Source organism: Carcharhinus amblyrhynchos, chromosome 3, assembly GCF_965287045.1.
Source record: "Carcharhinus amblyrhynchos chromosome 3, sCarAmb.v2.hapA, whole genome shotgun sequence".
Lineage (NCBI taxonomy): Eukaryota > Metazoa > Chordata > Chondrichthyes > Carcharhiniformes > Carcharhinidae > Carcharhinus > Carcharhinus amblyrhynchos.
This window is the reverse complement of record NC_137326.1, coordinates 30,953,097-31,068,450: the sequence shown is the minus strand read 5'-3', so window position 1 is coordinate 31,068,450 and position 115,354 is coordinate 30,953,097. Positions and strand designations below refer to the sequence as shown.

The following is a 115,354-nucleotide window of genomic DNA, read 5'->3' as shown; positions in this document are numbered from 1 at the left end:
TGTACTGTGAGTGGTGGGGAGAGTGTGTATTGTGAGTGGTGGGGAGAGTGTGTATTGTGAATGGTGGGAGAGTGTGTATTGTGAGTGGTGGGGAGAGTGTGTATTGTGAATGGTGGGAGAGTGTGTATTGTGAATGGTGGGAGAGTGTGTATTGAGTGGTGGGGAGAGTGTGTATTGTGAGTGGTGGGGAGAGTGTGTATTGTGAGTGGTGGGGAGAGTGTGTATTGAGTGGTGGGGAGAGTGTGTATTGTGAGTGGTGGGGAGAGTGTGTATTGTGAGTGGTGGGGAGAGTGTGTATTGTGAGTGGTGGGGAGAGTGTGTATTGTGAGTGGTGGGGAGAGTGTGTATTGTGAGTGGTGGGGAGAGTGTGTATTGAGTGGTGGGGAGAGTGTGTATTGTGAGTGGTGGGGAGAGTGTGTATTGTGAGTGGTGGGGAGAGTGTGTATTGTGAGTGGTGGGGAGAGTGTGTATTGTGAGTGGTGGGGAGAGTGTGTATTGTGAGTGGTGGGGAGAGTGTGTATTGTGAGTGGTGGGGAGAGTGTGTATTGTGAGTGGTGGGAGAGTGTGTATTGTGAGTGGTGGGGAGAGTGTGTATTGTGAGTGGTGGGGAGAGTGTGTATTGAGTGGTGGGGAGAGTGTGTATTGTGAGTGGTGGGGGAAGAGTGTTACTATGAGGAGTGGGGGAGTATATGTTCTTTGAGGGGTGGGAGGAGAGCGTGTGTTGTGAGGAATGGAGGGAGGAGCGGGGTGAGCTTCGGCCTTTAGATCCCTGGTGGTGAACGAAAACTAACACTATAAATTAGTGCAGAGAGGATTCCCGATTCTCTACACTGGTAGAGAATCCCACCCTTCCACCTCCTCTAACCTAATTATAAGTGTGAGGGAAGTTTTTTTTTTATATTTTTACTTTTCTGCTGGTAATTGATTCAGGGATGGCAGTTCAGGCTGTAAGCTGCATCTCCTGTGGGATGTATGTAGTGAGGGACTCCCACAGTGTTTCAGGTGATTTTACTTGTGGGAAGTGTGTTAGATTGCAGTTTCTGGAGGAGCATGTAAAGGAGCTGGAAGGGGAATTAGAGGAGCTCCGTATAATTCGGGAAGTGGAGCAGGACATAGAAAGGAGTTATAAGGAGATAGTCACTCCTAGGAATAAGTCTTGGGTCACTGCCAGGAAGAGGGGCAAAAAGCAGTTGGGGGGACAATCCCCTGGGGCTGTTCTCCTCCAAAATAGGTTTTCAGTCCTGGAGGCTACAGTTGAGGAGAAATCAACTGGGGATAGCCAAAGGGAGCAGGTCTCTGGGGGTGAGCCTATTGGCAAGTCTCAGGTGGTTAGGGGTAAGAGATTGGGCCTCGTGATTGGGGACTCCACAGTTATGGGGACGGATAGGAGAGTTGGAGGTAAGGGTAGGGACTCTGGGCTGGTGTGTTGCCTACCAGGGGCTGGGGTCCAGGATGTATCGGACAGAGTATTCAGGACTCTTAGGGGAGAGGGAGATCAACCCCAAGTTATAGTTCATGTGGGGACACATGACATAGGGAGATTAAGGGAAGGGGATATTAAGCAAAGATTTATGGAGTTGGGGTGGAAACTAAAGGCGAAGTCAGAAAGAGTAGTTATATCTGGACTCTTGCCTGTGCCACGGGATAGTTTAGAGAGGAATAGGGAGAGGGAAAGTTTGAACTCGTGGCTGAGGGGATGGTGCAGGAGGGAGGGGTTCAGGTACTTGAGCAATTGGGGCTCATTCTGGGGAAGGTGGGACCTCTATAAGAGGGATGGTCTACACCTGAACCAGAGGGGAATCAATATCCTGGGGGGTAAATTTGCAAAAGCGATGCAGGAAGGTTTAAACTGATTCGGAGGGGGGGAGGGATAGTGAGGAAAGGGGGTGAAAGTGAGGGGGGCATAGTTGGGGAATGCAAGGCACGGCATAGTGAGGGTGGGGCGGAGCAGGGTTTGAAATGCGTGTACTTTAATGCGAGGAGTATTCGCAATAACGTGGATGAACTTGCAGCGTGGATCAGTACCTGGGACTTTGATGTTGTGGCCATTTCTGAGACATGGATAGAGCAGGGTCAGGAATGGATGTTGCAGGTTCCGGGGTACAAATGCTTTAGTCGGAGTAGAGAAGAAGGTAGAAGGGGGGGTGGGGTAGCATTGCTAGTCAAGGACTGTATCACAGTGTCGGAGAGAAAGTTTGATGAGGACTTGTCAGTTGAGGTAGTATGGGCGGAGATTAGAAATAGGAGAGGAGAGGTCACCCTGTTGGGAGTCTTTTATAGACCTCCTAAAAGTTCTAGAGAGGTTGAGGAAAGGATTGCGGAGACAATCCTGGTTAGGAGTGAAAGTAATAGGGTAATTGTTATGGGGGACTTTAACTTTACGAATATTGATTGGAGTTGCTATAGTTCTAGCTCGCTAGAGGGGTCAGTGTTTGTACAAAGCGTGCAGGAAGGTTTTTTGTCTCAGTATGTAGACAGGCCAACTAGAGGTGAGGCTATATTGGATTTGGTGCTGGGAAATGAGCCAGACCAGGTGCTAGACTTGGAAGTTGGTGTGCATTTTGGTGATAGTGACCACAATTCGGTTACGTTCACCTTAGTGATGGGAAGGGATAGGCATGAACCTCGGGTCAGCAATTTTAGCTGGGGTAAGGGCAATTATGAGGCTATCAGGAGTGAATTAGGAAGCATGGATTGGATTAGGGGATTACAGGGACTGGGAACGTCTGAAATGTGGAGTTTTTTCAAGGAGCAGCTACTGCGAGTCCTTGATAGGTATGTCCCTGTCAGGCATGGTGGATTTGGTGGATCTAGGGAACCGTGGTGCACTAAAAGAGTTGAGTCGATGGTTAAAAAGAAAAAGGAGGCTTATGTTCGGATGAGATTGGAGGGCTCAGATAGTGCACTAGAAAGCTTTAGATTGGCTAGGAGGGAGTTGAAGAGTGAGTTGAGAAGGGCTAAAAGAGGACATGAGAAGACTTTGGCTGATAGGATTAAGGAGAATCCTAAGGCGTTCTATAGGTATGTCAAGAACAGAAGGTTGGTCAGGGCAAGATTAGGGCCAGTTACAGACAGCAGGGGGAAGTTGTGTGTGGAACCGGAGGAGATTGGAGAAGTATTGAACCAATATTTCTCTTCGGTGTTCACGCAGGGGGACATGAATATAGCTGAGGAGGACATTGGGTTGCAGGGGTGTAAAATAGACAGTATTACGGTTGATAAAGGGGATGTGCTGGAAATTCTTGAGGGGCTGAAAATAGATAAGTCCCCTGGTCCGGATGGGATCTACCCTAGGATTCTCTGGGAGGCTAGAGAGGTGATTGCAGAGCCTCTGGCTCAGATCTTCAGGTCGTCATTGGTCTCTGGTGTAGTCCCGGAGGATTGGAGGACAGCGAATGTTGTCCCATTGTTTAAGAAGGGGAACAGAGACTTTGCCGGGAATTATAGACCGGTGAGTCTTACTTCTGTTGTGGGCAAGGTTTTAGAAAAAATTATTAGGGATAGGATTTATAGTTATTTGGAGTGTAATGAATTGATTAGAAATAGTCAGCATGGTTTTGTAGCGGGTAGGTCGTGCCTTACTAACCTTATTGAGTTTTTTGAGAAGGTGACCAAAGAGGTGGATGGGGGCAAGGCAGTTGACGTGGTATACATGGATTTTAGTAAGGCGTTCGATAAGGTTCACCATGGTAGGCTTCTGCAGAAAATGCAGATGTATGGGATTGTGGGTAATCTAGGAAGTTGGATCAGGAATTGGCTATCAGATAGGAGACAGAGGGTGGTGGTGGATGGTAAATATTCATCATGGAGTACAGTTACGAGTGGTGTGCCTCAGGGATCTGTTTTGGGGCCACTGTTGTTTGTAATTTTTATTAATGATCTGGATGAGGGTATAGTTGGGTGGATTAGTAAATTTGCTGATGACACCAAAATTGGAGGTGTGGTAGATTGTGAGGAAGGGTGTCATAGTCTGCAGGGAGACTTAGATAGGTTGCAGAGCTGGGCCGAGAGGTGGCGGATGGAATTTAATGCGGAGAAGTGTGAGGTAATTCACTTTGGTAGGAGCAACAGATGTGTCGAGTATAGGGCTAACGGGAGGACTTTGAATAGTGTGGATGAACAGAGGGATCTAGGTGTGTGTGTACATAGATCCCTGAAAGTTGGGAATCAAGTAGATAAGGTAGTTAAGAAGGCGTACGGTGTCTTGGCGTTTATTGGTAGGGGGATTGAATTTAGGAGTCGCAGTGTAATGTTGCAACTGTACACTACTCTAGTGCGGCCGCACTTGGAGTACTGTGTGCAGTTCTGGTCCCCGCATTACAAGAAGGATGTGGAGGTGTTGGAGAGGGTGCAGAGGAGGTTTACTAGGATGTTGCCTGGTATGGTGGGGAGGTCCTATGAGGAGAGACTGAGGGATTTAGGGTTGTTTTCGTTGGAAAGAAGGCGGCTAAGAGGGGATCTTATTGAAACATATAAGATGATTAGAGGTTTAGATAGGGTGGATAGTGATAGCCTTTTTCCTCGGATGGAGAAAGCTAGCACGAGGGGGCATGGCTTTAAATTAAGGGGGGGTAGCTACAGGACGGATGTCAGGGGTAGGTTCTTTACCCAGCGGGTGGTGAGGGATTGGAATGCCCTGCCTGCTGCAGTTGTAAATGCGCCTAGTTTGGGGGCGTTTAAGAGATCCGTGGATAGGTTTATGGACGAAAAGGGATTGGTATAGGCTAGTGGGTCATTGTTTTTGTAACTGGTCGGCGCAACATCGTGGGCCGAAGGGCCTGTTCTGCGCTGTAATGTTCTATGTTCTATGTTCTATGAAAATGAAATCAGCTCAGGCCCCATTAAGCGTAAATCCGCCTGTGGTCTGAATATGGATTTAAATTCCTCACGAAGGGGGCGGAGCCTACAGCAGGGGGTGTGGCCTGGAGCAGAGGGTGGAGGGGGCAGGGAAAGGGGCGAGGCTTGGGTCATGGGCGGGGCTCTGGGTTAGGAGGCGGGGCCTGGCTGGGTCGCGGGCGTGGTTCCGCAATGATCCCGCCCACTCCAATGATGGCAGGCACCAGCTCTATAAGGCGCGCCTCTATTGGATAGAAATGGAGGCGGACAGAGCACCGTTAGTGCCACAGCCGCTGATTGGGTAAGAACAGCAATAAGCGGCTCTCCTTGAAGGCTACCGAGAAAATGGCGGCGCTGAGGAATCTGCTTCGCGGCGAGAAGGTGGGAGGACAATCTCCGTATCTGAGGGGGGGACACAGTGTTGCTGCAGGACGGTGCGGGCTGGCAGTTTGTCCGTGCAGTAACTCCGAGTTGTTTTTGTTCCTACAGATTGTCTTTGGCCTGTTGTCACGAAGACAGTTCCATGGATCAGCTCCTGCTGCTGCCCAGGTAAAACAGGGTCACCTTCGCTCATTGTAGTCCCGGGGACAGTGATCTCCGCTGCTCATCCAGCTCCTGATCAGAGAACTTTATTCACAAGTTCACAGACACTGCCGTCACTCTCTGAACTCTTGCCCGGTAAATTGGAATTGAAAACAGTGTGTTGTAGTTCTGTGGCTGCTCTTTTCCTCTGTGCACCCCAGTTCTGTTCTGATGGAAAAGTGGTATCATGTAATTGGAACGAGAACTCTCAGGGTTTTGTTACTCTTTAGTTTTATTAATTATAATCTAGGCCTCTATAAAAGCGACGACTGAAATGACATCAGCGGAAATCTGCAAACATTGCCCAAGGACATCCTTTTGACAAGGAATCCGAAAGCGTTTGTCCTTTGTAGGACTCCGTGTGGATAAGCTTACCTGATTTCCATTTGAGGGCAACTTAAATATCTCCCCACCTAAAGTAACCTTGTGGTGAATGTGGGGCTAGTCCATGTTAAAAACTGTTAGTTGTTATGAAGCAGAGATTGATTCTATCTGAGAGCTAACATCTATCCGCACAGAGTGCCATACCTCACCGGTTAAGTGTGTGAACTGCTCTTCACCAACTTTGTGGTTAAATCAAAATAACTACCAGAGACTTTGTGTAAATTCAAAAAGTAACAATTTATTTATTTAACAGTGAACAGGTTAACTAAATTATTAACAAACCAAATAAAACAGTATTCTAATGAAATACTGTTTGGATAAATACAATTCCCACTTAACAAAAAAAAAACAATTTTTAGTCACTCTAAATTATAACCAGTTTGTAATCTTTCAGAATTTTCTTTGTTCTGTCTTTAGCTATCTTCACTATTGAAGCTTTCTTTTAAGACATAAATGCAGCTATGATGGTCTCTCTCTGAGAGCTGAACTAAACTGTCATGTGACAGGTGCTTTCCCATTTGTCTCGCTGCCCCATCTCTTTTACCCCTGATGACATCTCAATATTTCCTGCATTAGAATTGGTTCTCAGGTTACCAAAACATCAATTTCAAATCTGATAGGTTGTTGGTATCTAAGTGCCTAATTTTAAACTGGCGAAAATTCAAAACAGCCTGTTGTCTTGGCAACATGACTGTTTAGCTTTTGATACAATGTTTCACTTTGGGCTCTGTTAGAAAAAAACCCCACCTTGTTAACAGACAATTTTGTGACAACTATTACAATAATTTTTTTAGGGAAGTTTGTGGGCTGGAGTTCAGAAATGCAAAGGTTAATGGCAGTATCTAGAAATGTGAATCTTTCTGTGCTATTTCTAGCCTGGTGAGATGGCCTGTTTAGAACATAGAACATAACAGCGCAGAACAGGCCCTTCGGCCCACGATGTTGCGCCGACCAGTTTAAAAAAAAACAATGACCCACTAATCTAAACCAATTCCTTTTCGTCCATAAACCTATCCACGGATCTCTTAAACGCCCCCAAACTAGGCGCATTTACAACCGCAGCAGGCAGGGCATTCCAATCCCTCACCACCCTCTGGGTAAAGAACCTACCCCTGACGTCCGTCCTATAACTACCCCCCCCTTAATTTAAAGCCATGCCCCCTCGTGCTAGCTTTCTCCATCCGAGGAAAAAGGCTATCACTATCCACCTTATCTAAACCTCTAATCATCTTATATGTTTCAATAAGATCCCCTCTTAGCTGCCTTCTTTCTAGCGAAAACAACCCCAAATCCCTCAGTCTCTCCTCATAGGACCTCCCCTCCATACCAGGCAACATCCTGGTAAACCTCCTCTGCACCCTCTCCAAAGCCTCCACATGCTCCCTGTAATGTGGGGACCAGAACTGCACACTACTCCAAGTGTGGCCGCACCAGAGTTGTGTACAGTTGCAACATGACGCTGCGACTCCTAAATTCAATCCCCCTACCAATAAACGCCAAGACACCGTATGCCTTCTTAACAACCTTATCTACTTGATTCCCAACTTTCAGGAATCTATGTACACATACACCTAGATCCCTCTGTTCATCCACACTATTCAAAGTCCTCCCATTAGCCCTATACTCAACACATCTGTTATTCCTACCAAAGTGAATCACCTCACACTTCTCCGCATTAAACTCCATCCGCCACCTCTCGGCCCAGCTCTGCAACCTGTCTAAGTCTCCCTGCAAACTATGACACCCTTCCTCACAATCTACCACACCTCCGACTTTGGTGTCATCAGCAAATTTACTAATCCACCCAGCTATACCCTCATCCAGATCATTAATAAAAATTACAAACAGCAGTGGCCCCAAAACAGATCCCTGAGGCACACAGCGTTTATCCAACGCTGCTGAACTGTATTTCAGTCTGCAAAGTTTCACAAAACTGTTGTACTCCTTTTGAGAGAGGCTGACTTTCTATGTACTGTCCATAAAACACATGATAACATTGGGAAATGGGTAGAAGATATTTAAAATGAACATGGAAGCTAGCTGAAAAGCATAATTATTCATTTTGAGTATTTGATGCAAAATTTGAACAAATGAGATGTATGAAGGAATGTATTTCCTAATCACTGACATAGGGCAGATAAACAGCAGCTCTCTGTTCCAATTTTGTGTTACTACATTTTTTAGACTAGGTGCTCCAACCATTGGTAAACAGGTTCAAAGCCTCTATAGCCAGAAAGAATAATTTATTTCATGTGTTCTAGCTAACCTATCGAGATGCTCTGACCCAGGCTATGGATGAGGAGATTGAAAGAGATGAAACTGTATTTCTGCTGGGAGAAGAGGTGGCACAATATGATGGTGCATACAAGGTGAGTCACAGACCACAAGACATAAGAGCACAAGTAGGCCATTGTGTCTGCTCTGCCATTCAATTAAATCATGACTGATCTGGTATGATAATGCTCAATTCCACTCTCCCACTTTATCCCCATAACCCTTGATTCTCTGACTAAAAATCTGTCTATCTCAGCCCCCAACATACTGATTGATCCAGCCTCTACAGCCCTCTGCAATAAAGAATTTCTCAAATTCAAAGAAACTCCTCTCTTTTAATGGGTGACTCCTTAGTCTGATGTTATGGCCTCTGGTCCTTGATTCTCTCAAAGAGAATCAATCTCTCAGCATCTACCCAGTCAAACCCCTTGAGAACCCCACATATCTCTATAAGGTTATCTCTTATTCTTCTCAACTCCAAAAAGTATAGACCCAACCTACAGAAGAAGATTCCTCCATATCTGGGAGCAAGCTGGTGCGCCTTCTCTGGACTGCTTCCAATGCCAGTATATCTTAGATAAGTCCCCAAGTACTGTTCACAGTATCCCAGGTGTGGTCTAATTAGTGCCTTGTATAGTTTGAACAAGACTTCCCATTTTTATTCTCCATTATCTTTGAAATGAAGGCCTTCATAAAAACCCCCAAATTTCTCTGTGCTGCAGCCTTTTGCAATCTTTCTTCATTTAAATAAAAATCAGCTCCTTTATTCTTCCTATCAGACAGGTTAAGTGAGTGTTTTTTGTCCACTCACTTAACCTGTCTGACCCTTTCTGTAGATTCTTTGTCATCCTCGTCATTTACCATAGCTGATGATTTATAACTCTTCAAAGTTTTAGCATTGAAATTAGTTGTATATATTCATAGGTGAGCCGTGGATTGTGGAAGAAATGGGGAGACAAGAGAATCATAGACACGCCAATTTCAGAGGTATGTTTCATTAAGAAACTTTTGCATGTCTAATTACTGTTTAATAACTTAAAATATTAAAATCTTTTCACGTTATTTTTCAGATGGGATTTGCAGGAATTGCAGTTGGTGCTGCCATGGTATGTACCTTGGATTATTTTGCATAACTTGCTGTGCCAAGTGCATGGAATTAATACATGAAACATTGAATATTCTTCTGAAGCGGACTTGTTTGTTTAACATTAAAATTGTCACACACGCATTCATTCTCATAGCAGGAAAGCTTATAAAGCTTCATTGTTACAAAAAATATTAATTACTCATCAATGAAATAGTTCTGTAGACTAAGTATAGAAACGTTTCCAAGCGTGTTGGAGTATAAGAATAGAAATGCAAAATATTGCATGCTGTATAGTTGCCAAAACTAGTGCATGTAAACATGTCCTGTTGCAATATGTCTTTGGGGAAAATAAGGTCAGATTCTTACTAACTTTTCAGGCTGGCTTGAGGCCCATCTGTGAATTTATGACCTTCAATTTCTCACTGCAAGCCATTGATCAAGTTATAAATTCTGCTGCCAAGACGTTCTACATGTCGGCAGGTGCAGTTTCTGTTCCTGTTGTTTTCAGAGGTCCAAATGGTTGTTCAGCTGGAGTGGCAGCTCAGCATTCCCAGTGCTTTGCAGCATGGTATAGCCACTGTCCTGGGCTAAAAGTAATTAGTCCTTGGAGTGCTGAAGATGCTAAAGGGTTGCTGAAATCTGCCATCCGAGATGATAACCCTGGTAAGTTTTTTATTTTAAAATGGATAACATTTAAAATACTGTAATTTCAAGAAGAAATTTGATGTAGAGCTCTTGGGGCTAAAGGGATCAAGGAATATGGGAGGAATGCAGCATCAGGATATTGAATTTGATGATCAGAATGAATGACAGAGCAAGCTTGAAGGGCTGAATAGCCTGCTCCTGCATTTGTTTCTATATTTCAGATATATATTGTTGACATGGATCAAAATACCTGCAATTGCCATTCAGTTGATTGATAAATGCTTCTAATGAGGCACTATTTAACTGATTTTTTTTTTTTATTTCGTTTTTATTAATGGAAATATAAGAACATAAGAAGTAGGAGCAGGAGTAGGCCATCTAGCCCCTCGAGCCTGCCCTGCCATTCAATAAGATCATGGCTGATCTGTCGTGGCTCAGTTCCACTTTCCCGCCCTCTCCCCATAACCCTTAATCCCCTCGCTTATCAAAAACCCATCAACCCGCGTCTTAAAAATATTTAGCGAGGCAGCCTCCACCACCTCAACGGGCAGAGAATTCCAGAGATTCACCACCCTTTGAAGAAGTTCCTCCTCAACTCTGTTGTAAACCGCTCTCCCCTTTATCTTGAGGCTGTGCCCCCTAGTCCTACTGTCCTTTCTGAGCGGGAAGAGTCTCTCCACCTCTATCCTATTCATCATCTTGTATGTTTCAGTGAGATCTCCCCTTATTCTTCTAAACTCTAACGAGTACAAGCCTAGTTTATTCAGCCTCTCCTCATAGCTCAAGCCCCTCAACTCCGGTATCAGCCTAGTAAACCTCCTCTGCACTCCCTCCAAGGCCAAAATATCCTTGCATAAGTGCGGCGACCAAAACTGCACACAGTACTCCAGCTGCAGCCTCACCAATGCCCTATACAGCCGCAGCAAGACCTCCCTACTTTTATATTCAATCCCCCTCGCTATGAAGGCCAGCATCCCATTAGATGTAAATACTTTGAATGTTAAAAGGGAAATTAAAAACAGGGGTAGAAACTTTTAGCTAACCACCTCCACTAACTGATCTGTCAGATAAGCCGCTGCAGATTTGTTACACTCAGAATGTTGATTTTAGTCCAAGGCTGCACAGTTTCAGATCAATACTGACTTAGTTCCCCAGTGACCACTGTTGTGTATTAATTCATTCTTTTACTCCATGGAAGCCTGCAAGTAGCTAATGGATATGTTTCATTTTCTTTTTAGCCAAGAGCTTTAATTTGATTTCTCAACACCACCACCACCCACTCACTCCTCTGCCCACCACCACCTCCCCCACCCCTGCCGTCGCCACACACACACACACACCTTCTCCCCCCCCCCCCCCCCCCCCCCCCCACCCCCTCTTGGAATTTGATTGAAAAATGGTTTTTAACCTGTAAACATACTGCAAGTCAGTTTAAGGCGCACCTTTTGTTTGAATGTTTGTTTAAATAAACTCTATACTCACAACATCCATTACTCCTGCAGTTGTTTTTTTGGAAAATGAACTGATGTATGGTGTGCCTTTTGAAGTCTCTGAGGATGTCCAGTCAAAGGACTTTATTATCCCAATAGGAAAAGCCAAAGTAGAAAAAGAAGGTAAGAAATTACAAAAAGCTGCAGTTTGAATGTTAAAATAAATATAAACTCATTTTTGGGGGTGGTTTTCCCAAAAGTGCTGAATTGTTGGGAAAACTTGACTAGATCACGACTTTTTTTTAGTGCAGCCCCAGACCTGAAGCTCCCCACCCTGTGCAATACAAAGGTCACAATCGTGAACCTCATTTAAAAACCTGGAGGGGGGGTGGGATGTGATGGGGCCTATTCGTGCCGGAGTCTGATAGCTCCGGAACTCTGCGCATGCACAGTGGTCCCAATCTGTCAGTCTCCCCATTTGTTGGCCAGCTGGGTTTTTTTTCTCCCCAGAGCACGCCTGTAGACCTCTTCCTCCAGCGAGCAGGACGCACCTTCTCTACCTGGGGTTCCATCTCTGCCCATCCAAGGAATCCTGGCCAGACAACTCGTGGGAGCTGGAGGCCAAAGTCACCACCCGCCTGGCTCACCGGGCAGGACTGCTCCGAGTGCTGTCCTACAGGGCGTGAGTTCTGGTCATAAACCAGCTGGTCGCCTCCATGTTGTGGTACCGGCTGGTCCCTTTGACCCCTCCCCCTGGCTTTGTCGCCAATATCCAGAGAACCATCGTGCGTTTCTTCTGGGACAACCGACTGCACTGGGTCTCTGCCGCGGTTCTGCATCTCCCGATTGAGGAGGGCGGCCAAGGTCTGGCGTGCTTCCGCACGCAGATAGCGTCCTTCCGCCTCCAGACCCTACAGAGATACCTTTACATCGAGCCTCCTGCACTGTGGTGCGCCTGGCGATGTATTTCTTCCGCCAGTGGCACGGCCTCAATTATGATGTGCAGCTCCTGCATATTAATCTGGGGCTTACTCCGTCATTGTTGTGGGAATTGCCTGTCTTTTACCAGGACTTCCTCACCATCTGGAACGCGGTCGCCTCGCAATGCAGTTTTCCCCCGTCAGGAGCAGCAGCTCTCGTGTGAGAGCTGTTGCTCAGGAATCCGCACCTCCAGCCGTATAACTTCAGGTGGCTGACGGAGAGGGAGGCTGTGGATGCTGGGGTGACCAGGATCGGGGATGTGCTGGATGGCGGAGGAGTGGACTGGATGAACCCTCGCGTGCTGGCTGAGTGCACGGGGGTGGCCATCTGGTGCGCGGCCAAAGCCATCCAAGACCTTAGGACGGTCGTGCTCGGCCCCGAAAGTGCACGTGAGCTCGAGGCAGCTCAGGCGTGCGGTGGGATCCCGTCCAAGCATTCCCCTGTTCGGACGGAATTCCACATTGGCCCCCCCCCCCCCCCCCCCCCCCCCGGCCAGGTACCCCACAGCATGAGCCGTCTCGCAGAAATGTCCTCCGTGCCTTTCTCCAGCGCATGGAGGCATTTCCTGTACGGGCTGCTGCTGCATACCTTCCATTACTGTGTCCTCGCCCATCGCCCGGATACACCTTGGCGGGCCTTGTTGCCGCCGGGCGATGGAGGTCGCTGTATGGAGGGATCTCCCCCCAATTACGTCGGGGACCTGGGGTGGAGGCTGCCGCACAACTGTAGGATTCAATGGTTCATGAGCTTCCAAGGCTGCCCTTTCTGTGGCCTCGTGGAGTCTGTGGACCACGTCTATGTTTCATGTTATAGATTGCACACCCTTTCTGATTTTTCTCAAACACCTTTTATTGATGTTTTGTTTGCACTTCAGTCCCATGCTCCTGATCTATGGACACCTGATGCGGAGAGGGGAGGGTCGGAACGCCGATCTCCTCGTGAACCTGCTCCTGGGCCTGGCGAGACGCGCCTTCAACAGGCCCAGGTAGCGGGCGATCGGGGGGGGCCATCTGTCCCGACTGTCTGCCTCTCTACCGTGGGTACGTTCGTGGCCGGGTGTCCCTGGAGAGGGAGCACGCAGTGTCTGTGGGCACAGTTGACACCTTCTGCGCCTGCTGGGCACCGCAGGGGCTGAGGTGCGTTATAAACCCTGACAATCGCGTTTTGATTTGCCGTGTCTTAAGTTTCCTGTAGTACTTTTTTGTTTCTGTTCGGGCCGTTCCCCCTCCTTTTTGGGGAGCCGCCCCTTTTTTTTCTTTGTCCAAACGTAATTTGAGTTTGTTTACTTGGTTTGACCTGAAAGACCCCCCCCCGCCCAGAAAAGATCCCACCCCTTTGGCACTGCCCCTTGGATATGGGCAGTGCTGGAGGCACTGACTGGCACTGTCAGGATGTCCAGGTGGCACCACCTGACCTCCTGGGGTGCCCTGTTTGCACACCCCCCCCCTCCCCGCCCCCACCCCATTCCAGCAGGATCTCCCGCTAGTTCCCTGAATGTGGGGAGCTACTGTAAACCTTGCCGGAATGAAGTATAGTACTCCCTGGCAGGGTGAGAAGTGCTACTGCATATGTGAATAATCACATTTAAACTACATTTGAAATGTATTAAAAACAGATTTAAATTTGTTTTAAGCCCAGTCTCAACTGTGCCTGTTCTCCAGCTCTGGGAGACATGCGTGCATTGGGAACACGCGCACAAATCCCACAAAATGGCCGACATGTGATTCTCTTGATCTGGATCTGCCAGAAAATTTGCAGGTCGCAATGGAAGAATTGCTCCTTTCATTCTAAATCATTTCAATAACTTTGTATTTCAGCGATTGAAAGTTTTCTCTTTCTGCAAGATAGAATCCTGCTCTTTCCTTCAGCTTTTAGACTCTTGACACTCATTCAAAATGCTTTTGGCTTAATCTCTTCTCTCTCTCTCTCTCCATTTTCAAAATAATTTCCTAACCATGCTGTCAGTCATCTGTGACAAATATTTACTGCATGGATCATGTTAATGTTTAAGAGGCGATGTTTATTTCTGGGATGATTAATTTAGGATTGAGCAGAGTTGACATGGATTGATGAAAGGGAAACCTGTTGGAATTTTTTTGAGGATGTAGCTAGCAGAATTGATAAGGGAATCATTGAATATGGTATGTTTAGATTTTTTGAAAGCTTTTGGTAAGGTCCCACGTGGGTTAGTAAGTAAAATTTGCATGGATTGGGAATTGGTTAACTGACAGAAAGCAAAACAAATGAGTAGGAATAAATGAGTCACTTTCAAACTGACTGGGAGGATCCTGCATAGATCAGTGAGTGGTTGGGGATCCAGCTATACACAATCTATATCAATGATTTGGATGTAGGGGTTCAGTGCAGTTTTTCATCTTGCATTCCATCAGGAGAATCACAAGAATACTAATGTCAAGGTGAAACAACAAACTTGTACTGGTTGGCAAGTGAACTTTAGTGGAGGTGTTGCCATGGAGAAGGCACCAGTTAATGGAGACAGACATTTAACTGCCAAGCATTGTTTAAAAATTTAAACCAGGCAGCTTGACTTTGAGCAAGATGTTTCTCTGAGGAATAAACATTAAACTTTGTTTGGCTGAAACTGGTGCAATTCTGCAAAGAACAGGGCACTATTTATATATGTACTTCCAGTAGTTTCCAAAACTGGGTGCAAGTGTGGGAGAATGCAATGACGCTTGGCAAGATTTGGAGAGATGTAGTGAGTGGGCAAAAAATCTGGCAGACAGAATACAATGTGGAGAAATGTGAGGTTATCTACTTCAGTAGGAAAATCAAAGTATTTCTTAAGTCTGGAAGTTCAAAGGGACTTTGTCCTGTGTGAATCACCTAAAATCTAAAATGTGGGTACAACAAGCAATTAAGAAAGCAAATAGTCTATTGACCACTACCTCCAAGAAGATTTGCACACAGGAATAAAGATATCTTACTGCAATTTATATAGAGCCTTGATAGCACACCTGGAGTGTTGTGAGGATATTCTTTAATCTCCTTTTCTAAAGAAAGATATAAATATCAAAGAGAGAATGCAAAGAACACTCACCAAATTAATTCCTGGTTTGGAGGGATTGCCCAAGGAGGGGGGGGGAATATTAAATAGACTGGTCCTTTTATTCTCTAGATTCAAACGTTTTTAGAGGGATTGACAGGGTAGACGTAGGAAAGGTTTTATACTGGCTGTACAGCATCTATAGACTAAAATTAGGAGGAATTTCTTCGGGGGGTGAGGGTGGTGGGAGAAATATTTCGAATTCTCTACCTTAAGGGCAGTGGAGGCTCAGTCATTGAAATTGATAGATTTCTGCATATTTGAAACATTTAAGGGATATAAGAATAGTGCAAGAAAATGGCATTGCAGTAGAAGAGCAGCCATTATCTCACTAAATGGCAGAGCAGGCTTGAGGGGCTGAATGCCATGCTTCTATTTCTTAATTCACATGTTGGAATTACACTTTTGGTGCTTGGTTAAAGGATTATTTTTCATGTATGAGCCTGGCCTTTTGACTGGGGTATTATAGCTGTGAATGATCTTGTTCCTGAATCTGCACATTTTGCTTCCCAGCAATGATCACAATTAGCATTTCCCCTTGTTGAAATTTGTTATAGTGCTTTTACTGCCAGCCATACTAAATTAACTCCGCATAAACCAGAATTGTTGTATGGCATACTTATATGGGCATTTACCAAATAACCCATTTCAGAGCTGCTTTTTTGATGTCTGTAGCACAACATGACATCAGCACAGTAAGGATACAGGGAGTTTAAAGAACATGAAGTAGGATGGATTTTGGAAAGTTTGGGAGAAGAAAGTGAAGAAAGTCCAACTGATCAAAATTATAAAAGAAATGGTATTTGAGCAGGAATACACCAGATGCCTGGTAGCATTGAGCGAGTACAACAGGTGATGAGTGGAATTTTTTAGCTAGATAAACCTGTGAATAATTTCAGTAAGAGGTCTCAAGACCAGGTTAAAGTCCAACAGGTTTATTTGGTAGAAAACGCCACTCGCTTTAGGAGCAGTGCTCCTTCATCAAGTGAGTGGAGGAGTTCTGATCACAAACAGGATATAAAGGCACACAGTTTACAGAATACTCATTTAGAATGTGAGTCTTTACACCTAATCAATTCTTAAAGGTGCAGACAATGTGAGTGGAGATAGCATTAAGCATGGGTTAAAAAGTTGTGTATTGCCTACAGGTAGGACAGTAAGTGAGATGTTGCAAGCCTAGGCAAGTCATGGGGGTTACAGATAGTGTGACATGAAACCAAGATCCTGGTTGAGACTGTCTTCACGTGTGCAGAACTTGGCTATCCGTTTCTGCTCTGCGACTCTACGCTGTCATATGTCGTGAAGGCCACCTTGGAGAACGTTTACCTGAAGATCAGAGGCCAAATGCCCATGACCGCTGAAGTGTTCATCAACAGGAAGGGAACAGTCTTGCCTGGTGATTGTCGAGCGGTGTCCGTTCATCCGTTGTTGTAGCATCTGCAGCAGACACCTCCAGACACTGAAAGATACCTTCATAAGAACAGGATATAGCGCTCAACTCATTGATTAACAGTTCTAACGCACCACAGTGAAAAACCGCACCGACCTCCTCAGAAGACAAACATGGGACATGGTGGACAGAGTACCCTTTGTCGTCCAGTACTTCCCAGGAGCAGAGAAGCTATGACGAATTTTTCGGAGTCTTCAACATGTCATTGAAGACGAACATCTTGCCAAGGCCATCCCCACACCCCCACGTCTTGCCTTCAAACAACCGCACAACTTAAAACAGATCATTGTCCACAGCAAACTACCCAGCCTTCAGGAGAACAGTGACCACAACATCCCACAACCCTGCCACAGCAACCTCAACAAGAAGAGCCAGATCATCGACACGGGTGCCATCATCTCATGTGAGAACACCATCCACCAGGTACACGGCACATACTCTTGCAATTTGGCCAACGTTGTCTACCTGATCTGCTGCAGGAAAGGATGTCTTGAGGCATGGTACATTGGGGAGACCATGCAGACACTACGACACTGGATGAATGAACACTGCTCAACAATCACCAGGCAAGACTGTTCCCTTCCTATTGGCGAACACCAGCGGTCATCGGCATTTGGCCTCTGATCTTCAGGTAAACATTCTCCAAGGCGGCCTTCACGATGTATGACAGCGCAGAGTCGCAGAGCAGAAACTGACAGCCAAGTTCTGCACACATGAGGACAGCCTCAACTGGGACCTTGGGTTCATGTCACACTATCCATAATCCCCATGATTTGCCTGGGCTTGCAACATCTCACCGTCCTGTCTGGAGACGATACAGATCTCCTTTAACTTATGTTTAATGCTATCTCCACTCACATTGTCTGCAGCTTTTTGAAACTTTATTAGGTGTAAAGATTTGCATTCTGAATGAATATTCTGTAAACTGGTGTGCCTTTATATGCCCTGTTTGTGATCAGAACTCCCCACTCATCTGACAAAGGAGCAATGCTCCAAAAGCTAGTGGCATTTACTACTGAACCTGTTGGACTTCAGCCTGGTGTTGTGAGACTCCTTATTGTGTTTACCCCAGTCCAACACAGGCATCTCCACATAATAATTTCAGTGCCAGCTATTGCATTTAAAATGGGAGCTAGATCAGAATTACTTCTTGTTTTGGCACTGTTTTCAAGTGTAACGAGAAATGGGTGATAGAATGGATAATCTGAACATAATTCCCAATTAGCATTTTGGGAAAATTGGGAAATACCCCTTTTTTTCATTCTCTCGCTCCTCCTCCTCTCCCACCCTGTGCCCATGACACCACCATGTCTCCAATTGCTCTGAAGTTTTTAAAAAAAGACTACTTCCATTCTACCAGGAAGTGATGGATTCATTTGAACATGCAGAGTGACTCATGATCTCTTTCTAGAATTTTGTATGAATTCAAATAAACCAATTCGTGTGTTTAGTAATGTGCTACTAAATTTAATTGGAATACGCAAGTACGCTGGAATAAATTCGATTAAAACTCAGTAGCTTGTTTATATCATCCCTTGCTGCTCACTTATGAGACTACCTGACTACAGAATCTTTTGTAATTTTAGTTTCAAAGGTGTTAACTTGCTCTCTTATTTAGCTTGTATGCTATTTATTAAGCCTGATTTTTGAAACTAACTTCATCAGTGTTGTTTTTGTAGAATAATCATAGTTAATTTTACTTCTGTAGGAACTAATATCACTTTAGTTGCACACTCCAAAAGTGTGGGGCATTGCCTGGATGCAGCTGTTGCTCTCGCAAAGGAAGGCATTGACTGTGAGGTGGGTGATTGTGAGACAGTAAGACCAGTATAGAAAATCTGAAATGGAAGGAAGTATTTATAGCAAGTAGAAATTGTGAATGCAGATAATTAAAACATTGAGTAATCATTCAAACATGTTTTTAGTCTCTTCAGTAGTTAATATATAATTTACACCAAGACTAGTTTGTACAGTTTTTTGAAATTCCTCTGCCCAACCAATCCTTGTACTTTCCTTCAGTAACAATACTTGAGAGATTTTTGTCTCAAGTATTGGGCATTTTATTAAATGACACATCAGCCTCTAAACCTCTAGTTACAAATCTGGAAGAACAACAGTAATGAAATACCTTTCAAGGAAAGCATTTGATTTATTATTTTTCTTGTTAAACATTTGTTTCAGATAATCTAAGCTGAATACTAATTACTTTTTGTGCAGATGGATAAACTAACTTGGGAATCTTGGTGTGGCAGTGTGAAGAGCTGAGATGCGTTGTAGCTGAGACATCCAAATCAGTGCCTATGTTAATGATCAGCGCCCTCTAAGTGTTTACCTTGGTGTCACCAATAATTAAAATGTGGACTTGCAAGTATTCAGCAATTCAAAATTAGGATGATAAGGGGAAGAGATATTCTTTGGAAGATGTTTTACAAATAGTGAAGAATTTCACCAAAAGTTCTATCATTTGATTATTTAAAAAAAAATAAACCCAAGACTTTTGACTCCACGTTAACTCAACAGGATCTGGTATACTTCTAGAAATTGCAGATTAAAATTTGTTTGAAACATGTGCAGAAAACTGATTCCAGTAACAATTTGAACTTGATTACTGGTGCAGATTTATTAGTTCAGCTTCATGTCTGGCAATAGCAGTTCCACCAAACAACTGATCTAGTCTTTCAGAGAATTGAATTTTACTAAATTTTGTTTATTCCTTGAGAAGTTTACACAGCTTTATTTTAAATTGAATTGCAATAATTCAATTTTTATAGCTTTGTCTCGACCTTTCACCCAGGGATGGTAGTAAGTTGCACTTTGAATAATTTTGTTTGTTGTTTTCAGAAGGATATAATATCATTTTATAATTTCAGGTCATTAATATGCGTACCATCCGACCCCTGGATATTGAAACAATTGAAAATAGTGTGATGAAGACCAATCATCTGGTAACAGTTGAGGGCGGTTGGCCGCAGTTTGGAGTAGGTTCTGAAATCTGTGCCAGAATTATGGAAGGTAAAGCATTGGATAAGTAATAATCTGAGATATTAGTTTTCTAACTTTTGTTACTAATTTCATATGCATTAAAATTTATTTTGTAGATTTTTGAAATTGTGATGAACATTTTGTGAATTATGTAGTATTAAAATACTTGTTTGCAGTCTTGCTAAATTATTGTCTCTTTGCAGGACCTGCATTTAACTACCTGGATGCCCCTGCTGTGCGTGTCACTGGTGCTGATGTTCCTATGCCTTATGCACGGATCTTGGAAGACAACTCCACACCTCAGATTAAAGATGTAATGTTTTCAGTCAAGAAGGTGCTCAATGTGTAATTCCACTTGCTGCTGTTTTTCCCCCCCACTCGAATCTCCAACTCCTTTCACTGATGTAAGCTCAATAATAGCTGCTGCATCCTGCAGGAAGGGTGGAAAATACAAAAGATTTTGTACCATGAAAGTTGTTGGGAAATTGTGCTACAGTTGAAATAATCTCATGGGGAACCTTATTTTGTTTGGAAATTCCTCATTCCCTAGTTCGTGTATTTTTACTGCTCAACAGGAGACAGTGCTGCAAGATAATAAGAATCTCACCTTAATGCCATGTTCAAGTGTAAAACATAATTCAGATGCCAGAGATGATCCTAAAAAAATTAGATCATGCTTTCATTCAAATCCCTGTTTTCTGTTGTTCCAAATTGGCTGTGCTGTTTCCTGATGAGTAGATCTAGCTAGGAAAGCTTTCACTGACCGTCAGTAAAGCAATTGTTTGTTTCAAAAAAAAGTTTGGGAAGCTCTATTTAAATTTAAACTTGTATATTACTTGATTGACAGATCCTACTTTTTAAAATATTCAAATTTCTGTAACTGGTCACTTGGAGTTTTATGAAAATGTTGTAGCATTAATACTCAACTATTTATAAACTTACTTTGAAAACGCACACCTGGTTAGTTTACAAATAGATTAATCTCTTGCTATGTTTTTGTTCTGTATTCCAATGTCAATTACGGATATTGTAAACGTTCTTTGTGGCATTCTTCTGAAGATTATGTGGGCTGATTTTAGTTGTGTACAGCTCTAGTGAAACTAGTTAAATGGAATTAAAGTTTAAACAGACCAAGTCTACTTGGGAAAGTGACTCTTCCTCCCAAAAATCCTTTTTAATAACTCCATGTCCAAATATTACTGAACACAGTTCCTCTTGCCCAGTAAAGCAGTATGTAAAGGAAAAACAGTTTGACTTGAAACAAAGCTGGTTTAAGTTGCATAATCTTCAGTATAGGACGGCCTTTGGTTCATTTGAGTCTACACTGGCACTTTGATTCTGCCTAGTCCCACTCCCTCTGTCATAGCTCTATAACCTTGCACACTTTTCAGATAATTTTGATCAAGGGAATTGAATTGCTCTCTCCAGCACCCTCTTGGGAGATTTGGGTCAGACACCAGCCACCCTCTAGGTGAAAGTTTTTTTTCCCTTTGTATCACTTTTCCTTTATGTTAAATTCTGCTTTCTAAGGGAACTGTTTTTCACTATTTGCCCAGGCCATATCCCTCAGGATCTTGAATACTCTATCCTCTCAGGCCATCTTTTCTTCAGTCTCTCCTCATAGCTATAATTGTTTATCCCTAGAATCATTTGTGAATCTCCTCTCTACTTGCCAATGCCTTCACATCCTTCAAGCATGGTGTACAGCTGGATGCTGTACTCCAGATGAGGGCTTGCACAAGTTCAACATGATCTTATCCTTCAGTAAGTTTTATAGCCAAGTAAATGGGTTTAAACAAGATTATTTTTGTTGCCTAGTTATTGATTCAGGCACTGTTGCTAGGTTAGTGATAGATATGTTTTAAGTTGTGTGCATTTTATTTAGAGGTGGCATAAGAGCCCCAGTCACTGGGCAAAAATCAAACTGGATTTAAGTATCAGAAGTGGGTTGTAGTAGTATTGGAGTGCCTGAATAACAAGATTTAAGATACCAAGTCACATGAAGTATATTCACATTTAAAAATGTAATTGTAGCGGTTCACTGTTTAAAACTTACTTTTATAGCAACAAACTCCACAAAGCTCATGGCAAAGTTCAGTTTGTCTGACATTCCAATTTTGTCACTGAAGCGGCTTTGTAAACTTTTAAAAAGCTTTAAGTGAGAGATTGGAGAACTACTACTGAAGTTTCCCCATGCACTATACTAGTATCTGTAGTGAAACCCAGACTTATTTCTTACTCTGCATCAAGCATTGTGATATTCTAAAGAATAAAACTGAAAATTTGCTTTGAATTGGGAGGAGTAGGAACTATTAGAATCATTGAAAATTGAAATGAGCATGTGCAACAGTCAGATCTCATGCATTCACAGTAAAAATAAATATAGGCTATAGTCTAATGGGTAAGTGACACTTCTTGGGTGTTGTTCAGTATTCTTTAATGTCAGATTTTGAATGGCAAACTCCCATTTCACTAAATATTTCTGAAATAATAGATCAGTATCTTTGTCAGGAATAGTTGAAGACTTCCACACACCTGTAAACTGTTCCTTTTATCTGTTTAGAAATGTATAAAGCTGTACTTCAATTTGCATTTTCACAGCAGAGATTCCCAAAAATGGTGAACAGAACAATTATTTTAATAAAAATATTAAAACAATATCTAGTCATTGTTTACAAGAAAATTTATACAGATATTACACCATGAAATTTTTTCTGCATAGAAACAGCTGTTTCTTTTAAGGTAAAACACAATGGTATTTTTAAAGTGCACTTTCTTCAGAATTTCAAGATTATTAGGGGATTATGGTCAAACTATAGCTAGTTCGTAAGATACATTATTGCAAAACAGACATTTGCCATGTTTGCACTGCTTCAATACAAAATTATTGCAGAACATTGGCTCCACAGGTAAGTTTACAGACAAGTGCTAAATGAAAACAAATCTACTTGCGAATCAGCCATGTCCTTAAGGGGGCACAGCAGGCCCATAAGTAAATCTATACGCATGACTGCAACAGAGTGGATCTGTAAAAAGCAAATGCTTCAAAAAAGGAATGATTGTCCTGTACAAGAGCTCCACACAAAAAATAAAGTCTTGCTTCACATACACAGGTGACATACAATTTTCTTTACTCATCAGTATTTAATGTTTGGTATTCAAAACTGTCCAGTAAACATTTTCTATTATTTGATTGTAGGGGTGCTGCGGTCATTTGTAAGTGTAGGCTTCAAGTGTCCTTTTTTAAAGCTTTGAATTGAGCTGAGTAAGGCTCCTCTACCTGCCCCATTGGCAGTAGCGATGGATTCTGATGGAACATCAATCTCAGGCTTTGGAGGTGGGGGCACAGCTAGTGGAGGAACTGGTGAAACCCCTGCAAGTAAGGAAAAAAAAATTTAATGCAATGGAGAATTCTTTTTAAGCATCTATAAAGAGTTAATATGCTGGGTGTTACTCTTCAGAACTGTATGAAGTACAGCTGATTTTGTTTGCAGTATTTTTCTTTCACAAAATATTTACCCATATATTTCCAAATAATAACTTCAATTCTCATATTTTAACTAAACAACATATTCAACTGATTAGAAAGCATTTTTACATACCAACCTAACACCATTAAATGGATTACTGTCCTTCCCCCAACTCATTACATCTAATAAGTAACTATATTTCAAGGCCAAGCTTGATGGGCATTCACAATCATATTAAATCCCATACCACTCAGTGACAGAAGTTAGTGCTATTTGGTATTCTAATTTATAGTGGAGAATATGTAATTTGCTTTCTTGGCCCTTTGGCTAAGATGCAAATGAGATCAAGCCTTGGAGGAGGTGTAAAGTCTCCTCCAATCAGCTTGGATCATGTAGGTCAAGCCCAAGACAGGAGGTAAGAACCTTGTCAGCTTGGATCCAGAATGTCTCACTTGAGATTCTGAATTGGACTTGATTTGATTGAGTTGGATTTAAAAAAAAAAGTCTGGCTTGTAAACCAAATTACAAGTGGAGCTGGACAAGCATTCCAATTACATTTTTTGTCTTGGAGCACTTTAATTCATTTAAAGGCATTGCTCTTTGAACTCCTGTATGGGCCTGCAGTATAAAACCACACATATTTTTGCGCTAACTACCAATTTCATTCATAAGACGTGGATAGTGCAAGAAATGAAATAATGCAACAGGTTTTGCTTACGATAACTTGTTGGCACAGTGCAATATGGAACCTCAGAATAATATACTGGTTGCAAAAGTGGGAAAATGTTGTATTCTGTATTAGTGGCATTGAACAATAATGAAAACTCATAAAACAAAACCAGTTCTCATAGCTGCCTTTTTCAAGTGTGGTGATTATAAATTTTAATTGGTCTATGCAGAAAGCGGGTGTCAGATACAACCAGAAGCAGTCTTGAAGAAAAAGTGTAATCTTTGATTGCAAAGGCTGGATTTTATATACCAATCATGGCTATTTGTGTGTTTAACAACTATCATAGTAACCAATAAGAGAATGTTATGTTACAGCCCAAAACAGGTTAAAACATATGACTGTGTTCATTCATGCACAATTACCATACAGGAAAACAGATTGAGGGGTCACAGCCTGAACAAGGTAAATAAGAAACTCTATCCCCACATACCAGGAAAATTTTAAAGATTGGTATCAAAAGTTTATGAAGTAGCAAGAGATAACCTGATGAGAATACTTGATGCTGGTATTTTAATATCAAGTTAAAATAAAACTAGTACAAATCTGCTGTAGCAACACACCTCAAGTTTCTAAAGGGTCTTTTTTAAAATCACTGATTTTCATCTCATAGGGCATAAATTGTACATATACAGTGAAATATCTAATCTCTGCATTTAAAATAGTAATTTCAGAAAAACAGATTATCCTGATTACAGCAATAGTGCTGAGACTTTTACATCTATTTTGATAAGTAGTATTACTGTTTGTTTGCACAATGGTCAACACGAAAAACTCATACTTGCAAAGGTTAATGAAAGCAAGATGCAAACAGATCATAATTAAACATATGGGGTGGGGTTTTCCAGCCCTGCCCAGCACTAGGATCGGACCTAGGTCGTCACATCCCCCACGGCAGGTCCAGAAAATCCCAGCTATAGCTTGTAGAGACAGGTTTATCAACTCATCAGTAAGGTACAGCTGCTAATAATACAACTGTATGAAAATCTGAGTTTGTGAACAATATGAAAGAGGCATTTCAAGTGTGAACTGAATTAGAAGGCTTCAATCCGGTTCTTGCAGAATGTATCACAGAAGTCCTGATCGTGGTCAGAACAACGAGGAGAAAATCTTGGTATTTCTCCCAAAGAAATAAACATTCCAGAATTCACTCCAGTCTATTCTCATGGAAATCTTAACAACTGACAATTCTTTCAGCGATCCAGGAGCTGTGTGTTCAGGTACGAGACATGCAATTAGCAAAACGTAGATTTTCTTCAGACAATATGTGATCCATTGTGCAAACAAATGTTTGAAGTTTTCAAGGAAAAACCATTGAACAGAAACCATACAGAAAAGCAGAATGTATAATGCTCCTCAGTTGAATGCTGTGACAGTGTCTTTCTGGACGAAGTCTCCTCATCTATCTTCTAATGATGAACCAGCAAGCAAACACACTGTGTTGTAGCATTCAGCCAAATAGGCAAAATTCCCAAGTTTGAAGTAGGGTCTGTGCTGAATTAGCCATCGTAGGGTGTTGCAATGATTCTGACTAAAGCCAGAAAAAAATTGCCACCATTCAGTCAGTACTACTGGACATACCCAAGTGGATGTTCGCTGAAAATAAGATCAGGTTATGACCCAAGTTCATTCCTTTTTTTTCCACACTTTATCTTTCCTCCCTCAACTGCCACCCAAACATATTTTTCATTGTTTCTCTGTGTTCCTTCTCTGCAGCAGCTTTCCCACATTTGTATGGAGTACCCATGGTTAATTCAAGAATTCCCGTTTTGCCATTCCCCAACAAGCCAAATTGCTGCAGTGGCGATGCAGCTCTTACCACTTGGCACCTTTCTTTGAATATTCACCCTACCCCATCATGCCTTTAAAATTCTTGTTATCTATTGCACCATTCCCAAATTTATTCAAGATACTTTTCCTCTTTTCCATCAACTGCAAAAACTCATCTTTAAGGATTTTAGTCTTCAACTCAGCTCTCCAAGTCAGTGTCCTGTCCTCCCTAAAAACTCTCCTATCCATATTCACAGCTACCACCTTGAAGCTCAAAATTAGTTATGTTCTTTCAACTCCTGTGATCCCAAAGAATAATACGACCATATCAGACAACTTCCTTATATTCTTCATATCTCCCACCCGATCTCAAACCTACTTTGCATCTGCCTATTGAAAAACATTTTATTCCAATTCACTTAACCATCAACTGCTTTTGGCCTTCTATTCAATACAATTTTGGCTTTGCTTTTGGTTTTCTCAATCACTGCTGCACCTTCACCATCTAAATCCCCAGCAAAATCCTTACTTCGCATCCCAGTTGTTTCCCTGGTATGATCCTGACCCTCAGTCTAAGGCACACAATTATAGAGTTTTACAACACAGAAAGAGGCCCTTTGGCCCATCACGTCCACACCAGCCATCAAGCACCTATCTATTCTAATTCCATTTTCCAACACTTGGCATGTAGCTTTGTATGCTATGGTGTTTCAAGTGCTCATCTAAATATTTGTTTAATGTTGTGAGGGTTCCTGCCATTTCTTTCAGGCAGCAAGTTCCAGGTTCCCACCACCTTCTGGATGTAAATAACTTTCCCTCATACTCGTATAAACCTTCTGCCCCTTAACTTAAATCGATGCCCTCTGGTTATTGACCCCTCTTCTAAGGGGAAAATGTCTCTTCCTGTCCACATTATGCCTCTCAATTTAAAAACCTCAATCAGGACCCCCTCAGCCTCCTTTGATCCAAGGAAAACAACCACAAAATATCCAGTTTCTTGATAACTGAAACACTCCAACACAGGTAACCTCCACATGAATCTCCTCTGCACCTTCTCTAGTGCAATCACATCGTCCTACAGTGTGATGGCCAGAATTGTACACAGTCCTCCAGTGTGGCCTAACCAATGTTTTATACTGCTTCATCATAACCTTCCTTCTCTTTTATTAAAGAGTTATTGAAGACAAATATCCCACATGGCTTCTTAAGCATCTAATCTAACTGCCCTGCTGCCTTCAGAGATCTAGGAACATGCGCACCAAGGTCCCTCTGATCCTCTGTACTACTTAGGGTTTGACCATTCATTGTGTATTCCCTTGCCTTGTTAGCCCTCCAAACGTACATTACCTCACATTTTCAGGGTTAAATTCCATTTGCCACTGTTTTGCCCATCTAACCAACCTGTCTATATTATCCTTTATTCTAGGCTTTGCTCTTCATTATTTACCACACCACCAATTTTTGTGTCATCTGCGAACATAATTATCATACCACCTATATTCACGTCAGATTATTAATGTACACCATAAATAACACTGGACACAGGTTTCCAGTCACAAAAGCAAACTTTGACAATCACCCTCTGCCTCCTACCACCAATGATGTAGAGAATGCCAGTGTTGGACTGGGGTAAACACAGTAAGAAGTCTCACAACACCAGGTTAGAGTCCAACCAGTTTATTTGATAGTAATCTCACAAGTTTTCTGAAACGATGTTCCTTCGTCAGGTGTGTGGAAGGTTCTGATCAGAGAAGGGCATATAAAGTCACACAGTTTACAGAATACTGAAGACTTGCATTCTAATCAGCATTATGTAAACTGTATGTGACTTTATATGCCCTTCTTTGATCAGAACCTTCCACACGCCTGACGAAGAGATATTGTTTCCAAAAGCTTGTGAGATTACTATCAAATAAACTGGTTGGACTCTAACCTGGTGTTGTGAGACTTCTTACTGTGTCCTACCACCAAGCCAATTTTGCATATTGTTTGCCAAACTGCCTTGGATCCCTTGGGTTCCCATGTGGGGGCTTGTCAAAAACCTTACCGAAGTCCATGTAGGCTGCATCAACTGCACTATTGTCACCTACATACCTAGTTACCTCTTTGAAAAAAATCAAATTTGCAAGACATAATTTCCCGTTTGACAAAACCATACTGACTACCCTTGCCTCCCCAAGTGGAGATGAATTTTGTCCCTCAGAAACTTTTCCGATAGTTTCCCTAACACTAAAGTTAGACTAATTGGCGTTTGATTTCCTGGTTTTTCCCTACTTCCCTTCACGAGTAATGATACCATCCATCTTTAGATTGCTTGGACCACATCAATCTTTACCAAGCTAGATTTTTCCTGCCAAAAGATCACTCATTACTCAAAAATTATGCTGGAATGTAAAGTTAACCTTGGGTTCCACTTCTTGACTGCCAACGGCTTTTTAAAATCCAACTTCCCTGTTCCTCTGTCAACACAAGGAGCTCATAGATTTAATTGCTACCAAAACAGATCATCCATTCAGCCTTTTTCGTTAGTTTCTTCTTTCTCTTGCCAACCTGCTCCAATCCATCCAACCTAGTGCTAAAAACCATCTTTCTAGTACTCTTTGCTCATGCTTTCTTGAAGCCCGTATTGTGCATGGGACTAGCTCCTACTCCCTCAACACCGTTCCCAATAAGCTCCAGTTTCCTCCCCCACATCCTGAAAGATGTGCTGGTTAGGTGCATTGACCCGAACAGGCGTCGGACTGTGGCAACTAGGGAAATTTCACATTGGCTTCATTGCAACATTAATGTTAGCCTTACTTAGGTTTACTAAATACACCTTAAGTTTAAAATTCAAATTCTCTTCCTGACCCCATACGAGTTGTACTATTGTCAATAGTTCTTTCACATGGTCCTTCATCCTTTCAAAACTATTGTCATTGTCCATCCCCTTCAAACATAAACCCTCATCTCTCCAGCGACGTAACTAACCATTTTCAGCCTTCCTCTCTTGCTGCCATTTAGGTTGTACTCATTCCTCCCTGCAACACCCATGTGGAGACCTGCAATCAGCTTTGCATCCCTCGGCACAGCACCAAACCAGTCCTAATGAAAATCATGAGTAATACTGCTTAGTGGTCAACCTTGAACTGAGCTTCCAACCGTATTCTCTCCATCAGCAATTTATACCTCTGTAATATCACCCACTTCTGCATGCACCTCAGCCATTTCCTGCTGAAATCTTCTTGCATGTCTTTGTTATCTCAGTAATCCAATGTTCTGGTCATACTTTAGCTTCCACTCTGGAAACTTCCATCCAAAGCTCTATAGCGCACATCTTTTTCCACACAAATCTGCTCTTCTCTGTTCCTGCTGATTTACATTGACTCCTGACCCAGAAGTTTTAATCTTACGTTTAAATCTTTCATGGCTTAACTCTTTCCTATCGCTATAATTGCCCCCAGCACTACAAATCTCTCTGAATATTGAATCCTTTGAATCCTGCTTCCTATGCAGCTACCTTTCCCCCTTCACAGCACTGTGACTATGTTTCAGACACCCACACATCACATTATGGAATTCCCTCTCTATACCCCACTCATTTGTCTACATCACACACACTTCCTTTAACACCTTCCATAAACCCACCTTCAGGTCACCACTCCGATCCTTTTTAGGCAAGGCATCCATTTTTTCCTTATACATCTGAAGCACCCTGGGACATTTTCTGTTAACTCGAAACTACCATATTATTGCAAGTTGCTGTTGTTAATATTCACTGTATAAGCTCAAACAAAGAACTGCTACACAGGAAGAGCCACAGAAAGGTTATGAGACCCCTGGAACTGTGTCAGAGCACAAAATATTGCTTTCACAACAGTGGGTAAAGGCAAGAAAATCATCAGGAAAAACAGAACAGATATAAATCATCTGCTTAGAAAAGAATCACCCCCACTTCCCCAATCCCCCACTCACCCACACAACCCTTTTCCCCCAACCAAAAGTGATTGGAATTATTAAGAGCAAACTGATTCACCTTGACGACTGTGACCTCTTTCTGCAACCTTAAGTTTTAGGGTGGTTTACATTACCCCAAAGTCAGGTTCAAAATGGTGTGTGCTCTACAGCAAAGACAGCATAGAAAGAAAGAAGCAATGAGTCAATACCAAAAGGCATTTTGGACAATATACAAAATACAAATAATGACTTTCAGATAACTGATAGACACATTAAAGATAAAAGATACACACCTACTTATTACATGAAGTGTCACACAGTTCTGAGGTCTCTTCTTATCACATTTTACCATTACATTAAAAACATAAAGTGTACTGAAAGGCAGACAACACAATTTAAAACAAAAGCAGAAAACTGTGGATGCTGGAAATCTGAAATAAAAACAGAATACTGGAACCACTCAGATTGTCCAATTAAGATTTAAGGTTGATAACGTTTAGTTCTGATTAAATGCTTTTTGTTTTAAACCTGAAACATTAATTCTATTTCTTTCTCCACAAATCTATCTGACCTGCCAAATATTACCAGTATTTTCTTTTTATCCTGGCCAGTAATACCACTTTCAGGAAAGAAATGCAGAAAACCAGAAGAAAAAGGACATGCAAAATATTTTCACATACACAAACAAACAGAAGCAGTATGTTGTCAAATACAATTCCTCACAACACTACCATAATCCCAACTCCACAGCATCAAAACTAACAGCTGAGAATACACCCTCTTCCTAGTTAAACAAAATTGCTTTCCCCAGCTCCAATGGCTCCAGAATCTCTGTGCTATGATCCTTCATGTATAACTCTAGATTCACAAAAGGTGAAACTGCCAATCCCCTGCAAAAATCCACTGGATAGTAAAGAGTCACCAAGGTCTTCTGGCCATTTTAATCTCTTTACTCCCAAAAAAGTTGGCGACAATGGATACTGAAAATACTTTCCTCAAAACGCAATGGGCTTAGATATAGAACACCTTGCCCTACTCTCAACTATTCATTATGTTTGAGTTCAACAGTTACATAAAAATTGCATCAACTAGAACAGGAACCTAGGAGCAGGAGTAGGCTAGTCACGCTACTGAGCCTGCTCCACCATTCAGTATGAGTATGGCAGATTATCCACTTCAATGCTTTCTTCCCCACACTATCCACAATCTCTTTGGTCAATGGCATTTAGAAATTGGTCACTCATGACCTTAAACATACACAATGACTTGAGCTTCCACAGCCCTCTAGGTTAGACAATTCCATAGCTTCACAACTCTCCGAGTAATAAAATGTCTCCAAGGTGGTTTCCCCTTGGTTCTAGATTTTCAGTCAAGGGAAACATCTTACCTGCGACTACCCTGTCTGTCCTTTTAAGCATTTTGTGGGTTTCAGTGAGATCACCTCTTATTCTTCCAAACTCTATGGAATGCAATCCCAGTTTCCCCAATCTCTTCATAGGACAGTCCTGCCATCCCGGAAACAAGTCTGGTGAATCTTTGTTACATTCTCTCCATGACAATAATACCTTGCCTAAGATAAGAAGACCAAAGCTGCACACAGTGCTCCAGGTGCAGTCTAACGAAGCTTCTATATAACTAAAGAAACTGAAGTGGCACGGTAGTTAGGATACGATGGTTCCTGCCTCACAGCGCCAGGAACACAAGTTCAATTCCAGCCTTGGGTGACTGTCTGTGCGGAGTTGCACAATCTCTCCATGTTGTGTGGGTTTCCTCCAGGTGCTCTGATTTTCTCCCCACTCCAAAAATGTGCAATTGCCAGGTTCAATTGCCATTTAGTGTTAAAAGGGATTAGCAGGTTAAATATCCGATGTTATGATGCTGGAGACTGGGTGGCATTGTTGGTGTAGGCTCTATGGGCCAACTGGCCTCCTTCTGCACAATAGGGTTCCATGATTATTCCTGCACTCAAGTCGTCTTGTGATGAAGGCTAACATACCATTAGCCTTCCGAACAGCTTGCTACGCCTGCATGTTAACTTTCAGTGACTTATTGACAAGGACATCCAGGTCCTGGATATAAAAAGGAAGAGGCTGGCTAGGGTGAACGTTGGTCCTTTAGAGGATGAGAAAGGGGACTTAGTGGTAGGGGATGGGGATATGGCTAAGGTATTGAATAACTTTTTTGTTTCTGTCTTCACGGAGGAGGATATGAATAATTTGCCGGGTGTTAGCGATGGAAAGGTGGTAGGACTGGAGGGTCTTAATGACATTACTGTTACTAGAGAGGCGGTGCTCAACAGACTGGAGGGGCTGATTGTGGACAAGTCCCCAGGACCGGACGGAATGCATCCGAGGGTTCTGAAAGAAATGGCGGAGGTTATAGTGGATGCACTGGTGGTTATTTTCCAGACGTCGCTGGATTCCGGGGAAGTGCCGGAAGATTGGAAAACGGCTAATGTTACGCCGTTGTTTAAGAAGGGTGCCAGGCAAAAGGCAGGGAATTATAGGCCGGTTAGTTTAACGTCTGTGGTAGGTAAAATGTTAGAATCCGTCATTAAGGAGGAAATTGCGAGGCATCTTGAAGGCAATTGCTTGATAGAGCAGACGCAGCACGGTTTCATTAAAGGGAAGTCGTGTCTGACAAATTTACTGGAGTTCTATGAGGATGTGTCTAGGGCGGTCGATAGAGGAGAGCCGGTGGATGTGGTCTTTCTGGATTTTCAGAAGGCGTTTGACAAAGTACCTCATAAGAGGTTATTGCAGAAGGTCAGGGGACTTGGAGTTGGGGGTAAGGTGTTAGCGTGGATAGAGGATTGGTTGTCAAATAGGAGGCAGAGAGTGGGGGTCAACGGGTGCTATTCGGATTGGCGGATGGTGACTAGTGGAGTGCCCCAGGGGTCGGTGCTGGGGCCTCAGCTTTTTACCATTTATATAGATGATCTGGAGGAGGGAACCGAGGGTAGGGTGTCGAAATTTGCGGTTGACACCAAGATTGGGGGAACGGCAAATTGTGCGGAGGGTGTGGAGAGTCTGCAGAAGGATCTAGATAGGCTGGGCGAATGGGCCAGGAAATGGCAAATGGAATTTAATGTTGGCAAGTGTGAGGTGGTCCACTTTGGTAGGAAGAATGGTAGGAAGGACTATTACTTACGGGGCGAAAAACTGCAGCAGGCGACGGTGCAGAGGGACCTCGGGGTCCTTGTGCATGAGTCGCAAAAACCCAGCTTGCAGGTGCAGCAGGTGGTCAGGAAGGCGAATGGGATGCTGGCCTTCATAGCGAAGGGGATTGAATATAAAAGTAGGGAGGTCTTGCTGCAGCTGTATAGGGCATTGGTGAGGCCGCAGCTGGAGTACTGTGTGCAGTTTTGGGCGCCGCACCTGCGCAAACATATTTTGGCCTTGGAGGGAGTGCAGAGGAGGTTTACTAGGCTGATACCGGAGTTGAGGGGGTTGAACTATGAGGAGAGGCTGAATAAACTAGGCTTGTACTCGTTGGAGTTTAGAAGAATGAGGGGAGATCTCATTGAGACGTATAAGATGATGAATGGGGTGGATAGGATAGAGGTGGAGAGACTCTTCCCGCTCAAAAAAGACAGTAGGACTAGGGGGCACAGCCTCAAGATAAAGGGCGTTTTAGAACGGAGTTGAGGAGGAACTTCTTCACTCAAAGGGTGGTGAATCTCTGGAGTTCTCTACCCATTGAAGTGGTGGAGGCTGCCTCGCTAAATATTTTCAAGAAGCGGGTTGATGGGTTTTTGATAAGAGAGGGGATTAAGGGTTATGGGGAGAGGGCCGGAAAGTGGAACTGAGCCACGACAGATCAGCCATGATCTTATTGAATGGCGGGGCAGGCTCGAAGGGCCAGATGGCCTACTCCTGCTCCTACTTCTTATGTTCTTATGTCCTTTTATACATCTTTACTTTCTAATCTCCCTATCACTTATGAAATACTCTGCACATCTGGTCCTCCTACCAAAGTGGATAACCTCACTTTTCACATTATATTCTATCTGCCAGGTCTTGCCCATTCATCAAGTCTGTGTAATTCCTCTTGAAGTTGCTATACATCTTCCTCATAACACACAATGCCACTTAGCTTTGTGCCATCCACAAACTTGGAAAAATTACATTTAGTCCCCACATCCAAATCATTGATGTATATTAAAAGTTAGTGGTACATTATCTGTGGCCCGAGTACTGCTCCCTGTGGTACTCTATTTGTCACAGCCTGTCAATATGAGAATGACCCCCTTATGCCTATTCTGTTTTCTGCCTGTTAGCCAATTCTTAATCCATGCAAGTGTATTAACTCCTATCCCATGTGCTTTCATGTTGAAAATCCAAGTATACGCCATCCGCTGACTTCCCTTTATCAATTCTGTTAGTAACATCCTCAAAAAACCTCAACATGATTTCCCATTCATCAATCCATGTTGACTATGCCCAAAGAGATAATTATTATCCAAGTGCCCATTTATCGCATCCTTTATTTTCACTAATACTCATGTAAGGCTAACGGGTCTGTAGTTCCATGTTGTCTCCCTCCCTTCTTAAATAATGGAGTGACATTTACCAACTTCCAAACTGCGGCAACCTTTCCAGAATCTATAGAATTTTGGAAGATGATCACTGATGCATCCACTATCTCCAAATCTATCTCTTTCAAAACATTGAAATGTTGGCCATCAGGTCCGGGGGACTTAGGAGCCTTTAGTTCTGTTAATTTCTCCAGTGCAGCCTTCTCCAATATAAGTCTCCTTAATTCCTCATTCTCTATTCATATTCAATTCACACAATGCAGAACTAACTTAAAATATAATTAGATTGAAGAAACACACAGACTGGTGGAATGGAACATGACCTATTACTAAACTGTCTGATACTGAAGAAAAATAAGTTACATGGTAGTCACCTGACATTAGATTATAGAACACTTTAGTTTTCCCATTTTTTCTCATCTCCGCATGCAGGGATCCCTGTAAAGCCAAAGTGATCAAATAGCCACTAGAAAGGAAAAGCAATTAGAAGAGGGGAAAAAGGAAGCAAATGCATTGTTTAAAATTTGCTAGTCAGATTTTAGGAAGTTACATTCTTGCTGAAAGATTTGTGCCATTAGCTTTACACGAAGCCAAATCTTATCTTCCACCTTTAAGAATGAAGGACAGAAAATGCAACTATAGTAATTAGAATAACAGTGATTTCAACATGACTTTGAAAATTACCATAAATCCCCAAGGATTATATCAATGCTTTAACACTAGTATTAATGGAAGAGTGACTATTAAACTTAACTGTTTGAACACCTAAAATTCATGCCACAACATTAAAATTGGCATTGTATACCTCATACTTCGGTTTCAAGTAACCTATCAGCAATGAAAATAAATAATTGATAAATTGCGTTTTCAGTGGGGCAATGTGTGGTAGATTTGTGCTGTAACGTACTTTGTGAAATAGTGGGAATAATGCATATGTTCACACTATATTCTGCACACAACATACTCCCTAATCAAGAGACACAAGATTACACATCCTGGGCTATTCTTAACAGCTATACTCTTTATTATAGATAAACATCGCAATATGCTTCAAGAAGTGTAGTCATAAAAACGGATGGCAAACCAGAGGATTACATGAAAAAAGCTTAGTCAAAAAGGTGGATTTTAAAAACAGCGGGAGTGGAGGTATTCAAAGTCGAATAGGAGTCAAGATTGTGAAAAGCCTGGTTCAAAAGGTAGGTGGGGAGGGGGTGAAATCAGTGCCAAGTATACAGTGTCCATGGCAAGAGCTGAAGACTATGGCTTTGGTCTTCCCAATGTTTGGGAAAGTCGCAGTTCATCCAATATTGAACATTAAACAATCAATCTTACAGCGTAGAAGCACTGAAGGGGTAGAGAGAGGTGGTCGGAAGGTAACCTGACTCAGGTTTCAGATGATGTCACCAGGAGTAGCATGCCAATTGGGAAATGAGTGATTCAAGATTAACAGAAGTTTAAAAGTAAAAGACATGGAACTGAGATTCGCAGCCATTAACAGTGAAACCAAGCAAAGATGGACCAAATGAGCTGGACAGTGGAGAACAACCATTGCAGGATCATGTTTAATCATATCTTAGGTTGCAGAGGTCAAGGATAATGTACCACTGTCAGACAGCATATAATTTGTGAATTTTGATAGGACCATTTCCATGTAATAACAACAGTCAGAAACCTAATAGGAGATATTCAAACATAACGTGGGAAAAACAAACACAGACTTGGAAGGTGCCACATGTTTAAGGACTTGGAAGAAAAGGGACCTTGGAAAAACAGTTGCTGAGCTCCTTTAAAGATATTTTTATACTTAGCTTTGTCAATCCAAACAAAACAATGACAGTTAATTATCTGACTGCCACTGTAATGGAAGAAGGTTTATTATCAATTAAGCAGTTACAGTTTATCTTAAAGTTCAGAGGTCTTGATGTTGTCAAAGTTGTATTGTTTTATATTTGTATGTTGGAGAGTCTCACAAGTAGGTATGATTAGATGCAATTGTAACAAAACTGATCTCTAGTGACCACTGCAAATTCATAATGACTTAGAGAATTCGTATTAGGTTCCCAATAGGCATAGTGATTCTTTATGATAGAATTTCATAATGGTAGGGTTGAATTAGCATGGAAATATATTTTTGAAGAATATAATTTTGTCCTGAATTGATATAACTATAAAACTTTCTACAAGATGGTGTCAGAATTATATAATGAGAAAAATATTGGCTGAATAATTCAATCACCCACCCCCAAACAGTCATACCAGTGCCACGTGCTTGGAGGAGCAGCATCCCTCACATTGAGACATATAAGATGATGAATGGGATGAATAAGATAGAGGTGGAGAGACTCTTCCCGCTCAGAAAGGACAGTAGGACTAGGGGGCACAGCCTCAAGATAAAGGGGGGGCGGTTTAGAACGGAGTTGAGGAGGAACTTCTTCACTCAAAGGGTGGTGAATCTCTGGAATTCTCTGCCCGTTGAGGTGGTGGAGGCTGCCTTGCTAAATATTTTTAAGACGCGGGTTGATGGGTTTTTGATAAGCGAGGGGATTAAGGGCTATGGGGAGAGGGCGGGAATGTGGAACTGAGCCACGACAGATCAGCCATGATCTTATTGAATGGCGGGGCAGGCTCGAAGGGCTAGATGGCCTACTCCTGCTCCTATTTCTTATGTAATGCGTGTTGTAATAGCTAATTCAGTGACTAGTTAATGCTGCGTCACCTCTGTGTCTAAGGGGCTGAAGTTTAAGAGATGGAGAAGAAGTGCAAAATATTATTGTTGATCTCCCATTAGTGTTCCTGACATAAGCGTGTAGTTCTGACTCAATGGAATGAATATTGCGGTTAAGAAGCAACTATCTTGTGTAATAGTCAAATTAGTAATGTAAATTGACCATAAACTGAACTGGACCGGCCTTACAACGATTACAAAATCAATTGAGGGGCTGGGAATTCTGTGGCAAGTAAATTTTCTCTCAACTCCCCAAAGCCTGAACAGTATTTACAAAGCACAAGTCAGGAGTTAAAACTTTCAACTTTCAGGAGTGTGATGGAATGCTCTTCATTTGCCTGGATGAGTGTGGTTCCAACACACTCAAGAATCTTGACACCATCCACAATAAAACAGCCTCATCCACCACCTTAAACATTTAGTCCCTTCCCACTGATGCAAAGTGGCAGCAGTGTGTACTATCTACAAGATGCATTGCAGCAACTTGCCAAGGCCCTACAATGGCACTTTCCAAACCCACTTCTGCCATCTACATGAAGAATGGCGGCAGGCAATTGGGAATATCATCACTTGCCAGTTGCCCTGCAAATCTCACACTGTCCTGACATGAAATAATATTGCCATTTTTTCACTGTCACTGCGTCAAAACCCTGGAACACTAACAGCATTGTGGCTGTACAAACACTAAATGGATTACAGCAGTTCAAGAGGGTGGCTCATTGATAAATAGAAGCTTTTACCACAGTTTGAAAAAAGAAATCATAAGTTAATAAACATGCAATAAATTTTCAAACCTTGACATTGCCATTTTGTGTATTTATAAAATAGTTACACGAACATTTGTTTTTCCTTCAGCATTATCTTCATAATTTCTTTTACCTCATTTTTTCTAGTTTCAAACTGCTTCCACAGTCTGAACAGCTCCAATTTAGTAAAAAGCTTGTCAACAGAAAACCAATTACGTTGTTTTACTCAACTAAGTGCTGAAGAATCACACCTGCAAAGTTGGTGTGTTTGAATTTGACAGAAGTGGTGCCCTTAAAATAATTCACTCATTGGTGAACTTAGGATATATCCACTAATGAGAAAGTATTGCTGAAAGTAGGCCTTTCATAAAAAGCTGCCCTTTCCACCAAATATAGGGACAGAAGTAGGCTATTCAATTGTTATTCAATCACATCATGGCTGATTAATACTTTAACTGCATTTATCCATCTTTATCACATCTCCCTTAATATACTTAGCGGACAAAAAAAATCAATCTCAGTCCTGAAAAATTCAATTTACCGAGCCTCTACAGCCTTTTGGGGAAGGAGTTCCAGATTTTCATTCCCTTTGCATGTGAGTAAATGCTTCATGACTTCACTCCTAAATTCACTCCTTTTGTAATAGAATCCTCACCAGAATACCATTATCATTTTAAAAACTTTGATTAGATCACTCCTCAATCCTTCTAAACTAAATGCCATGCAAAGCAATTTTAAACAACCTGTTCCCATGATTTAATCCTTTAAGTCCTGGTTTCATCCTGGTGAATCTGAACTGTACCAGTTTCTATTTAATATTGAATAATCCTGAATAAAACCTTACATACACAAAAACAAGAGAGGAAGCAAAAAAAGAGCATGAATGAGCACCAGAACCAATTCCAGTGGTTCACCTTCCAATAAACACTGCTTGGTGACCAGTGGGACAATCATTGCATTATAGATTGAGCTGCAACATAAGTTCATGACTTAGAAGGGATGCATTCTATAAAGTGGTACGGTAATTTGGCAGATGCTTCCTACTCACCCCTCAAGGCAATGATGATTGAAAAACAAGTTCCTATCTTCTTTAGTAATGTCAATATTAAAACATCCGCAGAAATATTTCAGATACTATACTGATTACTCACAAATAAAGTTAAGTAACACGTTAATGTTCTAGGTGGGGAAACTCTACTCTAACTTTTATAATTACAAACACTGGAACAACAATTTAATGTTTGTTGAGCCATAATACCTTTAGTTGAACTGATGACATTGAGTTTCAATTTTGAATAAAAAAGTTTATGTATTACTAAAGATAATATGCTAACATGCAGTAACTATTTAGTACCATGGTTATACTTGTCACTTTCATGTTAAGAAACACTTTTACCTACCAGTTGATGGAGGAGTAGGTGAAGATGGTGATGTTAGAGGAGAGCTAGCACCAGAGCCTGCAGGAAAAATTAGAGTTGTATTGGGATGAATGAAACTGTTTACAGAGCACATTGATAAAATGAATATTTTGGTGCATAATAGGTTTACGATATGCTGAAGGAACTACCAAAGGGGTCAGCAATCTAGCTTTTCCTTAATTTTCAAAAACATTTCTCCCCATGCTTCACATTGTTACAAATCTGTACAATGGTTAATTCTGAGAAGAGGAACTAGTTTTCATACTGTGCCCTTTGCAGGTCGTCTGTGTCATGTTTATAGTGCGTACAGGCTGAATTCTGTACAAGTCATATAAATGAAATACATGTAAAATCCATTTGATCGGTAATGAAAAACATCTAATAAAAAGTTAAATTCATTATCAGCAATAAACAGGACAAAAACTTTATTCAATATTGTCATCAAATGACTTTCTTTGGATCAGCGTCACGCACCCTTCCTACGTAACCATGTGCTACCACATTAACCTCTGGGCAGTAATTCACAAAAATAAAGATGACCAGTAACTCTTTTTTCTTAATCTTTTCTCTGTCTTTCACAAATATATTTATAGCTTAAACCCTTGGCTTGATAAGTAAAATTATAGAATTAGAATCTGAATTTGAATTAAAACAAACTCTGAGAGGTTTACTTTTATAGTCTTCTTGCTCCCCCTTAAAATAAATCATTTTTAAAGATGTACTGAAGAAAAGAAGCATGAACAAGCCCTCAATGAATACCTTAAATGTCAATGCCTTGAGAGCCAGCTGTGAGTCCCTTGATAACACACACAAAAATAAAGGCTGTACCGAGGGAGTACTGAACTGACAGAGATGCCAAATGAGATTCTCCAGCCTCTCAGCTGCTTATTTCCTGCCAGTAGGAGGTGGTGCATTGTTTGCTAGCAGTGGGATCTCTGGTCCTGCCACAGTCAATGGGAATTCCCACTGACATCCGCCAGGCCAGCAGGAAATCTTTGGGAGGGAGTGCACTGCCGGCGGGGCCAGAGAATCTCACTGGTGTGAATGGTTGGAAAATTCCAGATTAAACATTAACATAAAATTCCTCAGAGCTATCCTGATGGGCAAAATGCATCCCCGTACCCAGGGCACTACCTATCCCTCAATCATAATCATTAACGTAAATTTATTTGCCCATAATCACATTTCTGTTCCGGGGGGGTTTGGTGTGTGTATAAATTGGCTGCTCCTACATTCACACCAGTGACTATGTGTCAAAAGTACTTCACTCACTGAAAAGCATCTGGACACTGAAGGGTCACGAAAGGCAGTATAGAAATCTAAATCCTTCTTTAAGTTAATGAAGCCTTTGAAATACTTCCTTAAATATTACTGAATTAAACCTTGGTACTATTCGCTCAAGTTGATTAATAAAGGAGTGTTAACAACTATTAGCATAAGAAATAAGGAGAGGAGTGGACCACATGGCCCATTAAGCCTGCCATTCATGGCTAATCTTGGATCTCAGCTCATTTTCCTGCGCATTCTCCAGATCCCTTAATTCTGAGACTCTAAAACTCTGTGCTTTTAACGTATTAATTGATGGAAAATCCACAACACTCTTGAGGTAGACAATTCCTTGGATTCACATCGCCTTGAGCAAAGTAATTTCTCTACATCCAATTCCTAAATGTTTGGCCACTTAAGCTGAGACAGTGCCCCTGTGTTTTAGATGTTCTAACTAATAGAAATAATCTTAGTGTCCACCTTATCAAGCCCCTTCAGGACTCTGTACGTTTCAGTGGGATTACCTCTCATTCTTCTAAACACCAGAGAAAATAAGCCCAATTCACCCAGCCTCTGATCATAGGACAATCCCTCAGGCACTAATTTAGTGAATCTTTGCTTTACAAAGTGGAACAAATTGGCTCACATCAGGTTTCACCTTTCCATTCATAAACGGCTGACAATCGGTTAGGGCTGGCACTAACAATATTTTCTCTTACCTGGGATGGGACATTGCATCATCAAAAGCCATGACAAAAATGTAAAAATCTACTCAGTCACGACAGATTAGTCCAAATCAGCAACAATGAGTGATGTGTCCACTACATTGACCTATCATTCAAATCCCTGCAACTCTATGATTCTAGTTCAGATTGATGACATGAAGACTTTCTTTAAGTTGATGCCCAAGAAAATTCTCTACTGACCTCCCTACCTCATAGAAATTAACTGAAATCATCTGAAGCTGCAATCACCCAAGTTCATCTTCACTTTGGGTTGCTTTGTGCATAACTTTATAGGATCACAGAATCCTTACAGTGCAGAAGAGACCATCCAGCCCATCAAATCTGCACTGACTCTGTCATAGAATCTTACTCAGGCCCACTCCCCCCTCCCCCACCCCAACATTTTCCATGGCTAATCCATCTAACCTACATACTAAGGTTACCTATACTGCCCACAGTACCAAAGGTGCCATCTGACAATTGCCACAATACATTCAGTGAATATACTGGTGCTTCTCAAACAAACCCCAAATACCCTGTCTACTTGGTCCATATAATTTGGCATCATACTCCTTAACTCTATTCAACAAATCCACCAGTCTGGGAAAACTTAGTTCTTCTTTTGGTACATATAATTTCACCATTCAGTAGAATTCTGACATGTTATTTCACTTCTAGATATTACACTGCACTGCCAATCTCTATCTTTTGAGAAAGGATTCTCATTTGGGTAAGTAGACAATAGGCATCGAGAATGAACTATTTCGTAAAACGTTTTTGCAGGCACGGTGGTTAGCACTGCTGCCTCACAGCACCAGAAACCCAAATCCAATTCCGGCCTCGAGTCACTGTGGAGTTTGCACGTTCTCCCCGTGTCTGTGTAGGTTTCCTCCGGGTGTTCCGGTTTCCTCCCACAGTCCAAAGATGTGCAAGTTAGGTGGATTGGGCATGCTAAATTGCCCCTTAGTGTCAGGGGGTTAGCAGGATAAATATGTGGGGTTACAGAGATAGGGCTTGGGTGGGGTTGTGGTTGGTGCAGGCTCGATGGGGCAAATGGCATCCTTCCACACTGTAGTGATTCTGATTTAATTAATGCCAAGATGGTCTGTAGCTCCATTTGAAAATTAAGAGGTTAATCAAAGAATTCTCCAGTGTTTTAACTGTTGAAAGTAACTCCTGAAGACAGATCTTCATTTACTGAACTTGAACTGAATACCAGATGTAATTTCAATTTTAAAAAATGCCTACCAGAGTTTACATTGTTTGAGTTACTGCTTTTAGCTGAGACATCCACTTCATTTTCAGTTACAGACTGTTTTGACTTCTGCTTGTGAGAAGAAGCATGTATTTAAAAAGAATGCAAAACACTTGTGTAGTACAACTATACCATACTTCATTCATGCAACCAGAGAAACAGCAAACTTCAATGTATCGTGCAATGCTCATTAAAAATGAACATGCAGTAAAGCAGATGAAAATATAAAGTACAGATAGCTGCAAATTAATTCAAAAAGCCTTTAAAGAACAAGTAAAACGATGTAACTAGACCTCTATTGAACCAATTTTTGATACCTTGGCTTGCTACAATAAAAGAACAAAAAAGTTTCATTATTTAAGAAACAAAGCCACAGCTTTATAGACTTTTAGGACTAAAATTATAAAATATTTATATCAAAATATTAAATATAACCATAACTAAACGACTTTATTGCCTTATTTATCATTCTAGTAAACAGTATAAATTCTATAATTTCTCTTTACAAGGTGTTCAGTTCAAATTATATTTTTACCAAAACACTAATTTAAAATTCTGTAACTGGGACAATAATCAAAATTTTTAAAAAATTAATTTACCTTCCGTGCTAAAATTTTCCTCCTCTTCTTCTCTTCCTCTGAGGCATGATGGGACTGTGCCCGTGCCAGCCTTTTATGCCGGTGAATCTTTTGGAATAAAGACAAATGGAAAATTTAGTTCTTGGTTGCAAATAATATGTCGATAGTGTTTCAATCATCATACCAGTGTGTCTGACCTACTGGCAGATGAAAAACTAAGGTATTAGGACTTTGAGTTTTTCTGTTATCAAGACTTCTTCTAATCAAATCAGATGGTAGGAAACATTTTAACAACTTTTGCCTGCCGTACCAGGTGGTAGCTGAAATGACATCTACATTACATACTGATGCACAGCCATACATTGGCTCTTCTGCTGGATGGTTGCATGCACATATGCTAGCAAAATTCAGCTCTCAGTATACATCAGACTCCTCAGCAAAAGTCTCGCTTGTCAGTCGGCCAACTGATAACTGACTTCTTTCCTACTGCATTTGGACAGTTTAGTTATCCCTCAATTCATGCATAGGCATTTGTAAAACCATTTACAATGCAGAAAAATGGGAATCTAGCATTTTCCTCTTCACTTTATTCTTTCCTTTACATCTCCTTTTCTGAAGACAGTGGCTCGTGCTGGTGCACGGTGCTGCGGGTGCTGACTAGCCATTCATTTTGAATGAGTTTAGATAAAGAAAGGTGGCAGGCTTTTCAATGATAATGAAGCAAGCCTAATCCTGATCACAATTTACCAACATGAACTTTCCAACAATAACATTTAGGATGAGGAGCCCTAGCTGATTGTTCCCCTTCCTGGTCCAAAGGCATAAAGGCCAGCTTTAGCACCTTTACATCTGGTTTTGCCAAGCTGGTTTATAAATATTCCCTATTTACTCAGCAATAATTACATGTACAAAAACAGACATTTAAATCAAATTAAATCAAATTAGAAATTTCCGAGTAATAGTGAGTTTCTGAGCATTGCTGCAGTATTTCTACAGGAAAATGAAGATCTGAAAGATACACTACTTATCAACAATCTTGAGTGTGGGTGCTACTGTTTCATAACGTATTAGCAAGTTTCAGAAATTTTCAAATGCTCATGCTGAAAGTAGTCTTTTATTAAATAGATTAAAACTATTAGAAACCGATCAACGTATCAACATTAAAAATTAACCCACAGAAATCCTGAATGCTGCAGCTGCAATTTACAACCAAAATCTACTTCAAAGTACCTGATATAATCAGCAATATTTTTTACTTCAATCCCACACCAGAGATGTTTGAAATAAAGGAATGCTTGTCTTGATACTTTATCACTTTAGATATGGATTGTAAAACATGAGGTTGTTATAAACAGCGTGATGCAAATATCACATTAGCTACAGTTCTGGAAAAGATAGTCTTGTAGATGTTACTCTTGGCACAGAAGCCAAATCATCCAGAAAAAAAACTTGATGTCACTTGCAGTTTAACTATGCAATAAAATTTGACCAAGTCAGATGATACTCAGGCAAAGACCAAGCACATTACCATCAACCTGATGCCCTTTAACACTAATCCCCAAAACAAAACCTGAAAACAACAAAAAAAGAGTGCAGATGCAATCAAAATTATATTTCTATATATTGGGATTAAATTTTGATAATAGGTTCCAAGGGAGATACGCACTTTAGGTTTGAAATGACATTTGCTCTTGCAATCATAGCATAATTTCTAGGCCAAATTCTCCCCAAAGAATTCTAAGCGTCAAATTCATGTGAAAACTGGAGTAATTCACGCTATATTTTTAGTGGGAGTTGAGAGGAATCTCCCACATTCTGTACACTGCAGAGGTCACTAGTGTGGATATCATTAAATTTCAGGGAACAAGGCCTATTCCTGCTGACAAGGCCAGCAACAAAGCACTAAAAAGGCCACTGCGCATGCGCTGATTTGTCAGTGCCGAAATCGGCGCATGCACAGTAGCTCTACTGCTGGCCAGGTTGACTCCTGCCCAGCCCTGCAATCCCCCCCACAGCCTGATTGCTGGCCCTCTGACCATAAGCCTCACTCCCTGCCTGATGGACAGTGTCAATGTGCCCCCTGAGCATTGGCACTTTGCTCCTTGGGCAGTGCCAGGGATCAGGCTGGCACTGCAAAGATGCCAATGCCCAGGGGCACCCGACCCTCTTGGGGGGGGGAAGGGGGCCTGATCGTTACCTGTTCACTCCAGCAGGGTCAGACCGCTTAGTTCCTCGTTAGTGGGTAGCTATTGTAATTTCTGCTGGAGTCCCAAAGATTTCAGTCCCAAGTTCACTAATCACTTTAAATTACATTAAAATGACTGTTTAAATTGTCTTTGCGCCTCCCCACCGATTTCTGGTGCAGAGCTGCTGCCAGCAGGGCACAGACGCATGTGCGAACCCCGCGAATCAGCTGACACAAGAATCTCTCTACCAGCTGCACTAAAAATTTGCGCAAAAAATTTAGCAAAGCAGGGTGGGAGAATCGCCCCACCCCCCAACATATTATTGACTTGTAACATTGTCTGTGTTACTTTCTTCAAAGTTATCATTTAACTCACAGCTTTCTGTTCTTCATTTAGCCTTTTCTCCATGCACTCTTTTGCTGTTTTTAAAGCCTCCTTCAGCTTAGTAGGCATCTGTTACAAAAAATAATATTTCATAAACTAAACACATCGTCGGTTTCCTTTTTCAGTCCTTACATATATAAATGGCATTTATTTAAACTGCTTTCCTTGGAAAGAAATACCAATTTACCTAAAAATGAAAATTAAGTTCCACTTTGTGCCATTTTTATAAATCATCAACAACTGAAACTGATTTTTTTTTGCATCCACATTTCTACTTACATTTGACTGACATGCATTTTCAAAGTTAAAAACATAGGAACAGAAATATACCATTAATTCCCATGGGCTTTAAATAAGAAATGGTTATTCTGTACTTCAACTCCTTCCAACCTTTGTTCCATATCTCCTGATACCCTCATCTTACAAAAATGTATCTGCCTTATGAAAATTTCAATTGATTCTGCATTTAAAGCCTTTTGGGACCGAGTTCCAGATTCTCACCACCACATGTAAAGTAAAAGCAGATGGAAATGAACTTTCAGTGTGTTATGTGGAGCATAGGAGGACCATCTTGGATTTGATGATGATTCATTATAATGCAAATTGAATGCTTAGTGGCAGCTTCATAAGATTTATACAGAATCCTGCGACCAACAAGAAGAATAGAACCCCCTGTGATAATTGAGATGGTGCAATGTTTAAAACAAAAGATAACTATTCGATAGGTTTTACTGCATGCAAGGAAATATTATTGGAAAAAGTAATCATTGAATACAATATACTATATGGATCATCATTCAAAAATAGTGCTTCAATTTTACTGTAAAGTATTTTTCCTCATGATTAAAGGAGATCCACTGAACATAGTTTTTGCAAAATGTGAGCAATAGCCAAGAAATTGTGTTCCTAGAATATAGTGAGGGCTCAAATTGCCTTTAAATTATTTTACTAGAATGTACCAGAAACATTAAATCTCAGTTATGTTATGGCTTTGATCCATAAGAGAATTTAAAGCAACAAATTTAACAGCACCGAAATGATTCAAACAAAACAATAGCTAACAATTATTAAAAGTAATGATGCCTGAAACTTACAGGCTCATCTTCAAGCACTTATACAGCTGACATTTGTACTTTCCACTTGGGAAATTGTTTCAGTAGTAGGTAACACCACAATAAGAGTGGCAGAGAATTCACCACACATGCATTTACCTCCTAAATAAATTGTAACCTGTCTTTATTTCTATGGAGAAAAGAAGGGAGCAAAATGGAAGAAATTAAAACAAAAATGCCAGAAATACTCAGCAGGTCAGACAGCACCTGTGGACAGAACAAGTGTTAACATTTCACCTCGAGCTAACCTTGCATTTCTATTTTTCTCCAGTTCTAATATAAGAGTTTTTAAGGCAGTGGAAGGGGAGTGAGAATGGGAAAACAAAAGAGAAAGTCTGTGATAGGCTGGAAGGCAAGAAAGATTAACAAAAGATTTCATGATAAAATAGCTAAAGAGAGTAGTAACAGATAAAGTGAAGAAACAAAGATTGTGTCCAAATGAGGCAAGAATGCTATATAACCATTGAATACAGGGGGAAGGGATAAAAGAAACAAGATAAGACCAATCCCAGCAAAACAGAGAAATAGAAACATATAAAACAAGATGGAGGCCAAGCTGTACTATCTAGGGTTGTTGAATGTATTGAGTTCAAAGGTTATTGAATGCCGAGTCAATAAAGATGGTGTTCCTCAAGCTTGTGTTGGATTCATTGGAGTACCAAAGCAGGCCACAGACAAAAAAGTCAGAGTAGAAGCTAGGTGGAGAATTAAAACTACAAGCAACGAGAGCTCAGAGTCAAGTTGCAGACTTAACGGCGATATGATGTAGTCAGATATGATTGGGTGACCGCTCTGCACTCGTTTCACTGCATTCTTTATTTCTTCATTACCACACTCTTGGCTTTTTCACCTTGAAATCTCACGTTACATCATCTCCCCTGCCCTCCATCTTATCACAGACCTTCCATTTGATTCTTCCTGCCACCTCATTCCTTCCATCTAATTAAAAATCCTTCCACCGGGTAAAAAAACCCTTACTTCTCTGTACTTCTGTTTGATGAAAGTTCATCTCAATCTAAAACATTAACTCTGTTTTTCTCCACAGATTTCCACCGACCACACCATTACATTTTTGAACTAAAATGCAAGTGTTGGGAGGCACCATTGATTTTTTAACTTCACACAGTTCACTTGTTATTTTCATAATGGCTTGGGTGTGATAAAGGAAGTGATAAAGATTTCTAATGCCTTAACACTAAATTTGTCATTGGAATTGTTGCAATTATATTAAATAAAAACATAGCTAGCATGCCTTCCCCATGTCCTAGCAGGTCATTTAAAACCTGTAAAGAACCTAGAATGTATAGAATACAGAAAGTGGAACAAACTACCACAAGGAATAGCTGAGGCAAATAGTATAGATACATTTAATGGAAAGGAGTTAAGCATGAGGGACAAGTTATGATTACAGGATTTGAAGAAGGACCAGAGAAGCCTGTGTGAAGCTTGAGAACTGGGATAGAACAGATGGGCCAAAAGGTCTATTTATGTTCTGCAGACTTAATGTAACTTGTCAAAGCTGATTAGAAAACGACCTATCATAGTTTTAAGAAGGGGCATTTAAATTTGATTCAATTCTATCTAAAAATGTTGACTCAGCAAATGCTGTCACATTATAGCATTTAACAACATTGACAAAAAAGTTTCTTCTGACCTTGTATTGATTTTTGTCCTACATTCACAAACAGACATCTCTTCAGTAAAGTGCATAATAGCCTTACCTTAAATTGGGGCTTCTCAGTATTAAGCAGCAAAACATCAACAAATAACCTAAAAGATTGGGAATAACATCAGTTATTAAACAACTAACAAATAGTAATTAGCATCATTATGAGGATTTGCATCATTTCTGCATTAAGTAACTGCTGCTATTCTTTGGCTCAAAAAACCAAACAAACCCAGTGTATGCAAGTATTTAAAGTAAAAATATTGCAATGGTTTTCTTTAAAATGTAAATGAGTAAGCATAATGTTACTTATTTCCAATTCATGTCTAACCCTAAACACCTAGTACTCCTTTATGATTTTCCTAATAGGAGGGGCAGTTACACACACTGGTTGGCTGCAGAGTTTACTGTAAACTTACAAGGCTTTGATGCTTGTGGGCACGGAGAGCATTCAATATGATGCAGCAACATTGCCAGCTGCTGTGCCTTTGCTTCAACTGTCCAAAGATTGCTGCCGTGCAGGCGATACTGATGGGGAGAGCCTTAACCATGGCAAGCACATGCATAATTTAGTTGGGAAGCATCCCTTCCAATTGCACACTGAGAAAATTAAAGTGGGCATTGATAAGTCAGGAAATCCTTGTTCAAAGCTCTCCCCAAATATGCTGAAGTTATATAAAAAGATAATTTGGAGATTGATGCTGTAACCTCCAAAGCAACAGTTTCAGCATTCATGGCAGATGCTCCCATATGTCATATGTTAGACTTCAGCCAACAATCTTTCTTCTGTGGTTTCAACAATGGCAGTAGAATCACTGGCAAAACCTTAAATTTGTAGTGTGCTTTTGCAAATAGAAATCCTCCTCAGATGGCATTTGGTATGCTATGGACAGGATAGAGGCACACAGCACTTCTGTATCTGCTCACAAACTGCATGCAGACAGACATGCAGAAGCCTGCCCACCCACCCACAGACACACTCACAAAAAGGGAGATAGAAAATAGGAAATCTTACACAACAGTAGAAAAGTCACATAAATTAATATTAATACATGTGATTTCCACAGTCCAAAAAGTCAAAGTCCAGAGAGGGTTTCCTTCATGGCTGATTTTAGTCCAGATGAGTTTCTGATTGGAGGCACCAACATGAAAATCCTTGATATGAATGCAATGCAGCACAACAGGATTTCTGTGTTTAGGCCACTTGGCAGGCGATGGTTCTGAGAAGTTTAAACAGAGGGCCCAATTTTATCATTGTGTTGCATCTGTTTTCAGGCGTGAAAACTTGGTAAAGTCTGGCGTGAGTCTGGCGCCTGCCTCCACGCTAGTTCCCCCTTCGTCAAGGCTGGAAAGTGGCCACGATCAGGACAGCGTCCAAAATGGGTGCAACAGCCATTTAAATGCATTTGCATGCATTTAAATTGACTTAATGGACTGCATGCCCAACTTGACCAGCATTTCCCCCTTTACCTCCGTGTTCACCCATACAGAATCGGCGCAAAACAGACATGCTCAATAGAAGTCTCATTCGGGCGCTCCAGTTAGTGAGGAGGTAGGTGCAAGCGTCTGATGGCTTTCCGCTTGAGATTGTTTAGGGGTGGGGGGGGAATAAGGGGCCAGCAATCAGTCTGAGTGCCAGGAGGGTAGGGGGATGAAGGGGTCAGTAACGTTGTGGGGGTGGGGCAATGTCTTTGGGTGGCTCGGGAGGGACGTGGCAGAGGAGCAGCATTTTACCTTTTTTTCTGTGCATGCACAGTTCGAGGCTCCGATCAAGGCTGCAGGATTTTGGGCACGTTAAGCCCCAACCACAAGCTTTTGCAATGCAATTTGGAATCGCTGATTTTTCTTTTTAGGCAGAGTGCGTATGGGGGTGCCTGAGAACAGGTCTAAAAATTGAATCTGAAGCACTCCCAGTTTCAAGTCTGCCAAGCACATGGAATCAAAATGGTGAAATAAGACTCGATGTCCAGTTGCTTGATTAGCTGGGAGTCCTACTAAAGGTCTGTTTGATTAGTTGTAGACACAGTAAGAAGTCTCACAACACCAAGTTAAAGTCCAACAGGTTTATTTAGTAGCAGACGCCACTAGCTTTTGAGGCTCTGCCCCTTCGTCAGGTGAGTGGGGAGTTCTGATCACAAACAGGGCATATAAAGACACACATTCAGTTTACAGAATACTGATTAGAATACGAGTCTTTACAGCTAATCAGTTCTCAAAGGTGCAAACAACGTGAGTGGAGATAGCATTAAGCATAGGTTAAAGATATGTGTATTGTCTCCAGACAGGACAGTAAGTGAGATGTTGCAAGCCCAGCAAGTCACGGGGTTACAGATAGTGTGACATGAACCCAAGATCCCAGTTGAGGCCGTCCTCGTGTGTGGAACTTGGCTATCAGTCTCTGCTCAGTGACTCTGCGCTGCTGGTGTTCTGAAGGCCGCCTTGGAGAACGCTTACCCGAAGATCAGAGGCCGAATGCTCATGACCGCTGAAGTGTTCGCCAACAGGTAGGGAACAGTTTTGCCTGGTGATTGTCAAGTGATGTTCATTCATCCATTGTTGCCTGGATCCCCAATGTACCATGTCTCGGGACATCCTTTCTGCAGCGGATCAGGTAGACGAGTTGCAAGAGTATGTGCCATGACCCTGGTGGATGGTGTTCTCATGTGAGATGATGGCACCTGTGTCGATGATCCGGCGTGTCTTGCAGAGGTTGCCATGGCAGGGTTGTCTGATGTTGTGATCACTGTTCTCCTAAAGGCTGGTAATTTGCTGTGGACAATGGTCTGTTTGAGGTTGTGCAGTTGTTTGAAGACAAGAAGTGGAGGTGTGGGGATGGCCTTGGCGAGATGTTTGTCTTCATCAATCACATGTTGAAGACTCTGGAAAAGGTGTTGTAGCTTCTCCGCTCTGGGGAAGTACTGGACGATGAAGGGTACTCTATCCACCATGTCCTGTATTTGTCTTTGGAGGAGGTCGGTGCAGTTTTTCACAGTGGCACGTTGGAACTGTCGATTGATGAGTCAAGTGCCATATCCTGTTCTAATGAGGGCATATTTCAGTGTCTGGAGGTGTCTGTTGCGACGTTCATCATCTGAGCAGACCTGTGTATACTGAGGGCTTGTCCATAGGGATGGCTTCTTTAAACATGTTTAGGGTGGAAGCTGGAGAAGTGGAGTATCGTGAGGTTATCTGTGTGCTTGCAGTACAGTGAGCTGCTGAGGTGACCGTCCTTAATGGAGACGTGTTTGTCCAAAAATGCAACTGACTCCGGAGAGGAGTCCATGGTGAATCTGATGGTGGGATGGAACTTGTTGATGTCATCATATAGTTGTTTCAGTGATTGTTCACCATGAGTCCAAAGAAAATGTCATTGATGTATCAAGTGTATAGCATCAGTTGAAGGTCCTGTGCAATGAAGAGGTCTTGTTTGAGCCTGTGCATGAAGATGTTGGCCACATTGAAGTGCGAATTTGGTCCCCATGGCTATTCCATGTATCTGGATGAAGAACTGGTCGTTGAAGGTGAAAACATTGTAGTTCAGGATAAAATGGATGAGTTCTAAAGTTGCATCTGGAAACTGACAGTTGTCGGCATTGAGTACTGAGGCAGTTGCAGCCATGCCATCGTCGTGGGGATGCTGGTGTAGAGCGCTGAGTCATCCATTGTGACAAGGAGTGGTCCTGATCAACTGCTCCACGTGTGCTGAATTTCTGTAGGAAGTCCTTAGTGTCGCGACAAATGCTGGGGGTTCTTTGTACAACGGGTTTCAGGATGCCCTCAACATAGCCCAAGAGGTTCTTGCACAGGGTCCCATTGTCCAATACGATGGCCGGGTATGTTTGCCTTGTGTACCTTTGGGAAGCAGTAGAGATTTCCAACACAGGGAGTACGTGGGATGAGAGCACAGAGTGCTCTGAAGGTCCAGATCAAAGGTCTTGATCAGAGTGTTGAGTTGACAGGTGTGTTCTTTGGTTGGATCTGCAGGTAACTGTCTGTAGTGTTCCTCGTTGCCCAGTTGTTGGTACACTTCTTTGCAGTAATCCGTTCTGTTCAGTGTGACGATGGCCCCTCCTTTGTCTGCTGGTTTGATGACAATGTTGCAGTTGGTCTTAAGAGCGCAGATGGCATTGCGTTGTGCTTGGGTGATGTTCGGGGCTGTCTTGTGAGTGCGGTTGACGTACCTCCTGGTGGCTTGGGCATACACGTCAAGTCGAGGGCAGCGGACTTCTGGAAGAGTCCAATTGGACTCCTTCCTCTTTGGTTGCTGCACTGCGGATCTCTCTGTTGGCTGGTCCGGTTCATTGGAGTTTGTGGAAGAACTCCCGCAGCCTCATTCACCTGATGAATTCCTCCGTGTCCGCTGCGAGACTGAAGGGGTCCATTTTGGTGGTGGGGCAGAAATTGAGCCCTCGGCTGAGAATTTCGACTTCATCTGGTTGAAGCGTGTAGTCCAACAAGTTGACAATGGACTTCCCTGCAGTGGTACTGTTTTCTGCTGTGGTGCCGGGGGAGGCTTGGTTGCTGCTGTGGTGATGCCGAGTTTCTCAAGTTTCCTGTTCCTGGTGTGCATGTAGAAGGTGTAGTTCCTTTGCCTCATCTGCTTGGCAGAGTATCACAGCTGGTCTGCATCCTGAGCACTGGTTGAGAATATGAATTCTATCTTGGTTTCCAGGATGCAGCATTTGCAGTATGAGGTGGTTAAGGAATGTGAGAGAGGTGCAACGGCAAAGTCTCTCAACGTAGTCTGTGTTATAGGTTGACCTGAGTGGGTTCGTGATCTGTCGTCCTTTCGGTATCTTGTCTGCTTTCTTGTAGAAACTTGATGCCTGTGTCGATATGCGCGATCTTCTTGGAGATCACCCCCACTTCTCGCTGTCAAACAACTGCACAACCTCAAACAGATCATTGTCCACAGCAAATTACCCAGCCTTCAGGAGAACAGTGACCACAACACCACACAACCTTGCCACGGCAACTCTGCAAGACATGCCGGATCATCAACACAGATGCCATCATCTCATGTGAGAACACCATCCACCAGGTACACGGTACATACCCTTGCAACTCGACCAACGTTGTCTACCTGATATGCTGCAGGAAAGGATGTCCCGAGGCATGGTACATTGGGGAGACCATGCAGATGCTACGACAACGGATGAATGAACACCGCTTGGCAATCACCAGGCAAGACTGTTCTCTTCCTATTGGCGAACACTTCAGCGGTTACAGGCATTCAGCCTCTGATCTTCAGGTAAGCGTTCTCCAAGGCAGCCTTCACGACACACGACAGCTCAGAGTCGCTGAGCAGAGACTGATAGCCAAGTTCCGCACACGAGGACGGCCTCAACCGGGATCTTGGGTTCATGTCACACTATCTGTAACCCCCATCTGTAACCCCAAGCCTGGGCTTGCAACATCTCACTTACTGTCCTGTCCGGAGACAATACACATCTCTTATTGCTCTCTCCACTCACATTGTCTGCACATTTGAGACTTGATTAGCTGTGAAGACTAGCATTCTAATTAGTATTTTGTAAACTGAATATGTGTCTTTGTATGCCCTGTTTGTGATCAGAACTCCCCACTCACCTGACGAAGGGCAGAGCCCGAAAATTAGTGGCATTTGCTACCAAATAAACCCGTTGGATTTTAACCTGGTGTAGTGAGACTTCTTGCTGTGTTTATCCCAGTCCAACACCAGCATCTCCACACCATGATTAGTTTTAATTCAGCAAACTAAGGGTTTCCTAGTTCTTAAAGGAAAATAAGATTTCAAAATTGTCACTCATGTCACGTGACCTTCTTTCCCCACAATGATTTTAAAGGGGCATTTATCTAGTCTGGCTTTGGTTTCAGGACTGAAAAGAGTTGAGGATCTTGTGTCAGGATGCCATTGATCCTGTGACTTCGCTAGAAGGGTAAGCTTATCAAGATGCAAATGACATCCAATGTCCCCACAATTGTCTCCTTTTGAAATGGAGCTGGAAGTCCCAAGTGCAAGATGGATCTGTTAACACCGCTACGTAAACAATGGGGATCAGTCTCCCATCCCGATGAGCACATTTTTGGCCCATCGTGATGAGAGAGTTGCGTGTTGACCATTTTGTGGGATTCTTTCATGTGTTCCCGATGCATGTACGTCTCCCAAAGCCAGAGAACAGGCGCAGTTGGGACCGCACTGGAAAGCAGCAAGAAAAAATGTAAGTAATTTAAATCTTTTTAAAATGTATTTTAAAATGTGATTATCAGGCCTGCATGGAATTTTCCAGGCCCGATAGCATCTCTCACCTCGCCAAGAGTATTTCATTCCAGTGGAGTTTAGAGTAGCTCCCCATTTGCAGGGAATTAATGGGAGACCCAGCTGAAGTGAAGTGGGGGACAATCGGGGGCCCCCAGGGGGTCAGGCAGCAGGGATAGTGCCCCAGCTTAGCACCACCCAAGGGGCAAAGTGCCCATGCCCAGGGGGCATCTTGGCACTGCCCACCAGGCATCAGACACCCAAAGGAGCCAGGCCTAGGGGTCCTGTTGCCACTCTGCATGGTGATTGGTCATGGCTGGTGGGAGGCCAGTGATCGGGGCAAGTGGGTCAACAGGGTTGGGGGTCTGCCAGGGGTGGGGGAGATATCGCCACTCTGGGGGTGGGGGTGGGGATGGGGGCTGTTCCAGGAATGTTCGGATGGCCCATGATCGGGCTGGGGGGGGTGGGGGCGGCAGCATAGCAGTGATCCTAGATTGATCCGTGATTGAACTGGCCAGCAGACGGGGAGACTGACAGATTGGGGGCACTGCACATGCGCAAGGGCCCAGAACTATCAGACTCAGGCGTCACCTGCCCCACCCCGAGTGTTTAATGATATTCACAATTGTGACTTCGGCGTTGCGCTGAGTGTGGAGATTCAGGTCTGAAGTTAAACTGAAAAAAAAAAATCAAGATTTAGACCAGTTTTGTCGCCAATTTAGCACTTTTGGGAGAATTGCCCGACATGTGGTTTTGTGATTATAATTTCCTTACAACTGAGTGCAAGATTGCATGATGATGAGAGGAGAATTCTTTTGTTCCTGTAACTCCTGTTGGTAGCTTCAGAACAAAGGACAAATCATGTTGTCATCTGTCTTGTTGCAGCCATCTTGCTGGGTTCAACAGAAAGTCCATTTTAATGATAGTAAAAAAAAAGTCTTATGTACACAACATGTATTTCTTTCATGTCTTATTGACATAACTTTAAAGAGATGTCTCAGGAGGCGACCTTACCATCACGGTCCACTGGCCGACGGTGTGGTGGTGGTGGGGTGGGGGGGGGGGGGCGGGGGGGGTAGGTGATTTGCCATAGACTAACTATAGTTGGGACAGACAGTAATAAGAGAACTGCACATGTGCAATGGCACTCTTTGCTGCAAGCTGTGGCTTTTAGCAAGCTTAGCACAACTCCCTTCCCCCTGATGATGGGAAACAGATCCTGCTTCATTTATTCTTTGAAGTGAGGCAAGATTAGATTTTTAACTTGCCCAAAAAAAGTGATTCACTCCTGTTTTCATGCTCGTTCGGCAGTTAGAAGTTTTTTGGTAAGATCACCCCCTCAGAGTCTGAATTCATAGGTCCTGTAAGGAGGTTTTAATGTTGAACCTCTGCCTGGCATATATTACTTGCTTTTCTGTCCTTATGCATAGTATCAGCCTGTACTTCATCTAATTCATGATCTCTGCTATCTATATCTAGCTATCACCGTGTTGTTGCTGGATGGTGGTAGTGCAGGAGGCAATGGCAAAGGCTTTACCCTTTTCTTTATTTGTGCAGGGAAATATCAGTATATAAAATTATGGTAGCGTACAGGAATCATTGCACAGTATTTGTAGTCATATAACAGGTTAGTCTGTCACTGTGCTACATTACCTTACATAAACAAAAGGCCCGATTTTACCAACAATTTGCGCCTGTTTTCGGGTGCGAAATCGTGGTAAAAATCGAGTGTGAGGCCTTTATTGCGATCTGTACCCGAGACCGAGCAGATCGCAACTTTACCAAAACCAGCGAATGGCCAAATCGGGCGCAACGACAATTTAAATGCACTTGAATACATTTAAACTGAAATAACAAACTGCCCGCCCAACTCAATCAGTATTTCCCCCTTTACTGCCATGTTTGCCGATCCGGGACTGCACCATTACAGACCTGCTGAATAAAAGTCTGAGTCAGGTGCTCCAGCCTCAGAAGGAGGCCTTCATTGTTTCCAACAGCTCTCTGACTCAGATCACTAGTGGGGATGGGGGTAGAAGTGGGTCAGATCATTCTCTGGTTGCGGGGGGAGGAGGAGGAGGGGATTGAGGTCAGATTGCTGTCTGGTTGGGGGAGAGGAGAAGGGAGGCAGATCAAATGAATCTCTGGTGGGGGGGAATGGGAAGGGTATACTGCCACTCTGCAGGTGATCGGTGGGGGTGGGGGTGGGGGGTGGGAGGGCAGGGGTGGTGATCGGTCTGGGTAGTGGGGGTGGATGAAGGGGGCAGTGATATGTATGTGTCCCCCTTATCCTTCCCCCCCACCACTACCCAGATTGATCACTACCCCTTGCCCCCTCCTTCCCACCGATCGCCCGCAGAGTGGCAGCTTACCCGCCTGCACCCCCCACACCAGCGATCCATCTGACTCCCCACCCCAGGATCCATCTGGCCCACCCCTCCCCCGAGATATATCTTACCCACCTCCCCCCCAACCGAAGTACACCCTTGCTTCCACTTTTTGCTCCCAGGCCGCTTTGTCCGCTTTCTGTGGCTTGGGAGCAATCTGACTCGGGCGCGCTTTTTCAATTTTTTTTCTAACTGCGCATGCGCAATTCAGAGCTCCAACCATTCCAGCAGTGCCAAGCCCCGGCCACTGCGAGAATCAGACTGGAGATGGCTGACAGTGTATGGGGGAGCCTGAAAGCGGATTTCTAAGTCGGATCTGTACTACGTCCAGACGCGGCAATTAGAATCAAAATGGTAAAAATCGGGCCCGAAGTGTAATAGTCCTAGCCATCAACTCTTCAGCAGCCTCCAATTTCATCATTCCTTAGATATTCTCATTTACAATAAAATCCTTGAATAGATTAAGGGGTTGATATTCTATTAGGCAGAGCATTGTGAAGGTATATTTCCTTCTATCGGATGTTTTTCCTATATAGAACAAAGAACAAAATCAGCCCGGGAAACAGGCCCTTCGGCCCAACGAGCCCGCGCCGCCATCTCAACACCACCAGTCCCCCTACTCCACCTACGACCCCTGTCTAATGTTTTATGGCCATCCAGATTGAGGGAATCTGATTTAGGGACAATTTATTCCCGCCAATCAGCCTAACAGCACATCTTTGGGGTGTGGGAGGAAACCGGAGCACCCGGATAAAACCCACGCAAGCACGGGGAGAATGCGCAAACTCCCACAGACACCGGCCCAAATCCATGTGTCTGCACAGCAATCAGCGATAGTCGCTGAGCTGTCGTCTTGCCCAGTATCTGGTCCAGTTTAGGCACACTAATGACATGAAGCACTAGGCCAATCTCGAACAACCAAGAGCAGCCCCAGTACGACCCATCGCGTGTATGCCCCTCGTTGGACACGAGGTGGACCGACTTAAAACCTGTGAATGAAAAGAGAAAAAACATTATTATCATACCATATCCATTTACATTACCAGGGACGCCCCAATGCTAATGACCCTTATTTAAAACAATCTCCTATATCCACCCATCTCCAACCCAGTCATATGCTTGATAAGGTGGCATTCAAGAGAGGGTACAAAGAACATAAATAATTCACAATTTCAGGGAGCTGCATGATTTTGTGTGGTGTTTCTTCATTTGGCTGGGGAAGCAGTTACAGTTCAAGTCAAGGTTAACAATCCATTCAAGACTAACTGACGAAAGTACAAATGGTTGCTTTGCCACCAGCAATCAATCTCTCAGGGCAGAGTTCAGCATGTGGATAATGGTTTGACTTGAACCACAGTCACTATTGGAGCATTTGTATGGCCAGTACAATGCTGAATAAAGTATCGAACTAGAAAGTGCATTGCTACATTCAGACTGTTACACACACATACAAATTGCTTGCTTCTTTCAGAAATTGCACTCTTTCAAGGAATTCTAGCAGCTTCCCAATATGTTTACATTAGCATTACAATGGTTAATGCCAATATAGTCTACTGCATGACACAGCAATAAGAGGTTGGTCTGGCTCATTTTTACTCATCTCATTTGTGACCAAAGCTGAGCATATATTAATCCCTTAAGGCAAGCCTTGGTTGATCTCTTCAAAGCTATCATTTTCCTTCTCACACCCAAAGAACAAAGAAAATTACAGCACAGGAACAGGCCCTTCGGCCCTCCAAGCCTGCACCGACCATGCTACTTTACTGAACTAAAACCCCCTACCATTTCGGGGACCATATCCCTCTATTCCCATCTCATTCATTTACTTGGCAAGTTGCCCCTTAAAAGTCATGACCGCATCTGCTTCCACAACCTCCCCTGGCAACGACTTCCAGGCACCCACCACTCTGTGTAAAAAAATCTGCCTCGTACATCTCTTTTAAAATCTGCCCCTCGCACCTTAAACCTATGCCCCCTTGTAACTGACTCTTCCACCCTGGGAAGAAGCTTCTGACTATCTCAATCTTGTGGACTTCTATCAGGTCTCCCCTCAACAGCTCCATGAGAACAAACCAAGTTTCTCCAACCTCTTGTCATAACTAATGCCCTCCGTACCAGGCGACATCCTGGTAAAATCTTTTTTGTACCCTCATCAAAGCCTTCACATCCTTCTGGTAGTGTGGCGACCAGAATTGAACACTATATTCCAAGTGCAGCCTCACAAAGGTTCTATAAAACGTCAACACGACTCGTCAGTTTTTAAACTCAATACCCCGACCGACGAAGGCAAGCATGCCATATGCCTTCTTGACTATCTTTTCCACCTGCACTGACACTTTGTGACCTGTGCTCCTGTACATCAATACTCCTAAGAGTTCTGCCATTTACTGTACATTTCCTATCTGTAGTAGACCTTCCAAAATGCATTACCTCACATTTGTCCAGAATATGTCCGTTCATATTCCACAATTTTTGGAAACTCACTTCATCATGAAAAATGTTTCCCCGTTCTCAGAAAACTATTCAATTCTGGGATAGGGATGGTACCCTCTCAGCTATATATGGTTTTGTTTTGTCCTCTCTCTTCCTCTCTGTACCAATGCCGAGTCAGCTGCTCTGCCACTGCTGTTTATGCTCAGTATCCATTCTGAAAATACTGGCTCCAATCACTCGCTGCTTTTGTACGTGTTTTCAACTATGTCAAAGCTCAGCAAGGCACTTGAAATGTTGATAAAGCTCAGGCTGCACACGGCACTGAAGTGCACTGACTATCAAGCACTGCTAAAATAGGAAGATCACAAGTTCAGATACATGCTCAGCATCACACAGAAGCCAGAATTATTGCACAGTTAAGTATCTTGGTAACACACAAATAGTAACTCACATACTAATTTTTGTTTGAAATCAACTCCACTAACCCCATATTAAAATCAAAAGAAACAGAGTAAAATACAAAGAAGCCACATAATTAGTGCAGCTTTACAATTAAATACAAGAGATAATTCCAAATTTGTTTCTTTTCTAATTACATTGTTTTATTGCTTTTCTTTAAACTTACGTCAAATAATATAAAATGTTAATTAAAATGAATTGCATCTTAAAGTTCAATACAACAGGTCTTCTGGACAATACAATGCTGCTCAGAAGCTTCCTGAGTTTTGTAAAGTGCATGCGCCATTACATTATTGGTAGCAACAATTCCCCCACTAAACTATATAACAGCACAACAACAAGTTACTTGCTACTACAAAAAAAATTATAGGGGCCACACACAAAGATATTCCCTGTGTACTCCTAAGAAAGAGAGGAAACACTGGAAGGAAACAGCACCTCTCAGACCTTGCGGAGACCAAATCCCATCTTCACATTGAGCATATCCTCTATCATGTTGTGTGGCACTATCACAGTGTTAAATGAGATAGTCCCAAGAAATTTCTGCAGCAGTTCCTCATGGTAGTATCCTAGACCCAACCATCTTCAACTGCTCATCAATGAAATTCCCTCCATCATACAGTCAGAAGTGGGGACATTTACAGATAACTGCACAAAGTTTCAGCACATGCACAACTCCTCAGTTACTGAAGCAGTCCAAGTCCAAATGCAGCAAGACCTGGACAACATCCAGGCTTGAGCTGACAAGTGACAAGGAACATTTGCACTAAACAATGACCATCTCCAACAAGAGGGAATCTAACCATCACCTCTTCACATTCAGTGGCATTAACATTGCTGAATTTCCCCACTAACAATGTCTGGGGGTTATCATTGACCAGAAAATGAACTGGACTAGCCATATAAATACTGTAACTGTATGAGCAGATCAGAGGCTGAGAATTCTGCAGAGACTAACTCATATTCTGACTCTCCAAAGTCTGCTCACCATCAACAAGGCACAAGTCTGGAGTGTAATAGAATACCCCTCACTTGGCTGGATGAGTGCAGCTCCAGCCGTACACAAGAAGCTCAATACCATTAAGGACAAAGCAGACTGCTTGATTGGCATCCCATCCACAAACATTTCACACCTCCACACCCACCAAAGTACAGTAGTAGCAGTGTATACTATCTACAAGATGCACTGCAGTAACTCACCAAAGCTCCTTCATCACACCTTCCAAATCAGTGACCTCTTACCACCTAGGAGGACAAGGGTAGCTTATGCATGGGAACACTACCAGCTGCGAGGGAAACTCCAAGCCAGGCACTATTTTGACATGGGACTATATCGCTGTTCCTTTGCAGTCCTTGGATCAAAATCCTGGAACTACCTTCCCAACAACACTGTGGGTGTTCCTTCATTTCATGGATTGCAGAAATTCAAGAAGGCAGCTCACCACCACCTTTTCAAAGGCAATTAGAGATGGGCAATCTCTGGCCAGCAAAATCCACATCCCATGGATGAATGTAAAAACACTTGCAATTAATCGCAAGTAACGTTTGGCCCAGGGCCAACTTTCAGAATACTCAAACTCACAGCAGTACTAGGTAGGTCCATGTCCACAATTTCTCATATTGTGAGCTCCTCACTTTGATCATATGCTATCACTTCACTACAGTCCTCTGAATTTAGTTGGACAGCAATGCTGGCTTTCAACTCGACAACAAGGAGGCTATGAATTGAGGTCAATGGACATATTGGTCAGTTTGTCAAAGACAGTGGTGACCATATCATATTAATGCATTTTGTTAGATTGTGCATTTCAGTGTTAGTTTGAGAGTGCACATTTGTTTCAAAAGCAGCACAGCATTTACATCTCTTAGCAATTTGTGCTCAGATTATCGAACTGATCTACATGTGGTTTATACTCACTTCTTTCACAAATATACCGATAATTCTTAAGTAAATTTGCATAAATCTTATAACATTAGCCAACAAAACAAATCCTTGTCCAAATAACTCTTATTTTAGCATGCAAGATAAAAATAATTACTGCCTTACTATGCAAATTTCCTGAAGCAAGAAGACTAAATCAAATGGTTTTCCACTTACGGTGTTTCCAGCAGCTGGGCAATTGTTGGCATGCTTGTTTTCCAGGCATCTGCAGAAAGGATAGACTGCAACACAGAAACTGTAAAAAAAAATTCAGATTCCATTCCTAAGAATCATCCTGCTTCTTGCACACTTTTTATTTAATCAAAGCAATCAACAAAACCCATATTAAAAAAAACCTATATCTGAAAAACTGTATTTCACACAAATCGATAGACATTGATAATGGAAATAATCAGCAAAACAGATAGTTCAGTAACTTGTATCTAAGTAGTACAGAAAAAAGCCAATTAGCCCATTACATCTGTGCTAATGCTTATTCTTCAAATGATGTTTGCTCATCTTGCCTCCAAAAAGATTGGAGAGACTTACTAGAAAGACTTGAATATCCAGCTCAAGGGGTATAAGCAGCTATTGGATAATAAATGTCTATGCTGGCATGCATTAGAAGATCCATTAACTAGAATGACACAACCAAGCACAACTTGGCATCTGCAGCTGACCCAAACTTATAACACCCTTCTGAACTAAATCAAGATATAGCAGCAGAAAACAAATGTGAACTGTTCCAAAACTATACCTCATTTAATTTTATACTCAGACAATAACAAGTGAGTAACATTTAGAATAAGAAGTTGTCCCAATTGCCATATCCACTCAAACACTGTGGTCAAGAATTTGGTATCCAATGTAAATACAAAATGTACTCAGTTCTGTAACAATAAAATTTGATTTTATTGTTACAACTACAAAGGAATAGCAAAGATGCTCAAGTCACAAAGGTCTATACTTGGAGGAAATTTCCCAAACATCTGCTGCCCTAGTCTTCCTCGGCGATGGAGGTCACAGGATTGGAAAAGTTGCCAAAGAAGGATTGACAAGTTACCAAAATGCACCCTGCAGATACCATGCTACACTAATGGTTAAAGGCGTGGAACTTAACAACTGAATAGTTTACAACTGGATAGATGGCCAGACTGAGGGTTGCCTGGTGGCAATAATCTTATAAAATATAAACAGCACAAATCTTGAACTACTCATGTTACAACCTCATCAGTTTGTAAATTTTGCAAATTAAGAATTTAACTAAATTACTTGATCCTACTGTTATCAACATAAAACAATACTTCAAATTATTTTATTAATTAAAGCAAAAATGGTCAGCATTCTGTTATGGTGGTCAAAAGACCCCTCATATGAAAATAATGGAAGCAAGACAAATGGATGCAGAACCTTGAGCCCTGTCCTCCTTCTTCACGTGCATAGGTCTGGGAATATTGATACGGTCAAAATATCACAAAAGCTCTGGATTTAATTGAACTCGGAAAGAATCAAAATTTAAGATTGTAAGGGAAAAATATGCACAGGCACATCAACTAAACCATGTAAACCTGGGTTGTAAAGTATGCTAGTAACAACAGTCAATAAAGATATTTTAAAATTCTAACCTATATCGGGTGAGGGAGCAGGTGGAAAGCTGTCCAATGGCACAGAATCTGGCGGCCTCCCATACGTAATTTCATATAGTAAATGGCCAAAGGAATATACATCAATAGCTTCTGTGGTCTATAAAGTACACACATGAAGAACAAAATTATAGCACCATGATCATCCAACATTGCAATATGAAAATTTAACACTTTTTACTTTGAAAGATTTTTAAGGACAAAACAAAGATACATCATACAGTTGACCGACCCCTTCTTTTCCCCCTTTTTCCTTATTACTAGGGTAGCAAGTTCACCTCTCTACCCTGCCCAAAACCACATCCATCACTGCTCCTCTAGACTGACATCTTCACCAGAAAACAAGAGCTTTTGATGCAGGGAACTAAAACCTGAACATATATCCCACAGCTTTATGGGAAGTCAGCTTCAGACCACCTGCACACAGGAATTTTTTAGATTAATTTGAGAAATATTTCCTCAAGTATCAGCGTGAAAGATAAAGTGATTACTTTGTCGTTTCAAACATCAGCTGTGAAACTAAGTCATTCACAATTTTTATTCAATATGACAAATTACAGGGTCAAAATTCCACCTTGATGAAAATGCAAAATGAATGGCAGCAAATCAGCTCCTATTGTACACCCACCCAGGTCTCCAATTCATTGATGGAATGATGGGATGTGTAACAGGCAACTGACTTACTTACACCTCCTTACACCGTTCCTGAAATTGAATTTCACCTCCTATCCTACAGAGGCAATAATTGTGAAACTATCTTAATCAGTCTCAAAATAGTTAACTGAAATTGCAGTTATTGAGCGCTTGGGTAGACAGTTGTGCGTCTGAAAATAAAGAATCCAGGCTTTACAACAATAACAGTATTTTTAGGTGTAATCTATTATTGTGAGCAACACTGAACTTTAAATTTATTCCAATTTCTAATCCACAACATTATAATTTATTTGTAGACAGCCCAAAAGGGTAAAAAAAATTTCAGCCTTAACTGACATTCAATTCAGCCAGCCTGACTGAACTGTACCACTTCTAATTATAGACTGCTAGTTAAGGTACTTCCTTTCCTAAGAGAGATAAAGCTAAGGCTACAAAAGTGCCTTATTTAGATAATCTAAGCATCATTAAGTGGATTATCGCAGCACTTCAACTGTAACCAAAAGCAATGCAATACAATACAAACCAATAGTAGGGAAGAATGACATGAAACAAAAACAATAAGATTACAGCTTTGAAAGAATGGAAACGTTATTTACATTGATTTTCCTGGACTGCGTATAGTATGGTCTATAATAGCTGGGCAATCCTAGCAATGAATTTTCTAAATCCAGTAATTTACACGCATCTCCATCAAGCATCACATTTGAAGGGTGAAGATGACCGTATGGGATTTTTTTCTCGTGAAGAAACTTCAATGCCTGGAATTAAAATCAAACTGATCATTATAGAGTGCACTTACCAAAACAGGATAAAATATCTGCACAAAAGTAGAAATGTTTTAAAAGGAATACTAAGTAGAATTAATAACCAACAATTTTTTAGAGATAACAAGAGCAAAAGCGATTTACCTCAAGTATTTGTCTTCCAAAAGTTTTAATCTGTTGAAGGTCAAGCCCTTGAATTTTCTTCGGGCTGCAGTATTTCTTCATAAAAGGATCTTTTGGTTTAGCCTTTATGCAAAGTAAATCACTACTTTTAGCAAAATTATTACTTCTTGGTGGTTAATTATCACATTTTGAAATGTTCTGTAAGTGATCCAAAGAACGGACACATTATTGGTATGTATTTGACAGTAGTCTTAGCAAGATAAGCAACTTAAGGATTGATCTGCCACAAGAGCCACTTAATACTGGATATTCTTTGTAACCAATTAGAAATGGAATTAGATTGCAGCTACTTGGTCTGGCAGGATTGAAAATGCAAAAAAAAAGCTTTATTCTATATTCATAATGCTCTAAAATCCAGGTTAAATATTTTTGCACAAATATATTTCCAAATAAATTCTTACAAGATTACCTGAGAACCTTCAGATACCTGTCAATCAACCCAGTCAGTAACATTTGAAAAATGGTAAGATTCATGGCTCTTAGCTTTCACTAATCTGACTGAATCACTAATTCTCAGTTTCAAAAGAAAATAATGAATACATAATAAATACTGCTCACAATACAATCCCAATCAACATGGAAAGGTGTTCAGTGAGGTCCTCAACTTTGACTAGCTAATTATCTACAAGATTGTTGTACACATTAAATTATTTTCAGTATGCCATTTCTTGTTTCTGAAGCTGTCCTTATCAAACTTCCTGCAGTTGAGGCTACCTCATTGAATGTTTTAATGCAAAGATAGACAGATTTTTGAACAAAAAAGAAATTAGGGTTATGGTGACCAAGCAGGTAAGTGTAGCTGAGTCCACGAAATGATCAGCCATGATGTTATTGAATGGCAGAGCAGTTTAAGGGGCTAAATGGCCTACTCCTGCTCCTAATTCTCACAACTTGAAGGTGGCTTCCCAGAGATTAATGGATTAGTATAGCTTCATTTTCAACTACATGTAGTGGATTAATATGAGAATTTCTGGTCGATGCATTAGCTCTGCTATTGATTGTCTTGATAACTGAGTACAGCTTCAAATGTAAGCATGGTCATAGTTTTCTGAAGAAATAAAAATAGCTGAAAGCAATTTCTATGCCACTGCACTGCAATATTTGATACCTAATCAAATCTTGTTTGAAAGCTCTGCCAGGAAAGATCTTAGAAACCGTAAGATAGCTTAGTTTAATTTAATATTTGTATTTAATGGGGCATACCTTGCAGATATAATCTCTTAGTGTTCCTTTTTCATTATACATTCGGATCACAAGTCCTGAAGATTCACTAGCTGTGGCAAAGGTGATAGGATAGATATACGGGTGCTAGGGATTAAAATAAAACAGTTTTTCCTCACACAAGAATTCAACTCACACTTAAAGTTTATCAACAGCTTTGTAGCACTAAAAATAGCCATAATTGACTGCTGCCCTCAGTGGTTCAAGGATCAAAGCAGTGATTAACCATACAGAATGAACGTTTCCAATCTGATCTTCCCTTATCTTACAATCTACCTTAGCAACTAAAGTGCCAGAAAAAGAATCGGGGCGGGAGAGAATTATTACGGCAAGAGGCACAAAACTGTTCTTTCATAGAAGCATTAGAATTAGTGGAATCCACCACTTTTCATCACTTATCTAGCAACCCTGGGAAGCACAAACTCATGGATGCCTTCACTCTGAATTCCTCGAGATTGAATATTCTACAGATAGTCAACTAGATTCATCCCTGACCAGGAGAAAATGACATAGGAGAATTTAGAAATATTTAAATTAGAACTTCACTTTTTGGTTTTAAGGAAGTTAAACATTTTGGTCTCACAAATAGTTTATGCAAAGAATTTCAAAAATGACAATCTGAAATGAGACGCTAATCAAATCCAGTGCCACGCATATACAAGATAAACAGGGAGGCTAAAAAGGTATGGGCCGGAATCTTACCAACCCGCTCGTCACAAGAATTGGAGGGGGAGAGGGTGGAACATGTAACGACCGTTTGGCCTCGGGCGGGATTTTACAGTTTTGGAACGAACGAGGCCGTAAAATCCAGTCCGTGATGTGAGAATAAAGATGGTGACCATTCACATCCAGGTTCTTTAGCATAGATGAAACAGCAATACCTTAAGATATGAGGAAACATGGCTCAGGATTGCAATATTTTAATTTGGTGATAATATGGGTAGCCAAGATCAGGAGAAATAGACGACAACAGCTTTTAAAATGTAAAAATATAAAATGTAATAGCTTTAAGAATGCATCTCTCATCTTCAGACAAGCAACTTTTCATCTAAATTACCAATTTGACATTGAAGGGCCACTGGGAACAGCATTAATTTTGTAAATGTGTATCTTTATCTATATCTCACTTGCCGAAAGGAACTGCATAATTTAAAACATTGCAACTTGTAGGTAGTGTGTTAATTGATCAAATTATTCAACAAAAAAAATTAATAAAACAAAGGAAAACTTTTCATAGAATTGCTACAATGCAGAAAGAGGCCATTCACCTCATCGAGCCTGCACTGACAACAATCCCACTCGGGCCATATCCCGATTGTTTATCTTACAAACGACAGGGGATTCTCTTCCGCTGAATAAATCTTCCTTAGCTGGAAAATTTTGGTTTCTTGCCATCTTTCTTTCACTTCTCCGTCAATTTCTCTGAAGCAACAGGTGGATTTTGTTTGAATTAGCCAAATCCTCTAGTGACAATTTGTCCTCAAGCTTCTCATGGTTTTTCTTTTTTTGCCCATCTACCTGGTTTGGTAACAAGGAAGTATCCCACTTAAAATTCAGAAAAGAGCCCTCCATTTCGCACTGCTGAAATTTAACCACTGAAGGCAGTAAACAAATTACCTCTTAACTGAGGACACGCAGGTATGACAGTTGGATTGTAATGTTTACTGGTTAAGTACAACATAGTTATACTTTTATAAATTAACTGCAAACGTCCAGAATATCACAATAACTTTGCAGACTCTGTTTTACATTGAATTCATTCTGAACGGATACTTACAGACCAAGAAGATAAAAGCTTCATTGCTGATTGAAGATCTTTATCAGACAGAAACATATCAGGGCCAAGGTCAGCCTGTAAAACAGATCACAAAACAAATAAAGGTGAAGACCATTGAATCCACCCTAGCTCACATATCCAGAAAGACCCAAAGGGGCCCTCGTGATTAGCCAGAGTGTCCAACTGGTTCTCAAATGTTTCCATTATTTCTCCAATCATAATCAATAAATTCAAACTTGAATAAACTATATTAAAGTCAGAATTTTCACATAAAAATCATTTTATTGAAAAGACGAATAAGTACGTCAATATGTTCATATGTATTAGCATGGAAAACCATATGTCTGAGTGCACTTCAACTGTTAACATTTCCATTATAAATTCTCATGTACATATTTTCATTAGAAACTGACTATGCCAACATGTCATGCTGTATTTAAACTGTGGAAAATTAATTCCAATTGTTGTTTAAGAATTTTAAAAGCCCATGCAGAATTGTCAATAAAACAGTGTCACGTCTGAGCAATTTTTAATCATAAATCTTTACCATTACACATCAATTCTTGATGAGACACAGAAAGTTAAGCTCAGCAGTGCAATTTTCACGCTAAGCCCTTTTTGTCTTGTGTTTTAATCAGGTGGACTTGAATACAAATAAATGAGCAAGGAGCAGGAGTAGACCATTCAGCCTTCAAGCCTGCTCCGCCATTCAATAAGATCATGACTGATCTGATAGTAAGCTCAAAACTGCAATCCATTTTGCTCTCAATAACCTATCATCCCCTTGCTAACTAAGAATCTATCTGGCTCTGACTTAAAAATATTCAAAGACTCTGCTTCCATAACCTTTTCCAGAAGAGTTCCAAAGACTCTCAGCTCCCTGTGTGAATACGTTCCACCTGATCTGAGTTTCAAAAGAGCAACCCTTTATTTTTAAACAATGTTCTACAGTCTAAATTCTCTCACAAGAGGAAACATTCTATCCACAACCACCCGGTCAAGATCCCTGGGGATTTAATGAGTATGATTCTCCCAAATATTGAATTCATGTAAAAACTGGAGTAAATCATTGTTTTTTTTTCAGTAGGAGTTTTAAAAAAGAATCTCCCACGCGCTCTGCACAGCAAAATTCCTCAATGTAAATCTCGTTGAAAAGCTGAGGGCGGGGCCTATTCCTGCAGGAGAGGCCGGCAGCATAGCGCTGAGGGGGCCACTGCGCATGCGCCAATATGTCAGCGCCGAGATTGGCATATGCGCGGTGGCTCCTGTCTACTGGCCTCCTGAATGTTGGCCAGCCCCGCGATCACCACATTGTCGGCCCTCCACCCCCCACCACAACCCAATCGCTGGCCTCCCCCAAGCCAGTCTCGACCACAACCCCCCCACCCCACCATCATTTTGATCAGGCTCCCACCACCACCCCTCCCGGCAGTCTAAACTTCCCCCTCCCCAACAAACTGAAAGCACATGCTGATGGCCAGCCCCAATCGCTGGCCTCCCTCCCTCTGTTACTCAGCCCAATTACAGAATGGCAGTGAGACCCCTCCAACTCGCACCTATCATCCCCACAAAGGCCATGTCCCCCCATCAGGCCCTACTCCATTAGGACTGTGTCAAGATGCTGCCTAAACATGCCTGGTGGACATTGCTATGATGCCCCAGGCATTTGTGCCCCTTGAGCAGTGCCAGGGCCCAGGTTGGCACTGCCAAGGTACCAATGCCCAGGGTCACTCCCTCCGGCATCCGACTCTCTGCGGGGCTCTGAGATTGCCTCTCCCTCCCTCTCACTCCAGCAGAGTCGGACCGCTAGCTCCCACAAGTGGGGAGTGACTGTAAATCCTGCTGGAATGAACACTCCTGGCGGGGTGGGATGGGGAAAGATGCCAGTGTGCAACTGAAGCACAACTTCTATACTTTTGTATTCAATTCCCCTCACAATAAATCATAACATGCTATTAGCTTTCCTAATTACTTACTGTACCTGCATACTAGCCTTTTGTGATTTGTGTACTAGGACACCCAAATCTCTCCGCATTTCAGAGCTCTGCAACCTCTCACCATTTAGACAATATGCTTTTTCTTTAATTCTTCCTGCCAAAATGGACAATTTCACATCTTCCCACATTATACCCCATTTGTTGGGTCTTTGACCATTCATTTAGCCTAGCTACATATTTTTGTAACCTCCTATGTCCTTTTCACATTTGGTGACTAGTGGAGTGCCCCAGGGGTCGGTGCTGGGGCCTCAGCTATTTACCATTTATATAGATGATCTGGAGGAGGGAACCGAGTGTATGGTGTCGAAATTTGCTGATGACACCAAGATTGGTGGAACGGCAAATTGCGCGGAGGGTGTGGAGGGTCTGCAGAAGGATCTAGATAGGCTGGGTGAATGGGCCAGGAACTGGCAAATGGAATTTAATGTTGGCAAGTGCGAGGTAGTCCACTTTGGTAGGAATAATGGTAGGAAGGACTATTACTTACGGGGCGAAAAACTGCAGCAGGCGACGGTGCAGAGGCACCTAGGGGTCCTTGTGCATGAGTCGCAAAAACCCAGCCTGCAGGTGCAGCAGGTGGTCAGGAAGGCGAATGGGATGCTGGCCTTCATAGCGAGGGGGATTGAATATAAAAGTAGGGAGGTCTTGCTGCAGCTGTATAGGGCATTGGTGAGGCCGCAGCTGGAGTACTGTGTGCAGTTTTGGTCGCCGCACTTACGCAAGGATATTTTGGCCTTGGAGGGAGTGCAGAGGAGGTTTACTAGGCTGATACCGGAGTTGAGGGGGTTGAGCTATGAGGAGAGGTTGAATAAACTAGGCTTGTACTCGTTAGAGTTTAGAAGAATGAGGGGAGATCTCATTGAGACATACAAGATGATGAATGGGATGGATAGGATAGAGGTGGAGAGACTCTTCCCGCTCAGAAAGGACAGTAGGACTAGGGGGCACAGCCTCAAGATAAAGGGGGGGCGGTTTAGAACGGAGTTGAGGAGGAACTTCTTCACTCAAAGGGTGGTGAATCTCCGGAATTCTCTGCCTGTTGAAGTGGTGGAGGCTGCCTCGCTAAATATTTTTAAGACGCGGGTTGATGGGTTTTTGATAAGCGAGGGGGTTAAGGGTTATGGGGAGAGGGCGGGAATGTGGAACTGAGCCACGACAGATCAGCCATGATCTTATTGAATGGTGGGGCAGGCTCGAAGGGCTGGATGGCCTACTCCTGCTCCTATTTCTTATGTTCTTATGTCATCAACAAGTTCGGCAACCGTTCCTTAAACCAAATCAGTAATATAAATTGTAAACAATCGAGGTCCCAGCACTGATCCCTGTGCACACCACTCGTTACATTTTGCCAATGTGTAAAACTTTGCCTATTCTTTGTTTCCTGTTAGCCATCTTCCATCCATGTCAATGTTACCCCTATAACATAAGTTTTTATCTTCCGCAATAACCTTTGATGTGGCATTTTACCCAATGCCTTCTGGAAATCTGGAAGTACATCTATCAGTTACTTCCTCCAGAACTCCAAAGAGCTGACTAACTACTATTTCCCTTTCAGAAAACTACATGGATTCGGCCTGATGAGCTTATCCAAATATCCTGCTACAACTTCTTTAATGATTACTTCTAACATTTTCCCTGCAAGACGTTAAGCTAATTTCCAATCTTAACAGGATCCTCCCTGAATCTAGGGAGTTCTGGAAAATTAAAACCAATGTATCAACTATCGCACTAGAGATTTTTTTAAAGACCCTAGGATGATGTTCACCAGCACTCGGCCTCTTAACAGCCCGCAGTTCCAACAATTTACTCAGTACCACTTTTCTGATGACTGTAATCTTCCTGAGTTCTTTCCCCTCTTCCTTTTCCTAATTTGCAGCTGCTTCTGGGATGTCCCTTGTAGTCTCTATAGTGTAGACTGCTACAAAATCCCCGTTCAATTCATATGTTATCTCCTTGTTTTCCATTATCTAACCTCTAGACTCACGTTATATAGGACCAATGCTCACTTTGTTAACTGCTCTCTTTCGAAAATATTTATAGAAACTCTTTTTTTATATTTCTGGCTAGCTTTCTTTTATGCTTTAATTTTTCCCTCCTTACTAATGCTTTAGTCCTCCTTTGCTGTTCCTTATATTCTGTCCAATTTACCTGTCTTTGCACAATTATATGCTGTTTCTTTAACTTTGCAACTCTGCACCTGCTAGTATTCTCTCCACCCCCAAAGCCAGGAGTGATTCACTCCAGTGGGGTTTATGCCAACTCTCCACTAACAGGGAACAGGTGGCCAGCCCGCGCTGGAGGGAAGAGGTGCTACGGAGACCCCCCCCCCAGGAGGTCAGGGTAAGGGGGTACACCCTGTGTATTGCCAGTCTAGCACTGCCAGCTTGATCCCCTGGCACTGCCCAAGGGGCACCTTGGTACTGTCCACGTAGCATTCGGCAGTGTCAAGGGGAGCCTATTGGGGATGGTACCTATGGGGGGAGGAGGGTTATCCCACTGCCACTCTGCATAGGGATCACTGGAAGAGGGAGGGCAGGGAGTGATCAGGACTGCTGGATGGAGGGGCCTCATCGGTGCTGGTCTGGAGAGGTCAGCAATTGGGGAGTGGGAATCGTCAGGGCAATGACGCAAAGTTGCGAGGCTGGGCAGCAATTGGGAGGCCGGCAGTGCGGGGCTGTTGCGCATGCGCCAATTTTCGCTCTGACAGATCGGCACATACACCTGTGGCCTGCAGGAATAGGTCTTGCCTACTGATTTTCAACATGAATCTCGCTTAGAGTGTGGGAGATTCATTTTGAAAATCCTGCTGAAAAAACCAGGAGTTACTCCAGTTTTTACACAAATTCAGCACTTCGAATTTTTTTGAGAGAACTGTCCCCATTATCTTTAACCTTTCCAGCTAACCACAGTTGGTGGGTTCATCGCTTGGACTTTATCTTACTGGTGGAATATATCTATTCCACGCATTCTGAAATATCCCATTAAAAGTTTGCCATTGCATTCCTATTGACCCATCCCTTAACTTAATTTGCCAATTCACTTTAGCCAATTTGGCTTTCATACCGTCATAATTGTCCAATTTAAGTTGGGAAACATAGTCTCAGACCCACACCTCTCTCCCTCAAACTGAATGTAAAATTCAATCATATATTATGGTCACTGCTAAATAGGAGCACCTTCATTATGAGATAATTAATTACTCCCATCTCGTTGCACAATACCAGACCTAGTATAGCATGAAGACACATTTTGAATTGTTGGCTAATTATGCAATGAAACGCTTTGAAAAGTGAAAAACACAGGGAATATCAATCCACAACTTGCAACACTCTAGTTATTTTAAACAGAGGAGCTTTGCTAATGAACCCTATATGAACATTCAATTCAAACTCCAGTTCCTTTGCATGCTATGTTCAAGACGCTATTTCACCAAATAGGCTACAATGGAGTGAAATTAATAAAATTATCTTGAGTTCAGCATCTCAGTCATTTGAAATCAGACTTACCCAACTTAGTACTTGCCGTTCTTTGGGCTGATCCTTACTTTTTATTAAAAAATGCCGTTTTCTTAATCTCCAACCTTGGGAAAGAAAACAATGAATGCTTTAGATTTTCGCCTATTTGCTCTGATCGTTACCTGCAATAAATCATCTATAAATCTTTCATTAATGTTCATGAAAAGATTGGCATTATCATCTTGTCTACAGTACAATATATTTTAAAGTCAGCCATAATGCAAAAGTATCAAATTCCAAACCTTTCTTCAGAAATACAATATTTTCCAGAATTACATTCCATTAAAATTAATTCCATTCAATCTCATTGCAGACAAAAAAAGAAAGACACGGTAAGCCTAAAAAAAATTCAGGTTCAAACTGAGGGTACTTTACTAAAATTGATTTCTGGAGATCAACATATGCTCTTTGATATCAGACGATGGAGAGAATACCTGCAAAAACTATTTTCAAAGCCGAGCATAAATGCATATGTATTCAGCCAAGAATTGGTCAATACCAGTCAAAAGGTTCATACTAAAAGTCATTTGTACGTTTGGCATAGAAAGGATTGCCATCTGCTGAACCAGGGAAGATTTGCAATTTTGCTAATGTTACGCCGTTGTTTAAGAAGGGTGGCAGGCAAAGGGCAGGGAATTATAGGCCAGTTAGTTTAACCTCTGTTGCAGGTAAAATGTTAGAATCCGTAATCAAGGAGGAAATAGCAAGGCATCTTGAGGGGAATTGCTTGATAGAGCAGACGCAGCACGGTTTCGTTAAGGGGAAGTCATGTCTGACAAATTTTTTGGAGTTCTATGAGGATGTGTCTAGGGCGGTGGATAGAGGAGATCCGGTGGATGTGGTCTTTCTTGATTTTCAGAAGGCGTTTGACAAGGTACCTCACAAGAGGTTATTGCAGAAGGTAAGGGGGCATGGAGTTGGGGGTAGGGTGTTAGCATGGATAGAGGATTGGTTGTCAAATAGGAGGCAGCGAGTGGGGGTTAATGGGTGCTATTCGGATTGGCGGTTGGTGACTAGTGGAGTGCCCCAGAGGTTGGTGCTGGGGCCTCAGCTATTTACCATTTATATAGATGATCTGGAGGAGGGAGCCGAGTGTATGGTGTCGAAATTTGCTGATGACACCAAGATTGGTGGAACAGCAAATTGCGCGGAGGGTGTGGAGAATCTGCAGAAGGATCTAGATAGGCTGGGCGAATGGGCCAGGAACTGGCAAATAGAATTTAATGTTGGCAAGTGCGAGGTGGTCCACTTTGGTAGGAAGAATGGTAGGAAGGACTATTACTTACGTGGCGAAAAACTGCAGCAGGCGACGGTGCAGAGGCACCTAGGGGTCCTTGTGCATGAGTCGCAAAAACCCAGCCTGCAGGTGCAGCAGGTGGTCAGGAAGGCTAATGGGATGCTGGCCTTCATAGCGAGGGGGATTGAATATAGAAGTAGGGAGGTCTTGCTGCAGCTGTATAGGGCATTGGTGAGGCCGCAGCTGGAGTACTGTGTGCAGTTTTGGTCGCCGCACTTACGCAAGGATATTTTGGCCTTGGAGGGAGTGCAGAGGAGGTTTACTAGGCTGATACCGGAGTTGAGGGGGTTGAGCTATGAGGAGAGGCTGAATAAACTAGGCTTGTACTCGTTAGAGTTTAGAAGAATGAGGGGAGATCTCATTGAGACATACAAGATGATGAATGGGATGGATAGGATAGAGGTGGAGAGACTCTTCCCGCTCAGAAAGGACAGTAGGACTAGGGGGCACAGCCTCAAGATAAAGGGGGGGCGGTTTAGAACAGAGTTGAGGAGGAACTTCTTCACTCAAAGGGTGGTGAATCTCTGGAATTCTCTGCCCGTTGAAGTGGTGGAGGCTGCCTCGCTAAATATTTTTAAGTCGCGGGTTGATGGGTTTTTGATAAGCAAGGGGATTAAGGGTTATGGGGAGAGGGCGGGAATGTGGAACTGAGCCACGACAGATCAGCCATGATCTTATTGAATGGCGGGGCAGGCTCGAAGGGCTAGATGGACTACTCCTGCTCCTATTTCTTATGTTCTTATGTTTGAAATTCTCTTAAGATATTTAGAGCAACTGAAATGAAAATTAATTATGAAATTGTAATAAAAAGAGAATCTCCTATTAATCTTACGTAAATTCTTAAATTATACCCCTCATTATTCAGCTTTGGCAGGAGTTCAAGAACATAAGAAGTAGGAGCAGGAGTAGGCCATCTAGCCCTTCGAGCCTGCCCCGCCATTCAATAAGATCATGGCTGATCTGAGGTGGCTCAGTTCCACTTTCCCACTTTCTCCCCATAACCCTTAATTCCCTTGTCTACCAAAAACCTATCTACCCATGTCTTAAATATATTTAGCGAGGTAGCCTCCACCACTTCAACGGGCAGAGAATTCCAGAGAGTCACCACCCTTTGAGTGAAGAAGTTCCTCCTCAACTCTGTTCTAAACTGCACCCTCCCACCTATCTTGAGGCTGTGCCCTCTAGTCCTGTTGTCCTTTCTGAGCGGGAAGAATCTCTCTACCTCTACCCTATCCATCCCTTTCATTATCTTATACGTCTCTATAAGATCCCCCTTCATCCTTCCAAACTCCAACGGGTACAGACCCAGTCTATTTAGTCTCTCTTCATAGTTCAACCCCCTCATCTCCGGTATCAGCCTAGTGAACCTCCTCTGCACTCCCTCCAAGCCAAAATACCCTTTCGCAAGTGCGGCGACCAAAACTGCACACAGTACTCCAGCTGCGGCCTCAACAATGCCGTGTACAGTTGCAGCAAGACCTCCCTGCTTTTATATTCTATCCCCCTCGCTATCCCCCCAGCATCCCATTCACCTTCTTGATCACCTGCTGCACCTGCAGACTGGGTTTTTGCGACTCATGCACAAGGACCCCCAGGTCCCTCTGCACCATAGCATGCTGCAGCTTTTCGCCCTTTAAATAGTAATCCCTCCTACTATTATTCCTACCAAAGTGGATAACCTCACACTTGCTAACATTGTACTCCATCTGCCAGGTCCTCGCCCACTCGCTCAGCTTATCTAGATCCCTCTGCAGACTTTCCACACCCTCCGTACAATTTGCTTTTCCACTCATCTTCATGTCATCAGCAAATTTCATCACCCTACACTCAGCCCCCTCCACCAGATCATCTATATAAATGGTAAATAGCTGAGGCCCCAGCACCGATCCCTGCAGCACTCCACTAGTTACCAACTGCCAATCAGAATAGCACCCATTGATACCAACTCTCTGCCTCCTATTAGACAGCCAATCCTCTATCCATGCTAACACCTCACCCCCAACTCCATGCCCCCTAACCTTCTGAGGCAACCTTTTGTGCGGCACCTTATCAAACGCCTTTTGAAAATTGAGAAACACCACATCCACTGGTTCCCCTCTGTCTAATGCAAAACCTTCTTAATATTAATATCGATGGCTCTCTTGCATTGCTCACAAGCTGAAAGTTAAGTTGCATATCTCATCTGGCTAGCAGAATGAAAGTAAGTTTGAAACTTCGGGTGAAAATGGGTGGTGGAGAGATTTGCAGCCTATGGTAATGGGGCCAGATATTACGGGCAAAGTTGTTACAAGAAAGAAAACTTGGTTAAATAATATTAAATTTGAGAGTGGTGCATAGGTGACCTTAGAAGCAGAGTGCAGCCAGAAATGGTAATGCATGTGGGCTAGTCAATTCTAAGGCTTGTAGAAGTCCAAGTATCTGTACATGGTGTGTTTGTAAATAAGAATTGCAAATCTTTTCAGGTCATTACTATTCTATTTTATACCAAAGAGCATCCATTCACCTCACAATGTACATTTCACAAAACACTATTATTTTCATATTGGCTTGCTTTACCCTACAATGCATTGATTTTGAGGGAATCCAATTTGGAAAGAATATTCAAATTGGGCAGAAAGTTTTAGTATTAATAAATAACCAAAGCAGAAAATCACTTGAGAACAAAAGTTATAGATTTTATCTAAAAACTGACATACTGACGTACAATTCACAATTAACATTAAATTGATGCATGGAGTATAATAAGCACAAAAAACAAGACTAAAAAATAATAAATGGTGATGATTACCATCATCAGGGCTCATCTGCCTGAATGATGAGATAAAAGTTTCCTTTTTGCGGCTGTTAAGGTCCTACGTGAAACAAATTGGGGAAGTTTCAACCCACAACTATAATCAAAAAACTTACAACTCATTACTAGTCAGAGAGACTACAAGTGAAAAAAATACGTCACTGCAGCTGGGGAAATGAATATTGTCAGGAAAGAACAGATGCTGACACCAAATCTGTAAATCTATCTGGACATACTAGAAGCATCTATATTCCAAACCTTATCCCTCAATAATCAGAACTATTCACAAAAAAAATGCACAGACTACACTATAGATTTACTCACCAATTTCCTTTAGTGGTTCTACCACCTCCCAGTTGGGTTCAGAACGGAAGAACATAGATACCTGCTGTAAGGCGATTTCTGTTTAGTAAGTTAAAGAGAGAGAAATATGGACCGTAAGCTTTTGCACGTACATGCTCAATTCTGAACATTGATATCGATTCTTTATTCTTCAAACAGATAAATTAGCAACAAAAAATAACTTTAAAAAAATCTTCCAGTAATTACTCTGCCATACCTGACAGGAATATGGGATATGCAGTAATGAACAACTTTGATGTAATAGTCACTATTTGTGGAGACTTGGCACATTTTTGTAAACCTCTTGCTTGAATCATTCTTTCAGCTGCAAGAACCTGAAATACTTTCCTCTATTCAGTTTATGCCATTCAACTGTAAACAGTGGTTGCCCAACAATGAAAGGATAATTTTGATTGGATTGATGAAAATAATTTATGGAATCTCAGTACTGCTCTAGACAGAATATGTTTTAATAATTTCAAATGTGATCGTTAATGCGTATTGAACTTGCCAATCTCAGCTAGGATAACAGTGATGGGGCTACAATTGGACTCAGGTTCCCAATCTAGTTACTAGCCAAAGTTCTTGAACTTCTGATTGCTATTGAGAAACCTATTGGTGGCAGATGTGAGCAGATGATATGACAGCATTGCCCAAGGTTCAGACATAAAAGCTCTCAAGTTCAAACACAAAACATTGTCACTTGTACGAGGTATTGGTGACTGTTGCCATTTGCAAAAACCAAAGCCAGGATAAATCATCATCTTAACTATAGAAGCCCAAGAGGAGAAAACCTTAAATTGAAATAAGGAAAAAACTAAAAAAGTTGAAGCTTTAACTATTTTTAGTTGAATTTTAAAAAAGATGAACATTTATAAAGGTAATGTTGCTGTGCATGGGTTAATTAGTTGCTATTATGTTTTAAATGGCACTTTAAGAGCTTTGCTACAACAGAGTACATATTATTTTGTAGAAGATGCAATTTGCAATAACCGAGTTCATCATTAAACCAAACATCTGCAAAGCACAAAAGTCTGTTTCTGTGATACTGACCAGTGTAGTTAGATGAGTAGTTGATGGGATCAAGAAATTTTTTAACCAATTCACAGTTGGATAGCATATGATGTGTTGTGATGAAATTCAGATAATTCTGAAGTCCTCGTTGTCTTTCTGCTATGAATTCACGATCCATATTTCCAATGAGTTTTTTGGGAGGTAGAGGTAGGATCAGACCTGAGATCTGTAATAAACTCAAATTTAGTGTAACTGTAAGCATATTGATTACTTGAAATGTTCACTTTATTCTATGTTTATGATTTGTAAAACAAATTTAAATCTAATTTCACTTTGCTGTATGTTTTTCAACAGCTTATAACACAATGGTCTTTAAAAGCTCACATAAATAAGATTTTCACAATAGTATTATATCTCATGGAGTTTTCCATAGGGTGCACTAATGTTTATGAACTTTTAGATTAGCCACTTATAAAACAGGTCAGTTTGAATTTCTGTTAGACAACCAACAATCAAGTTGATTGGGAAACAAGGGGCAGATGCTTGTGAGAAACTATACTTAATGAATTTAAGGCCTCAATGGTGCCACTAAGTCTGGATTCAAATCTTTTTCTGCTTTGGACGCATAGTTAACAACATTTGAGTTCATTGGTTGACCTTCAATGACACCTGGGGTTGGGGGGGAGGGGGCACAAATTTTCCCACAGGAATTGTAGCTGGTGGGGAAATTCCTCAAGGTGGGATTTTCTGGTTTTGGGGCAAGTGCAGCCAGAAAATCCCATGCCTTATGTTTAAACAAACCATGTATTACTTTAATTGATCTGTACCAGAAGGAAATCCTTATTTTTTGATATTATGAAAGGAAGTGTTTTTAACTGAGTGGCTTCAGTATCTGTGGAGCTTGGGTTAAAATATGTTGACAAGAGAATGTGACTTTATTTATGACTGTTGTGCCTCAGTTTATGAGCCATAAAGCAGGGTTTGCAAAGATAGGATGATAGAATAACTTGCACCAATAAAAGAGATGACTATTTCCAAAAATAGGATCCCAGAATAAGAAGCTGTGAGGATAAAAGTTGGAGAATTACTTTTCGTGTTGGCACAGTTTGTACCATGGCTTCAATGGCATATTTATTCTGAGACAGAGATCATCATTACCTCTGAGACAAAAGAAAACAGATTTTTGCTGCACTGCCAGCATTCAAGCAATCCTTGCACCTTAAAGGCAAGATACTTACAGGCTGCCTCATCGCTTCTTGTCAAGTATATTCACATTTTAATAAGTTCTGCTTAATTCACAAATACTAGTCATCTGTACTTTGTTAGGTCAAGCACAATTGAGGACCGAAATGCTAGAAATTACAATTCAGATCTTAGAATTTTAATTAGAAGGATTTTATACTTGGAACCCTCAAGTTGTCACCTTGTCATGTCATTTACATTTTAATTACAACCTTGTCATTTCTAACCACTGTCGTTGCTGTAATTGATTAACATTCTCAACTTTATATTTTAGTAAGGGTTTTATATTAAGGTTTACCCTCCTTATGACTTTCAAAGTAAATTGCATATATTTGGTCAATGAAATGAACCAATCCTGAAAACAGAGTAACGTTAGAAAACTGGAGTATGTATACGAAACATCAGAAAAACTGTGAGCTGTTAAAAATAGTTTCTAAATCCATTATAGCCAGCTAGTAATTTATTTATTTCAAAACTAAACATTTCAAATAAGGCTTGAACATCAAAAGGCTGTTCTGACACAGCAGTAATGGCACTCTCTAATGTTGCACAGAAATTAGTGTTCAAAATATTCATAAGCAATTAAATCCTTAAGACAAAATAAGACTTCAAATGTTAGCTTTTGCAAAAATATTCATTCTGCAGCTTCAAGATAAGAAATTAATGTAAGCTTTATAACAATTTGGATTTCCATCCAATAAACTGTAATAACACCTTTTGAATGTCACATTCTAAATTTTACAAGTATTTTCTTTCCAAATTCTCACTAGTATTAAGATTTGTTTGCAAATATATTTTCTTAATAGGTCATCATTTTTTCAAATTCCACTAAACTGGTTTGCTTTTGCAGTACATTAAAAATAAAGACAAAAGCAATTGATGAGATACCTGTAAACTAGCATTCAGGACATCAAAGTCACTGTATCTTCGGATAATCTGCAAATAATCACAAAATATAAAATATATTTTTCACTATAAGTCAATATGTTTTCATTTCTAAAGTTTTGGAACAATAGTGTAGAGATATTTCATACTTAATTTAAAAACTATTAGGTTCAATAAATGATTGTTCGTTTGATTTTTTTAAAAAGGAAAAGCTACATTTAACCCAAATGATAAACAACTATGCTGGTGATGATATTCCTGGGAGTGAAAGTATTATCTAATGTAATATCTGCGGAGGAAATGGGTGAAGTAGTGGACTAATAGGGCAAAACTTATCCCTGACCAGTAAACATGCCAGCACAAAACTGCGCTCAATTTGGCACTATTTGGTATTCCGGTATTACAGCATGTTGACTGTGGGAAATGGAAGATGCCATACTGGGACAATAGGTGTTCATGAGACATAGGCATATTGTTACAGCAGAGCACTGTTTGATCCTGAAACTGATTGCTTTAAATGGGAGATTTTGCATTCCCAGCTTTAACATCCCTACCTTGATCACGATTTTTCTTAAAAACAAATCAATCATCCATGGTTAATTAACAATACTAGTTTTATTATGCAAAATATTATGGGCATATTTAAAAAGACATCTATACATGTCAAAACAGTTACATGTCTCTGACTTTCTAAACAAGACTGCTGTGCAAACTTTGCATAGTGGGAATTCTAGTCCTCTGAATTTCTGAGGGTATTTCCATCATATACCATCAGAAATGTACTTTCTTACTTTGAAAATGTCCCAGTATAGTAAAGGTTTTCCTTAGTTGAACTTCCCTCTTTTTAATCAAAACATATTGTGAAGAAATGTTGTGCAGTGCAGATGATATTTCAAATTCTACATCATGCAGTATGTGTGAAATTCTCAAAACTTACCTGCACGTCAAAATGGTGGAAGCATGTAAAATTTCTTAACAGTTTAGAATTACAAAGAGGCAAGGAGTATTAAGGGTCACTGAAAAGGCACTACTTTGGTTGCCACTTTCCACTTGTAAAATGTAAAGCTGATGGTTTAGTGTATAAAAACCAGCAGAGTTCTCTAGAAATTCTTCTTGTGGATGTATCTGCAGCAGGGGGTTGCTTTGTTCATAGAAAGAAACTGAATAACTTCAATTAAAACACATACCGATGTGTTATTAACTGTGGGCTAAATAAGCCTAATTTCCTAACACGTATTTTATATTGGGTAAGGAATGGTGGCATAGTGGGAACGTCACTGGAGTGGCAATCCGCTGTCCTTTGGGGACAGAGGTTCAAAGTGCACCACGGTAGCTGGTGGAATTTAAATACTTTTTTTTAAGAAAACTGAAATTGAAAAGTCTCAATAATGTAATCATAGAACTATCACTCATTGTCATTGAAAACGCATCTAGTTCACTAATGTCCTTTAGGGAAAGAAGTCTGCCATACTTCCCTGGTCTGGCCTACATACAATTCCAGACCTACAGCAAATGTGGTTGACTCTTAATTGCTCTCTGAAATGGCCTAGCAATCCACTCAGTTCAAGGACAATTACGGAGGGCAACAAATGTTGATCTTGTCAATGATACCTACATTCCATGAACGAACATAAAAACTACTAGGAAAGGCAATCTAATTAATTGAACCGGACTGAAACATTATTCTCACGTGCAGAAATATCATCATTTGTTTATTTCAAACTCTGTGCATCTGCAAAAGCCTATTTGCACAAAACATAACATTTGGTGACCATGTAATTACTGGAGTGTCATAAAAACCCATTTGGTTCATAAGTGTCATTGAGGGAAGGAAATCTGTCATTCTTACCCTGTTTGGCTTACATGTGGCTCCAGATCCACATATCTCTCTTAATTCTCAAATCTCTTTTGAAATTGCCCAGCAAGCCATTCAGCTGCAATACAGCATAATCACCACAGAAACTGCAGCAACTCAAGATGGCAGCTCACAAACATCTCAGGGCCAATCAGGAATGTACAATAAATGTTGGCCTTGCTAGCAACACTTCGTGAATGAAAAAAAGTCCAATCTCTTTTACCCATTTCCTTTCTTTAAGGGATTGTTAAGAGCAGCAGGTAGAAAGGCAAGGATTAAAATGGCGGAAGTGTTATTAGAGCAAGCTATGTCATTATTTAATTAATTAATTTAATTTCACAAAATGATAACAGATGATTTGTAGCCTTTTAAGTCCTGCACATGAAATAACATGATAAGTTAATAAAATTACACTGAAATAGTATACCTGCCAACTGTTTTCTGCTGAAACTCCACGTTGTACACGAATAATATATTCCTATAGAAATAAATGAGACACATAAATAAGAGCAAAGTCAGAACAGAATACCTCATAGTTTTAACCAATACGGCACAATGGCCTGAAACAATTTCAGTTCAGAATTATAGATTATTTTTAAAAATCAGCCTATTAATTAAAGGTACTCTGTGATGTAGTAATTAAAGGTATGCTGTGATGTAGTAATTAAGCAATAATAACAAGAGGTTACAAGTAGGTTACAAGTTTAAATTCCAATCTTTTGAGTTAGTTTGTTGACAGTTGGAAGTTACAATTGGCTTTTGGATCTAGGGAAAAGGAGACAATAAAAATAAGCCAGAGTTTTAGCTCCTCATCACTATCAAAACAAAAGAATTTCTGTATTTATAGTGCATCTTTCACAAGCTCAGGGCATCCCAAAGTGTTTAACAGCCAATTAAGTACTTGGTAAAGCAATCACTGTTGTAACACAGAAAATGGGAAAGCCAAAATTGGGCACAGCAAGAGGAACATGATGGTGCTTAGATAATTTGTGTTTGTGGTGTTTATTGAGAGATAAATGTTGGTCAGGTCATTGCTCTTCTTCAAGATAGTACCATGCAGTCTTCTCCAGCTACCAGACGAGGTCTTCTAGCTGATCCAGAAGATTGCACACCATTCCCTCTGTACTATAGTGGAGAGTCAGCCTAATTTTTTATGCCCAAGTCTTTGGAATGTTTCTTGAACCCACAATCTTTTGGCTCAAGCCATAGCTGAAACAAAACTGATGACATTAAAACACAAACACGGTTAGGCTAGGCTGTGTTATCCTTTGTGATTAAATGACCTACCAACAATCAGTATCCAATTTCACTTGGGAGTATGGTCATTTAGGTTAAACGCCAAAGCATCCATGGGACCATACCTCTGCAAATATCAGCCTCTTCAGCAAAGGAGGGAAAGAATGGGGTCTGAATTTTGCCTGCAAGACACTGGCCTGGTTTTTTGCTGAAGTAATGAGAGCAAAGCTGACTGCATCACCAACATTATGAAGCAAATCAGCTTCTAACATCTGCACCTACCCCGTCAAACAAAGAAATTAAGAAGCTGCTGCACAGTTTGCCCTGCTCAAGCTGCATCACACCAGTATCTTATCAACAGATTCAGGGTTAAAATCCATGAAGGTTGCAAGGTTGTGGTACTTACCCACTCAGCATGCCAAAAAAAGTTAAGGCTAATACATTCAGGGAAAGTTCATTTTTATCAGCATGATGTGTCTTAATTACTGCCTTCTTCAGAAAGGACAGCAGGACTAGAGGGCACAGCCTCAAGATAAGGGGGGGTGGGGGGGCAGTTTAGAAAGGAGTTGAGGAGGAACTTCTTCACTCAAAGGGTGGTGAATCTCTGCCCGTTGAAGTGGTAAAGGCTACCTTGCTAAATATATTTAAGTCACGGGTAGATAGGTTTTTGGTAGGCAAGGGAATTAAGGGTTATGGGGAGAAAGCGGGAAAGTGGAACTGAGCCACTTCAGATCAGCCATGATCTTACTGAATGGCGGGGCAGGCTCGAAGGGCTAGATGGCCTACTCCTGCTCCTACTTCTTATGTTCTTCTTTCTGGCCCTGAAAATATCATTTTACAAATGTGGTCTTGTTCCTTCAGAATTATTACAGGACATTTAAAAGTGGGTTTTCACTTTTTATCTCTTTTCTGTCTTGCTCAATCCTGGTTTTCTTTACCTGTCTGTTTTCTCTCTAAATTAAGTGTTCTAATCTATACCTCCTCGTTTAGACCAAAACTTCTTCAATCTGACTGGGTGAACAAAACGCTGCTACTGCATGTCTTGTTGAAATAAATTCTGGATTACCTGCAGCAACCATTAGTTGTCACTCAAAAACCCACAAAGATCTGTGTGAAGCTGTAAATATAATAAAAGGCAACCAACAGTCTTTCACTGCTCACTGCAAAATCAGGGCCATTCCATTTTAGAAAGATTGAATAATGTGTTATTTGTCAGCATTGAGCATCCTCAATATAGGGGTACCAACAGCAGATTTAAAATATAGTTGTATCTCAACACTGATTTAACAAGAAGCTTTATAAATGATCCTTTCTGTTGCATCACTATGGTTTTTCCATATCAGCTACTATAGCTTCACAGTATAAAGAAATCCATACCGTGGGCATGCATCTATTAAGAAGCAGGTGGAGATTATCCTTGCAAGCCTAATGTGAGATTCTTATTCCATCACTCTGGCCTGCATCAGGTCCCAATGCAAATGTAACTGATTTCTTAACTTACTAAAGAACTCAATCTCCCAACTGCACAGTGAACAATTAAGCATAGAACAATGTTGTGCTGTAAGCCAACAAGGTCAGAGTTAACAAATTAAGATTATTTTGTAAAAGACTGAGACAGAATGGACTACAATGCATTCACAGAAAACCAAGTGAGTAAATTGAACTTAATGGATCAATACTCCTTAAGAAAATATAGTCGAAAAGAAGTGTTCAAATACAATGCTTCAATAATCAATTTACCTTAAATAAAAGAATAATGTTGTATAACTCTAAAAAGACCTCCACTGGTTCAAGGATGATAAAGTAAATAACAAAAAGTTTGAACAATACAGTGGAGGCACTGATGTTAATATGAACATATCCAATAGGAAAGTTAGGTTATTTTGTGCATGAGGGAGATACTTGTAAAGATAGAGGGAACTTTTAGACTATCCCTGTCAATCCGCTGACCTCAGACGTCTTTCCACGCTCTACCTTTATAACTCCCAAAATAATAATTAAGCCCACAATGAAGTATATGACTAGCAAAAACGGCTGTGATTACAAAACACATTGAAAATTGTAACATTTTAAAATTAGACTCCTACTGTCTCCTACATTTCCGTTCCACACACCATATGAAAGCAATCTGAATGAATATACCACAATCATAATAACAGTACTCTTTTCACAGGACACTCCATCAGAGCAAATTCGTCCCTCCTCCCCACATAGTAGGTAAGAATATTCAACTTTACTGTGGTTCATCTGTATACCACAATTTTCTTTTGTCTCTTTGCCAATATCTCTTGTCCTCGCCTGATGTTCACAAGGGAGTTAAGAGTGAAATGAAGCAGAAAAAAAAACAGAAGTCAGGTTGATAACACAAATGTTGAATATAGAAAGTTCAGAAGGGAAGTGAGAAAGAAAATCAGAGCCAAAAAGGTGTATCAAAGAGATTATATTCTTGATATCTTTTATATATTTATTCTCAGTCATTTTTATATATATGACCAAGAAAATATATATAAGACTTGGGTAAGCAGCATACAATCTTAAAATTTGCAGATAACATAAAATTGGAAGTATTACGAACAGTGAGGAGGATAGTGATAGACTTCAAGAGGGTTGGTGGAAAGTACAGACATGTGGCAGTCGAAAAATTAATCGGAAAAGCGTTAAGCGATCCATTCTAGTAGGAATAGCGAAGATAGGAAATACAAGATAAAGGGTACAATTCAAAAGTGGATGCAGGAACAGAGAGATGTGGGGGTATATGTGCAAAACTCATTGGAAGTGTCAGGGCAGGTTCAGGATGTGGTTGAAAAAGCATAAAGGATCTGGTACAGGATACAAACACAAGGAATTAATTTTGAAACTTTATATAGCTTTGGTTTGGATTCAGCTGGAGTACTGGATCCAATTCTGGGCTCTGTGCTTAAAGAGGGAAGTGAATGCAGTAGAGAAGGTGCAGAAATGATTTACAAGAATGGTTCCAGGGACATAAAAACATAAAAAGTAGTGGAGGAGGGAGGCCATTCGTCCCTTTGAGCCTGCTCCGCCATTCATTATGACCATGGCTGATCATCCAACTCAATAATCTGATCCCACCTTCACCCCATTATGCTTTATTCCCCTTGGCATATGTGGTAGTGAATTCCACAGGCTGATCACTCTCTGAGTGAAGAAATTTCCCCTCATCTCGGTCCAAAACAGCCTATCCTGTATCCTTAGACTGTAACCCCCTGGTTCTAGACAACCCCACCATTGGGAATATCCTTCTTGCATCTACCCTTACTAGCGCTGTTAAAATTTTATAGGTCATTAATGAGAACCCCTTCGTTCTTCTGAACTCTAGAGGAACCAATATTTACAATGTACAAGATTTAAACTACAATCACTTTCATTTACCTTTAACATATTTGTGCAATTTCTGAACATTCAAATATTTTGGTTTAGTGAGGCAGTTTTGTTAAGTTTGCCTTGATAACTGGCTAGAAGCCTTTGTTAAGTTTGATAAGTGAGATTCACTGAAGATAAAACAGGGCATGTGATGTTCTCTCTCACTCAGATCATTTTACATGGTAACCCCCAAAAAACTTATCCTGGAAACATTTCAAAAGAAGGCTTTTTACTCTTATATGTAGCATTTTCTCTCAATATTCTTCTTGATTTTAGCATAAACACAAGCAATTGAATGAGAGTAAACAATCTAAGAGAAAAGGAAAAAAAAACACACACTGAATATAGAAACTGGGTAAACAGGAAACAAAATTCAACTGGCAGCTTGACAGATGATGATGCCCAGCAACAAAATCACATGGAACAACTGCCCTGATGACTCGGAGGTAAAATTATTCTACATTGAACAAATACTTTAAGCACCTTTAACACAGCAAAGCCTCCCAATGTGCATCACAGGGTGCACATTCAACAAAATATGATATCAAACCACATAAGGAAACAATAGGACAGGATTCGGTTGAGAAGTAGGTTTTAGAAAAGTTGCCTTCAAGGAGGAGAGGTAGAAAGACAGAGTGGTTAAGGGAGCGAATTCAGAATTTATGACCTAACACAAAATTTGAACACAAGCAAAAAAGACAAATGAACACATGTAGTGAAAAATATACCGCTGGGAGACAGAACACAGTTAAAAAAAGATCGCAAGGCATTACAAGAACACAAGTTTTCACTTGAAACTTGGGAGTGAAATACTCCTCAGCTCGCTTCAGGTTTTGAACACTACTTTCAAACAGGAACTTCAGAACCTTGTCCTGAGTTCCTGGGGATTCCTGTGGCAGTGGCATGCTGCACATAAAAGAACTGAATTGATTCTTATTAAAAATTTCAAATTTCATTTCCACAAAGGATATTTTTGTAATGATACCAATACATCAATAACCTTTGTTTTCAGAGACCAGTATTTCAGAAAACTCCCAGATGGTTCAAAATTGCAACTTGGCAGGTGGGGGTAAAGGAACATAAGAGATTACTAAATAAACTTAAAGGCCGGGTATCCGATCAATTTCACTTCAGAGAACAACGGGTGTACTTCATAGTCAGAAACCTCTAGTTCTACCTTGTACCCAAAGATAGATAGGAAACTGAAAATGACTGTGTCTGTTGAAGAAAATGGCCTCTTTCTATGTTGTAACCATGCTGGAATTCTTCCTCTTGTCTGAGTTATAAATAACTTTTAAAAGGAGGAAGTTCATTTTTAAACTTTTATCTGCAGCATAATATCAAAACCAAAATAATGCATACGACGAATACCTTGATTAATTTAGAGAAAGGTTAGAAACATTCGGTGGCAATGTAGCATGTTCTGCAGCAGCATAATTAAAAGGAGTCAGGAAGTTTCTCAATGGATGTGGCCACGAGAGTCTTGAAATCAAGAATGATTCACAACTTTTTAAATTCCAGTAGTCCAGCCAACAAATATGGTAATAGAAAAATTTAAAGTCTGGCCCAAAAAATAATTCAATTTGCTGTAATTCTTTGCCCTTACCATTCAAGTACAATTTCTGTAAAATAATGCCTTAAAAGTCTTACAACAGCAACATACGGGGGATTTGTAGCGTAGTGGTAGAGTCCCTTCCTATGAGCCAGAAGCTCGGGGTTCAAGGCCCATTCTGGGACTTAATGGCCATCGAAAGCCTGTTCATAACATGGGCAAACAGGTCAACTAGAAACCTGCAAAACATTCTCATATCCCACAATTCAATTTTTTGACATCAAACCTCATCCCTCCTTAGATGGACTGTATTTCATAGAGTCACAGTATGGTTACAATATAGGGTCAGCACATACAATGGCCTCCTATAAGAGCAACTCAACTCATCCTAATACTCTGCCCGCCTTTTGCCTGTTGCCCTATAAATCCTTTTCTTTCAGATAATTATCCAATTCCTTTTTTTTTAAAACTAAATTGAATTTGCCTCCATCATATTCTCAAGAAGTTCATTCTAGATCATAACCACTTGCAATGAAAAACATCTCTTCCTCATTATTTCCTCTGGTTCTTTTGTCAATCACTTTAGTGATATCCTCTGGTTCCTGAAATTTCTTTCGGAACGCTCGCTGCTCCTTCGTCAGGTAAGCAGCCACACATCTGACGACGAAGCAGTGAGTGCTCCAAAAGCTAGTGGCTCGTGCTACCAAATAAACCTGTTGGACTTTAACCTGGTTGTGAGACTTCTTACTGTGTTTACCCCAGTCCAATGTTGGCTTCTCCACATCCTAAACTTTCATCAGTTGGAACAGCGTCTGCTTAGGCATTCTGTCAGAATCCTCATGATTTTGAGCTCTCTTTAATCTCTTCTCAAGCTTCTCTTCTATAAGGAGAACAGTCCCTGCTTTGCCACATAACTGGTTCAGGGGATGAGAGATTTCATTCTTGTATATGTTTTCTGTATCCTCTCTAATGCTTTCATATCCTTCCCAGAATTAGACACTATTCCAGCTGAGGCTGAACCGGTGACTTATTAAGGTTTGCCATAACTTCTTCCTTGCTTTTGTTCTCCACATTTCTGTTTGTAAAGCCCAAGATTCCAAATGCCTCAATCACTTCCTCAACCTGCCTACCACCTTCAAAAATTTCTGTATGTATGCCCAAAATTCACAATGCTCCTGCAGCTCCCTTAGAATTGTATTCTTTGTTTTATATTGCTTATCCTTGTTATTCTTACCAAAATGTAGCACTTCACATTTTCCTGCATTAAATCTCATCTGCCACATGTCTGCCCAATTCATTAGCTTATGTCCTCTATAAATCTATGACACGAGGAAAATAAATTGCAGGGCTATGCAGATAGATCAGAAAAAAAATGATACTGCCTGGAAAGCTCTGCAAAGAGCAGTACGAACTTGATAGGCTGAATGACATCCTCATGTCATTATGCCTATTGTTATCCCCTTAAGTTCACAATACTTCCCAGTTTTGTCATCTGCAAATTTTGAACTTGCACACCTAAGCCTAGGTCACTTTATACAGATCAAGTACTGGCCCTAATACCAACCCATGGGTACCCCACTATACACCATCTTCCAATATGTAAAAATATTCATCATTACTTTTTCCTGCCACTTAACCAACTTCATATCAGCATCCAACACACTTAAGTGTAGATGCAGGTTCATGTTTGCAATTTACTTCAGTGAGGTAACAGTCTCAGCGTTGGGGACCGGTCACAGTCTACACAGTTATCAAGTCATCCTGGTCATTCTTACAAACTTCCTAGAGATCATTACAACAGCAACACTGACAGAAACATCTTAAAGCAGATCATTTGGCCATCCCAGCAGTGTGGTACATTGGAGCATGGGTGAATCAACGTTCAGAAAATGTGTGGTGGGGGGAGGGGGGGGGGGGGGTGCGAAATGGGAGGAAGGAGAAATCAAATACCTGAAGGTGTATCATGGTTTCGTTTTCTTAAACAAGTGTACAGAACATAGATTTACTGATAAATAGAAATAATTTTTTGAAAAGCCAGTTTAGCATTCAGGTTAGTAAAGTTTAAGTTTCAGAATAATTCTCCACACAAATAGAAAAAAGCCATCATGACGTTTATTTGATGTTTTTCATTCAGTCTAATTGATCAATGCCTGTTTAACTTTCATTTCTGCATCAGAATTGCACGTTGAAACAGAACAGATCGGAAATGCATTGAGCAATGATACCATGAATCATGTGATGCAGTGCTTAATGCTCCATTTTTGTGGTTTAAGAAAGGCATAAGAAACTGAATATTCACTGCAAAATAATGCAACACAGCAGTGACGTTTAATTCTGTACATCAACCTTTCAGTGAATTTTTAAGGTATTTCAGTACTCTTAGCACCCCGCATTGATTTTGGCTAAGTCTCCAAAACACACAAACCACTCCTACTGTTCCCAGCACACACATGAAACCTGATCCCATGTCGTTGGAAGCGTTGTCGGGGAAACGTAGATAAGAAGAAAGGGGCCGAGGAAAGATGTTTCTGGGCTCCAAAGGTAATGATTTCAGGGCAGGGAAAGCAAAGACGATTGGAGCCAAAAGAGGTCAGCGCCCCGACGAGCTGGACAACGAAGGAGAAGCGTTTTAGGAGTATGGTTGTGATTAATAGTATCAAAGATTGCCAGGCTGTTAAAAGGAATGAAGAGCAATGGTACAACACAGTCACAACATATGTCATTTAACTTTGATTAGAGTGTGGCAGAAACCTGGAGGAGTCGAGATGTAAAACCCCCAAGCACCTCTATACTTCAGCAGTGGTGTTTTTAGTGTGTGCAATACACTGAAATTATACACTCTTTATACAAACTAAGTTAACTATGACCACTCAACAGCTTTTTACATCCGTTTTAGCCAACAAGAAACAGATGACAAAAGTACAAATGTATGAATAAACACATTTCTTTTGGCATGGATATAGAATGAAGGAAGTGAGTTAAATGGTACCAGTTTGTGGAGGGGGTGGGGAACGGTGGGATGTTGTCAGCCTTTGGCAGCAGCAGGGTGGTTAGCACGGCTGCCTCACAGCACCAGAGACCCAGGTTCAACTCCCAGCTTGGGTCACTGTCTGTGTTGAGTTTGCACGTTCTCCCCACATCTGTGTGGGTTTCCTCCAGGTGCTCCAGTCCCAAAGACATGCTGGTCAGGTGCACTGGCCATGCTAAATTCTCCCTCAGTGTACCCGAACAGGCACCGGAGTGTAGCGACTCAGGGATTTTCACAGTAATTTCACTGCAGTGTTAATACAAGCCTACTTGTGACACTAATATATAAACTTTAACAATGCAGGGGTTGTGTAACACGGTTATCAGCAGTTAGTGATCAGGGAGGCTGAGAGGATTTCACAATTCTCCAGTTGACTAAAGGCAGGCTCTGCCTCGGTCTGTTCCCTGACTGACTGAGACCAGCCTGCCCGGCCCTGCGCCACCGCGCCTCCCCAACCGGCATCAGGCCGGACTCCCAGAGCGGGGCAGGGGCCGCGGCCTAGCCGCCGCCGCCGCCTCCTCCTCCTCCTCCTGTCCCCAGGGCCGGGGCGCCTCTCCACACTCACCGTGTGCGACTGTAGGTTTTGGCTGGCTTCGATCACACACGAAAGCTGCACCGTGTCGTCCAGCAGCACTTTGCCCGGGCTCTTCTTCTCCATGAACGCCATTGCAAGGCCGGCAGGGAAAGCCCGGCGGGCATGTGAGGGGCACAGCGACCGCCGCCTCCGAGCTGCTTCACCGGAGCCTCAAGCCGGCAGCCCGGCCGGCCGGCACGCACAGAGTCCGCGGGGTCCTACGCTCCACCGCCTGACACCCAGCGAGCCACTGCCAGAGCGCTGCTGACTCCTTCCAGTCGCTGCCAGAGCGCTGGAGCCTGGTGAACTGACACATGCACAGTGGCGAGTTGCCAAGTCACGCTGCTGAACTGCAGCAGTGACCCCAGGGTCAACTCTCTCTAGATAACTAAAAGTTACACCCGAAGTTACGCCCTCGGTCCGATCATATGCCCATTATGCTGGACTGTCAATGTGCTGTCAGCGTACTGTCGATCAGTAATAAATGCAAACGTCCGAAAGACGTTTTGGTTAGGTGCATTGGTCATGCTAAATTCTCCCTCAGTGTACCCCAACAGACGCCCGAGTGGGAGATTTTCACAGTAACTTTATTGCAGTGTTGATGTACGCCTACTTGTGACATTAATAAACTTTTTTAACAAGCATAAATCAGTTAAATAATCAGAACCAAACTAAGTACACCATACAATCTTTCAATAAATTTGAAAATTGATCTTCCCATACACCACACTATCATTCAAGCAGATTAAGTACAGCACAGCATATTTAAGAATACGAGAATGGGTTTTTAAAAAATCTTTTCAATGCTTAAATTAACTCATCCTGACTATATAATATATATTCGAAAGTGACAACAAAATAAAATGACAAATACATTAGAGAGAATCCATGGATGAATTAAGACTTAAGGGAGCAACTAAAGATGAGGAAAAAGCATACATTTAGTACATACTGAACAGGAGAGGAGCATGATAGGAGAGAATACAAGCCAATCAGAGAGAAGTAAAAAAAACCGGAAAAAGAGGAACCACAAAATTAGATTATCAAGGAACATAAAACAATAAATAAAGTTTATTTATTAGTCATAAGTAGGCTTACATTAACACTACAATAAAATGACTGTGAAATTCACCTAGTCACCACACTTCAGGTCAATGCACCTAACCAAGGAAGAAACCAGAGCACCCGAGTATACCCACACAGACATAAGGTGCAAACTCCTTACAGACAGTGACCCAAGCTGGAGAATTGAACCCGGGTCTCTGGCACTGTGAGGCAGCAATGCTAACCACTGAGCCACGATACCATATAAAATATTTTGTAGGCACGTGGGTAAAAAAAGAAAGCTGTGATGGGAGTAGGATCATTTGGGACAGACTGGATAATGCCACAGGGAGCAATATAGAGAGAATTATGAAATAATTACTTCATTTTGGTATTTACCAGGGAGCTAGAACAGGTAGACATGACATTGACCAATAAGATGAACAATGTGATAAATGCATTTAAAATTTAAAACAGGATGTATCATAAACTAAACAAACTCAAAGAGGATGACATTTTTAAGTTGAAGTTTATTTATTAGTGTCACAAGTAGGCTTACATTAACATTGCAATGAATTTACTGTGAAAAGCCACATCGGGCACCTGTTTGGATACACTGAGGGCAAGTTTAGCATGGCCAATGAACCTAACCAGCACATCTTTTGGACCATGGGAGGAAACCAGACCACCGAGAAGAAACACTTCTGGGTTTCTGGCTGTACTGGGAGAACATGTAGACTCCACACAGACAGTGACAAGTAGGAAAAATAATTGAATTCTTACTGTAGGAGAGCACTTAGAAATGATGAACATAATAATGATTAGTCATTATGGATTTTGAATAGCAAAGTCTTGCCTGACCAACTTTATTGAATATTTTGAAGAGATAACAGAGAGCAGAGATGGTGTTAATGCTGTAGATGTGCTTTATCAAGATTTTCAAAAGGCCTTCGATAAGGTTCTCTGTAATATACTAATTAATAAAGCTAGAGAATGTGAAATTCCAAACAAGTGGTAGAATGGATTGTTTTCTGGCTTCAAGACAGAAAGCAGAAAGTGGAAGTAAAGGGTAATTATTCAGAGTGGCAGAAGATTGGAAATGGTATTCCACAGGGATCAGTATTGGGACCAGTGCTTTTCACAAGGTACATTAACAATTTGGAATCAAAAATTCAACTTCTAAATTTGCAGATGGCACCAACTTGGAGGGGCAGAATACTTAATATTTAGGAGAACTGTAGGAAGCTGGGGGTGACAGTGGTGTCATGATAACGTCACGAGAATAATAACCCTTAAACTTTGAGGGCATGGGTACAAATCCTACCGTGGCAGCTGGTGGAATTTCAATATGATCATTTTTTTAAAATCTGGAATTGAAATCTAGTTTCACTATTGGTGATCATGAAACTATCGTCCATTGATAGAATAACCCATCTAGTTCATTAATGTCTTTGAGGGAATGAAATCTGCCATCCTTACCTTATCAATGACCGAAAGTTGTGACATAGGTTAGCAAGGCATAAAAAAGCAAACCAAGCACGAGGCTCTATTTCTAGGGGGAACAGAATTGAAACGTGGGGAAATTATGACAAACACACTTAGAGTACTGCAGCATTTCTGCTCATCATACTATAAAAAAGAAGCAATGAAGAGGGTGCGGAGAAGATTTACATGGATTAAATGAGAAATGTGTGGGTGTACACATAAGGATTTACAGGCTGGGTCTCGTTTCTCTCAGAAAAAAGACTGAGGGGGTAACCTAATAGACGTCTTTAAAATGATGAAAAGTTTTGATTGAGTGGATATAAAGAAAATATTTTCTCTTGATGGGAAAGTACCCAACTAGAGGATATCAACAAAAGATAGTAACTAAGAAATTCAATAGGGAATTCAGAAGAAATTTCTTTACCCAGAAAGTGGGAGCAGTTGAAGTGAATAGTATAAATGCATTTAAGGGGAAGCTAGCAAGCACTTGAGGGAGAAGAGAATAGATGGTTTCAGTGATAGATTTAGACAAGGAAAGATGGGAGAGACAAGAAGAGGAAACACACCAGAATGGACTCTCAGAGTGGACCAATTGCCCTATTTTTATGACATATATCCTAGGTAACATAATCCCATGCAACAATGCAGGTCTCAGTGAGGAAAAATATAGTTAGCAGTTTAAAATTAACAATAAAACATGGGAAAATTATTTTGTTTCCTCCTGCATCAAAAACTCTGGATGTAATTTTACACTTGTTTTGAACTGCTTTCGGTTCTGTACAGAGTCACGTAATTTGGTACATCACATTTGCATGGGTTCTCTATCATCCAATGCTATTCCCTAGCCTTCTCCCTATAATCCTGTATATTCTTCCTTTTTGGGTAACATAGAATGCCTCAATTGAACATGTCACCTGTAAGATTTTCATAATAGTATTATATTTCTACAGATTGAGTCAAGATTTGACTAATGTTTGTGAATGTTTAAGTTAGCCACTATTAAAATAGGTTTGTTTGAATTTCTACAATCAAGGTTCTTGGGGCACAGGAAGGCAATTGCTTGTGAGAAACTATACTTAATGAATTTATGACCTCAGTGGTGCCGCTAAGCCTGAATTCAAGGAGTTTCCTGCTTTGAAAGAATAGTTAACAGTACTGAGTTCAATGGATTGAATTTAGGATGACACCTTATGTTTAAACAAACCATATATCACTTTACTTGACCTGTTTCAGAAGGAAGTCTTTATTTTCTGATATTATGGTAAGAAGTGTTCTTAACTCTTGAATTTAATGGCTTTAGTTTCTGCCGGTCTTGGATTAAAATCTATTGTGATGTGGAGATATGTTGACAAGAGAACGTGCATATGACTGCTCTGAGTCTGAAGGAAATACATAATGTGATTGCAATTAAATGTAAAGATCTGAGGCATAAGTGATCGGGGAGATGATTATTGCTAGGCTATTAAATCAGAAACTCAGTTAATGTTCTAGGAACCTGGGTTTGAATCCGACCATGGCAGATGGTGGAACTTGAATTCAATTAAAAAAATCTGGAATTAAGAATCCACTGATAGGCATGAAATCATTGTCGATTGTCAGAAAAACCCATCTGGTTGACTAATGCCCTTTAGGAAAGGAAATCTGCTGTCCAAACCTGGTTTGGTTTACATGTGACTCCAGAGCCACAGCAATGTAATTGATTCTCAAATGCCTTCTAAAATGGCCTAGCAAGCCATTCAGTTCAAGGGCAACTAGGGATGGGCAATAACAGCTGGCCAGCTAGCAATGCCATGTCCCACGAATGGATAGAAAAAAGTTGCTCACGATCCTTAACTAAAGGGCCACAAAGGCAGGGTGACACAAGATGGTTTGTGCTCTATAGGCAATGTAAGAGGTGAATTTAGATGATTCCCAAACGGGGTAGTCCAGAATGATGAAAGCTGGGGATAAAACTTGGAGAATTACTTCCCTTGTTGGCACAGTTTGTACCATCGCTTCAATGGTGCACTTCTTTTCAGACATAGTTCATCATTATTCTGAAACAGAAGGCGGCATCTTAAACCCTTGAGGGTAAAGTATTTTCAAGCCGTCTTCACTGCTTCTTGTTAAGTACGTTTACATTTTATTTAATAAATTCTGTTTAATTCACAATGTTAGAAATTACAAATTTGGATCTTAGATTTTTTAATTAGAAGGCTTTTATAGTTTGGAAGAAACACCTAAGGCAGTGTATTCCAGTCTTTACCCATTTGCTGTGAGAAAAGGTTTTTCCCTGTGTCACTTTTGCTTCTTTTGTCAATTGCTTTAAATCTCTTGATTTGGATTATTGATTTGCAATTTTCTGCTATCCATTTAGAAAGCACAGAAAAATGAATGATGAATCACTGGCCAGCAGAGAACCATCTATATAAAACTTGAGAACCGAAACAAGATTACTAAGAAAGTATAGAATACTAAACAGTACATAGATAGAGAGTAAGTGTGATCTTACTCGAGTGAAATTCATGTGTTTAGTACTGTATAACTGGAACAAGAAAACAGAGTAAAATAGGTAGTTGGTCCTTGAAGCCCAAAACAAAGTTAAAATTTGTCATTTCATCACTGGGTCTGTGATGCATTACTTTTCACCTCCCTGAATGTGTGCATCTGCAACAACAGTCAAGAGATTAAATGTCATTCAGACCATAGCTCTCCAACTGTTGGGTATTTCATTAACCAGACTAAACATTCACCCATTCAATACCAACATTAGAACAAAGGACTGAGGAACAGGATATTCGGCCCTTCAAACCTGCTCTACCATTTGACAAGACTGTGCTTTCAGCTCCACTTTTCCGTAATCCCCCGAGAAACAATGCATTTATCAAAAATCTAACTCAGGCTTGGATACATGCATTGACCCAGCCCACACAGCTGTACGGGTACGGTCATTCCACAGTCTAGTTACTCTCAGAGACACGGTGTCGTCCCACAACTACCACCACGCAAGAGGGATGTTCTCTCAATATCTATTCCATTAAGTCCCCTCAGGATATTATGTTTCAATAAGATCATCTCTCATTTTTCTAAACTCCAATGGATATAAGTCCAAACTATTTAACCTTTCTTTATAAGGCCTTCAATCCAGGAATGGGGCACATGAACCTTGACCAAACTGCTTCTAACAGTTATATCCTTTGTCAAGTAAGGAGACCAAATGAGTACACAGTGCTCCAGATGTAGTCTCACCAAGGCCTGTGCAGCTGCAGCAGAACTTTCCTGTTATATTCCATTCCTCTTATGATAAATACCAAATCCATTTGCAATAACTGCTCACTAAATTTTTGTGATTCACATACCAGGGCACTGAAATCCCTTTGTACTTGCAGGTTTTGCAATCTCTCACCACATTGCTTTTCTATTCTTCCTGCCAAGAAGTGGACAAGTTCATATTTTTCCATATTGTACTACAGTTGCCAATTTTCGACCACTCACTAAACCTACTGATATCACTTTGTATTTTTTAACCTTTTCTTCACAACCTTCTTACCTATTTTGGCATCATTTGCAAGCTTAGTACCCTATTTTTGGGCCCTTTATCCAAGTTACTGATACAGATTACAAATAGTTAAGGCCTAAACACAGACCCTTCTGGCACTCTGTAGTTTTTGAAGGTTGTCACTTCCCATATCTATCGATTTTTCCCACACTTCAATGTTTCACCTTTCCAGTCAAGGAAGTTTCTTCTGTGCCACAGCACATCAAAATCACAAACATTTTCTATAGCTTGACAGCAACGTATTATCCTTTCTCCTCTCCAGTCTTTGACACACAAGATCAGTCTCCAATGCATTTCCTTGGTTTACAGCTCAGTGGAATTGGCCTCATTTAGCTGTCTAATCTTAGTCAGAACATCTCAAGCATCTCCACCCCTTTTCCCTCCAACCATCAGTAGATATGGAATCAGCACCCAGGTGCACATGAACAATACACACTCTACCTCTGCTGTTAATTAGAATTTCTATTTTCAATTTCTGGTTGTGAACCTTCTTTGATATTGATGATTCGATTTGTGAAATGTTAAACAGATGAAATTTAATGAGAAAAACGCAGTTCTTTATTGTCAAGCTAAACATTTTGAAGTGATGGTCTAGTGTTGAAAGTTTCTGTGAAGTCCAACCCATCTTTCATATATACACTCCAAATTACAAGGGCAAAAAAAAATTTGAATTCTTGCAATGTACGCTATATTTCATTTGAAACCTAGCCAGCATTTTGTTCCATTTATAACATATGTAATCTGAAACATCAGTGATCCTTAGTGCCATCATGTGTACTGTTGATGTATTACAATGACCAAAATGTACATTTTTTATTTAAAAGACATCAAAAATAATGCTATTATTGCATACTAGCCTCTTTTGTACTTTTCCATTTCACATTATAGACTAAGAGTACTGAAACCTAAAAACAAGCAGAGTCAAATTTCATAAGAACTCTTGATATACTGTAAAAAGCATTTGGAACAAAATTACACTAAATTTCAACTCTAAAAAGCTGAAATTAATGTGGAAATAGTATAATGTATTTTGGATTTACAACTCTGGGAACTCGGTTCAAAATCACTTCTGATTTCTAGAAATTGGGCCATCTCACTCAGATTTTTAGTATGCAAAAGAGAATACAAGAAATGCCCTCCTTTTAAGATAACCCGATACCAGTCACAAAATAGCTGATGTGGAAAATAGAAAAACGTCACAAGTGGCACTGCTGCCTCACAGCACCAGGGACCCGGATTTGATTCCCAGCTTGGGTCACTGTCTGTGTGGAGTCTGCATGTTCTCCCCATGTCAGCATGTGTTTCCTCTGGGTGCTCCAGTTTTGAGAGTCTGAAAGACGTGCTGGTTAGGTGCATTGGCCATGTTAAATTCTCCTTCAGTGTACCTGAGCAGGTGCCGAAGTGTGACGACTAGGGGATTTTAACACCGTGTGAAATTACTGTGAATGTAAGCCTCTTGTGACACTAATAAATAAACTTTATAGTTGGAGGGGCTTCCTTAAGGATGGCATGGAGGAACTTTCTTCGGCAAAAGTACATGAAATATCATTGTATCTTACAATGCTATACCTCATTTTTCTTGCCTCAGAGTCAAAGATTCAAGTACCATTCCAGAAACGAGATTACCATGATGCACCATTAGGGGTTCTGTCTTCTGGATAAGGTGTTAAAACTAAGGTTCTCTCAAGTGACACAACAGACCCCATTGCATTCTTTAAGAATTGGTAGGGGAGTTCTCCTGATATTCTAGACTATATATCCCACAACCTGCAAAACCAAAAACAGATAATCTGATTACTACTGTTTGCAAGGAGCTTTGGTGCAAATTGGCTACAATACATTCCTGTATTACAACAGTGACTGCACTTCTATTTCAGTATTTCATTGGCAGTAAAGAACTTCTGGATATCCTGAAGCTATGAAAGGTATGATACAAATGCAAGGTCCTTTCCAGTACACTGGATGGTAAAAGTGGGAAATGTTTCATAACCCATCATTAATCTTAATGAGTAACAAGAAAAAGAAAATTATTTTTGAATAAAAGCAACAGCAATCCTTTGAAACATAAGTTCATCAAATAAAATTCTGCACCATCATAGTTACAAGACAGAGTTTATAATCATTGACATCTGCATTGCAAATATACTAGCCAAACAACATAGTTTGAAAATATAGCATTCATTTTCAAATTATTTTGAGTTTTCAGTAATTTCCATAAAATTCGCAGTTAGGGATATCAGTATCCAACGAAAACAGTTTCCAAATTATTTTCCAGTTTCAATGTTAAGAGTCATACATTTTGATCTGTATTGTCTGGCAGCATGACCTTCACTTCCCCTTTCATTATAACCTTCTTAGTTTCTTTGACAACACATGAAACAGCAATCCAAGCTATGGACCTCCTTATTTTAATAACATCTGCAATTGCTGAAACCTGTTCTCCAATATACAAGGGTGCTCGAAAATGGAGTTCCTGGGATAGAAGAGTACATCCAGGCATTTTGGTTCCCAGAACAGCAGACATTAACCCACAAACCAGTACACCATGCACAATTGGCTTTCCAAACTTGCTGGCTTTGGCAAAATCTTCACTGAGATGTAGTGGGTTAGTATCACCTGTCAACTCTGAAAAGGCAAATACATCACCCTGGGTAAAAGCTTTGGTAAGTTCAGCTCTCTCGCCAACGTGAAGATGGACAGACCGAAGAAAGGCATTTTGTAACATCATGATGTTGCCTGTGCGCCGCTGACTCATTTTTAATGGGTTTTGAAAGACACGAAGAATAACGCTTTGAGCACCAAAAGGCATTTCCTCAAATTTTACAGTCCAGTTTTCCAAGAGTAGACTGTGTCACTTTAAACACCTGAATTGTCAGAGGTCTCAGTTCAGCACAAGTTCTCTACTGTTGCCCGATAGTGCAAGAAGAAATGGGGAGACCTGTACAATAGAGATAAAAATGTAATTAATTTTACTAACGAAACAAGCAAGCTGGCTGCTTCAGAAACAGTTTGATACATTTGAAGATCATGAATACAGCCAAAAATTAGCTTCCTTGTTCCCAAAGATTACAGTTTAATGGGTTTTGATCCAAATTGATGAACTGGGAGGCACAAAGTTAAAATCAACATCTAAGGGCCTCCATATTAATGCACCTTTCTGCCAGAACTGCACCAGTGATTGATCCAAATACTGTACCTCCCAACAAAAGCGTTCCCTTGATTATCTCCTGTTCATTTCACAGGCATGGTGCTCGGTCCTGCTATCTGTGAATTACAGGATGCTGCTAGGTCAGCTGTCACAGTCTTACCTCAAACTAGAAACCAGTTTATTCTCTACACTATAATGTATTAAGAAGAGCAACGGGGAAAGTCTAGGTTATTGCTTTGAGAGCAATAAGATCAATTTGTCAAGGTAGGTTTGGTCATAGAGAGACATGGAGATGAGAGAGTTAAGGCAAATAATATCAAGTATCATAGAACGGGGGAAATTATAGTTAGATGAATTAAATTTCAAATGGAAGAATCCGAGGGTCCAGGATAGCAGAAAATAAATAAAATGAATGAAGAGACAAAAGCCACAGAACAAGTGAAAAAAACAATCCCAGGAGCTCAGATATATTTCAGGTTTTACACCTACTAAAAATTATTTCCCATGTCAGCTTTGAAATAAAAAAATTAGAGACATTGGATATTTTAATTCATAATTATTTGAAATGCTGAAAAGAAGTTGGGTTCTTGTTTTGTTTAGTGAACTGATTCTGTAGTACTCAATTAGGTTCTGTTTCAATACCTACTAAAGACAAACGATCTTACAAATATGAACATATGAATTAGGAGTAGACCTTGTGCCCTTTTAAGCTTACTTTATCTAGGGATGTCTTCATTATGAGATCATTAATTAATCCAATCTCATTGCACAATACCAGGTTTAATACAGTCTGCTCTCTGCTTGGCTCCAGAGTGTGTTGTTCTAAGAAACTATCCCAAAAACATTCTTTGAATTCTGATTTTTTCCAGCCTACATGTAGATTAAATTCCCTCATGATTATCGCCCTACCCTTCTGACAAGCTCCAACTATTCTTTATATTCTGTCCTACTGTGTAGTTACAATTAGGAATCACATACACCACTCCCTCAAGTGACTTCTTGCCTTGATTATTTCTCACCTCAACTCAAACTGCTTCTGCATCTCGGTTTCTGAATTCCTCTCAAATGCACTAATACTATCAATTAACTGAGCCACCATGCCACCTTTTCCAACTTCCAGTCCTTCCTAAATGTAATGCACACTTCAATATTCAGGTTCCCAATCTCTGTCACCATTTCTCTAATGGGTGTCAGATCGTACTTATTAATTTCTATTTGCGCAGTTAATTTCTTTTGTTTTGAATGCTATGTGCATTTAGATGTAAAGTCTCAACTTTTTTTCCTTTTATTATTTTTATACTATCTGGCCTTATCTGTTGATTTAATCAACAGATAATCTGTCACTTCCTCTCATGGTCTGTTAATCATTTCCCATATTAGTACCATTCTCTCTTATCTTATCTCTACACTTTGGTTTGCCACATCTTTCCAAATTTAATCCCTTTCCCCCACCATTTTGTTCAAACCCTCTCTACTTCCCTAGTTATGCGACTCACTATAACACCAGCCCCAACATTGCTCAGCTGTAGACCGTCCCAGTGGTACAGATCATACTTTCCTCAATATTGCTGCCAGTGCCCCATGAAACCGAACCTACTTTTCCAACACCAGTCTTTTCATGCCACTATCATGCAGATATACATGGACTGGATCTTCCCCCTCCAGCCCTCAGCTCCCAATGAATAACTTCTATCTCCCTGCTTAGGCCCCAGGATGAGACTTAGCACTTGCAGTTAAATGTTAAAAACATTTTAAGACTTTTAGAAAGATATCAGCTCACCAAATTCACACTCTATTGAAGTCGTTCAACCATTGGATAACAAGAAATACTGCAGTCTTCAACTTGTGATTAAAGAGTAACTTGAAAAGATGAACTATTGTATTATAGCAAACACATACAATACCTGTGTCACTCTGAAAGCACACTTCTGATCTTGCCATGATCCCAGAAGGGTCAATGCACTCCATAGCTTCACAAGGCCACTGTAAACAGAAATATTGTCAACAAACCTTTTAAGAGTTATGTTGTGACATTTATATTAGTGTTGCTACTTTATAACATCTTGAATATACATAGCAACTTTAAAAACAGAACATTATTCCCAAGTACTTCAGAGGCAGAATCAAGCAAAAATGCAAAATGGGAGCTATTTTCAGCAACAATCTGAAATTTTGCGAAAGAGTTGAGTTTTAACAAAGGATTAAAGAGAGGGAGGTATAAAGTTGGAGATTTAGCAAGAGAATTCTAGAGCATAGGCCAGGATTGGGGTGGGTGGGGAATGCACAAGAGGCACAAGTCAAAGGATCAGACAGTTCATGCAGTCTGGACAAAAGGCTAAAGAAAGTTACAGAGAGGGGAAAGTCACAACGGAATTTAAACAGAAGGATAATAATTTTAAATCTTGGGACGTTTGATGACCAAGAGTCAATTTAGGTTGTAGAAGACATGGAATATGTTTGAGTACAGCTGGGTGCCGGAAAGGATACTGGCGGCAGTTTTGGCTGAGCTGCGGATAGAGAATGGAGCATTGGAATAATTGAGGCTGGAGGTGACAAAGGGATAGGTCAAGGCTTTTGTCTTTTGGATTAGACATTAAACCAAGACCTCATCTGCTGCTTATGTGGATGCAAAAGATTCCATGATACTATGTTGAAGAGGAGGAAGGGAGCTATCCCATGTCCTGGTCAACATTAACCACGTGGACTACAGCTGTACAAGATGACAGATCACTACCAGCTTCTCAAGAGCAATTAGGGATGGACATTAAATGCTAGCCTTGCCAGCAACATCCACAACCCAAGGTTGTATTTCAAAAAAATCAGATGAGTTAAGACAGGGACAAAAGTGGGAGGCAGCAGAGAACGAGATTAGTTGGTTTCTATGACGGAGACACCATTTTTCTTTGCTCATGGGATGGGATTGTCACTGGCTAGGCCAGCATTTATACTGATACTTAATTGCCTTTGAGAAGATGGTGATGAGCTGCCTTCTTAAACTGCAGCAGTTAGAACCACCGTGCTGTTAGGAAGTTCCAAGAGTTTGACGCAGCAACAGCGAAGGAACATCGATACAGTTCCAAGTCAGGGTAGTGTGTGGTTTGGAAGGGATTTGTAGGTGGTGGTGCTTGCATGCATCCACTGCCCTTATCCTTCTTGGTGGCAGATGTTGTGGGTTTGGAAGATTGCTGGTGAGGGGCCTTGGTAAGTTGCTGCAATGTATCTTGTAGATGGTACACATTGCCATCATTGTACATCAATGGTGGAGGGGATAAATGTTTAAAGGTGCAGGACAGGGTGCCAAAGAAGGAGGCCAGGCTGCAGAGGGCCCCAGGGATGTTGATGCAGTTTAGTTCCAGGAACTAACTAATTGTACTATGGCCCTGTAGCATATACATGGCTTTTTTATGGTTTATATTTCCGATAAATACATTATAAAAAGTAAAAGATACTGCCACTGTTTTTTTAATTATTTAAATGACCATATTGTATTATAAAGTGCTTGTAAATGATTATGATGCACACTCACCTGCTTTGTATTCTCAGTATAGCTGTCAATGTTTCTTCTTCAAATTTCAATACATCAACAGGCAAGGCAGCTCCAATCTGCAAAATCAGCATTTTCAGAAATATTAACCTTTAGAATGTGTCAGGTTGGAATTTCAAAGGTATATTCAAACACATTTTCCAAAGGTGAAAGAGTAAAAGTGGTTACTTGCCCTCAGTGATTGATAAATTCTTTGTGCTATGAACTGAAAATGCAATAAATAAGCACTGTACAGATGATATAGTACAAATGGAGGTTGATTGCTCATCCTCCAGCCTCAAGACATTTTAAAACATACAATTTGACTTTTGCTTGCATTCTTTGAAACAGCATGCAAAGTACCAGTGCTTGCATGGTAGCAAAGTGATTAACACTGCTGTCGGACAGCTCCAGGGACCCGGGCTGAATTCCTGCCTCGGGTGATTGCCTGTGTGGAGTTTGCATGTTCTCCCCATGTCTGTATGGGTTTCCTCCATTTCCTTCCACACTCCAAAGATGTGCAGGTTAGGTTGATTGACTATGTTAAATTGCTTCTTAGCTGCTAGGGGGACTAGCAGGGTAAATATGGGGATAGGGCCTGGGTGGGATTCTTGTTGGTGCAGGATTAATGGGCCGAATGGCTTCCTATGCACTGTAAGGATTCTATGAGTAGTACCACAGTAGCATGAATGGATAGACGTAGAGGTGATTCCTATAAACTTATTTCCTCATCTTAGGTGAGGAACACCCCCCCCCACCCTGATTGGGACTATTGGTATTGTGCTTTTCTTTGTTTTTTGTTACTTATTCTGAGTCTAAGAAATCCTGTGCTTATCCTATGGTGGTGCAGACAAACTAAACTTCTTTAACTTGCCTTTGGCTCAATTAAATGTTTGTCTCTGATGGACTGAGACAGTTTCTAAGTTTTCTCCATGGCCTTAGCTTTGAAAGTCTATCTCTCTGCTGTAAAGCAACATTTGAAAGAAATGCCCATGTCTGTGTGGTTATCAACTTGCAGTCTGTTTTATCAGTTATGGTTTTATGCATTATTTCGTGGATCACCACAATTCCTTCAAAGCCCACTGCTGAAAGGACTTTCAACACAGCATTCATCTTTTCATACGTCTCTAAACTCAATATTAGCTAATTCCCTTCTACTATTAGTCAAACATTTGTTGGTGTCCCAAGCCCTTATACATTGCTCCATGATTTTGTCAATGATAAACCTTTTGTCCTTGCTGTGTATTACTGAGGAAAGGCTTTACCTGGCTGCCAAGTCTACAAAATATAGAATGGAAATAATTGTCATTGTCCCTTTAGACCCATGGCAACTACTTCCTTAAACCCATGTGTTAATGGAAAGTTTACTATCAAACCTGGTGGCATTTTCCAATTAATTTTACACATTTCACACTTCGCACTAATCTCTTCCATTTGGCGTACATATTAATCATCAACCAGCTGTATCTTTTAGCAGGATTTTTAATCAACTGGCTCTCCTTCTCAGGGAATCAAAACCAGGAACCTGACCAAAATGAAACATACTGGCACAATGCAGCAATTTAAACATAAATCCAGGGGGTTCCCAAATTAAATTGTCATCTTTTACATAATCTGTTGAAATCTATGATATAACTCTCCATAGAATGACCTTAAGTTTCTGACTTCAACAACTTTACAGCATGAACTCCACCTTCACCCCATTTTTATTTCATTTTTTCTCATCTTATTCTTCCATTTTTATTACTTTATATTTTTATTTCTCCACTTCTAAAATCTCTCTCTCTCCCCATCTTGCCTTCCCAACTCGCCCTCCTGAGCCAACTGCCACATTCCTCAGGTTGCCCTCTGACAACCTCTACCTTGTTCTACCATTCACACATTCTGGGCCCAGTTTTACCATCAAGTTGAAACCGTTTTCAGCCTCGAAAACTTGGTAAAGTCAGATGTGAAGCGAGTAGCACAATCCATGTTACCTGTGCGCTGGTTCCCCCTTTATCAAGGCCCGAAAATGGACAGGATAGGGACCAGGCCTGAAACAGGTGGGATGGCATACATTTAAATTGACTTAGCTGCCTGCATGCCCAACCGTACCAGCACTCCACCCTTCTGGGGCGGGGGGGGGGGGGGGATGTGTGTGTGTGTGTGTGTGTGTCCGCCACCACTCTGCCTGTGGTCAGTGGAGGGGGGTCTTGGAGTCATAGTGTTAGAGGTTTACAGCATGGAAATGGGCCCTTCAGCCCAACTTGTCCATGCCACCTTTTTTAAAACCCCCAAGCTAATACCAGTTGCCCGCATTTGGCATGTATCCCTCTATACCCATGTAACTGTCTAAATGCTTTTTAAAAGACAAAATTGTACCCACCTCTACTACCACCTCTGGCAGCTTGTTCCAGACACACCACCCTCAGTGTGAAAAAATTGCTTCTCTGGACACTTTTGTATCTCTCCCCTTAAACCCATGCCCGCTAGTTTTAGACTCCCCTACCTTTGGGAAAAGATATTGACTATCTACCTTGTCTATGCCCCTCATTATTTTATAGACCTCTATAAAATCACTTCTCAGCCTTCTGTGCTCCAGAGAAAAAAGTTCCAGTCTATCTTGCCTCTCCTTGTAACACAAACCATCAAGTCCCAGTAAAGTCCTAGTAAATCCTTTCTGCACTCTTTCCGGTTTAATAATATCCTTTCTATAATACGGTGACCAGAACTGTACACAGTATTCCAAGTGTGGCCTTAACAATGTCTTGTACAACTTCAACAAGACGTCCCAACTCCTGTATTCGATGTTTTGACCAATGAAACCAAGCATGCCAAATGCCTTCTTCACCACTCTATCCACCTGTGACTCCATTTTCAAGGAGCTATGAATCTGTACCCCTAGATGTCTTTGTTCTGTTACTCTCCCCAACATCCTACTATTAACTGAGTAAGTCCTGCCCTGGTTCAATCTACCAAAATGCATCACCTCGCATTTATCTAAATTGAACTCCATCAGCCCACTGACCCAAATGATCAAGATCCTGTTGCAATCGGAGATAACTTTCTTCATTGTCCACTATGCCACTAATCTTGGTGCCTCCTATATTCTCATCCAAAATCATTAATATAAGTGATAAATAACAATGGACCCAGCACTGATCTCTGAGGCACACCACTGGTCACAGGCCTCCAGTTTGAAAAACAACCCTCTACAACCACCTTCTGTCATCAAGCCAATTTTGTATCCATTTAGATACCTCACCCCGGATCCCGTGAGATTTAATCTTATGCAGCAACCTACTATGCGAAAGGGAAGGTTCGCTGCCACTCCATTTGTGATCAGTGGAGGGGCAGGGGCTCACGATTGGTCTGGGTTCCAGGGACGTGGGGGGATAAGGGGGTCAGTAATGTTGCGGGGTGGAGAAATGTCAGTGGGGGCCAATGGGAGGCATTATCCGGCCTGAGAGAGATGTGGCAGAGGAGCTGATAGTTATTCTATCATTTTTCTTCTGCACATGCGCAGTTGGAGGCGCTGATTGGAGCTGCAGGGTTTCAGGCACGTTGAGCCCCACCCACAGACTTCTGCAGCACGATTCGGATTTGCTGATATTATTGCAGAGCGCGCATGGGGGTTCTTGAGAACAGGTCTAAAAGTCAGATCACAAACAGTCCCAGTTTCAAGTCTGCCCAGCACTTCGAATCAAAATGGTAAAATAGGGCCCTCCATCTCTTAATGGACACTCGTCACATCTTTCTCAGCCTTTATCATCACTATTTACATCTTTTTGTCCCATTACAGTCCCTCCTCGCACCTTCAAAGTATAAATCATGTCCTATTTTATTAGTCTTTGCTCTGACAAAGGACCATCCTGATTTGAAACACTGGCTCTATTCTCTCTCCACAAATGCTGTCAGATCTGCTGAGTTCTTCCAGCACTTCCTGTTTTCGTTTCAGATTCCAGCATCCGCAGTGTTTTGCTTCCAGTTTCTGAAATTTGTTAAAGATTGGCCATGCCTTATGGGCATTCAATACACTGCCTTTGTTACTTTCACTGAAGATCTCTAACACAGGGGTTACCAAACTGTGGGTCACAACTCCTGGTTGTGAGGTTACGAGCTCTGAGGCCATAATGGCAGCAATGAAGCAGACTCAAAGTCCTGGGAGTGGCTTCAAGGCCACTCCTACAAATCAAAACAGAAAACATTTCATTGTCACATTCACGCAACTTCTTAACAGGCTCTTAATGCAGAATGACTCAAAGCCTCATTCTTAGTATTTTGATGATTTCTACTCCACTCCTTTCGCCAGTCACTTAAGTTCTCTTCACTATGACCACTGTATCTCATGTATGAGAATACAGAGTGATATTAAAAATGAAAAAGCTTCTACTACTGCATTTTCTTCAACCTGCTCTGCCTAATTGTTCAAACTTTCAGTCACTATGTATGGAAATTATGAACAGATCACGATGTTCTCCTCTTGATTATTTATGCTGATTTGCACTCATTTCCATTGGTTTTCACATCCTAGCATACAACAGAATCTAGTCATGGTGCAGCCAGTTCTCTGCAAGAGCAACTCAGTTAGCCTTACTCCCCTGCTTTTTCCCCATCAAGCTGTATTTTTTCCCCTACTGGGCCTTATCCAATTTTCTTTTGAAAGCTGATTGAATCTGCGACTGCCATGGGCACTGTATTCCAGATCCTACTATTTGCTGTGTAAAACAGATTCTCCATATGTCACTCAATATTGGTTCTTTTGCCAATCATTTTAAATTTGGATCCACTGGTTGATTATTCTTCTGTCAATGTAGTTTCTATTTACTTTGTCCAAATGTCTCAATTTTTAACACGTCAACTAACTCTTCTTGAAGGAAAATAATTTCTGGTTCTCAAATACATGTGTGTAAATGAAGTCCTTCACCACTACAGCCATTCTCAGTTATTGCCAAAGAGCAACACCATCAGTGTCGGTTCAATTCCCGAACCAGCTGAGGTTTTCACGAAGGCCCCATTTTCTCAACCTTGCCTCTCACCTTAAGTGTGCTGATCTTCAGGTTAAATCACCACCACTCAGCTCTCCCCCTCAAAGAGGAGAACAATCTAAGATCATCTGGAAGGCTATGGGGACCTTTCCTCATAGATCTTTTCTGCACCATCTTTCAAGCTTTCACATTGCTCTTGAAGTTTGAAGTCCAGAATTGAACACAATAATCCAAACAAGGCTAATAATATTTTTGTAAGAAGTCTCACAACACCAAGTTAAAGTCCAACAAATTTATTTGGTAGCAAAAGCCACTAGCTTTTGGAGCGCTGCTCCTTCGTCAGGTGAATGGTTCTGTTCACAAACAGGACATATAAAGGCACAAACTCAATTTAGAAAATAATGGTTGGAATGCAAATCTTTACAGGTAATCAAGTCTTAAAAGGTACAGATAATGTGAGTGGAGAGAGTGTTAAGTACAGGTTAGAGAGATGTGTATTGTCTCCAGACAGGGCAGTTAGTGAGATTTTGCAGGCCCAGACAAGTCTTGGGGCTTACAGATGGTGTGACATAAACCCAAGATGCTGGTTGAGGCTATCTTCATGTGTGCGGAACTTGGCTATCAGTCTCTGCTCAGCGACTGTGTATTGTTGAAACCTGGTGGACTTTAGCCTGGTGTTGTGAGACTTCTTGCTATGCTTACCCCAGTCCAACGCCAGCATCTCCATATCAGGGCTAATCATATTCCCATGGAATATTGGTGTAAGTTGCCAAATTGCACATATTTGGACAAAACTTGGGAGATTATAGCATTTCACTAACTCCGAGTTAACTTATTGAAGACATTTAGGTGCCTGCCCCGTTTTACCATTAAGGAGAAATTCCTAACTAATCCAACCAGAATGCCAGCGTTGTCGTAAGTTTAGCAAATCATGTCTTCAGTGAGTTCATTTTTTGTTTCACTTCAAAATCATCTTTTCCACCCGAATTTTAATGAAGTAATTTATCCCTCTTCTTGTTAAACGGCTGCTGTACTCTGCGCGCTGTGAAAGTTCAGCTGCTGAGAGCACAGTGCTCGGATAGCGGGAAGATCTGGAAGGGAAGGGGCAGCACCTGTCAGTGCCATCCCGAGTTACTGCACTCTTACCTCTCCGTGCAAATTCTTCAGCGCCGAAATTATCAACTGTTTAAAATGGGCGGTGTTCAGCCTGAAGCCAGGCCTCCTTTCCTCAAATTCACTGTTTAAAAAGAGAAAAGAGAGCTGAAGTCAGCGAGTGAGTGGAGCAGGAGGGACTCTGAATAACCGCTCGGCACCGGGAATCTGTTTTCCTTCACTCACAGGCCGACCTTCAGGTAGTGATAATCGGAGGGGTTTCTGGAAACGAGCCGTTCATAGGCTGCGTCCTCGCCCATGTGGATCATGCCGATAAGCGGGAAACGCTCTGACAGGCAGCTCGAGGCCTCAACCAACGGCAGGGGATTCACTTCCGATCACCGACACCAGGCAACCGCGGGCCATGTGACTATTACTTCCGTTCGTCACATGCGCTGCCCCTTTCCGGGCTGTTCTCCTCGGAAACGCTCATGAGCATGCGCATGGGGAGGATTTGTTTCCGGTGTGAAGCGGAAATGGTTCTGATATCGACGTTAATGTTGCTGGATTTATTCGCTGAACCCTTTATCCGGGGGTAGGGGCAGTACTCAGTGTAGGGAAACGGAGGGGGAAGGGGATAGCCAGTTGGAGGCGGAGTGCCAGGGGGTGGCCCAGGAGCAGGTTTCTGATGGCGATGGGGGGAAGGTCACTGGTTCCAACCGATTAATCCATGATGTGGAGATGCCGGCGTTGGACTGGGGTAAACACAGTGTGAGAAACACAGTTCACAGTTAAACAATTTAGTCAAGTCAAGTTCTGAAGGAGCAAGATTTTATTTGACGTTCTTGCAAGACTGGGTGTCCAACAAAATAGGCGCACCTTGCATAGATTTGCAGCACATTTTATACTTTTTTACAAGCATTGTAATGGCTTTGCAATGTGTTGTTCTCCCCTAATTGGTGGTCCCTGTCCCATCTATGTGTTGTCAATCCCCTATTGGCTCAAGGTGCCCCAAGTTCCCATCCCCTCTACTCTCCATCTAACCAGGTCTCCTGTTATCACAAGAGTGCATTAGCAAACTCATCCATCTTATCCAACACTGTTACATGTCCAGTTCAGATTGGCGGTAATCAATCCTTTGCCAACTTAATCACTGCTGTCCCAACCATCTCAGTGACCTTTTCCCCCTTTTATGCTTAGTTGTAAAAACAACACATCTTGCAGACCATTTGCTTTTTGTAACTTGGCCTCTTACATTCCTGCAGGATGTGGTGTATGCTTCACTGCCCATCACATCTCTGGTGTTATCTCCACATTACAGGCAGTCCTTTTATTATCCCTAACTAATGCTGTGTTAGCAGCATTGAACCTTATGTCCTATGTTTATGACTAAACTCACAGTTGTTTCCATAATGTGGGTTATCAATGTGCCTGACTATATCCAATCTATTTAACTTTAAGCTATTTCTCTATGCTCTACAGATACATGTGTTAACAGCATCTTTACCTATTGCTCACAACAGTAAGAAGTCTGACAACACCAGGTTAAAGTGCAGCAGGTTTATTTGGTCACTGGCTGGCTCGTGGTTTTTGCAACCAAATAAACCTGTTGAACTTTAACCTGGTGTTGTGAGACTTCTTACTGTGTCCAACCAATTAAACCAGCAGAAAAAAAAGCAAGCGACGAGCAGATGTGTTGAGAGTTACTTGGGTTAGGGTGCAACAAATGTGACCACCAATGGGCAACGGCCAATCAACCTAACCAGTTCCACGTGGATGGCACAGTGGGTAGCATTACTGCCTCACAACGCCTAGGACCTGGGTTTGATTCCTGGCTTGGGTCATTGTCTGTGTGGATTCTGTACATTGACCCCATGTCTGTGTGGGTTTCCTCTGGGTGCTCTGGTTTCCATCCATAGTCTGAATGACGCGCTGATTAGATGCATTGGCTATGCTAAATTCTCCCTCAGTGTATCCAAACAGGCACCAGAGTGTGGCAACTAGAGGATTTTCACAGTAACTTCATTGCATTGTTAATGTAAGCCTACTTACGACACTAATTAATAAACTAAATATAGAATCCCTACAGTGCAGAGGGAAGCCATTTGGCCCATGTAGTCTGCACTGACTCTTACCCAGGGTTACCTTGTAACTCCACAGATTTACCTTGCTAATCCCCCTAACCTATATATCTTGGGATACTCATGGCCAATGGCCATTCAATCTAACCAGTTGTAACAACTGGGGTAGCATGGTTGGAACAGTGGTTAGCACTGTTGTCTCAAAGCGCTAGGGACCCGGGTTCAATTCTGGTCTCAGGTCACTATGTGGAGTTTGTACACTCTCACCGTGTCTGTGTGGGTTTCCTCCCACAGTCCAAAGTAGTACAGGTTAGGTTGATTGGCCTTGCTGAATTAACCCTTAGTTTTAGACGATTATCAAAGTAAAAATGGTGAGGGTGGCAGGGGGTTGCAACAAATATTAGTATCGGGGAAAACCTTCCATTGGTTGGAGTCATACCTGGCACAAAGGAAGGTAGTTGTTGTGGTTGGAGGTCAATCATCTCAGCTCCTGGACAGCATTGCAGGAGTTCCTCAGAGTAGTGAGCTAGGCCTGATCATCTTCAGCTGCTTTATCAATGACCTTCCTCCCACCACAAAGTCAGAAGGAGATGTTCACTGATGACTGCACAATGGTCAGCAACATTCACGACTTCTCAGATACTGAAAGGGTTCATGTCCAAATTAGCAAGACCTGGACAATATCTAGGCTTGGGCTGACAAGTGTCAAGTAACATGCAGGCTATACAAGTACAAGGCAATGACCATTTCCAACAAGAGAGAATTGGACTCTCCTCTCGACATTCAATGGTACTACAATCACTGAATCAATCACCATCAACATCCAACATACCATTGACCAGAAAATGAACTGGACTAGCCATATAAATACTGTGGCTACAAGAGCAGGTCAAAGGCAAGGAATCCTGCAGCAAGTAATTCATACCCTGACCTCTTCCCCCAACTCCCCCCCCACCCCCACCCAAAAAAAGCCTCTCCACCATCTATAAGGCACATATCAGGAGTATAATGGAATACTTGCCTGGATGAGTGAGGCTCCAAGATCACTCCAGAAGCTTGACACCGTCTAGGACAAAGCAGTCTGCTTGACTGTAACCCTTCCACAAATAATTCAATTCCCCCACCACCAATGCACAGTGGCAGCTATGTGCACCATTTACAAGATGCACTGCAAGAACTCACCAAGGTTCTTTAAGCAGCACCTTCCAAATCCATGACCACAACCATCTCGAAGGACAAGAGCAGCAGATACCAGGCAACACGCCACCAGAATGTTCCCTTTAAAGTCATCTTGACTTGGAAATATATCACTGTTCCTTCACTGTCGCTGGGTCAAAATTCTGGAACTGTCTCCCTAACAGCACTGTAGTGTACTTACATCACAGAGACTGCAGCAAGAAGGAAGCTAACCACCATTTTCAAAGACTGTTTCAAAGACTTTGCACTCAGCGTAGCAAGTATATTTATGGTTGCTAACTGCATTTAGAATGGTTTTTCTAGTGTGTAAAAAATGTTGCTTATTTGGAACTGAAATCATGCTAAGTTAGAAATTGGAGTTGTTTTAATGTTTAAATATCATTCAAAGGGTAATAGTTAAGCTGCTTCATTTGTCAGCATTGTAGTTAAACTGTAGTATTAAGTAAAGTTTGATTTACCATAAAATACCCTTAATTTGTCAGTGTATTTACTACAGGAGTGAAGCATCCTCTCTTCAAATTTATACCTTTTTTTTAAATGTTGGGGTCTAGTCTAGCTTCATAGTGTAATTTGGGATTCTGGTCTAAGGCCCTTACAATATCAAGCTCTCACTACACTATTGGGGAAGGTGTTGAGTGACAATGGACAAGATGCTTCACATTGAAATGGGGAAC

At 41.3% G+C, this 115,354-nt stretch overlaps 4 protein-coding genes across 7 annotated transcripts; 1 reads left to right on the top strand and 3 right to left on the bottom strand.

Annotated features, from left to right (window-relative positions):
- Positions 1–5,112: 5,112 nt before the first annotated feature.
- On the top strand, positions 5,113–22,376 carry pdhb (pyruvate dehydrogenase E1 subunit beta). Its single transcript, XM_080182925.1, has 10 exons — positions 5,113–5,217; positions 5,326–5,385; positions 8,064–8,171; positions 9,001–9,063; positions 9,147–9,182; positions 9,541–9,826; positions 11,311–11,421; positions 18,445–18,536; positions 19,607–19,748; positions 19,922–22,376. Exons 1-10 carry the CDS (start codon positions 5,182–5,184, stop codon positions 20,065–20,067), a joined length of 1,080 nt encoding a protein of 359 aa, XP_080039051.1. The 5' UTR covers positions 5,113–5,181; the 3' UTR covers positions 20,068–22,376.
- On the bottom strand, positions 22,336–92,881 carry pxk (PX domain containing serine/threonine kinase). 4 transcript variants are annotated; one of them, XR_013885836.1, is made up of 19 exons: positions 92,597–92,881; positions 83,262–83,312; positions 80,983–81,030; positions 78,892–79,078; positions 77,821–77,898; positions 73,400–73,473; positions 67,897–67,971; positions 66,102–66,206; positions 64,860–64,961; positions 64,548–64,709; positions 63,280–63,397; positions 61,832–61,910; positions 48,275–48,323; positions 45,433–45,510; positions 42,893–42,979; positions 42,287–42,362; positions 39,030–39,086; positions 29,701–29,785; positions 22,980–23,091 (listed from the first exon to the last, which is right to left on the bottom strand). XR_013885836.1 is itself a non-coding variant. In XM_080182923.1 (19 exons), the coding sequence occupies exons 1-18, from the start codon at positions 92,696–92,698 to the stop codon at positions 29,769–29,771; spliced, it is 1,545 nt and encodes a 514-aa protein (XP_080039049.1). In that variant the 5' UTR covers positions 92,699–92,880; the 3' UTR covers positions 23,009–23,091; positions 29,756–29,768. The 4 variants fall into 4 exon arrangements, 3 of the variants coding, with proteins under 3 accessions (XP_080039047.1, XP_080039050.1, XP_080039049.1); XM_080182923.1 differs by having other exon boundaries at positions 23,009–23,091; positions 29,756–29,785; positions 92,597–92,880; XM_080182921.1 differs by lacking the exon at positions 29,701–29,785 and having other exon boundaries at positions 22,336–23,091; positions 92,597–92,879.
- Positions 92,882–100,768: 7,887 nt separating this feature from the next.
- Positions 100,769–101,481, bottom strand: LOC145338461 (hydroxyacyl-thioester dehydratase type 2, mitochondrial-like). Its single transcript, XM_080182919.1, has one exon. It carries the CDS (start codon positions 101,479–101,481, stop codon positions 100,963–100,965), a length of 519 nt encoding a protein of 172 aa, XP_080039045.1. The 3' UTR covers positions 100,769–100,962.
- A 16-nt stretch (positions 101,482–101,497) lies between these two features.
- Positions 101,498–111,818, bottom strand: rpp14 (ribonuclease P/MRP 14 subunit). Its single transcript, XM_080182920.1, has 5 exons — positions 111,649–111,818; positions 111,457–111,547; positions 105,347–105,423; positions 103,725–103,803; positions 101,498–101,610 (listed from the first exon to the last, which is right to left on the bottom strand). The coding sequence occupies exons 1-5, from the start codon at positions 111,729–111,731 to the stop codon at positions 101,554–101,556; spliced, it is 387 nt and encodes a 128-aa protein (XP_080039046.1). The 5' UTR covers positions 111,732–111,818; the 3' UTR covers positions 101,498–101,553.
- Positions 111,819–115,354: the final 3,536 nt, after the last annotated feature.

Coding starts and splice junctions, on each gene's coding strand:
- pdhb (XM_080182925.1), top strand. CDS start 5,182: ATGGCGGCGCTGAGGAATCTGCTTCGCGGCGAGAAG. Junction 5,218..5,325: donor ATCTGCTTCGCGGCGAGAAG/GTGGGAGGACAA, acceptor TTGTTCCTACAG/ATTGTCTTTGGCCTGTTGTC. Junction 9,183..9,540: donor TTGCAGTTGGTGCTGCCATG/GTATGTACCTTG, acceptor CTAACTTTTCAG/GCTGGCTTGAGGCCCATCTG.
- pxk (XM_080182921.1), bottom strand. CDS start 92,698: ATGGCGTTCATGGAGAAGAAGAGCCCGGGCAAAGTGCTGCTGGACGAC. Junction 39,087..42,286: donor CTCAAACAATGTAAACTCTG/GTAGGCATTTTT, acceptor TTTTTCCTGCAG/GCTCTGGTGCTAGCTCTCCT. Junction 23,092..39,029: donor ACCTACTCCTCCATCAACTG/GTAGGTAAAAGT, acceptor CCTTACTTGCAG/GGGTTTCACCAGTTCCTCCA.
- LOC145338461 (XM_080182919.1), bottom strand. CDS start 101,481: ATGCCTTTTGGTGCTCAAAGCGTTATTCTTCGTGTCTTTCAAAACCCA.
- rpp14 (XM_080182920.1), bottom strand. CDS start 111,731: ATGATCCACATGGGCGAGGACGCAGCCTATGAACGGCTCGTTTCCAGA. Junction 105,424..111,456: donor TGAAGAATTTGCACGGAGAG/GTAAGAGTGCAG, acceptor CTGATTTTGCAG/ATTGGAGCTGCCTTGCCTGT. Junction 101,611..103,724: donor GTGCTTTCAGAGTGACACAG/GTATTGTATGTG, acceptor TCTATTGTACAG/GTCTCCCCATTTCTTCTTGC.